The sequence below is a fragment of the Emydura macquarii genome, unplaced genomic scaffold (assembly GCF_026122565.2).
Source record: "Emydura macquarii macquarii isolate MOO-44397 ecotype Brisbane River unplaced genomic scaffold, CSIRO-AGI_Emac_v2 contig_2205, whole genome shotgun sequence".
In the NCBI taxonomy this organism is placed as follows: Eukaryota; Metazoa; Chordata; order Testudines; family Chelidae; genus Emydura; species Emydura macquarii.
Window position 1 is genome coordinate 25558115 of NW_027132342.1, and position 102732 is coordinate 25660846.

General features: G+C 42.6%; 3 protein-coding genes and 1 non-coding gene across 5 annotated transcripts; 2 read left to right on the top strand and 2 right to left on the bottom strand.

Moving 5' to 3' along the window:
- Window positions 1–15720: 15720 nt before the first annotated feature.
- TRNAD-GUC (transfer RNA aspartic acid (anticodon GUC)) lies at window positions 15721–15792 on the bottom strand. The gene has a single exon. It is a non-coding gene; the product is annotated as a tRNA-Asp (tRNA).
- Window positions 15793–16077: 285 nt separating this feature from the next.
- On the top strand, window positions 16078–41401 carry LTA4H (leukotriene A4 hydrolase). Its single transcript, XM_067559774.1, has 19 exons — window positions 16078–16257; window positions 19766–19896; window positions 22009–22129; window positions 23720–23788; window positions 25984–26088; window positions 30187–30239; window positions 31084–31156; window positions 31484–31624; window positions 31842–31865; window positions 33321–33391; window positions 33504–33615; window positions 35483–35627; window positions 35715–35818; window positions 36235–36305; window positions 37494–37548; window positions 38500–38595; window positions 39177–39259; window positions 40411–40515; window positions 40846–41401. The coding sequence occupies exons 1-19, from the start codon at window positions 16102–16104 to the stop codon at window positions 40976–40978; spliced, it is 1848 nt and encodes a 615-aa protein (XP_067415875.1). The 5' UTR covers window positions 16078–16101; the 3' UTR covers window positions 40979–41401.
- Window positions 41402–45901: 4500 nt separating this feature from the next.
- Window positions 45902–75427, top strand: HAL (histidine ammonia-lyase). Of its 2 annotated transcripts, XM_067559775.1 has the most exons (20): window positions 45902–46178; window positions 46604–46664; window positions 46862–46889; window positions 47412–47486; window positions 47585–47657; window positions 47751–47817; window positions 48018–48055; window positions 48143–48268; window positions 58563–58702; window positions 61977–62024; window positions 62960–63107; window positions 63196–63291; window positions 63408–63466; window positions 64158–64238; window positions 65098–65163; window positions 65249–65414; window positions 71198–71332; window positions 72451–72559; window positions 72662–72731; window positions 73987–75427. In XM_067559775.1, exons 1-20 carry the CDS (start codon window positions 45932–45934, stop codon window positions 74134–74136), a joined length of 1983 nt encoding a protein of 660 aa, XP_067415876.1. In that variant the 5' UTR covers window positions 45902–45931; the 3' UTR covers window positions 74137–75427. The 2 variants fall into 2 exon arrangements, with proteins under 2 accessions (XP_067415876.1, XP_067415877.1); XM_067559776.1 differs by lacking the exons at window positions 46604–46664; window positions 46862–46889 and having other exon boundaries at window positions 46011–46178.
- Window positions 75428–78751: 3324 nt separating this feature from the next.
- Window positions 78752–99215, bottom strand: AMDHD1 (amidohydrolase domain containing 1). Its single transcript, XM_067559777.1, has 9 exons — window positions 99064–99215; window positions 95505–95611; window positions 93600–93664; window positions 90338–90615; window positions 83275–83500; window positions 82162–82286; window positions 80017–80110; window positions 79438–79598; window positions 78752–79020 (listed from the first exon to the last, which is right to left on the bottom strand). The coding sequence occupies exons 1-9, from the start codon at window positions 99198–99200 to the stop codon at window positions 78906–78908; spliced, it is 1308 nt and encodes a 435-aa protein (XP_067415878.1). The 5' UTR covers window positions 99201–99215; the 3' UTR covers window positions 78752–78905.
- Between the last annotated feature and the right edge of the window lie 3517 nt (window positions 99216–102732).

The window sequence follows — 102732 nt, forward strand, 5'->3', positions numbered from 1 at the left end:
TGTCCTGGGGGCTGAGCTCAGCTGCCATCTCCAGGTGTTGTGATGAGGGGTGACCAGGCCAGTTCTGAATGGTGCTGCAACACTGTGCTCCATGTCGTAATGCCCAGGGCTGGGAGACAGGCCCTGCCACGTGGGACAGGAACCGCTGCTTCCGGGTGAGTGCAGGGTGGGCTTGCTCTCCAATATCCCCTTACCCTCCGACCTGCGACTCTGCTCTGCACCTGGTTGGGATTAGGGTTGTGGTGCTGTGGGGGAGAGTGCATATATATAATGATGGGTTGCAAAAATAAAAAAAGAAAGATAAAATTCAACTTGTGGGTCACCTGAGTAAAAAGTTTGGGAACTGCTGCTCTGACCCCTGAGCTATTCTGCTGTGGGCCTCCCTCAGTTTCTCCTGTTGAAGCTGTTCCACTGTGGCTAAATACTGGAAGAGTGATAGGAGCAGGGGAAATGCACCCTGATACTCACATCTCCCACATAGGTGCCCCACGCCCTGGATGAGAGTCATTCCCTGAATGAGAGTCATTCTCTTGCTCTCCGACCCAGTGATTGTTCCACTGTGACTAAATACTTAAATAGTCATTGGGCTAGAGAGAGAGAAAGAAACTGAGAATGATTCTGCAGCCCAGTGGTTAGAGGACCCTCCCCCCACCCAGAGAGATAGGAGACCCCCAGTCTAGTCCCCCTGCTCCAATTGTGCTTTCATTATTTATTTACAGTGGAAGAGCCTCAGTAGGATAGACTGAGGGGGTCCCACTTCAGACCAGCCCAGAGCTCAGTGGTTAGAGTTCTCCTGAGAGGTGAGAGAGTCCCTATTCAAATCCTTTCTCTCCCTCTGAGAGGGGAATTGAACCTGTATCTTTCACACCCCAGGTGAGTGTTTTAATCATTAGGCTAAAAGTTACAAGTTAAGCACTATCCCCACCTCTTCTTCTTCAGGTCTGGGAAAGGTACTTCCAGCATCACAGCGAAATTGGAAGTGTGAGGCTGGGAGTACCTTTTCCAGACCCGTAGAAGAGATCTGTGTCTTGAGAACTTGTCTCTCTCACCAACAGAAGTTGGTTCAATAAAAGATATTACCTCACCCACCTTGCCTCTCTAATCTTCTGGGACCGACACGGCTACAACCACATTTCCCAAGCTTACATAGGTAGTCTGTGGAAGAGCTGGAAAGTGAATGCAGACCTACTATATCCCAAATCAATGCCTTAAACACTAGACCCTGCTTGGATACTGCTAACTCATCCTTTCCAGAGATGGTTCTGAAGTACCCTTTTCGTCTTTGAATGCTCTAGATTGTACAGTTTCATATCTATCTATATTTTTATATATAAAAATAAAAAACCAGGGGTGGTTACCCCTGACTCCCTTTCAAGGTCCTCACATCCATTTCATGTTACCTGGGCTGAAAACTGCTCGATCAATATCTTCATTTTCTGTGTTGTTGCTAAAAGAATTCCAATGAAGTCTTTTTTTTTTTTTTTTACTTATTGTCTTCCCAGTAATATTGTTCCCTCCTTTATCATGGTTATAAGGAAGCACTTCCGAATATCTAGATTCCCCCAGGCTGTCATCCTGCTCTCCTGTGAGCACAGGCAGCACTCAGGATTTATCACAGGTTAACAGAGAGAATTTTTGGAAGCCCCTTAAGAAAATATTGGCAGCACATTGATGGCCAACACCAACTATCCCTCTGAATTGAACTGACATCCGAAACATCTCATCTGCTGGCGGGCTTGGTTCCCAGAGTAGGCATTTGAAAATAAATTGCTCTTTATGTGTGAGGGACTCCAACCCTTGAAGTCTTATCTCTTTTGGATTTGCTGCCAACAAGAATAGTGTTGGGATGCAATAATCTTTACATAGCAAGCTGGGGCTAAACACTGGGTATAAGCTGTTCCCATTGCAGTTCAGGTGCAAAATGTTGTAAGTTGAAGTGTCACAAAAGGGGATTTAAATGTGAAAATGTTCATTTTGTTGACACATTATGAAACAATATACAAGCTATATCAACACCTCCACCTCCACTTGCATGCATGTGCACTTTGTTTTTCTGAGCCATTATCACAGTATTTAACATAGTTATTTGCTAAGGCTTATGTTGTCACTTACGATCACATAGCTAGGCCGTGTTCCCGAGAGAAAAATGCAAGTGTCCAGGAAAAGATGACTATGAAGGAAGGATGGCCTAAATGAACCATTTAGGCCATGTCTACACTAGAAAGTTGTCAATGCAAGTTACAGCGATGATCAAAAAGCACTGTAATTACAACACTTGTGCTTGTCCACACAGCACTCATTGTGTCGCCGAAGCATGTCCACGGTTGGTACTCTAGCATCAGTGAGAGCAGTGCACTATAGACATCTATCCCACTGTGCAACTTGCCACCTTGTGCCACTAGGAGTTGTGGGAAGGCAGAGAGGATCACAGTGCATCATGGGTGCAGGTTCAACGTCCCACGATGCAGTGATTTCATGTCCTGTCATTCATGCATTTTGCGACATTTTTCAACGGCCCCATTTTCCTGAGCACCCACCATCTCTATCTGAAAAGATGAATCCTGCACGGCTCTCCACTGTTGTTGTCAGTGTTCTGAACACATTGTGGCTGGTCCTGCAGTATATCATGAGGTCCCAATTGGAACTGAAATCCGAGGTGCCTGATATGTTGTGTACCATGCAAACAAACAATGCTGTTTGGATTCACAAAGGATCTGCATACAGTACACTGCCATTTTTGGATGTGTGAAACAAGCACTGAGTGCTGAGGTCACATCACTTATGCAGGTCTGGGATGATGAGCAGTGGCTGCAGAACTTTCAAATGCACAAAGTCACCTTCATGGAACTCTATGCGGAGCTCACCCCTGCCCTGTGGTGCAAGGACACCAGAATAAGAGCTGCCCTCTCAGTGGAGAATCACGTGGTGATTACCGTGTGGAAGCTGGCAACTCCAGACTGCTACTGGTCATTCGCAAATCAGTTTGGAGTCAGGAAGTCCACCACTGGAGCTGTGTTATTGCAAGTGTGCAGGGCCATTAATCTCATTCTGCTATGAAGGACTGTGAGTCTTGGAAATGTGCATGAAATAGAGGATGGCTTTGCAGCAATGTGATTCCCTATCTAGGGTGGGGTGATCAATGACATACAAATCCCAATTTTGACCCCGGACCACCTTGTGACAGAGTACATCAATAAAAAGGAATACTTTTCTATGGTACTACAGGTGTTTGTAGATCACTGTGCACATTTCACTGACATAAACGCAGGTTGGTCAGGAAAGGTGCATGATGAATGCATCTTCAGGAACACTGGCCTGTACAGAAAGCTGCAAGCAGGGACTTTCTTTCCAGATCAAAAGATTCCAGTGGGGGTTGTTGAAATGCCCATAGTGATTCTGGGAAACCCTGTCTACCTCTTACTGCCATGACTCATGAAGCCTTATATGGGCAACCTGGATAGCAGCAAGGAGCACTTCAATAACAGGCTGAGAAGGTGCTGAATGACTGTTGAATGTGTGTTTGGTAGATTAAAAGCACGCTGGTGATGCCTTTATGGCAGGTTAGGCCTAAATGAAGAAAATATGAAGAAAATATTCCCATGGTTATAGCCCTCTGCTGTGTGCTCTATAATATTTGGGAAGCTAAGGGGAAAAGCTTCCCCCAGGGTGGAGTGCAGAGGGACTGAGGGTGGGGGAATGTGATGTGTGAATACCACACATATTTAGAACTTATAATACAAAACTGATAAACACATTTAGATGAATGTATCAATCTTAATGAATTATAACCTCTCCAATGGTACCTGACATGGCATATCTCATACAAATTATTGTAATTTTGCACTATTGATATCAATAATATTATAAATGGTCACCCCAATCCAGACAGTGTCACAATAAGTTCCTGGAGAAAAGCAATATTACACAAAACCCTCATATAAAGAAGGGTTTTAAAAGACATGTTATAGCTTTCTAAATGTTTCTAACAAGCTTTGAGAAGTGCTAGTTTGCTTTTTAAGAGTTTTGCCTAAGTGAATTGACCAGAACACAAGAAAAGCTAAACAAAAACTGCTTTAAAGACTTAAATGTAAAGACAGCTTTAAAATTTAGGGTACAGTATAAAACCCACAACTGATCATTTTTGCAATTAAAAGATAAAAGCCATAGCTTTTTGTGATCACAAAATTCAGAGATAAGGCTGTAGCCTCTGATTCTGTTATTTGAAGTAATAGCCCACCACACCCACCCACTCCCTGCTCCTCCTTTCCTGACTTTTTTTTTACAGTTTAAAAATGTCATTTTCATGTTCTTTTGCTAAACTTAGAGTTTGTAATCATAGCAAATCTTTAAAAGAAACTTAAATGTTTAACATGTAAAACAGGATGGAGGATAAGAGAACTGTCCTGGATTATAGGGGAATATTGATAACTATCTTTTTTAGTAGAGTAGCTTTGTAAATAGCCATTCTTTGTTAGTTATCATGCTTTAGCATGGGCAAGCAGTTGTCATATAGAAGCACTTCCTCACTTTGTGAGGCATTATTTCCTCCATTCAATGGACTATCAGAAATAATAAAGAAATAACATTAGAAGAAACACTGGGGGATTACTTTGTGAGGCTTAGGACAACACTCATACCACCTGCCCTCATAAACCAGGTTGTGTAGGATAGGCTCCACTTTTTATTTCCAGACATAAGAATGTTTACTTTGTAAACTATTGCAGTTGCCAGATCACAGATTGTTAGAGTGCCACTAAAAAAAAAGTAGATACAGTTGTGAAATCTGTTATTTTCCAATAGGGCAGTCAGTAGCATTTAGTTCTTCAGGGCTATAACACTACATATGTCAGAAATGCGACATTTGTTAAGTCTATGCAACCAGTTGCCTTAAAGTGGGGAAGTGTTTCTGTATGTCAGCCTCTTGCCCATGCTAAGGAATGACCGTTAACAAAGCATGATTACCTACAAAACTGTTTCACTAAAAAAGGTTTCAGTCATTATCAATATTCTCCTAATACCTGAGGCTGACTCTCTTGGATTGTACTCACAATTATAGATAAAAATCAGAAAAAAATTTTAAACAGTAATACCCATAAAAATTATTAAAAATATAATAAAAATTGAATTCTGCCAAACTTAACTTATTAAACACACTTAAGTCCATGTTTCCTCATTGTATGCCAGTGGCACGGTCCAGCCGGGGTGTGGTGACCCTTCCTCGGACCCAGGCTCCAAGGAAGGCCACAGCGCCTCCCTACAGGGGGAATAAACAGTGCCTTTTCACAAGTCTTAGCCCGGCCCCCCGACAGGCCAGCAGTCTGTCACCTCAGACCCTCAGGCAGGGCAAGGCAGGTGAGCAGTCTGTGGCAGCAGAGGATAGCATTTCCTCCCAGGGCGGTTAGGGAAGGGTGGACAGGGACACAGCCCCACCCATCTCCACTGCATCCCAGCCCAGGGCCCTATCAGTGGCAAAGGCGTTTGCCACTGAGTCAGCGGGGCTCCCGCCGCAACACGCTGACAGTGCTTTCGCCCCTGACTCAGCCACTTGCTAGGGCTGTCCCTGGGCCACTTCCTCCCCCTGGTTCCCAGGTACCTAAGGCCTCCATTTCCTCAGGGTCACTGGGATACTCAGCACACAGCAGGCCCACCAATCCTTCCTCATCAATTGGCGGAAAGTCAGGGAACTCAGCAGAGGGCAGCTCCTCCAGGTCACAGGACTTCCAGGGTTTCCCGGCATCAGGCAGCTCCTCCAGGTCAGCACCAGCCTCGGGGGGTAGTTCCTCCCCCAGAGCCTCAGGGGGCCCTGTCCAGGCACTGGGGCCTGGCAAGCTGGGCAGGTTCTGGGGCCTCCACTCCATGGGGTGGTTGCTCCGAGCAGCTGCTCGGTTGGGGTCAGGTCTAGACCACAGCCTGCAGGAGGGCACATCTGCCTCCAGAAGTAGCTTCCTCCCTACTGAGTGCCTTGGCCGGCCTTTTATACACCCCTTTCCTGGCTAGCTCCACCCCTCCGTTGCCGGGCAGATTGGCCTGGCGGGCCTGGATCTGACTGGTCGGGGCGTGGCGGCCCCTCCTCAGGCCCAGGCTCTGAGGAAGGCCACAGCGCCTCCCTACACTCATGCACTCCTGTTCCCTCACTCTTGCAGAAGAGCATATGTGTGAGAGGCACGAGACTACTGCTTAGTGCAGAGATCTGTGTTTAGTGTTTAACCTTTCCTCTATCCATATGTAGTTTCTCCTTGCATTTACACTCTAGTATGTGTGGCCATGCAGGGGGAAAGCCCAGTGAGTGCTGCACCAGCTCTGCACCATCTCTAAGGTGACCCAACTAAATCTCCAAAAGGGATGACTTCAGCTAAAGAAAGTTTTAAGCCTAATGTACCACAGATTGAGACTCTACTGCCTAGACTTTAGCTGAAAAATGAGCTGTTATTCCACCCTTTAGGTGTTATAACTAATGAGAAGCAGCCTCCTCAGATGTGAAGCCTCTATGGAGATGGATGTATTTCTACATATCCCCTATTGTACAGGTTCTGTAGGACCAAAAGAGGTCCACACAATATTTCTTCTGATCAGCATGAAGTACTTATTCACCTCCTAGGATGTAGTGCACATACTAGGAAATGTGATGGGTACAAGAGTAAGTTACACATCATCAAAAAAGTTGACATTCACAAATTACTCCTTTGTAGAGAGTCAACACAAGACCATCGTTTAAATTGCACTTAGGACCCCAAAACAGTACTCAAGTAGTGCATAGACTGTGCTGTGCTGACCCTCTGCAGAGAGGTGGAATTTGCTCAAAAGGAACACAAAGAGAGATTAGTTGGATCCTACCAACAAGCAAAAAATAATCTCATTTCAAAGCTTTTGACATAAAAGGAAAACAGGGTTATTAAAGGGCTTAATTCTGCAAAGTGATGAGCAATTTGGCCTCAGTCCAGCACAGCACTTAAGCACCTGCTTAACTTTAAGTGCTCACTTCAGTGGGGCTTCTCATATGTTTAAAGCTAAGCATGTGGTTGAGTGCTCAGTCCCATGCAGGATCCAGCCCCATACTGAGAACCAAGAGACCTATATTTTAACAGATAACCCAAGTACCTTTCTTTGCAGGAGAGAGGTGCTGAAGAACATTTCAGTTACTAGCCTTCTAGAAATGTGTTCTTAAACTTATTTTAGTTGGATTAAAGACTAAGAGGCCAATAAATCCTGTGTAGAAGAGACCATTTCTTTTACCATAGGTCAACCCTCCATTTCTTCCAAATGAAGTTTCAGTCATCTGGGGTTAATTTTAAAATGACTGTCGATCGCTTTACTTTTCTACGAACTTCATGCTGAATATATCAGTTCACTAGGTGGGTTTCTGTCACACACTGTCCACAGAGGTAGATAACGTGACTGAGAAAAGAGGAACTAGGTACATGCTCTTTGCGGTGATTTCAACATCATGGGTTTTACTGAAAAAAATTGCTGCGTAGACTAAATATGGAGGAATAAATAGTTTTAGTTTGAAATTAACGGGAAGGAGACAATTAACCTTACAATGCAAGTTCTTCGTGGTTAGGGACCATCCTGTATTATCTGCCTGCATAGCTCCTCGCTTAATGAGATCATGGCCCCTGATGGCAGGTACTATTGTAATGATAATCAAATGTGTTTTGGGATCAGTAACTGGTTAAAAGATAGGAAACAAAGGGTAGGAATACATCGTCAGTTTTCAGAATGGAGAGAATAAATAGTGGTGTCCCCTACGGATCTGTACTGGGACCAGTACTGTTCCACATACTCAAAAATGATCTGGAAAAAGGGGTAAAGAGTGAGGTGGCAAAATTTGCAGATGATACAAAACTACTCAAGGTAGTTAAGTCCAAAGCATACTGCAAAGAGTTACAAAGGGATCTCACAAAACTGGGTGACTGGGCACCAAAATGGAAGATGAAGTTCAAATGAAAGTAATGCACATTGGAAAACATAATCCCAACTATACATATAAAATGATGGGGGTCTAAGTTAGCTGTTACCATTAAAAAAAGAGATCTTGGAGTCATTGTGGATAGTTCTCTGAAAACATTCACTCAGTGTGCAGCGGCATTCAAAAATGCTAACAATCTTGGGAATCATTAGGAAAGGGATAGATAACAAGACAAAAAATGTCATATTGCCTCTATATAAATCCATGGTACGCCCACCTCTTGAATACTGTGTGCAGATCTGGTTGCCCCATCTCAAAAAAGATTATTGGAATTGGAAAAGGTACAGAGAAGGGCAATTAAAATAATTAAAGGTATGGAACAGCTTCCATATGAGGAGAAATTAGTAAGACTGGGACTATTGAGCTTGCAAAAGAGAAAATGAATGGAGGGGCATGCTAGAGGTCTATAAAATTGTGACTGGTGTGGAGAAAGTAAATAAAGAAGTGTTATTTATTCCTTTCTCATAACACAAGAACTAGGGGTCACCAAATGAAATTAATAGGCAGCAAGTTTAAAACAAGCAGAAAGAGGTATTTCTTCATATAATACACAGTCAACCTGGGCTAAATGGACCATTGGTCTGACCCACTACGGCCATTCATATGTTCTTAAAAATGTTTTTTTCAAAGTAAGCTGATGGAATAGCTGAATAATTTAATGGAGTGGAGATGGAATTATTGTGGCTTGAAACTAGAGGCTTTAAAAGCAGTAAATTAATATAACAACATACTCATAGGTTGTGGGCCTGCTTTTTCAGAAGTGTCTAGTGATTTGGGGCACTTTAATTCATAGGTGACCAAGTTGAGACAACTTAAAATGCCGAGGACCTGCACTCTGAAAAGTAGGTCTCTATAAGTTGTCTGAAGTTCGGGCACCTAAAAACTGAGGCATGTAAAATCACTGATCACTCTTAAATTCAGGTCATGTGTACCACTAGCACACATGGAGCCAAATATTTGATTGCATATGCAAAAAATATAAAGGATCAGCTATTAGAAGGGACTGGAAAAGCTCCAAAATAGAAATAAGGGAGTAAAACTCACTCTGAAACTAAGGTGGAAAATGAAAGGAGACACATTCAATAAGCTGTTTCATTTGTAAAATATCCCTAAATACTGAAAAAATAGTTCTGTCTCCAGCACAAATGCAGAGGGTAATTCTGAAAAGACAAACACTGCTGGAGCAGCTCGGAGAAAAAGGATACTATGAACAAACATTCTAGAGCTTCCCAAGAACAAATACGTTATTGGATATGAATATATGATACTAATAAAAATCATACATTTCAACCCTATCTATCCTAGGAAAATCAATGACTAGACAGTTCACATACAAAGGCTAAATCGGTCTTTGGTAGCAAAACATTATACTTAAACATTCTAAGTACTGGATATATCAGGGCCATCAGGGAAAGATGGGACAAAAGATCTACTCTAATTAGGATAAAGGCTACGATTCTGTCATGGAGATCATGGATTCCATGATTTTAAGAGATGTCCACATGTCCAGGCTTCAGCCCCAGACAGCAGGGCTCAGGCTTAGGCTTCTTCCTTGGGTGGCGGGACTCGGGGAGGACCACCACCTCCACCCCCAATGCCGCCGTATTACACTGTAATACTTTATTGGTAAATTGTTATACATTTTTGGTTGCTCTACAAGGATTTTGTACATTTTTACCATGAGTGTTCCATGAATTGTGCCTAATTTTACCATGACAAAATTGTATCCATAATCATGAGCTGCTTTGAAGAGGTAGGTGCCATTGTAAAACCCTAATGTGAGCTGTTGCTGGAATGTCTAATGCTCACTTTCACGTGTGGTTGTTTTTATTAGAATGTGGGCCAGATCTCTGGCTGGTGTGCAGTGTTATAGTTCAATAAACTGCAGTGGAGCTACAACCACTTACACCAGGTCAGGATATAGTCCTAGTATATAAATGTGTTGGAAATAAATTTTAAATACTTGGGTAAGATTCTGCTTTCAGGTAAGTATGTGACACTTCTTGAAGTTAATAGAACCTTTGAAATGTGTCCCATACCAAAGCTGAACCACAGGGGAACTGTGTGGTTCTTTGTGCTGACTACTATCTTCAGTGTAGCAATGTTGTGAAAGAATTAGCTCATAAAGGAAGGAAGCAGTGGACAGATGTCAATTGTGATAGGTTGAAATTTTTTCATATGGAGATGAAATTATTCAATGCTTTCTTTCCTCTCACCTGCCTTACTTTACTTAGGGCAAACCAGATTCTAGATTGCAGTAGATAAGGATTAATCAGTCCATGGCAGATACAAACCTAATTTTTTTTCTCAAAATATATATTGCAAAGGCAGACAGAGTTCCTACCTGCATCTCAGTTATTGGTCTTGATGTCCAAGATCAAGATATCATCATGACTCCATGTAGCAAAATCAATAGACAAAACTGGATTAGATAGCTTGTTTCCTAGTGCCAGTTCACCATTCTTATGTTGCACTTTTCTGGAGGCGTTAAGAGTCCTGCACTTAGGACGGAAAAATCCCATGCACTGCTACAGACTGGGGACCGACTGGCTAGGCAACAGTTATGCAGAAAAGGAAGCTGGATATGAGTCAACAGGGTGCCCTTACTGCCAAAAAGGCTAACAGCATATTGGGCTGCATTAGTAGGAGGATTGCCAGCAGATCAAGGGAAATGATTATTCCCCTCTATTTGGCACTTGTGAGGCCACATTTGGACTATTGTGTCCAGTTTTGGACTCCCCACTACAGAAAGGATATGGACAAATTGGAAAGAGTCCAGTGGAAGGCAACAAAAATGATTAGGGGGATGGAGTACATGATTTATGAGGAGAGGCTGAGGGAACTAGGCTTGTTTAGTTTGTAGAAGAGAAAATTGAGGGGGGATTTGATAGCAGCCTTCAACTACCTGAAGGGGGGTTCCAAAGAGGATGGAGCTAGCTGTTCTTAGTTGTGGCAGATGATTGAACAAGGAGCAATGTTCTCAAGTTGCAGTGGGGGAGGTCTAGGTTGGATATTAGGAAATACTTTTTCACTAGAAGGATAGTGAAGCACTGGAATGGGTTACCTAGGGAGGTGGTGGAATCTCTATCCTTAAAGGTTTTTAAGGTGCAGCTTAACAAAGCCCTGGCTGGGATGATTTAGCTGGGGTTGGTCCTGCTTTGAGCAGGGAGTTGGACTAGATGACCTTCTCAGGTCCCTTCCAAGCCTAATCTTCTATGATCCTATAAAAGCTAGTGAACGACTTGCTATTGTCATTCTGACAAATACCAGTGTGTCAAAGAACCTGAAGCAGAATATAAGGCCTGTCTAATCTTTGATCTTACTATAGTAATCTTTATAAGTAGTTTGTTACCCACACATTCACTAGGTTATTCAATGCTATCAAATTAGAAGTAGCTCTATGTACAATAATAAATTTAATAATCACAATCTCAGAATGGCTACCTACAGTTATCTGCCCCAGAAATTTTTGAGGTTCTGGGATGAGGATCCATTCTTCAATAGAGCTACAAACTTAAGTTGAGAGAAAAATGATCCAAGGGGCCAGAAATTGAAGGTAAAAGTGGAGTACAAGGAATGCTGAGAGCCCATAGTCACCCTCACATTAAACTTTTCACGTGAATGGATTTTTAAAAAACGGTTTCAGGAGAACCAAAATGGAATTTGTCAGGTTCCGCCTTCCTGGAAGACTCTTGTTAGTTTCATTTTCTGCCCATCTGTCTCACTTCAGGATGAAAGCTTTTTCAAAAATTCAAAATTCTTCTCCAAAGAGGATTTCCACTTTCCAGCCAGCTCTAATCACCTTTTTTATTCACCCAAACTTCACGAGCAGTGAAACTCATACAAGTGTTCCTAATGTAGACACAAGAAGAGGCTTGCTGCAGTGACTACCTTTCCTGTGTGCCTTGGATGGAATTTACTCCTATGCACAGGGCCAGCACAAGATATAGGTACCACTTGAATTCCATTTTGAGAACTGAAGTATTGTGTATATATCTTATATATACTGGGCTAGATGGACCATTGGTTTCACCCAGCATGGCTGTTCTTATGTTATACTAGCCCACTGCACAGGAATAAATTTCATCCATAAGGCATTCCGCAGGTAGGAAAGGAGATACATGCAATATTTACTGTGGTATTTCCTAACTTGAATGCTGAACTGTGCAACCATAGTAGCATCTTAATGTCATTTTTGGTATAAAATAATGTGCTTAGAACTCCTAAGGCAGGCAAACTTATTCTGTGGAGAGGGCCAAATTACACTTTTAGTGATGGTCTGTAGGCTGGGTCTATAAAGTCTTCTTCATATGGCATTGGTTTGGTTTGCAACTCAATGATCAGTTTGTAGGTCAATGTCCAGGTTTGAAATCCAGTTCACTGCATCAGGGGTAAGTCGGTGAATGTCAGAGAGGCTACCCTTAAACAAATGCTTAGGGCAGGAGGAGTATATATCTTCCATGGTTTGAGGCATTGGTCCACAATCACAGACCAAGCTACTTCTCATTTTCCATTGGAAGAGTTTCTGGGCACATCATCCAAGCAATGTTCTTATGGGGTTAAGTATGCACTATTCTTTCTGTCGCAGGTCAAAACCTGGCAGTTCTTCAGTAGGGTCAGTAATAAGGTGCTTATTTGAGACTGATGAGATATCCCAGGTTGCACGCCATTGATTATCCCCATTGAAATCCATGTACTGCTGCAAATCCAAAGGGGGTTCCTAGATTTTAATCTTGTTCTAGGAGGATTCTTCAGGTCATCGTGCAGGGGGATTCTGGTGTTTTGGTTTACGTTGGAGACAAAATCGGAGGCTGGGGAGTCCCTCTGTATTTTTGGAGGGTGACTATGGGACAGAACAGGGAGCCAGTCTGTTGGAGATTGTCCGCATTGCCCCATTTAGTTGTGGATCCAGAAGCTTAGTGTGAGAGCTCCGGGCCCATACTGGTGCACAGTATTCTGCTGCAGAGTAGACTAGGGCTAATGCCGCTGTGCACAGTGTCCTGGGGTCAGAACCCCAGGATGTTCCTGCCAGCCGTTTTATGAGGCTCACCCTAGTCTTAATCTTGTCTTGGGTGTTCTCAGGTGTCATTGGAAGGTCAGGCTGTGATCCAAGGTCACCCGTAGATATTTTGGGGTGGCTTCATGTTTAACTAGCTCACTGCAGAATGGCACTTTGAGCTCAGTTTTGGCGGCCTTGTTGTCTAAGTGGAAGGCAGAGGCTGTTGTTTTTTTGGGATTTGGCCAAAGTTTCCATTTTTGGAAGTAGTCTGCCATTATTGAGAGGTCATTGGTGAGAGTATGGCTGATGGTCTGAAGATTCGTGTCTTGTATTGCCAAAGCAATGTCATCTGCATATGTAAATTTCCTAGATGTTGTGTTTGGTATGTCTCCTGTGTAGAGGTTAAAGAGTGTAGGGGCCAGAACAGAGCCCTGTGGGAGGCTGAAGTTCAGTGTGCTAGGCCTGCTGACTTGACCATCGAGGTAGATCCGGAAACAGCGATCACCTGTTATTGCAGCCAGTAGGCAAATGGTTCACTGGCAGGGATTACTCAACAGAGCTTCAGTAGAAAGCCCTTCCTCCAAACCATTATACACAGAAGAGAGGTCAACAAATGCAGCTCCTGTCTTTAGCCGCTGCTGAAAATCCGCCTTCACAAGGCAGCTACCTGGTCACAGCAGCTCCTGTTTGGATGAAACCCTGCCTGCCCTTTAAGTAGAGCTTGTTCGATAGTACTAGCCATTCTGGAGAGCAGTATTCTTTCCATCAGTTTGAATGAGGTGGAGAGTAAGGAGATATAAAGTTAAGGTAATATATTAGCCTACTTCACATATCTCTTTCTAGAAAGGTTACTTACATCTTATGGGGGAATCTTTTTTATATTCTCGTGCTTAAAATTGTTGAACTATTTTTGCTCAAATTCATAAAAATAATTCTTCAAATAGAAACAAAGCATGGAAAAATTCAACCCAAAAACAGTTTCAGAAAACAAGTGAATGAAAATGGGGCTAGAATGAAAACTGTTGTGCAATTCACTCTTAAGTATAATACTGACTAGCCTCTTCCTACCCCTGTCACTTGTGAGCTCCCCCAAAATCCATCCAACTACTGGTCTCATGTACGTCTTTGGTCAGAAAAGGTGATTGGGAAACTGTCTTTCCATTCCACTAATATGTGACAGTTTGAATTTCCCCCCAAATTTGAATGGGACAAAATATTAATCTTGAAAATATTCACAAACTAAAAATAACTGGGTCAACTGAAACATTTTGTTTCAATTTTGATCTTTTAACTTTTTTTCAGTTTCTTTAGCTTAACATTTCTAAACAAACAGCCATTTTGATGCAGGTAACTGAAATCTTTTGTTTTGAAAATAACAAAACATTTCAACTATTTAAACTTTTTTCTCAACACTTTTTTATTTGGGAAATTTGTCCAGCTGACCTGGTTTTGTGAACAGTTTTGATTTTTGACTAATCAGCATTTTTCAATGAAAAATTACTTGTAAAAAAATTCCTGACCAACTCTACTGGTCACCTATCTTTCAAAGGTGTTGTATACTAAGGACTTGTCCCAGGAGAAGTCTGTTGTCAGGGTACTGAATGCAAATTTAGCATGGCACATCATGATTCACGTCAGGTCTATACTGAGCCTAATTTACACCTTCTACCAATAAATGCCTCTCAGATACAACCTTCCTAGATTCTAGATAAGTTCTGTGTTGTAAACAGAAAGTGGCTTGGTAAGTATAAATATGTAGTTGGACATCCTCGCCTGGAAGGAGGTTAGAATCCAGATTAGTTATCCCACAAGTTCCTTCAGAATTCAGTCAATATGTTTGTATTATTATGACTTTGGGTAACAGTCTATATAATTTAAATTTGATCTTAAATAATTAAGGTTGAGTTCAAAGTGAAATCTCCTTTTCTCAGTTGCTCATAACTGCCTCAAAGATTCCTTTTGGGCTGAAATTTTCCATCCTGGTTTACAGGTGCATTTTTCTGGAAGGTTTAAATAAATCCTATTCTGCTGTTTGTTATTCAGATATTAAAACATTTTTCCCATATGTACCTCCAGTTCAGCAGCTGAGTTTCTTAAATTCCTGCAGCTGCAAAATTAGCTACCTGTGCACATCTCCCAACTCTATCAATCCTCAAGCAGGCAGCTGTTTTAATGACCTTTTTATCTGTGCATGGTTAACCCCACACTTTCAATCTTTTGTTATATTTAAAAAAAATCTGTATTCAGGCATTTACTGCTATTGATAGATCAGGTTAGAGGATTCTAAATTCAGCCTTCCTGAGGTATGGGAGGGAAGGGCAAGAATGGTTTGAAGTAAGAAGGACAAACTTTAAACTAAAAATCCACTTTTGAGCATACAGCAAAGAATGCAGAATTTCAGCTTTAAAGGTGAACGTTGCATGTGAAGCAGGGGCTTAGATTTGACACTAAACAGGGAAGCGAGCCTATAACGGGAATACTGCCGTAGTTCGATGTACAGCGCCAAGCACCGGTCAATGCCCGGTTGTTTGCTTCGCCCCTGGTCTCTGGATTCATGGGCGAGGGGGCTGCCAAAGCCACAGCGCTGCAAGAAGCCTGCTCCCCATCAGCTTCAAAGCTTCGGCCCCTGCCAGCTGTGGAGGTGGCTTTGTTTTCACGACCTACTATCTCTCTGTGCTGCCCAGTCGGGGAACCGGCCGCTATCAGCTAATGGGCCACCGGCGCCAGGGAAAGAAGAAAAAAACTTCTGCGCCTCCCCGTCGGGGAATCGAACCCCGGTCTCCCGCGTGACAGGCGGGGATACTTACCACTATACTAACGAGGAACTGCGTGATACCAGCTGTGCGTCTAGCCCCCAAGTGTTTTTTGACTCTGCCTTCTTGGGCGGAGTTCTCCAGTCCCAGCCGCTGTTTCAGCCTCCACCGTGCGTGCGGTTTTTCGCAATGCACCATGGGCATCGTTGGCCCGTCGGGCCGTTTCTCAGCCCCTTGTCCACGAGTGCGGAACTACCATTCCCAGGGGGCCTTGCGCGGCCACACCCCCTGGCGCGGCCCCTCCCCTGGCCGTATATCAGCCGGCGCTGGGCGGCCGCTCGCTGCCACCCCCAGAGCGAGCTCGAGTTCGACCCCGAGCCATGGCGGAGCGGGACGTCAGCTCCTTCGCCTCCCCCGCCGGCCACTTCACGCAGCAGCACCTCTACCTGCGCTGCCGCGTGGACTTCGGGAGCCGCGCGCTGCGGGGCACCGCGGGCCTCACCGTGCGGGCCGAGCGGGACGGGCTGCGCTGCCTGGTAACGGCCCGGGCGGCGGGGGGCCCTGCCTGGCGCTGGGTCGACTCGGGGCTCCCCGGGAATGCGGGGCGGGGCGGGCGCCTCTCATCGCATGGGCCGGGCTGGGCGCGGGGCCCCGCCCCTCAGGCGGCTACGGAGTCAGGGGCATCCCGCAGCGGGAGGCGTCGAAAACAGCGTTGGCTGGAGCGGCTGGGTCAAGACCCCCGCCCCCCCCAGCGGTCCTGAGAGCCGGGCGGGATCCAACCCTCCTTGACACCGCGGGGCTGAGAGCCGGGTGGGGCGGGGGGGTCAACAAGCTCCCCCCTTGCCCCAGGGAGTTGGGGGTGATCAACCCTCGCCACCCAGCTGAGGGGGGGTTAGCTCTCCCCCCGCCCTGTGGGGCTGGTCTGCGGGTGTGATGGATGCCAGGGGGGCCAGCGCATCCCCCCCCCCACGAGGGGGCCAGCTCTGCGGCCACGGCCGATGCCCCGTCCCCTGTCGGCCCTGGTCTGCCTCATGGTGTCCTGCCGCCGCATGGAGCGCTGGCCCTGGCGCACGGCTCTGTGTGTGTGTGTGTGTGAGTACCAGCCGCGCCCGGCTTCCCAGCGAGCGATCAGCGCTGTACTTTGGGCCGGCGGGGCTGATACGCTATCTCTAGCTGAGAGGTCAACACGGGATGGGCTGGGCTCTAGGCGCCGGTGTGAGACTCCCAGTGAATGTGCGGCCAGAGACGTTTTTGGTGCATGTTCTACACGATGTAAGCATCACACTCCTAGGTTCGTGTCTCTTGACTAGCATCCCATAACAGCCCTGGTATGCACTTATTTCAAACACTGCCATTACGTAAATTAAGAGAAAGATAAAGGAAAGTATAGGTCTACTTACCAGGGAAGGTGAGCTGAAGACCTCAAGATGGCTGAGCTGCTTAATGCCTATTACATTTAGGCCTTCACTAAAAAAGGTTAATAGTGACCAGATACTTGACACAATTCATATTAACAGGGGGAAGAAATGCAAGCCACAATAGGGAAAGAACAGGTTATAGACTCTTTAGATAAGTTAGATGTATTTAAGTTGGCAGGGGCTGATGCAATTCATCCTAGGCTACTTAAGGAACTAGCTGAAGCAATCTCAGAACTGTTAGCAATGATCTTTGAGAACTCCTTGAGGACTGGTGAAGTTCCAGAGGGCTTTAAAAGGGTAAATATAGAACCTGTCTTTAAAAGGAGGAAGAAAGGATTCAGGGATTTATAGATTAGTCACCTAACTTTGATACCTGGAAAGATACTGGAACAAAATATTAAATCTTCAATTTGTAAGCACCCAGAGGATAATAGGAATATCCAGCATGGATTTGTCAAAAACAAATCATATCAAACCAATCTAATTTTCTTCTTTGGGGTTACTGGTCTGGATGCTGGAGGGGAAGCAGTAGATGTGACCCTTGATTTTAGTAAGGCTTTTGAGACAGTCCCACATGGCATTCTCATAAGCAAACTTAGGAAGTGTGCTCTAGATAAAACTACTACAGTGTGCATGCACAACTGGTTGACAGACCATAGTTAAAATTATTGATTTACTGTCAAACACTGGATACACGCCACCAGGAGTTCTGCAGGGGTCAGTCCTGCATCTGGTACTAGTCAATATTTGCATTAATATTTAGTTATTTTCTTATATAAGAAAATACTGCTTATAATGAAAATATTTTCATTAATGATTTGGATATGGGAGTGGAGAGTATGTGTATAAAATTTACAGATGACACCCTGAGCCTCCTTATTGTGGTGTGTGTTTTGTTACTCTGTTTCTTAGCCCTGGTCTACACTTACCAGGAAATTCGGTGGCAGTCGACAGGAGTTACACAAGCTACACAGTCTACTGCTGTGCTTCCCTTCTGCGCACTGCCTTCATTGCACTGCGCCAATGGGAACCACGTTCCTGTCGATGCAGCGCTATGCCACTTGAGGGGGTGGATTTACTGCGTCGACTTCCAGATCAATTGAGTGGGTCTACACTGACTGCTCAGTTGATCCAGAAAGATCGATCTGACAGCAGCGACTTTGCTGCTGTCAATATAGACGTACCCTTAGTCTCTGGGCTGCTCCCTTTAGTGACTAGAGATGGGTGTCTTCACTATACTCCCTACCTAGTCTCTGCTCTTCAAGCTGACTTCCCCTGCAGATGGTTTCAATGCTTGCCTCTTTTGCTGTTCAGTCTTCTTACGTTTACAAGCCTGGTCAGCTTTACTTTGCTGTTCCTTGGGAAATCTATGAGCAGTAATAGACACTAGAGTGGCTTGTCTGGAGATTCAGCAGTGTATAGATTCACATTAGGAAGGCTCTTTTCAATGAAAAGGCTAGAAAAAGCTTTCATTTAAAAGTTATCAACAGAAATTGATGACGTAGATGACACTGCCACCACTTGCCAGGGAAGTTTCCCACTTATCACTGGTTACACACTAAATTGATTTTTTTTCATGCTGGTAGCAAAAAAGAAAAACATAATTTCAAGTTTCTCATTAAAATGATGATTCTGGTGCAAATAATACCAGTGATAATAGCCTTAAAAAAAGTACAGTTGCCTAAAAAAGGAACATTTTAATTGTGCAAACTAACTTCCTGCTCAGTTCTAATATAAATAGAAAGCAAACACCTATTCAGGTTTGGCCTATCAGCACAAAAATGTATTTTAAAATAAATAACCCCTCTAGTGATTAGATTTCAATTTTTGGAAAATCCTATTGGTAACAAAAAGCAAAATGTGATGCATGTTGTACAAAACTGCTGATTTGTAGCAGTCTATTCAATAATATAGGTCAGAGTCACAAGTGTCTTTACTGTGGATCTGATATGTTTTGTTCCAAATTAGCTTAATCCAGATGAGGATTAAGCTAATTTAGAATAAAGCATTTTTATTCTGGAATAAGTGTTCACACAGGGACTTAATTAGGAAATGCTGTTCTTCTCTAATTCATATCAAGGTAGTGTGTGAATTTCCCTGTGTAGACACACCCTTAGTTGATGATTGTGAAGTTCTTTGGGAGTTCTAGATGAAATGTGCTAAATATATTTAGAGACAACTGTTCCTGTGACATCTTAGGGTATGTCTGCACTACAATAAAACACCTGCGACTGGCCCAGTTTTGAGCTGTGGGGGTTGTAAAATTATGGTGTAATATATGGGCTCAGACCGGAGCCTGGGCTCTGGGACCTCCCAATGGGTATGTTTACACTGCAATGTCTATTCAGTGTAGAGGTACCCATAGTCTCTCAGTATGGGATAAGGTGAAATTAAAGTAATGCATTGAAAAAGTAGGAATAGTGTTAAATGTAGAGCTAGGAAACTGTGCTGTTGACTTCAACAAATCTTTTCTACTCTAGATTTAACATAGTTACTAGATGTTTGAACTAATTAATTAGGCAGACACACTTTCTAGGGCAGCTTTGAGTTCTTCAAAGATATATTTTATTTGAGTTTAAAGTGTTACTTAGGTATTTTGTAGCACATAACGTTTGTTTGGTTACAGGTTTTGGATACAAAGGACCTTCAAATATATAAAGTGACAGTTAATGGACAGGAGGCAACATTTGCTCTTGGAGAAGGACACAGTTTCAAAGGGACACCATTGGAAATCACTCTTCCTTTTGAACTGAGAAGGTATGCATATCCATTTGCATACTCCTCTCTTTGTATTATACAGACCTACTAGGTATAATCTGCAAAAGTGGCAGTCTGAGCTATTTGCTGAAAAAGTGCCAAGTATTTCACAAACCTTCTAGCACTTCCTGTAAGTGATCACATTTGTACTCCAGCTGTTTGTGCAAGTTTGCTTCTGCTCAGAATTGTTCTAGTTTTTTTATAGGTAAGAACAAGTGAAAACACTTTTCATTCCAAAGTCCTATATTCTAGCCCTGAGTTCTGTGTGTTTCTGCTGTGGGCTTGTTAAGAAGGGGGATTGCTGAAGATCTTCTGTCAGCATCACTAATGCCTAAAGTGATGTAGACAGTTGCATTCCTTGTATTCCCCCTCATTATAGGGGCCTCATGCTGCGTTCCTGGCAAACCCCAAATTGCCATTGTAGTCGGGAATATGCATGTACAAAGAATGGGAGTTCAGCTCACTCATTACAGCTGTGGAAATGCAAAACCCTAAGAATCTGAACTTAGGTTTTGGCTGCTCAATTGAGAATGAATTAATTTTCAGCAAGCTTCTTTAAAATGTTAAGTCAATAAGCCACTGCCAAACAATTGTTACAATGTCTATAACAACTGAGAGTTTACCATATTTGCGGGGTCGTTTACCCAAGATGAAAGTTGTTTTTTGTATATTAAACTTCCCTTGTTTGAATTAGACTGGTGGCTGAAGTTGTCTGTCTTAGGTCATCGAAATTGGCCCCTACTTTTGGAAACACAAGTTGGGATCATGATAATCACCTCTCAGTCTCTGAGTCAGCATGTACTGGGAAGATTGTGGAAGAAATGGTCTCATCTTTTTTTGTGTGGGTAAAAAGGGAGATAAAGGAGAGTCACACAGCAGTGACTCCTCTAACTAATCATAAACAGTACTTTTGAAGAAAGTCTCCTCTGGCTCTTGTTGGAAGGCTGGTAGCTTGGGACTAGACTGGTATAGGAAAAACAAGCCTCAGTCCCACCCCAACTGTGCACTTTACAGCACCTATAAAAAGAAATTGGTTTTAGATGCAACCCAACAAGTGCATGTTTGGGAGAGGGGGTGTAACAAAACAGCGATGAGGAAGAATGAGCTACAGCTATAAACTCAAGCAGTTAGTTGAAAGCATAAGGACAATATAATGATTCAAATTAATGTTTAGGTTATTAAATAATAGTCTGTGTGTGTTTTAATACCACTGCAAACTACTTGGCTGATCTATCTAAAATGTGTGACTAGTTTCTTCAACTTCTCTGAGTTTAAATACTATTCATTTTCATTTATGATTATGATTGATTCTAAAGAGAGGTTTACATTTGTGAATCTAGGAACATTCACAGAATGGGGTTAATGATCAAGTTCTTAAATATACCACTAAGAGCAGTGATTTTTTTTTAAACCGCCACGTATAAATTGTCCTTTGTCTTATATCTCTCGTTAGCATATCCGCATTTGTCCTTATCCACTGCCCTTTGCCTTTCATTGACTATAAACTGTTTAATCATGAGTTCTGAATAAAATTGGAGCAGATCATATTTTCTCTTTAATGGCATTAATTAAATAGGATTGTTCATGATCTAATTCCAGTAGGGGCATACAATATTTTTCATTCCAAAGTGCACAAAGCCCATTTTTTAGGGTAGGTACTACTTGAATATATGTGTATACCTACCAGGCTTTATTAACTTCTGCTTGGCTCACTGTTGTGTTTCCATACTGAAATGGTAAGTAGCTTTTGATGGTAGGCCATTGAACAGTTGTAGAAACCTTTGTTAGGCTTTTTGCAGAAAAATCCAATTTCTGATTCTTTCTCTTTTTGTGTTGGGGAGAAGAGAGATTTCTCATTAGTAGAGGATGAAAGAGAACTTCTCCTGAGAGGATATTAACTTTTGAAACATAATGGCTAGTTGTTGGTATATTTGTATCCTAATCACAAACAGAAAGTGGCTTCATTACATAACTTTTTGATATCTTCACTTCTTCTGAGACAGTGCTGCAAAACTCAGTGTTACAGTATCTTCTAAAAGGCTTTTCCTTACAATTCACCTCTCTGACACACATGGCATGTCAGAATTGCTTAGCTGTTTTTAATTTGTGCAGGGGACAAGATGTGATTGTGGAAACTTCTTTTGAAACCTCTCCAAAATCTTCAGCTCTTCAGTGGCTTACTCCAGAACAGACTTCTGGGAAGAAACATCCATTTCTCTTCAGCCAATGTCAGGTTAGGAGGACTTTTTTATTAGATATTGTCTATATATCTTAATTCTTCATAGTTTAAAAAGGGGGACAGAAGGGAAAGCACAAATAAATTGTAGCTTTATTCAGAATAGGCTCTGAGTACTTGTTCCTAGACAACATTTGATAACTTAAGGGTCGTAAGTGAAGGTACAGCAGTCCACAATTTTTAATTATTGTCAAGGGTAAAACACTATACAAATGAGGTCATTATGTGTGATGAGGTCATAAAACTTAATTGCAAACATACTATAATTTCCCCAAACTGCTTTCATAATTCAGTTCTTGCAATCGGTACATATGGCAGTTAACTTTTTTTACCCATAGTGTTATGACTTTTAGCAAGTCTTCAGTTGTGAAAACTAGCATAGGCCACCGAAAAATAGGAAGAATGGGTTACTGTTACAGTTAAACACAGTACAACCAAAGAATGTAAACAATGAAAAGTGTGCTAAAAATATTTTTTGTGGGGCAGAGGAGAGGAGTCAAACCATCTCTTATACCGGGAGCTGTAGTCCGGAGGGATAGATTTAACTGAAAACTAGAATGACAGATGTGCACATGTTTACAGCAGGATGGTGATATTGAGAGACGTATCTAAGAACCACCCTGCAGAACTCATGGTAGAATTTGGCCCATGGATAATAAAAATATTGCACAAAACCCTGCATCCCAAAACAGTTTACAAAACCTTGTTTTATTTTGGCTTTGAACCTTGTCCATAAATCTGCAAGATCCACGATTTAATTTTAAAAAAATCTCAAATGAGCTCTGAGGTGGCACTGAGCATATTCTTTCTTGGGTGGTTTAATGGATGGTTCTTGCTCACATACTTAGAGTCTAACTGATTGTCATATGTGGGGTTGGGAAGGAGTTTCCCCTGGATCAGATTGGCAGTGACCATGGTTTTTTTTCACCTTCCTCTGCAGCATGTGGGTGTGGGTAACTTACCAGGATTATCTGGGTATATCTCAATTAATCATTTCCCTTGCCATTCTGCAGGCATTGGATACAGGTGCACCTCGGTTACTTGTACACTCTGTCTGTGGCACAGAATAGTTGAGTGATCAGTGGGCTGTAATATTTTGTTCTAATTTCGGTTATTGGGTTTAATGTATGGGGAGTGGTTGTGCTGGAGGTCAGAGCAGATGATCTGGTGATCCCTTCTGGCCTTAAATTTTATGACTGTAAGTAATTGTGCTTCCCTTCTTTCTCATTGAGTATTTCTGTAATGCTGATGATGCATTAATATTGCACATGTGTAGTTCAAAACATGCTCCTTTCCTAGTGTATCTTCCCACATCACATAATGCTTCTGCAGTTGCAGTGAAAGCTGCCCTATACATAGAAACATTTGTTAGACCAGTTTCCTTTTCTGTGTGGGAAAGGAACAGATCTGGTCTTGAGGCCAGGGAACTGGGCTGTCTGATATACAACATTGCAATCTTGCAGATGATATTACATTGCCTTTCTATCTGATTCATACTCTTCTGTCACAGTACACCATATGTTTGTGTGATTTATTACAAAAGCTGCATAAAGAAATATCCGTAATTTTTTTTTTTTTTTTTTTCAGGCCATACATTGCAGAGCCATCCTTCCTTGCCAGGATACACCTTCTGTGAAACTTACCTACTATTCAGAGGTAGATGCACACATCATGCATATCTGAATAAAGAGCACAGCTAGAATGGGGAAGTCTCATCTAGCTGACAGGCTTTTCTGTGAACAAGACTGCATTGCAAGGCGTTTATTGGAGCATTCAGATTTCACTGCTGAATAGTGACTTACTAATGTAAATTTTCACTCCACCCTGCAATTAAAATAGCTAGTCAATTAAAAGCTTTACACTCTAATCAGCCTCTAGTAAGAGATGTGGAAATAGCATGAGAATTCAGTCTGTAGGTATATTGGACAAGCACAGCAGAGACTGCAGAAAATGGCCCATTATGAAACAACAGAATGGAGATTTACCTTATTATAACTCAGAACTGCCTTTCTCCCTTAAGGCATTTTTCTAACTTATAAGGAAAAGGGATGTTCCTCATGAGTCACAAGCAGCTCTGTGCTGAACCTTCCTCATATGAAAAGTAGACCATGTTGTTCGGATCAGTGGGGGCCCTGGTTAGGATGCAAAGTGATCAGTTGAGGCTGCACTGGGAGGACAGGCTTCCAAGACCACGGATCAGACCTCATTTTACCTGAAGTTGGGTTGGTGGGGGAGGGAAGGTTGCTGCTGCTGCAGCAGCAGCAGAGATTTCATTTTATGTGAGATGTTGAAAATGGGCTATCTGCTCTCAGACCATCTGGAGAACTGTGTATATGGAAACTATTTTGTTCATACACAGAAACCTGTCATAAGCCTGCTTACTCCTGAAGAGACTAATAAATTAACTCCGTAGTAAAGGTGGCCTGATAAAGGTGAAGCAGAATTATATATATGTTTGAGGGATATTCTGAAAGGTTACTGAGTAAGGTGGTCATTCAGGTTTCCTGATGATCTTTTTCTAAACAGTAGTTTTGTTTGCTAAAAGAGCACTAATCTGGCACTTGTACACAAAGCATTCCATCTTGAAGCTTAGTTTACCCTTTCTAGATAAACTTCCTTTTGGTTTTACATAAGTCTCTTGAGTTAGGTAGACAGCAGAACGATATGGGAAGGGAAGAGTTCTGTGGCCTGGCTGAGCAGGTTGGGCCATTCACCATTGTATGGAAGCCAGATATACAAAAATCCACAGCTCTTTTATGATGAATACGGTCCTGAATATTTTGGATGAGAGATGGTAATAGAGAATCAGTCCCAAAAAGTATTGAATCAGTATAAAATGCCTCAATGACTTGTCAAACTCTCAAAAAGGAATGAAGAGGTAGTAAGCACTTTTTAAAATAAACACAATTATGAGGTCTTCAAAGCCTTACAAAACCCATGCAATAAGGAAGGTTTGTTGAGGCTGAACCTATGGTACAGACTGATTGCTGAGTAACCATTTTAAATTGAAAATGTTTCAAAATACAGGAATATTTAAAGGTGCAGTCAACTTAAAATCACATTTGTGTGAAAAATCTATTTTTAAGTAACGACAAAGGTTACCATAACTGAACAGTTGAGAAATAAAAATATTTTCACCTATTTGTTTCAACTTGTTTACTTGTGCATTAGACAGCACTCTGTGTATAGTTTTGTAATTTTCTCCTGAATATTCAGTCATTTCCCTCTGTTAATGTGTATTTATTTTCACACATGAAAGGGAGACTATTCAAATCAGGAAAATCTGATTGTAAAACCACAAAAATTGGCATGGAGTAGAGACTTGAAACTACTCTTTACTAGTCTTATGGAGGGGTAAAATTTTCAGTTAATTCTCCCTTAAATAATTGATTAATCCTTTTAAAAAAAAATCCAACATTGGAACAAATGACCTTGGTGTGCTGGTGTGTTTTTGTTTCCCTTCCTCCCCCCCCCCCTCCTTCTTTTTGAGCCAGTAAAAGCTGGGAGTTTATTGAGACAGTGAGTTGGGAATCTAAAAAGGGTAAAGAATCATGCATCAATCTAATGCAACCCTTCTGGCTGACTAAGCGTTGTCTGTTTTTTAGAGGGGGGAGAAATTGTCTATTTCTACTTCACCTAAGATTCTGAATGGTAGAGATGAAGTGGAAAGAGATTAAACTTAAAACATTAACATAACCGAAATGCGGTGGGGGGGCTACTTGCTGTAGCATCTCCCAGCATGTGGTATAATGTTTGAGGGCAGCTAATGGTTAACATAGATGACTGATATGATATTAATTATGCTGATTTAGACTCCTTCATAATTGGATATTTCCTTTCTCATTATTTAGGTATCTGTTCCTAAAGAACTGGTGGCTCTCATGAGTGCCAGTCGTGACGGAGAGATGCCTGACCCAGAAGATTGTAATAGGAAGATATATCGTTTCAGTCAAAAGGTAAGACCCAGGGTCTTGTAAACAAAAACTAGGAAATTCTATGAAGCCAGGCAGAGATTTGTATTAATTTTAGGTATTGTGTGAATAAAACATAGACAAGCACAGACTTGTGTATGTGCTGTTTATAATATTTAGACTCATGGAGACTTTACTATGCATATGAACAATAATAGATTGTTTTTAGTTTTTTAAAAAGCAACAACTTCCATAAAGCAAATTGTAGTGTGGTGTGGTTGACCATTGGCTCTAATCGGTAGGTTTGCCAAACCTGTCTACATTTTTTCCATAGCACTTGCTTCTCCTTGGCCAAGAGGATAAGAGGTGCAATGAGCAGCAGCCTCTCTAAAGAAGGTTCATGTTCTGTTATCCACTGAGATCTGAAACTTTAAAGCATTGGTGACTTACCAACCTGCAGTTTAATGACCTGTTAGAACACAAGTAAATGGATTTAAGCATCTGTTATTGAGTCTTTTGCAGTAAACATGTACAAAACAATCCCCAAAATCATGTGGTAGCGTGATCCTTTTAATAAGTAACTGTAGAGCCACAAATCTTTTTTTTATTTAATGACAATTATAATTAGTTTGATAACAAGTAAAGAACACAATCACTACATGATGTGAGGTTTTTCCTTAAGAAAAGGAACAAGAATTACGGCAGTTTATTTTGATCCCAAGTACAGAAATTAAACATGGTTCTGTGGTTATCTTCTATATTCTTAAATCCCCTTCCTGTTTAAGTGCTGTTGTTTTAGGAAGCTATTGTGCAAACTGATCTCTCTAGTGTTGCTTTACTGTACAAGATACAATATGCAGAACAAACACACATGTCCAGGGCTACCTGGTTATCTGGTATAGCCTTAAACTGCTACGTTGCAATGAAACAATGGCACTTAAAAATGAATTGTTACAGCAGGTTATAGCAGTAAAGTGTCCTAGCATGTAACTAACTTGATGTAATGCAAATGTGTAGTCAGACTGCAAAAAAAGATTTGGTTATTTGTCAATATTGAATAGTGTGTATTCGGTTTCAGAGACAATGCCTCTGGGTATGAATGTGGAAGAGGCGAGGCAGGGGATTTGTCAAGCCTAAAGTCAGGGAAGGAGTTTACATCTTTTTGGAGGGGTTAGTCTGGAAATGGAGGAACGTCCTGGGAAAGATCTAAAGGAAGAAAGGGGAGGCTAGAAGGCTGTTCAGTGCTGGAATCTGAAATGAGACTGTTGACTCTTCCTTCTTCTGAGGATAAGAGCCACATGGTATGGTGGGAAATGTGTAGGTGTCTCTTGTGGTCCTTTTTCTGATACTCTGTTTCAACAACTGTCCTGTCTTCTCAGCTACTTCAGTATAGTTTTCAAAGTGACAACACTGCTGTACCTGAACTGTGAAGGCCTGAGCTTTTATATGTGCTACTCCTGGGAGAGTTCTGCGCCAAAAAAATCTGTGCACAATATTTTAAAATTCTACATATTTGTGTTGTCAAAATAACACCGTATAATCACACCCATTTCAATTATTTTGGTAATTTATTTCAAAATACTTATCAGCAAGTATATCTGTAACAATACAGACAACAAAAAAGATTCAAGAAACGTTTTTTTGACAAATAGATTCCTTACTAGGCATATTAATACAGAACTTTGAGTAATAATTCATTTAAACTACAATACAGAAACTTACTTCCTGCACTCCTCAGAAGCAGTGCGAAGGCTTGGGGGAGTCAGGGGTAATGGAGAAGCTGAGGGAGAGGGAAGTAATTGCTGGGAAGGAGCCTGGGAGCAAACCTAGAGGGTTGTTGGTTTAGGTGGGAGAAGTATAGAACAGTTTTTTGTGGGGGAGGAAGAGGGAAATGGATTGTTAGGGTGTTGGGGAGCCTCCCCCCATGAAGACCCTGCCTTACCCCATTCAGTCAGACACATCTCTCCCATCCCGATGTGGCCCTGCATCCTCTTCCACCCTTCCCCTTGTGACCCTGCATTTCCTCTCCCATTCAGCCCAACTCAAAGCTGTCACTCCACTTGCTCCTGTGTCCCCTCCCCAGTCTCTGACCCCCCAGCAGCCCTGCTCTGTCCATACCCCTCATATGCCATGCCTCCTCACCTAGTCACACAGATAGAGTGCTGTGAGAATGCAGCCTCTGCCCCCTCCCTTTCTGCAACTGTCTGTTCTGGACCTGAGTCGCTGTAGCAGCAGTCCCTGGTGACAAAAGGTGTAACTGCTCTGCCACCCCAGCAGAACTTATTTTCTGTGGAGGAAAAAAAAAATCTGCTGGGGGACATGAATTCTGCACATGCGCAGTGGTGCAGGATTCCCTCAGGAGTAATATGGAAGAGACTGGCTGTGAGGGTTTAGATTCCTCAGTTGCCTGTGGTAGTGAGTAAAGGAGGGGAGTCAAGGCAGGAAAAAAGTGTTTGGTATAACCTTGGATTCAGATGCTTACTTGCAATTCTATTGCTAGGACCCTACCAAATTCACAATCAGTTTTTGTAATTTTTGCAGTCATAGCATTTTACAAATCTTGAATTTCATGGTTTCAAATTTTAAAGCTTAAATTTCATGGCATTGTAACAAACCATGAATATGTATTTTAAAATGGCAAAATATAAACATGTAAAGCCCTTAAGACTCAGCGTTTGAGGTCCCGATCAAAAAGATGGTTGCAAAGCTATTGTAGGGAGGTCATGGTATGGCCCCCTCCCCCCTTACTTCTGCACGGTCTTCAGAGCAGTGGCTGCTGTCCAGGCACCCAGCTCTGAAGGCAGCACAGAAGGGTGGCGGCACCGTACCAGGCCACCCTTACTTCAGCGCTGCTGCTGGTGTCAGTACTGCCTTCAGAGCTGGGCAGCTGGAGAGCTGTGGCCGCTGGCCGGGTGCCCAGCTCTGAAGGAAGTGTCCCTGCCTGCAGTAGTGCAGAAGTAAAAGTGACTGGGTATGGTGGCAGTAGTTTTAAGGTGGCACCCTTACTTCTGTGCTGCTGCTGGAGGCAGCACTGCCTTCAGAGCTGGGTGCGTGACCAGTAGCTGCCACTCCCCAGCCACCAAACTCTGAAGGATAGGGTAAAAGGACCCAAAAGACCAGATTTCATGGGGGAGATCAGCTTCACAGTCCATGATGCGTTTTTCACAGCCATGAATTTGGTATGGCCCTACCTATTGTTTTCAACTTCAGTTAACTCTTTGGAGGTTGCGTTTTTTAATACAAAGGTTCTAGTTTGTGGCTTATACTGTTAAATGCAAAGTTGTGATAAGCTTCAGCTGCCTATGATTTATTATTGAAGCCACTAATATTGCATATAATAACAAAATACTGAGCGTGGTGCACATGTCTTGTGTAACTCTGAAGATAGGCTTATGTTGGAACTAAGTGGATCGATAACCCTGCTGACCAGAAAGCTCTTGCATGAGCTAAGGAAATGCTTTGCCTCAGTAGTGAAGAGGACTGATAGTGCACAGAGGCTAACATCTTCATGGATCACTAATCCTTAGAATTGGTGCAGGATTTCATAGCCACCAAGACCAGGGGTGCAGATAGTTACTGGCTCAGCTTGCATAGTTGATCAGTATTGTTTTCATTCTGGTAGGGCCAACAGGCTCCAGCAAGGGTCTTGCTATAGTCATGGCAAACGCCACACTTGATCTACTTTTTGGGTTGGGTTTAAAGATTAAGTAGTCTGCAAGTAGGTCTGTTGCAAATCCATCATTATTGTTTGAGTTTGGGGCACAATTGCCTCTTGTCCAAACAGGTGCCCAGGGTGGCTTTTGAGTACTATGAATAGAAATATTTTGCCGTGTAAACCAGAAGTGGGATCTGCAGTCCTGGGGCCATTGAGAAGAGTCACTTGAAGATATGTGGGAAAGTGAGAGCTCTGAGGCTTGAGCTGGTAGGTTGTGTGAGTTCTGCTTCTTCTGGCTGATGTATCTGCTACCCCACATCAGGCAGAAGAAAAACAAGGTCCTGGGGGCTTATGCAAGGCAGAAGGTTGTGAAGAAAGTGAATGTACAAGTATGCTTACATAATTTTTTCCTTTGATTAACTCGGTGGGTGATGGTTCTTATATTACAACTAGGATTTTAAATAGATGATTTTAATATCTTCCTTTAGGTTCCAATACCCTGCTACTTGATTGCGTTAGTGGTTGGGGCTTTGGAAAGCAGGTGAGTGAGTATGGTACACATTGGCATAATGTCCACATAATGAACTCTTGATCTTAATTTAAAAAAAAACAAACTCTTGGTCAGTGGAACAGTGTCAACATGCTCCTTCATATAGCATTCCAGTGTGTGTGTATTCCCAATCCTTAACACTGCTGAGTGCATCCGCTATTCTTTAAATCTTCAGTTATAATGCTCACATCCAGGAGTATCTAGCCACAACACAAGAGAAAACGTTACTGAGCCCACTCTCACTGTAAGGGAAAGAAATGGAATGAGATTCAGCCACTGAGTCTTTATTCTTTTCTTCGCAATCTTTTAGTCCAGACAATGATCTAGAAACTATTCACACACTACCAGATGAGCCTTTCTTCTTCATAAAGCATAAAATACTAGCTTCAACTCCATCACTCATTTGAACAGACATATGTTTGTCTGGCCCAGAATGATGATGATTTCGTATTAACACTCTACAATATTTTAAAAAGCATGAACTTCAATATATCCCCTGTCTAGATAGTCAGTGAAAAAAATCATTGCTTGTGTTGCTATGAAAACTGTACTTGTAGCTCTTTCCTATCTGTCCTTTTGTGGAGGACTAGAAAATTAAGTCTATAAGCAAAGAGGTGTGTCTAAAATTAGATTAGGCATTCCTTCTGTCTTCTCTCCAATCCTCATTCAAACACATAGAATGGCAGTGGCATGGGGGTGGCGGGGATTTCTCCAGAGCCTCTCCTCTGTAATATGGGCTTCTGTGGATATATTAAACCCATCCTCCACTCTGCACTGGCTTCCCATAGAAGTTCCATTCAAGTTCAGTGTCTAACTGAAACCTCTACTTCTACAGGCAGATTGGTCCAAGAACACTGGTGTGGGCTGAGAAGGAGATGGTGGATAAATCTGCATATGAATTTGCAGAGGTTAGTTACAAAGACTTTGCTAATTATTCACTCACATTACATAGTATTAAAAATAAACAGCCAATACTACAATTGCTCTCATTTTAATTTTTTCCATTCTCCTCTCTGCCACCAATGAAAGTGGTAGTCTCTTTTTCTAAAGGATATCAAGTAACTGCTGAACTTGTCACACAAGTGATAAGGCACAATTTTTCCATTGGTCTGCATGTGGAGCTTTTTAACATGTCTGAGAGATGTATGTGGATTGTTAATATCATATTTATAACCTGTATTACCTGCTTGGTACTTGTAAGTTCCATTAAAAATCAATGTGAATTCTTGTTTCAGACTGAAGCCATGTTGAAAATAGCAGAAGATCTGGCGGGGCCTTATGTGTGGGGACAGTATGACTTGCTAGTCTTGCCTCCCTCTTTTCCTTATGGTGGTATGGAGAACCCCTGCCTTACTTTTGTGACTCCTACTTTATTGGTAAGTGTGAAACTTATGTACTTTATTCTTTAGCTTTCCATCAGAATCTATTCCAAAATCTGTCCAGGTGTGTATAGAACTCCGGATTATATTCCTTAAAGAACCATAAAATCCTTTTGGCAGAGCCAGAGAACTGATATGAAACAGTTGTGTGTAGTGCATGAATTCAGAGTTTCACTTGAACCAACAAAGTAATTTGATTGTTTGTCTATTCTAGGCAGGTGACAGATCACTATCAAGTGTAAGTATAAACTGTATTCAGATCTTCAAACCAAGTACTGTGTAACTTTAACTTAAATCATTCAGAGCAGTGAAGATATGCTTTCTAAATCTTCAATCTTAATTTAGACATCCTACTTATTTTCTGTTAATTAGTTACAAAATGGAAAAACACACAGTAGGTCAGTTCAATTAATTCCAAGCAGTATGGCAAAAATTTCAGGTGCAGGGAAACCTCTTCTTGTCCCCATCATTTTTTGCAGAATAATATCATCTTATAGAAGGAATCTCCTGCTCATTTAACTATATTCACAAATGAAATTACCCTTTAAACTATACAACTCAACCATTATTTAAGGCCTTTGAAAGTTCACAATCATAACACTATTTCTTATGAGAAATCTACATTACTACTATACTGAACTCCCAGTCACTGTTCTCAGTTGGTCCTCATTCTGGACCATATCACTAACATGTAGGCTCCTAATGATATTGTTAAATCAGATATGAGGCAACAAAGTTGAAAGCTTCTGTCTCTGACCCAGTGTAGGAATTGAGTGCTACAGATCACAAGAATGTTAAAGGGTTTTTAGTTTAGAAGAAGTTTTTAGTTCTAAATAATCCTACATAGACTCTTTTAATTAGGAATAGCTTAGCCACTGGTAAAGCCATGTTAAAAACTGTAATTAAATTGATCCTGGTGAAAACAATGGAATTCTTCAGGGTCCTATGTCCATGGTATTTATTGGTCACCTGTTCCTCTCGTATCTAGCCACTAAAACTGGTTTCAGCAAGCTGTACATAATTTTTTAAAAGTGGAAATTGTACTTCATTGCTTGTCCTAGGTCGTATTTAATGTTTATCTGGAGAGAGGCGTCTGGATGTCACTTCATCTAATTATTAAATATTTGTAGTAGAGGAATATAGTCCCTAAAATGAACATAAGTACTATAATGCCTTATAGCAGGAGTTCTAAAAATTTTCAGTGTGAACCACATTTTTAGTGTCTCGTATGCTTCCACATCCTATTCATGATCACATGAATCATATGAATCATTTGTAATGAAATGTTATGTCCTTGCACTACAGCAGTTGCTTACCTGGAAAAGTAATATCAGGAAAGCATTTAAGGTGTTGTAGCAATCTTTTAATGTGATTTACTGGAAACAAGAAGAGTCGGCACAGATCCATGCTATTAACCAATGAAGGCTCTGTTGTTCACAGACCACAATTTGAAAACTACTTTTTCACCGGGTGTGAACTGTGGGATATTGTCACATCTTAGTGAATCCAATAGCCAGTATCCAGAGGCTTACTGAACCCTACTATAAATCAGCTTTGAAAATATAATTGTTAGCCCATTATGTTTCCTGCTGTTGCCTCTCCTCCCTTTGCCACATGCCTCTCCACCCTCTTGAGATTTGATAGTATATTCTCTTGGGTAATCTACTACTTCTGACATGCATTATTTTTTTAGGTTATTGCTCATGAAATCTCGCATAGCTGGACAGGAAACTTGGTGACAAACCAAACGTGGGAGCATTTTTGGTAGGTGTAATACTGAGTGCATTAAGAAAAATTGGCTCTTACCTACTGTATAAAAGGTTTGAGGAAATGTTTTGCTATCTGATGGGAGTTAATGTTCTTGATAATTCTCTAGGCTAAATGAGGGACACACTGTTTACTTGGAACGCAGGATTGGTGGACGGCTGTTTGGTGAACAATTCAGACAGTTCCATGCTTTGGGAGGTTGGAGAGAATTGCAAAATACGGTAAACTAGTTTTGGTGGAAGTTCCTTGTATCTGCATATGTAAACATAACTCATACAAATCACGTTTTCATGATGTTTCACTGAAATACACAACAGAAAATGAGAACGGTGATGTTCCTTAAAATCTTCACATGGGTAGTTGGGTACCTGTGCTCTGTCAGGAGTTTTTCTGGACCTATCAAGGTATATTGTACAATATAAACATGACACCATCATCTGTAATCTACCAGTAACATTTTCAAAAGTGCCTAAGTCAGTTAAAGATCCAAAGTCTCAGAGGTCTTCTAATGATCACAGGATCCCCTGAAAGGCTGAATTCCATCCCAGACAATTCCTGAATATTGCAACACCTAGTGAATAACAGTGAACCTTTAATGTACAGGGAATATTGCAATATTATACACTTTAAAAACCCTTCAAAGCAATTAGCATACCAGTGAGTAGCTAAAAGTTGCTTTCCTGGGCTAGCCATAGCCAAGGCTATCCTTCTCCATCTTCAGACATTCCAATGTCTGATACAAGCAATTGAAATGTCTGAGAAATAACTGAAATATACAACAAAGCCCAGGTGTTCCACAATGCACCACAACTGAGTGTTGAAGATAGGGAATCTTGATATTCAGTTCCTATCTTTTCCTAGAGAGTTTGCTACACACTAACTAGACCAATGGGGTAGCTAAGCACACTTCAGACAACCAATCTGCAAGGAGTGTGGTTGAGCAGAGTCATCTGTCTCTTCTGTATTAAAGACCTGGATTCTATTCTGAGCTTTGCTGAATGTTGCATTGTGCAACCTATGTTAACTTATTTGTAAAATATTGAGGACGGAAGTTCTTGACCTCTCTGGGGTTGGATGTGAGGCCTTGCTCAGTGAAAAGGGCTGTGACTTGCATAGAAATAGAAGCAATCAGTAGAGCTGAGACTAGAACTCATGGAGTCTTGACCCCCATCTCAGTGCATCTTTTCCTATGTTAAAAGGAATTTTGTGGGAGAAATGGTCTCATGTCTCAATTTCTTGGTAGTGTAGTGAAGAGGTAGCATGATTCAGCTGAAAATGTGGAATTTCCCACAAAACCCTGTCCACATGAGAGTCAGGTCATGGTACAAAAGGGCTGAAGCTTCTATTGCAATGCATGTGACTTGCTGTAGCACTCATAGCAGTGCTAATTCATTTAAGCAGTCTTGGTAGTGCTTTTCAAAGACTTTGTCTCTGGCTTAACATTTTTTAAATTGTCTATTTTTTCCCTTTCCTCAGAGCATCCCAAGAGAAATCTCACCCCTTTAGGATTAATAGTTTTGTTGTTTATCCTGCCAGTGGTAACTTGTTTTTTTTTGTTTTGTTTTGTTTGAAGGAGTGAGAAAGCTGCATCTGTGATTCCAGTATGGGGAAAGAGGCTGTTGCCATGGCAACTCATCCTTTAATATAGGCAATAATGGGAACAAACAAAACATGGGAGTGTGATCAAAAAGCTAGCATAGCCATGTCAGTTGAGTAATAATATCACACCCCTCACTAACACAGATATGCGGGCAAAATCTTTCGTGTGGATGCAGCCAGTTTAGCTTATGATGTTCAGAGAGGTGGTTTAACTGTACTGGCAAAAAGACTTTTTTTTTTTTTTTTAACGGTTATAAGCTGAGTCTTCACTAGGGGGCTTTGCCAGTATAGCATAGAGTAGCCCTAAAATGAAAAGTTGGGTGAGTAGTCTGTATTAATTCTGGAACTTTTGCAAGGTGGATGAGCTAGAACCACGTGCGCCAAAGCATGGTAATCTTGGTGTTTGATGGAAGATAAGTGTATAAAATGGCTGCAAATTAGTACTAATTGTGGAGCCTTCCTGAGTATTTGTGTATAATATTGTTACAGATAAATACACTTGGAGACACAAATCCCTTCACTAACCTGATTCCTAATCTGAATGAAGTAAACCCTGATGTTGCATATTCTTCTGTTCCATATGAGAAAGGCTTTGCATTGCTTTTCCACCTTGAACAGCTTCTTGGAGGACCAGGTGAGCATTAACAGCTCTATTTTAAATTGGATTTTTGTTTTGCTTTCAAACACTGGTTTTGTTAATTAAACACTTTTTTAAACTTAGATGTCTTCATTGGCTTCTTGAAGGCTTATATTCAGCAGTTTGCCTATAAGAGTGCTGTGACTGAGGATTGGAAGCAGTTCTTGTATTCCTACTTCAAGGATAAGGTTAGATGATGCTTCAGGCTAACAGATCATACAATTGTGTGGAACTGGCAGAATATATTCTACTTGTGGCATAGTTCAGGACACTGAAGGTGCTCCATATGGTCAGAGTAAAACAGGTTGATTTAAACTTACTACCTTTTTAAAAAGAGCTGTCTAATGGCTTATATACCTCTTCACCCTCATTCTATATAGAGAATATGTAAAGATGGTAGTACAAAATCTTACAAACATAGATTTGGCTTACGGTGCATGTGTTCAAAATACAGTTATTCAAAAGTAAACTACATAGGAATCATCATTTTTAATCAAGATGGTATAACAAACCAAAACTGAAGATTTAAACTAACTTTCAAATTGCAAATTTTTTACTCTAAATATTAGATGGTAAACTGAGTAAGTATCTGTATTGTTTGTAGGTGGATGTTCTCAACAAAGTTGACTGGAAAGCATGGATGCACACCCCTGGCATGCCACCAGTAAAACCAAAGTAAGTCTGCTCTCTTCCCTTGTCTTTCTCCCCCAAAATATTTTATTCCCAAACATCAATTAACTATTTGAAAAACCTGTACTAGAGCTGGTCAGAAAATTTCCATTTTTTTCTGGAAAACAAGATTTTGTTTGAAGTCTTTTTAATCTGTGGGGGGGGGGGGGGAGAGATTGAGTCTGATACTTTTTCAAAATGAGAAATGGTGGGGGAAAATTTTTTTTTTTTAAATTGCCACAGAAAATGCAAAAATTTCAAAGGGTGACTCCCCCAGTGGTAATCTACAAAAGAAAAAAAAATCCTGCTTTCCAACCAGCTGCCGTATGTACAACTTGTAAATGTGTTTACATACTGAAGCTGACTAAAATATATTGATCCAACTGGGGTCTGTGGTGTATGGGACTATCAGATGGGCAATAGCAATATTCACAACAGGAGTCACAAATACCATGAAGAGTGGAGTTACCGTGAAAAAGGAGAGCATGGAAATGCATTTCTGTGCTGACTGTTATTGTAGCAGATTTTCCACAAACTGCATTGCGATGGGATGTGCACATCTACATTATAGATAGGCTTGGCAGAATTAAATTTTTATTTTTTTATAATTTCAAAAGATACTATTTTTAGATTTCTACCTTTTTTAAATTTTCACAGCTGTGGAAAATTGAGTTGTAAACATTTTTTCAATTTTTCTCAGTTTTTATTTTCATAGTTGTGGGAACTAATGGTGGGGATCAGGCAATTATTTAGTGATAGACATTGAGATTCAAAATATTAAAGCCTTATAAACTGTTAAATGCAAATTGTCAACATCATATGTCAAAATATACGAAGAAAATATCCTTAAATCATACCTGGTTTTACTATTCATTAGCTAGTCCATTTCTAATAAGTCTAATTAAAAAACCTAAATCACTAGGCTTTGACTAATTTCTGAAATCCATTTTGCTTACTTTGCTTATCTGTAAATTTCAGTTACCGATGGAAACGTATTTCCATCAGTTTGTGCGTGTATGGTGAAATCTGTTTACCGACACTTACTGATTTAAAAAAAAAAAAAAATCTAATCCTTCCAAGCCTAATTGTACGCCTTCTTGCCACTTTACACAGCCTTTGCTACAATGCCTGTCAAATGTACATGGAGTTATTCACATTTCTAAAATGTAATCCTTTGTTTTTCATCTTTATCAGGTATGATATGACACTATCAAATACTTGTGTTGCCTTGAGCCAAAGATGGATCAAAGTGAGTTGTTAATTCTGCAGAGGTCTTACAGATTTTTTCAATTATGACAAACTAGTTGTTAGATCTGTATAATGAGAAAAGGGCTTATGTCCTCCTCGCTTCCCAAAGAAAGTATGTGTCTGGTGAGGGAAATGCTGCCATGAATTTTTGCATTATTTCATAGGCTAAGCTTTCAAAAGGGGTCTGTAGAGGTGCTGCAACTTCTTGAAACAAGAAACTGCATTGTACTTGTAAACTAAGTACATACACAGCTAGCTAACTAGTGCACACAGACGATGTGCAAATTGAGAATCCACTTGTGCATAGTCCACTTGGGCATAGTTAGTCCTATGCCTTCAGATTGCAATTTCAAAACTTGTTTTTGGTAGTCACAGATGTGGAAGTAAGTCTCCATTACTGATTATATCATCATGCTAACACCACTGCTTCTTCTTTATAAAGCAGGCAGTATGTATTCCTTGGTAAAACTGAGTAAAGCAAATTACAACAAATCATTGATTGCTCATAGTAACTTGCTTTTAGTTTGTCAAAAAGTGCACAAAATGAGTAACAGATCCTGTGCAGCATCCTATTTTGTGTGTTTTGGCCCTACAGTTCTTTTACTTCAACCTAATTCTCCTCTTGCCAAAGATTCTTGTAATGAAAAAGTACACATTACAATTGTACTAAACTTTGTTAGACTTTTTTAATGAGAATCTCTTTAACTTACCTTGCACTTTATCTCATCTTTAATGGGAAACAAAATGGTAAAAACAAAAAATTTCTCAACAAGCCCCATGGACTTCCCCTTTCTGGTTTGTGTTTTATGTAACCTCATAACAAACTCTAAAAGCAGTATTTTTACATAAAGTGGCTTGAAATTAAATATAGGTGTCCAAAACCAAGAGAAGACAGATGTCATCTTTGCTGGAAAAAGCAACAGTTTATAATTTGCTATCTTTGTTTGATTAGGCCAAAGAAAGTGATTTGGGCTCATTCAGTTCAGCGGATCTAAAGGATTTGTCATCCCATCAGTTGATTGAGTTCCTGGCACTGTTGTTGCTGGAGGTAAGTGTGAGTTAAGAGTAGTTTGACCTCCTAAGAATGCAAGCAAAGGCACAAATGTATTTTGTAAAACCAAGGAGCACATATATGTTGCCTTACACTTATTCATCAACTTGAAATTGTTAGCTGTTCTTTGGGACAGCCGCTATGATCTCCCACACCTGTTTTTTCTTGAGTCTTCACCTGATGAGCAACATTAGGAGATTTTCAGTCAAGGAAGCATAAACAAAATTTGAGAAGTGATTGGGCTTGTTTGAATTTAGCTTTTGTGTATTGTGTGACTAAGCGTTGAATAAAATTGTAACCAAAGTGGGACTCTTGGTTTGGAGTGCTGCAGTGGTACTGGATCTGTACTAAAGTTTCACAGACTTAGTAACTACCATATTGTCCCTTGCCCCTTCCTTAATTAGATGGAATTGAGCAAAGGGAGTGAATGTGCAAGCGATTATCAGTATGTTAGATTATTTTTGTTAAAATTCTCTCCCTTGTAGGGAAAGGCTTCTTTCTAGGTTTTGCCTCCTCTCAAAGAACATGAGATGAAGTAAACCTGTTACTCATTCTTCTAACTTTGCAACTTTTTTTAGGCACCACTTCCAGTGTCACATGTAAAGCGAATGCAGGAAGTTTATAACTTCAATGCTGTAAACAATTCTGAAATAAGATTCAGGTTAGTAATAGTATGGAGATTGCTTTATGAAAATTGTTTGATAAGGGAAAATGCTACCTTATACACAGTCCGAGACGTTTTATTCTACTAAAACACAATAGGATGCACATTACGGATTTAGTTATTAATTACTGAAATAGTAATAACTTCTGGTAAATGTAATTTTTACATGTACAGTGTTCCTACATACTAGCTAGTGATGAAATGGGAAAATGTATTTCAGTCTGAGAATCAAATTAGCAATAACACTTATTAGGTGATCTAGTCTGTTCCCCTGCCAATATGATTGTTTCCTGTACTAAAGGTCCTAATACTTTGTCCACTTCAGTTTTAAATGTGGCTTCCCTCCCAGGGTTCTTGCTCTTTAAAGTAAACAAATATAAAATAAATATAAGATAAATGAGATGAGATAAATATAAAATATGTCTGTATCCCCAATTATGTTGTTGGAACTCTAAAAGCATATTTATTATTGGCAGTAGGGATGTAAAAATTTGTTTAAGAATCCATTTAAACATTCAAAAAATGGAATGTTTAAATGGTTAAATGCGGGGGAGGGGAAGAATTGCCAAGTGAGAGCGGCGCTCTCTTCTCCACCTCCCCCTGATGCGTGTGCAGAGCTGTAGCTGGGCAGCTCACTCGGGATTTCGTGTCTTATCTCAGTGTACTGTAATCCTTTGCTACTTACCGTTGACAAAACCTATATTGTTTAGCATGTAGTTTCCAGTTCAGATAAGGATATTGAGTTCTATTACTTGTGCTTAATTTTTATATTTATAACAAAATAATGAGCTTGTGCATGCAGCCACTTAGTCTTATGTAGTGACTTCCCCCAAATATACAGCACCCTGCACTACAGGACCTTATTGGTGCTTTTGGGCATTATCATAATACAAATAAATACATCATCATAAGAGAAATAATTGCACAAGTCAGTACGGGGAAACCCAGTTCAACTTCATAATGAACTTAAAGTATTTAGTGTCTGAATGTCATGTTGCATGTATGGTAACATGACCTCATCATTCATATGATAGTTACAGAACACCATATTGCATATTAGTGCTGGGAGATTATAAATTGAAAACTGCTATAAACAAAAAGGGGCAGCAGAGTTGGAGGAGAAATGCATGTTTAATTACATTTTTCAGATGGTTACGTCTCTGCATCCAAGCCAAGTGGGAAGAAGCCATTCCTCTGGCTCTAAAAATGGCTACAGAACAAGGCAGATTGAAGTTTACTCGTCCCTTGTTTAGGTAAGAATCACCTCCAGAACTTACAAATGCACTTCCTTTTATTGTGGACACTCCTGTACAACACAGGCCATAGAACTCCTTTGAATTAATTCCTGTTTGAACTAGAGCAGAGTTCTTAGAAAAAATATCAACTCTGCATCCTGCTAAAGTAAGTGACTTACTGTAGAGCTTCCAGAACTTTGAACATGAATATATCTATATTTGAAGGATGAATTGAAGTTCTTATATTGTGTCATTTTTTTTAACATAAAAACCAAGGGATCTTCGTTTATAGAGTGGAAAGCCATTATGTAAAGGATAATCTTTCTTATACTGTGGAATTTCTTGCAGGGAGCTCTACAACTTTGAGAAGTCTCGTGATCAAGCTGTCAGCACGTTTTTGCAGCACAAAGCGCGCATGCACCCAGTGGCTGCAATGCTGGTGGGCAAAGACTTGAAAGTGGATCAAGGACAGACTGCATAATCTCTTTAAAAAGTTATGGCAAATTACTAAAACAGAACTGTAACTCTGCAAATTCTGCTATCATGCATGCTTGATTACCTGTTTGATTTTGTGTTCTATTACTGTGGTAGTAATTTGGCTTAAATGGATCTTCAAGATTAAGTTAAAAACTTGAGTCTTGTACCGCGAATGAAACTTTGCAAAACTGCTAACTCTTTGGGAGATAAATGAATGGCTGTAGTACAAACAAGTTATAAAGTACCTAAAAGAAATGAGAGCTTTTTCTGAGATCCAGTTTGTGTTTGTCAGTCGTGTGTGATTTTTACAAATTGTGGATGAAATCAAGTCATCTGTTTTTAGTACAAGCTTTCACACAGCAGTACACTGTTGAAGTCATAAATCTTTAATATTTGGGAAAAAAATAAATCTTTTTAATAAAACTCACCTTGTCTGATTTTATATAATCAACAAGTATAGAAAGTAACAATAACAATGTCATGATAAATAGCTTTTCCTTGCTGACTTCAAATATTCTGATTTCTAGAATAAACCTGGAAGAAAAGTTGAATGCACTTGCAACTTAAAAATCATGATGTATAGACCTACGTTTGAACTTGTATGGCCTAAATTACTTTAGTATCTGAACAGCTTTTCTCCTTCCATCCCTGATTTGTGTTGGTTTTGTTAACGAGTCAAATTGTGAAATGAGTTACAGTACATACAGTACAGCAATTGCATATCGTAACAGCTGGAGCTGAGTGAAATATTCTGACTAGCTTTTTTTGTCCAAAAAAAAATGAATTTTGACTATCTAAAATTTCAGCACTAAGCTTTCAGGCTTTTCAGCCAGCTTCATTGCTGATTTAAAATATTTTTGAAATGCTTCAAAATGTTGAAAAAACAAACATAATTTTTTTGCAATTTTGAAATGTTTTTAACCCGCTCTAGCAATGACCATGTATATAGATCCATGCCTCTAAAATGAAAGCTAGAGCACAAAATAGATGAGTACTGAACAAATTACCCCAAAAAAAAGTCAGATAATGTACTTTGTAAGCGTCTCATGATTATTTGTAGATCATGTATTATCTGTAGATTATTTGCTTCACAATGGATTTGGAAAGAACGGCACATCAACAGGCCATGGAAGGTATTTACTGCTTGTTTAGAGTTTATGAAAATGGCCAAATAGCGTGGATTGAAATCGGCTGAAATGCAAATGCTGACAGGACCAGTAGAAACTAACACCAGTATGAGAGCAAACAAAAAAGCAAAAACAAGTAACTGTTTTGTAGGAGGAGAAAACTGAGTACCTAGTAGAGTGATTGGAAAGGAGTAAGAATGGCTGGTACTCTGCAAATAATTCTAGATTAAACACAGCTGAGAACAACTTAGAACTGACAGCTGAAAAGATCTTTCTCTAGTACATGCATCCAACGTGTTCCAACCGATAGAAAATGGAAAACAAGACCACGTTTTTGAGAAGTCTGTCAGCCTGAGGTTTCCTAGAATCTGATGTAAATATGGAGAAATTGAATTTTAATACTAGGGTACATTGAGAAGATTATGGCATAGCCTAAAAAGTTCCTCCCCCCCAGGTTCTTTATATTAATCTAGAAAAATTAGTGTTTTTCAAAAATGCCATTAGTGCCATAGCATTTAGAGGCCCTGCTTCTTGATCTACTAGTTCTGTGTTTTTCCTTAAAAGCAGTGAATGCGTGCAGAAATTGTCACTTCCTACATATTGTAAAATTATCCTGTATTCTGTATTTTATGTAAACAGTCCTGATATGGGCCTTTAATCAGTTACGGATTTAGCACATGAATAGTACCACTGACTTTACCTGGCTGACTCAGGAAGCCCTGGGATGTATTTTTCCATTGATCTTTAAGTGGACTCCCCATTTAAGCCAATGGGGCATTCTAACTAAAAATTCGAAAGGTCAGGATTGGCCTTTAGATAACTGAATCTCAACAATTCTATTGAGATTTTGTCTATTGAGAAAGTTTGTCCCTATTTAAATCCTAGTTAGAAACTTTTAAACTAAATTGATAGAAGGCATTCAAACTGAAAGACAGCTTCCTTCTGACGGAGCTGCTCTAAATCATTATAGTTTTCATGTGTGGATAAAGCCTTACTGAGCTGCTCTTTCCCCATCTTGCTACTGAGTATAGAGTATTAACTTCTGGTTGACATCATGGCATTTGGAAAAGGATTCTTTCTTCTCCATTGTATACTCTACCATCTTGAATAAACATTTCCGTATTCCTGATACTCCCCCAAATTACAGGTATTCTGTGCTGAATGTGGGGATTTTGCTACTATTTTTTTTCTGAGCCATATGCCTGCCTCTATTTCCCTATGCACTTGGTGCTGCTGTGAACTGAGTGGAAAAGAGAAGGCATGAAGTGTTTGAAACACATAGCTGTGTAGTTGGATACTAGACACATTCATAATGTTCTGTACCATTTGTTAATGGGGAGTTAATGTGACTGGGGAGCAGACACACTGGACATGTGAACACAGCATGGGTGCAGGTAGGAAACGGACAGGTGTGAACAGACTCTTAGGGCTGTTGCTGTGAACAGAAGATGGATGAGGGGAGAGTGTGAAAATGGACTCTGGAGAATCAGGGCATGACAAAGCCATTGCTTCCACCAATGTGGAATCTGTCTTAAGCTCACCTTTCCAATGCTACCCTAAAAACTTGCAGATGCTGTTTGCAGGTGACTAATAAATGCTGCCTTAGTTTGAAAAGTCTGCCGTACCTCACTGCAGAAACCTGCATTGCATTGTTTGCATTGCTGTCTACGATGGAAAAGCCTCTTTCAGAAGTGACCTCTTGTTTATGGAATCCTCACTGGCTTTGGGAAGTTTGCTTGAACTGCTATTCCAACTAGTAAACGCAAATATGTTATATTTGCTTCCTTCGATTTAGAAAATGGGTATAAAAAGTAATCCATGTTATTTCTACAGTGTACATTTTTAGTTCATTTTTCTTCCTAAAAAAGGAGAGGGATCTTTTTGCTCAGATTTATGAAAAACTTCTTCTATTTGTGAACACTGCACATTGGCTTTTAAATGACTTTTCTTTCCTTGTAGGGAACTTCACGTGAATTTAATTCAGTCACATTCCATAGGTAGTGGAAAATTCATTTCAAATTTGTTTCTCTTCCACAAGTTCCTACAAGTCTCTGCTAATTAAATGTGATTTGTAATAGCCTCCTAGCATCTTGAAAATATCTGCCTTTCCACTTACTAGCAATGATACAATAGGCAATGTATAGAGTAAATGTGTTGGTATCTTACACAAGGCAGGTGAGAATATTTTATTGGATCCAGCTTCTGTTGATGAAAGAGACAAACATTTGAGCTGCACAGAGTTCTTCAGGTCTGGAAGAATAATTAGTGTCCTGGCTATAAATACAAGGTGAAACAGATTGTTTAGCATAAGTGGTAAACATGTTGAAATACCATTTAAGTTAAGATGAAGTAAGTATGTCTTCATCTTTAAAGGTGAAGCTATCCACAATGCCTGTGCTGAAAAGGACATTATACTAGTATATTTTACTTGGTGCTCTTCAAGCTGACATTTTTCTATAGCATATTTTAATCCCTTCCTGCTTACCAAGTCTACAAAGAAAGGTCAGTATAGCAGTGGTTTATGGGTATTCCTAGTATGTCCTGATTAGTCACTCCTGGTGCAGGGGAGCCCTCTAGTGATTAATATGGACATGATCAAGGGAGGAAAGTCTCCCATCTGCTAGGAGGGTGATATCTTCATTCCCCTACACAATTTCTATGGACTTAGAGTGTATGCATGTGTGTGTGTAGAGAGGAGCTGGGAACAAGTACCAGCCACACATAGGCAATGATTGTCAAATTATAAGGTTTTGCTCCTTATTCAGGCAAAGTTCCACTGAAGTTTGGACTCCGTGTAAAAAGGGTTTCTTATACAATTCCAGAGCCAAGGGCACCCCTAGGTGGAATTGCCCAGTCCCCGAATGCTGTTTAGCTTTACAACTTACAGAGCTGGGGCTGTAAGCAAATTTGTTTCAAGAGGAAGCAGAGAAGCTCATTCCACCATTTTTATGTTAAAACTTAGAGTAGTTTTACGGGATGTGCCAGGGTCAGTTTGTGTAGTTATAAGTTTGTCTGCTGCGAGTTTGCAGTAAATTCCACTTTTAAAAAAGTGGTTGTAGAGTTCGTAAAAGCCAATGTTGAAAACCAAAATTATTTTGTAGGATGCAATGTTATATAGTCTCAAAACGGCTCCAGCATGAACTCCAGCAATGCAAGCTTCCTCTGGTGCCCTGCCAATCGACCTTACCCTGCTCTGGAGAGACTGCATTTTTAGAGGTGAATTATAGTTCAGTGTCCTTTCGCTCCTCCCAAGAGGGTCAGTTGGTGTCAATCCATAGTGGTGTGTGTTATGATGTGGATCTCTCTCCACTTTGTCCCGCGTGGGTTTTTCGTAAAGGCGTTGCCGTTTAGCAAGAACTTCTTTAAAAAACAAAGTTTTTAAAATGCACAAACAAAATCCCATTAAAAACATATTCTAGAATCCTTTGGCAATATCCTTTTGGAAATTCTTGATCTGTAAACTAGAACTAGTCTTGGATTTAGACTATATAGTCTAGACCTTCAAAGATACATAGGCACCTAAATACCTTTAAGCAGCTGGGCCTACATCCTTGGCAAAATCTCAAAATATAACTCCTGTGTCAGCTGTTTCCCCTCCCCTGTCTAGGAAAAGGTGTGCTGCCTGGGTTGGCTTTTGAATAGATAAAGATTGTTAAATACATTAACTTATTTGTGAAGGCAGGGATCTTTGGGGGGTGGATTTTTGCCTTTTTCTGATTGGGACATTGGAATCCAGTCAGGTGCTGCTCTTTAGGCTATAGTGTGGCAAACACAAGGCTGATTCACACCACAGCCTTCTTCAGTGGAGGGACAATCGTAGTTAGAGAAGTATGCCAAGGTACACAGTGCATGTCCGAGGGGAATGGCTGGCGGTGCCTTGCAAAACTGGCACTAACACAGTGAGATGGTTGGGAAAAGAAGCTGTGAGACGTTACATGAAAAACAAGCCTGATAATGGAGGCTTTGCCTCCGTGGAAGAAGTGAAATTCTGTGTTCAGAGGTGCAAAGGCCTTGGCTTGCTGGATCACGATGATACTTTGGAGGACACACTAGAGGACAATGAGTTTGTCGAAGTTGGTAAGCAAACCTGCAGTGAAAAAATGTCTGGTGACTGCATTTGCACAGGAGACCCCAAGTGTGTATTTTTTGATTATCTGAAACTTCATATTTCTGTGATATATCAAATCTAAGATTCAATGAAAAATACTAAGTAGCAAACTCAGTTTTGAGAAGAAGGCTTTTTAGCTCTTCTGCTGTCGTACACTCTGGTGGGATATGAAGTACTTGGCTGTAGGTTTTGGATTTTTGTACAGACGCTTTAGGATTTTTGTGTGTGGTAACTACATTTTTAGTGTATGTTTAAGGCATTTAAATACATTTGGCTGCAAATTAGAATTCTTGTTACTGATTTTTTTGGTAGCTAATGAGGAATTCTGTGATGTATCAACCAACTGTGGGCAATAAGTTTTCATTGTTTGTTTGTTTCACATTCTTCCTCCTAGTTATAGAAGGAGATGTAATGTCTTCAGATTTCATTCCATCTAAGTTAGAAGGAGTTTATTTGTATCCTTTATTGAGCTTTGTTTGGTTTACTTTTTGCAATTCTTAGATTTGCAAAAATTGAAAATATTTAGCACTTTCAGCACCTGTCCCGCCCCCCCCCCCCATCCCTCCCAAGGGTTTCCTTCACTAACTCTAATTAAACAGAAGCTATTTGTGTGGGGTTTGAATGTCCTTTATTTTCCTTTACGTGGCTTCAGATATAGCAAATATCAAGAACCGGAAAAGGTATGACTTAGTAACAATCTTATTAAGATGTGCTCCAATTTCACCTTGTAACATGGAAAACTATTGAAGTAGGGTGAAATCCTCTTATCACGGCAGGGTAGTGTTAAAAGAAAACTTATTTTCTTTATTTGCCCATGACACAGAACATTTCAAATGGAATTGCTGTTTGGGACATATACTATTTTTGTTTTCGGTAGTTCTCGATAAGTTCCTGCAAACATTATTACCAGCTGTAATGCTTTCTTTAATGTGCTTAGTCTCATAGAAGCTACAGCAGAAGCACTAAGCTCTGCATTGTTTGCAGGATCATCCATAATGACTGCTTAACTTGCTAACTCTGGTAAAATAACCTGCATTTTGCTAATGCTTCTGAGAACTCTTGCCTTATGAATGAGAACGGGGCCAAACTCTGTTGTAACAATGTTGATTATTAAGCTTTCACTGTATTTTTATTTAGTTATGATTGTTTAGAAACTGCTTACATATACACATCTCTCACTAAAATGCAGTTCTTTTGCATAGTATATTTATTTAGATGGGCACAGTTTAACGACAAAGGACTTGGTCAATCTAGGAAAGGGGCTCTACAAGATCAAGGTAAAGATTTTTTGAAGAATTTGACTCTAAACCCATTTTATTTTGTTAGTTTTTAAGTAATAACAGAGGAATTAATATTGACAATATTGTTTTTCTAGCTCACGCCGGAAGCTGAAGCTAAAGTCAGACAATCAAGAGAAGTGATTGAAAGAATTGTGAAAGAAGAGACTGGTATTTTTTTCTTCTCTAACTTAATTTTTTTTGTCAGTTTTAAATGACTTTAGTTAGATTCTCTTCTTTATCTGAAATATCTGTTTCTTTCAGTTGTTTATGGAATCACCACAGGCTTTGGGAAGTTTGCTCGAACTGTTATTCCAACTAGTAAACTCAAGTATGTTGTATCTGCTTCTTTCTTTAACTTAGAAAATGGGTATAGAAAGTAGATCCATGTTTTTTCTACAGTGTACATTTTTAGTCCATTTTTCTTTCTAAAAGGAGAGGGATTTTTTTTGCTCAGATTTGTGAAAAACTTTTACCATTTTTGAATGCTGCAAATTGTTTGGTTTTTAAATGACTTTTCTTTCTTTGTAGGGAACTTCAAGTGAATTTAGTCCGGTCACATTCCGCAGGTAGTGGGGAAATTGATTTCAAATTTTGTTTCTCTTCCACCACTGTTACAGTTAGGGTTTGTAACCTTGAGACTCTTGTCATTGCAGGTGTCGGGAAGCCTTTGATCCCGGAGAGAGCTCGCATGCTTTTAGCTCTCAGGATCAATGTCTTAGCAAAAGGGTACAGTGGAATTTCACTGGAAACTCTCCAGCAAGTTGTTGGAGCATTTAATGGTAAAAGGATATTTAGAAATGAATACAACTGTTTTATCCTTTGTGTTACAGTGGTGCCTAGAGACCACAGCAAAGATCACAGGCCTTTTGTACTAGATACTGCTCAAGTAGATAGAGATGGTTCCTGTCCCAAGGAGTCTAAATAGACAAGATGGGACAATGGCATATAGCAAGCCAAAGATTGGGAACTGAGGCATGGAGAGTTAGTTAACTTGCCAAGATAACCCAAAGAGTCTGTGGCAGAACCAGGAATTGAACCCAGATTTTCCAAATCCCAGTCTAGTGCTTTAACCACAAACCCAATCTTTTTAAGTGACTTTTTTTCATTAAGTGGTAATGGTTTTGTTAATTCTGAGCCAGAATTAGGAATGGAGGATCAGTGTGTAGTTTGGGAGCGGAGAGAGAGAGGCAGCACTTCAGGTTACCTTTTGCAGTTGTATAACTCTGTCCTTTTGGACATTGTACTATGGTAACACAGCATGAAAATAACCTTCATTGTGTGTGCTTAATGCACGATGAAAGCAGAATTAAGAATGCTTTCAGGGCTGATTACCTGAGGGGACCGGGAAGAGGGTAGAACCTTTCTTCTCTAGGTTGCCCATTCAAAAGCAGTCCAAGGCTAATAGTAAGTAAAAGCTGTTACTGTGTTAGAAAAATCATAGAATCATGGAATATTAGAGTTGGAAGGGACCTCAGGAGGTCATCTAGTCCAACCCCCTGCTCAAAGCAGGACTAACCTCGGCTAAATCATCCCAGCCAGGGCTTTGTAGCGCTGCAGCTTAAAAACCTCTAAAGATGGAGATTCCACCATCTCCCTAGGTAACCCATTCCAGTGCTTCACCATCCTCCTAGTGAAAACATCTTTCCTAAAATCTAGCCTAGACCTCCCCCACTGCAACTTGAGACCATTGCTCCTTGTTCTGTCATCTGCTACCATTGAGAACAGTGTTGGTTATTTGAAAAGCAGCCTATGTGAAATATTACTCTTTCTAGGTGTTTAAATCTCATCTATCACCATAGTGACTGCCTGTCTGCTAAGGGCTTGATTCTCTAACTGCTGTAGGGCTTTTTGGTAGGGGTGTAGTTCTGCAACAGTTACTCATTGATCTGGCTAACACTCATGTGAGTATCTTTGAGTTCAGTGGCGCTACTCCCTTGAAAAATAGTTGTCACATAGGTGTTTGTGGGACTAGGTCCATTGAATAATATTTACTAATGTGAGTAGTTCCATTGAAATAAGTAGGAGTGCTCATATGAATAATTCACTGTGAGTAAGACTTGCAGAACGGGGCCCTAACGGAGTAGCTGACGGGGGGGGGCTGGTTGCTAGTAGGCAGTTATTTATGTTAACAAAACCATCAAAACAGTTAATGCCATTTACATCATGGTTGGTAGCATCAGCAGGGAAGTTAAGGATGGGCTTGGAAACTAGCTACCTTTCATTCCTAGAAATGGTCCCTCCGAAGAGAGACAGTGAGGGGAAGTTTGCGGTGTCTGTGTCTGTGCTGTAATCATTCTGTGGATAAATAGGGACTTCGGTTTAGATGGGTTTTCTTTCAATCCATCATCTTTCCTGAGCAATAGATTCACTTAAAGAAAAACCAAAAAAAACCCCAACTGTTTATATAAGATTTTTGCATTGCTCTGGGGACACAGAGCTAATAAAGCAGCCGTGGTTATACACAGCAGGGTTAACTAAAGAAGGTGAGCCTTTGTGCTGCCTTCCATTATGTGACATAGGAAGCAAAGGAACATGAATTTTTATAGTCATAGTTTCCTATGTCCACAGTAAGAAAGGAAGAGAATCTACACTGCCTGTTGCCCTCCTAGGATGACCAGGCATCTTGATATTAGGACTTTGTCTTTTATATGCAACTGTACACACCCCACAAAAAGTGTCCCAATTTTTCACACTTGCTATCTGTCACGCTATACCTCCCCTCCATCTTTCCTCAGCCCCACAGATTCCTCTGGCCTCTTCCACACATTCAGGGCTTCATAGGGCTTGAGAGAGATCCCAGGAGCTAGGAAATTCTTAGCCATTTAATGCAGCTAAAAGTCACTTGGATCACTTTGACTTTACAGGAGATGGGGCATTCAGTCAGAGCACAACAAACAGCTGATTTTTCAGTTTGGTGGCCAAGCCAAAAAGTCTGCCAAGGAAGGTGGGAGAGGAGAAATTGGTTTGTTTCAAATCCAAACTTTTAAAATTGTCTCACCAAAATGAAAAACCAAAAAAAATGAGCGGGGATTAAACATTTCTAATGTTGAATTGAGACGCCATTTTGAAACGAAACGTCGAATTGAAATGACATTTGACATGTTTTGTTTTGTGTTGATGTTTCATTTTGAAAATGTCATTTTGATTTGATGTGTTCAAAAGGGCTTGCTTCAATTTTTTTTCCTCCATGAACTGATTTGACATTTCCAAAATTTTTGTTTTCAGGGGTTTTTTTCGGCTGAAACGCTGCCAAATTTTCCTTTAAATTTGTACATCATTTTGGTGCCCTAAAAATACATGTTTGGGTGAATTTATTGTTTGCCAAAAAAAAAAAAATTCAACCAACTCTACATCCAATGACAGCTTGTCTCACAAGGGAACCAGGCTGCCATGGAGCAGGGGGCCTGCAAAGCAGGAAAAACCAGTGAGATCTTCAGGGTGTGTCTGGCTTCCCCTTGGATTCTGAGGCTTTGCAGTAGTTACTCTTCCTTCCAAATAGGAGATTAGCTCCAGGTATCTCTGGCTTCAAAATGGTGGCTCTTTTCATTTTTAGTTTTCATCTCTTTATTTCACTAGAGCAGTGAGGCTGGTGTCAGTGGAGGCCCCCCTCCCCCCCCCCCCTTTTTTTTTCCCCCCCAGGTCTCATTTGGTTTGAAAAGCTCAAATATATTTTAAACATTGGAGTTGGAGCCCTAAGTGGAGCATAAGCCATCTACCAGCGGTAATATAACACTCCAGTGTTAGTGCCAGTGGTGATTTTATGTGCCCAATTTAAGACTCCTTAAAGGGGCCTGATTTTTTTCCCCAGGAAGTATTGAGAAAATCAAATCTCTTCTGTTTGTCTTGAGGTGGACACCCAAAAATGAGGTATTGAAAATCACTAATCCCCTTCTGAAAATTATGACCAATGTAATTGTAGTGGTTGTGGATCCAGTTGTTGAATGAAAAGGCCTGTGTATCTTTGCATTATAAATCCCTGTGCTGAAGGATTATGAAAACCCGCTGTAGCCAATAGTTTAGGGCTAAAATTTGACATACAAAGTTTGGTCTAGTAAGCAAGTGTTTTATCAGCTGTTTTTAAACTTGAAGCAATTTTTAAAAAAATGTCATGGTTGGATTTCAGGATGATTTTTAGCTGAAATTTATATCCCAGACTGACATGACTTCACTGAGAAATGTACTTTCTAGAACATACAATGCCATTGATTTTCTAAATGAAAACATCCAACCATTCCTAACATATATGCACATATGGAGTGAAAGAGCCAAAATTTCAGCTTTGGTGCACAAATAGCTACTAAATAAGTATTTTCTGAAGTGTGGGGCATGCCCTCCAGGACTAGTGGGGAGATGGAGGGCACAGATCTATATGTGAATATGGGAAAACCTTTTACAAAACATGGGAGGTTTGAAAGTGGGGTGTGTGGGGTTGCTTTCATTTTCCTGAATGGGGTTCAGCTTTCAAAGGTCTGGGAACGTGCTTTAAATATAATCCAAGAAATTTGAGTCTCCAAATATTCAGTAATATCAACAACTTCAGTAGCTTCGGGGCTAAATCTTGGGGATGAGCAAAGATGCTGTCTGCTGCATCCTCTTCCATAAGGTTGGTGCCCCTCAAATGCTGAAAACCCCAGTTTTACTTCGGCATTGCAAATGTAGGATGCCAAAGTGCTCTGTAGTTGGACCTACATTTCCAATCACCTGCTCAAAGCCAGCCTGCAGTCCAGGGGGTTCCAATTTTTTAAAGGGTCCTGTTAGGAGTGAGAACCTCTTCAGGTTTTCTTGGTCCTGCCTCAGTGCAGGACTTGATTACTTCTTGAGTTCCCTTCCGCCCTACGTTTCTATGATTCTATTCTATGCTATGATGAGCTGAGTGGGAGCCATTCTTGTGACTCCACCAATGCTTGTCAGATATAGTGACACAGCTGAGGTTCTCTCATTCCTATTGGAGCTTGAATTTCAGCCTTAACTTTAAGTTCTTCTTCGATGCTTGCTCATGTCCATTGCACTATAAGTGTGCACACCTCCGTGCAAGGTTACCCAGAACTTTTTTCCCCTTAGCAGATCCCGTAGGGCCGGCTCCAGCACCCCCTGGAGTCCCGCACACATGCCATGGTATATGAGGCACTGCTGGCCCTATGCCCCCTCAATTCCTTCTTTCCACCCGCGACAGTTGCTAGAAGTAGCCTTGCTCTTAGCAAGTACTATTCCCCTTGTTTGGACTTGTTTGATATTCTAAGTTAGTTCTATTTAGTTAGGTAGTTAAGTGTTGCTAAGAGTAGTTAGAGATAAGTCAAGTCCCTGCAGGGACTTCGAGCGGCCGGGCCATGCCCCGGTCACCAGGCTTCAAGCCATGTGCCTCCTGTGGGAAGGCCTTCCCACTCAGCGACCCCCACGACTGCTGCCTTAAGTGCATGGGGGAAGCCCACAGAAAAGAGAAGTGCAAGATCTACAGGGTTTTCAAACCGAGGACTTGGAAGGAAGACCAAGAAATCTGGTTAAAAGCCCTGTTGATGGAGGCAGCACATCCGCGTGGTGTCCGAGCCAACCCACTGCGCCTCGGTACCGAGCGTGACTTCGGTACAAAATGCACCGTCGGCACCGCCCTCGACTCGGCACCGCGCAACATCGCCAGCACCAAGGAGAAAGAAGCAGTGCGTGGAGCACGGACACTCTCTGCGCCGTTGGTACGGGCAGGGTCGAGTATGGAGATGCATGGACCCGGCCCGTCGACACTTCTCTGGTGCCTGCATCTCCGGTCAGGGAGCCTCCCCCGACTCCTGGGAGTGGGAGAGTGCCCCTGCCGACGCCATCGACACCAGAGGCTTTTCAGGTTGTAAGAACCTTGTTGGCCTTGCCTACGCCACCTCCGGTCCCCACCTCCACCAAGGGAGAAGGGACCAGTGTCACAGGGGAAACCCGCATTGGTTTCCCCGGAATAGCAGTGGAGATCTCCGGTATGGGGAGGAAGATCTCCCACCGGACGATTTCCAAGGGTAGAGCAGAGCCGCTCCCCTAGTAGTCCCTCCAGGTAAGCGTCGTCAAGCTGACCTGCCCCGGAACAGGACATGGAGTCTCTCTCTCAGTACCGACATCAATCCCCAGCACTGGAGGCAGCGAATGCCAGGAGGCACTTGGACAGCTCCCGTTCCAGATCCCCAGCACTGAGGAGTTCGCCCGCACCGAGGCGGCACAGAACCCCAGCACCGGAGGAAGACCCGGCACCGCGCAGTCGGCGACGCGGAACCCGGTCACCAGAGTCCGGCTCGGTACCGAGGAGTTCTGGACAGCACCAACATTGGCCACTGAAGGTGTCTGCAGAGCCGGGAGGCAAGCGGCAGCGGAAATCATCAGTACCGAGACGATGCTCTGGTACCTCTAGCTCTTAGGAGCACACCTCCGTTCGTCGGCACCACTCGCGGCAATGGAGGCAGTCCTCATCATCCTCCAGGTTGAAGGCGATGAGAGCGCGGTCCCCGGCACAGAAGGGTGCCTGGGACCAAGGACAAACACAGCACTGCCGGTCCAGGGCCTCTAACTATGTCGATGACTCAGGTTCTTCCAGGGGGGACAGTCGTCGGGCGAGCCAACACCCCCACAAAGCATCAGGGCCTGTGGCTCAGTCAGCCCCAGGTTAGCCCCAGGGACAATGGCCGCAAAAATGGCCTTACTGGGCCCCATGGGGTATCCAGGTGGGGCCAGGGCCCCAATCCATTAAGTCGTTGGGGGTGCAGTCCGTGCCTCTGGCACAGGAGAAGGCCCATCAGCACCACTCCTCGGATGAGGAATCAGACCCTCTGGAGGGAACCTCAGCGGGTACAACCCTTCACCAGGAGGGGACGCACCCGCAGGCTGCACATCTGCAGTCCTCCTCCTCCTCACCTGACGAGGCAGTCTCCCGGGATCACTCTGCGCCATTGGAGGATTTCAGGGTGCACCAGGAGTTGCTCAGGAGGATGGCCTCCAACCTGGGACTGGAAATGGAGGAGCTAAAAGAGGCCACAGATAGCCTCTTTAATATGCTGGCGGCAGCTGCCACAGCGCGAGTGGCCCTCCCAGTCCACAAAGGGGTCCTTAAGATTGTAGAGACCTTGTGGCAAACCCCTTCCTCAGTCATCCGTACGTCAAAGGTGGCCGAGAAGAAATATTATGTCCTGGCCACGGGGTTTGAGTATTTATTCACACACCCTGCCCCAGGAACCCTGGTAGTAGATGTGGCTAACCAGTGAGACAGGCAAGGTCAGCCAGGGTCCACTCCCAAGAACAAGGACAATAAGAAGCTGGACTTGTTTGAGAAAAAGGTTTATTCCACAGCAAGCCTGCAGTTCAGGATTGCCAACCATCAGGCCCTCCTGGACAGATATAATTTCAACCTGTGGGACTCCCTCAGGCGGTTCGCTGAGGACCTGCCTCAGGACCAGGCCGCAGACTTTAGCACCATCGTGGAGGAAGGAACCGCGGTAGCTAGGGGAGTGCTCCAGATGTCCTGTGATGCTGCTGACTCAGCTGGCATGGCCATTGCCTCCCCCATCTGTATGAGAAAGTGCTCGTGGTTGCAATCCTCGGGCCTGTCCCAGGAGGTGCAACAGTCTATTCAGGACCTCCCTTTTGATGGGTCGGCCCTATTCTTGGGCCAGACCGATGCAAAGTTGCCCAGTCTGAAGGACTCCAGGGCCACGCTTCGCTCCCTGGGCCTTTACATGCCCCAGTCTTCCAGGAGTCAGTCATGGCCCCAGGTGCAGCAGCAACCAAGGCATCCGCCCAGGCCTTTACAACTATAGGAATAGGGATAGGAATAGGAGGTTTAGAAGAAGAAATCTGCCCCCTAGCTCATCCTCAGCTCCCCAGCAAGGGCCCCCCAGGAGGTCGGGCAACCAAAGGAGACTGATATGCTGCCCTCGATCTCAAGGACGCATACTTCCATGTGTCTATCCTCCCCAGCCACAGGCGTTTTCTCCGTTTCATGGTGGCTGGCTCCCACTACCAGTTTACAGCCCTGCCCTTTGGCCTATCTTCGGCTCCATGGTGTTTACCAAGTGCATGGTGGTAGTGGCTGCACACCTGAGACGAAAGAGTGTGCAAATTTTTCCTTACCTAGAAGATTGGCTGATCAGGGGCAGGTCCAGGTCCCAAGTGCAGGATAGCGTGACCCTCACTTGCTCCATGTGCAGCAGGCTGGGACTACTCATAAATGAACAGAAGTCCACACTTAACCCCAGGGCAACGAATAGAGTTCATTGGGGCTCCCCTGGATGCTTTCCAGGCCAGAGCCTTCCTGCCTCAGTCATGTTTCGAGGCGATGGTCTCTATCATCTCTCAGCTGCACTGACGCCCCACGACAACAGCCAGTTACTGCCTACAGCTGTTAGGCCACATGGTGGCCTGCACGTACGTAGTGAGACTAGCTTGCCTGAGGCTCAGACTGCTTCAGGCGTGGTTGGCCTCGGTATATGTGCCGAGCAAACACCCATTGGACCGGTTAGTCACAGTTCTCCCACTGATCTTAGCCTCCCTTAACTGGTGGCAGACTCCCAGGGCAGTGATGAAGGGCGTTCCGTTCAGGGAACTGGTCCCATCGGTCACCCTAATCTCCGATGTCTCGGATGTGGGATGGGGAGCCCACATCAGCGCCAACCTAGGCACTTGGGGGCTCTGGTCGGGGGAGGAGAGGCGCCTGCACATCAACGTGAAGGAGCTGAGGGCCATTCGCCTAGCGTGGAAGGTGTTCCTCCAATTCCTGACAGGCAGTGTGATGCAGGTGCTGACGGACAACACCGCAGCCATGTTTTACATAAACAGGCAGGGGGGAGCACACTCCTCAGCCCTCTACGAGGAAGCTATCCATCTGTGGGACTTTGCCATGAGGCACGATTTCCACCTGATGGCCTCTCACCTCCCAAGAGTGAGGAACAACAAGGCGGATCGTCTCAGCAGGTCGTTTCTACCCCGCCATGAGTGGTCATTGCACCCAGAGGTGGTGGCTATGATCTTCCAGAAGTGGGGCGTTCCCCAACTGGACCTATTTGCATCGACCAGGAACACGAAGTGTCCGAAGTTCTGCTCGCGAGACTGGATCGATTTCCAACGCATTCCTCATGGACTGGAAGGGGGATCCTCATGTATGCGTTTCTGCCCATTCCACTCCTACCCAAGGTCCTGCTGAAAATAAAGAGGGACAGGGCGAACGTTATACTAATCACTCCGGCCTGGCCCAGACAGCAATGGTTCAGCATGCTGCTGGACCTTTCGATCACCCCACCCCTGGAGTTTCTGAAGCAGCATGACCTTCTATCCCAGGACCACGATTGCCTGTTGCACCCGGACCTGGACTCCCTGCACTTCATGGCCTGGAGGCTCTGTGGCTGATGGAGGGAGAGAGAGCCTGCTCGGTGCAGGTCCAGCAAGTCCTGCTCGGCAGCAGGAAACCTTCCACACAGGTCATGTATCTGGCTAAGTAGAGGCGGTTTACCTGTTGGGCAGAGTCCCAGGGTATTCCACCCAGCCTGTCACCTATACAGGTGATCCTGGAGTACCTGCTCCAGCTAAAGCTCCAGGGTCTGGCACTGGCCTCGCTGAAGATTCACCTGGCGGCCATTTCAGCCTTCCATCAGTCGCTAGAGGGGAGATCCCTGTTCTCCCATCCCATGTCGGTCAGATTTCTCAAGGAAGTGGAGAGGCTTTATCTGCAGGTCCGTGACCCGGTGCATCCCTGGAATCTCAGCCTGGTCCTCTCGAGACTCCTGGGGTCCCCCTTTAAACTCATGGCTTCATGCCCCCAGCTCATGCTTTCATGGAAGGTAGCCTTCCTGGTGGCCATTACCTCAGCTAGGAGGGTCTCTGAGATTAGGGCCTTGACCTCAGAGCCCCCTTATATAGTATTCTATGAGGACAAGGTTCAGCTGAGGCCACATCCAGCCTTCCTTCTCAAGGTGGTTTCCCAATTTCATTGTAATCAAGACATTTTTCTCCCCATGCTTTTTCCCAAACCGCATGGTTTGGAGGAGGAGAGGAGATGGCATTCGCTGGACATGAGATGAGCCCTGGCCTTCTACATCAAGCACACAAAGCCATTCCGGAAATCAACGCAGCTCTTTGTCACAGCGGCCAACCAGATGAAAGGCTCACCTGTCTTCACCCAGCGCATCTCCTCGTGGATTACATCTTGCATCAAGTTCTGCTATGAGCAGGCAAGGGTGCTGCTTCCGGGAACCATCACAGCGCACTCAATCAGAGCTCAAGCCCCATCTACAGCCTTACTTGAGAGAGTGCGCCTGCAGGACATCTGCAAGGCCGTCACCTGCTTGTCAGTGCATACCTTCACGTCCCACTATGCCATCGTCCAGCAGACGAGAGAGGACACGGGATTCGGCAGAGCTGTGCTGAGAGCAACTCACCGGTAACTCCAACTATCTCCAAAGGTATTGCCTGTTAGTCACCTATAGTGGAATGGACATGAGCAAGCACTCAAAGAAAACAGTTACTTACCAGTAACTGCTGTTCTTCGAGATGTGTTGCTCATGTCCATTCCACAATCCACTCCCCCGTCCCTGCTGTTGGAGTTGGCAGAAAGAAGGGACTGAGGGGGCATAGGTTCTGGCAGTACCTCATATACCGCAGCATGTGCGCAGGGCTCCAGGGGACGCCGGAGCCAGCCCTACGGGATCTGCTAAGGGGGAAAAAAGTTCTGGGTAACTGTGCATGGAGGCATGCACACACCTATAGTGGAATGGACATGAGCAACACATCTCGAAGAACATCAGTTACTGGCAAGTAACCTTGTTTTTCTTGTCTTTTATGGGATTAAGCTATGCTAACAATTTAAGCCTGTAACAGGTTTATTTTGTGTTTTCATTTGTCAGCAAAAAAAGGTTTATTTTTAAACTACAGCTAATTTAGGAAAAATGAATAAATTCCACTTTGCATGGGGGGGCGTGATGCTTTTCAATTTCACTAGTTGGTATTCCAGTATGTCACTGCAAGACCACCAGGGCAGATTCACGTGCTTGTCTCTCTGTTTCAAGGAAAGAATGGATGGAGGCTCTAACCAAAGTCTGCTTTCTGCTTTCTTCCTAGCATCCTGCCTGCCCTATGTCCCTGAGCAAGGGACAGTTGGAGCCAGTGGAGACCTTGCCCCGCTTTCTCATCTTGCTTTGGGGTTCATAGGAGAAGGAAAGATGTGGTCCCCAAAGAGTGGCTGGGCTGATGCTAAATATGTAAGATCAGTGTGTCTGACTACTAGACTTCTTCATCTGTCGTCTTCAATTGATTTGGCTAAGCTATGTGTCTCATGAGGGCAAAGGGAAAATTTTTCATCACAACTGCACGATGGATTTATAACATTTTATACCCTTTGGATTTTGTGTGCTACTTTCTTATACGTAAGAACAACCATACTGGGTCAGACCAATGGTCCATCTAGCCAAGTAGCCTATCTTCCAACAGTGGCCAAAGCCAGGTGTTTCAGACGGAATGAATAGAACAGGTAATCATCCAGTGATCCATCCTGTCGGCCATTCCCAGTGTTTGGCAAACTGCAAGTCCTGCCTATCCTGGCTAATAGACATTGATGGACTTACCTAGTTCTTTTTTTAAGCCCATTATAGTCTTGGCCTTTACAACATCTTCTGGCAAGGAATTCCACAGGTTGACTGTGCGTTGTGTGAAGAAATACTTCCTTTTTGATCATTTTAAACCTGTTGCCTATAAATTTCATTTGGTGACCACTAATTCTTGTGTTATGAGAAGGAGTAAATAACACTTCCTTATTTACTTTCTCCACAGCAGTCATGATTTTATAGACCTCTGTCATATCCCCCCTTAGTTGTCTCTTTTGTGAGCTGAAAAGTCCCAGGCTTATTAATCTAGGGATGTAAAATATCAGCCAATTTAATGGTTAACCAGTAAGTATTAGTTTTACCGTTTACAAATTGCTTTAACCGTTTGACTGTTTGCTGCATGGGTGGGGGGCTGTGCACGTGGGGGGTGAGTGGGGACATGGGGTTGCAGGGAGGGATGATGGGGGGGGAGGAAGCTGGGATGCGTGCTCGCGCATGTGCAGTGGAGAGCCTGGCAGCTTAGGGATTTGGTGCTGGCGGCAGGGCCAGCTTGAGCAGCAGTGAGCTGGGAGGCATCAGCTGAGGTGAGCCTGGGTGACTGGGGGAGAGTTGGGCGGCAATGGGGGATGTCCCTGGTCCTGGGGCATGACGGGGGGTGGATGGGCTTGTGGGGTGGGCAGGGCATGGAGGTGCGTTATTATCCCCTCCTCCGGGCTGGTGGGTGGTGGGTCCTGGGGGCAGCGGTACCCCAGCTCTGGAGGGCCTGCTCTGGTGCGCGGTGGTGGGGCCTAGGTGCATTAGGATGCCCTCATCCAGCCTCCAGGTGCCCTCCATGACCCCCTAGGGTGTAAAATATTATACTGGTTAACCATTTAAATCATATTTTAATCATTTAAATGGTTTTTTGTTAAATGATATTTTACATCCCTATATTAATCTCATATGGAAGCTGTTCCATACCCCATCATTTTAGTTGCCCTTTTCTGTACGTTTCCCAATCTCAATAAGTCTTTTTTGAGATGGTAGCTCTGCAGTCTGCTTTGGACTAAACTATCCTGAGTAGTTTTGTATCATCTGGAAATTTTGCCACCTCACTGTTTACCCCTTTTTCCAGATCATTTATGAATATGTTTAACAGTGCTTGTCCCAGTGCAGACCCTTGGGGGACCCCACTATTTACCTCTCTCCAATACTTCAGTCGTACTCCTTATGATTGAAATATTTGTTTCTGCAGTGCTCTAGTAATTTGTCCTATATGACAGGTTCCTTGGTGCAAAGTGAGGCATAAGACTAGAAAAGAACAAACAAAAACCATGCCTCACGATACTGGGGTTTAGATACTAGCATGTCTGGCATATGAATAATGCCTAGATAGACATGATCACATTGCAGTGCAGCAGTATGATGCGAGACACGACCATGAGGAGTGCCAGAATCTGGATGGATGGACAAGCTGTCATGTTGTGCCAGTTCCAAAGATTCGTTTGTGCACCTTCTGTCCTGCAAACATCAGAACTGGCCCACCAAACCTGAGATGATCCCACAAAACAGAGGTTTGATGGTGTGGTTTCAAATGTTAAAAGTAAATGGAGACTTAGGGTTTTTTCTCTCCTGAGGAGAGGAGATACTAAGATTTCTGTTGTGTATGACCCGTTTATTGCCAGTATATAGAAACCTCAGTAAAGTTGCAAAATACATGACTTAAACATATACATTTTTTAATAGATGAATTTGTGTTGAAAGGGACATTTGTGGCATCATTTAGTCCACCCACCATGGCAGAATTGATTTTTAAAAAATGTACTCCATCCCTAATACATCACTGTTTGATCTAGTCCAGAGATTCCCAAACTGTGGTACACAGACCACTGGTGGTACGCAGGCCATCTCCCAGTGGTATGTGTCCACCTGCTGCTGGGGGGCTGTCCAGGAGCCGCTCCAGCACCAGCCCCACCTCCAAGCAGCACGGTGGTCCAGCTGTTCTGTCCCCCTTCCTCCTGGACACAGAGCAGCTGGCCAGGAGCCCCAGGGGCTGACCAGGAGCTACTCCAGCACCAGCCCCACCTCCAAGCAGTGTGGTGGCTGCTTACCCTGCCTGTCCCCGCCCCGCCCCTTTCCCCTGCACCTACAGGTGAGGTACTATGGGTGATGGCCTTTTATATTGGTGGTACGCAACATGGTAGAGTTTGGGAACCACTGATCTAGTCACGAATATCTCAAATAACGGAGAATCCATAACTCCCCTTGGCAGCTTGTTCCATTCTTTATCTGCCTAGGTACCTACATGGTCCCATCAACATAGCATCCCTGTGAGATAGGGAAGCACTGTTATTTCCATTTTACAGAGGGGAACTGAGGCACAAAGATTAAGGACTTTATCCTGCACTCATTTAAGTCAATGGACCACACAAGACGTGTGTAGTGGAGCTGGGAATTGAACTTCGACCTACTGGTTCCCAGTTCTTTGCCCTAACCAAAAGCCATCCTTCCTCTATTGACTATCTCCATTTGTTGTTGGTGGAAAGCTTTCTGCATCTTCTATGGAAGCTTGGGCAACTCTTTTCTGCCACTCTTTCTGCTTCTTCCAGTCACCACTTCCTCAACCAGTCTCTCAGATTTGCTCTCTCTCCAGTTGAGGAGGACTGGATAGGATTCTAGTCTGAATCAAAGCAATACTTCTCCTGCATTAGACATGAGTCTTTGCTTCATGATGTGGGATAATACCTCCACTCCCTACTGGGCTGTGACAGCACCACCTGGGGTTTTAAATGTTAGTACATAAAAGCTTTTTTCTTCCTTTGCAGTGGAATATTCCAAAATGTTCATTAGCGTAAGACCAAAAAGACAGTTGTATGCAATCAGCAAAGTTGTTCAATCAATTTATTGAAAGACTTTTTTTTACTAATGCCCTATTCAATAAACTGCTTTGCAGGTGCTGCAAGCCCATGGCCTGAAACCGATTACCTTGAAACCAAAGGAGGTAATGAAAACCACGCCTAGCCAATTGGTAGTTGTTTTATGATTGTTGCCCATATTTTAAGTGTGAGATGAATTAATGATTATTTTAAATCCAGTTCCAGAAGGTTATTAGACATATTACAGGGAATCCATTAGAGACTCTACAGTAAAGGGTATGTCAGTATTTCCATTTCAACTCCCATTTACATGTGATTTAGTTCAACCACAACCATTTATAGAAACTCTGTGTACAAAGTTTCAGCCTAGGGTAAAACTTAGGTCCTGCCTACATATAAAAGTGCCACTGGGAACTACCATTCATCCATACACACACTTTCTACCATCAGTGGTTTTCTGGACATCCATCGGTGGAAATACCCGAATTCCCATCCAAAGTAAATTAATGTAAATTAAATTGGTGTAGTGCCAGTGTAGACACACCCCACTTCCATGCCCTTTCTGAGAACTTGAAGTGAATTGTTGCGAGTGATTTCTCCTGTAGTCCTGGTACACACACAACTCCCATTGACTTTTTTTTTTTTTTTTTAGACAGTCATCTGCATGTTGGGATGATAGGAAGAGTCCTTAGGGCCTTAATTGTATATCTGGTTTGCTACAAACCAAATCTATACCAGAAACCCCCTTAGATGATCAGTGATCCTGGCCAGTCAGCTGTAACTGACTCGCTAGTGAAACTAACTATTGGGAAACAACTCCTAGTTAGGAGACACGGGGATGTAACAGCTTTAAAGCAACTGATGGCTTGTCTGTATCAAAAAATAGCCAAATAGCTGAGACGATAGCATCTCTAGCCCTTTTTATGATTCATTTAATGACAATTCAGGAATCTTAGAAAAGGCTTTTCTTTAAATGACACGTGAAACTATGAAAATTACAATGGTGTGTGTAAGGCTGCGATGGATTCATTTTAAATAAACGCCTCTTGTCTCTCTGAAGGGTCTGGCTCTTATCAATGGGACACAAATGATCTCCTCTCTGGGATGTGAAGCAGTAGAAAGAGCCAGTGCTATTGCTAGACAAGCTGACATAGTTGCTGCACTAACCCTTGAAGTCCTGAAGGGTACAACCAAAGCCTTTGATACTGGTTGGTGTTGAATTTTTTGTGATCACTTTCTCCTAGCTCTTAGAGAAGGGAAAGCAAAAGTGTAATGATCTTTCATTTGTTTTAATAGATATTCATGCAGTTCGGCCACATCGGGGGCAGATTGAAGTGGCATTTCGATTTAGGTCACTTTTAGACTCTGACCATCATCCATCAGAAATAGCAGGTGAATCATCTTTGCTTCCTGCCACGCAGTTCACCTATTTGGCTTCCAAGACAAACGGGGAATTAAAACAATGATGTGTGATCTTTTCTATAAGACTTCTTTTTTTGTTTTTGCAGAGAGTCACAGATTTTGTGACAGAGTGCAGGATGCATATACACTGCGCTGTTGCCCTCAGGTAAAAGGAGTTTCTCACTCCCTCATACAGGGATAGGCCAGTGGCAGCAAAATCCCAATCCCACTGTAATGTCAGTGAAGTGTTGGTTGTCTCCTTTAAAATAATGTAGTTGCATTATTTTGCACTTCCCACTCAGCTCAAAATAGGGCTTACGTGAGACATAAGTAATTCCTCGATCTTGTACATGGGAGTGAATTTAATTCTAGATTAACTCAATCCTATGTTAACACAAGCAAAATTTATCAATATTGTTGGGAGCTTTCCCAACCTTGCTAAAGAAAGAAAGGGTTTCTCAAGCTTAGTTATAAGTCCTTAATAATACTTACTATACATTGATCAATTAGCTAAACTTTGAGTACTTTCTTTACCAGGTAGAGAATGTACATGTGACTGAGGGGTGAGAGGAATGCCAATCCAAACACATACCGAATTACATATTTATGTTGTCATCATCATAGTATAATGTCACAATAATAGTAAGTCAAATCTTTAAAGAATACAGTATATCCAGCATTCCACAATAGCAATTTTCATGGTTACCACAAATCAAATCTGTATCCTGGTATGGGTGCAAAGTCTGGGAATGAGGTCAAGGCAGAACCAAGCTCCCAGGAAATAGAACTGGATCTGGGTCTTGAGGATGAACTACACGTAGACATGACTTGTGGCTAATTACTATTGTTTCTTTTAGGTCCATGGTGTGGTGAATGACACAATAGCTTTTGTAAAGGACATAATCACAACTGAAATTAACAGTGCAACAGACAATCCTGTATCTTTTAGATGATTTGATTTCTCAGTAAAATTTTACTTGGTGATTTTTTTTCCCCTTCTAAATAACTATTAGCTAAAGAGGCAGAAACTGGCCCTGATCCAGCAAATCACTTATGTACATGCTTAGTCCGTGGACTCCTCTTGCTTAAAGTTAAGCACACATTTATGTGCTTTGCTGGCTCAAGGCCTACGTGGTTATAAGGGCAGTTGGAAACTCTGGCAGCGAGTTGGACTTAAAGGTTGACAGTGACTTTTCAGTTGACATGAGGCTGACCCAAGGTTAGTAAAACTTGCATTCTGGAATGTACTTTGAGTTCTACAGTGTGTAAGTACAAGAGCTATTAAGCACTTTTAAGAGCTGTCTGAGTTCATTTTGGGAGGTCTGTGCATATGCTTGTATTGGTGCTCTGAACCAGGGTGAATTTCACTCTTTTTAAGAGTAAAGGTATGGGCAAACGCTGCTCCTTTGTGTTAGCTGATAACAGTGGGGAGTGCAGTCTTACTCACTGTATATAAAATTGTACCTGCATTGGCGAGAGTATCGTTGGCAATTGAAAATTACACTAAAACTGCGCTCATGTGGCTTTGCATTCCTTATAACCTTCAGATCAGACACCTCATTTCGTGCAGCCTATTTTATAACATACACTATTAAGCTGCATCTGTCTGGTGGGAGAACTGGGCATTGTTTTACATTTTCTGAAAACTGAACATGCATGTGCTAGCATGCACTATATGTGCATGTGCTTATATGCATCAATTCTTCCTCCTTTTACATAGCATATTCTGGTTATCCAGAGATGTGTGGTACTTCAACAGTCCTTCATTCAATTTCACACCTTAACTTACCTTTAAAGATGGTTTTTGCAGAAAGGGGAGAGACCATTTCTGGAGGAAATTTTCATGGTGAATATCCTGCAAAGGTAATTAAGCATTTGGAGAAATAATAGCTTATTTTCTGAAATTAAAAAAAAAATCAGCTGATTCAATCAAGAGCTTCTCTTGTAGGCTCTGGATTACCTGGCAATTGGTGTCCATGAACTTGCTGCAATTAGTGAAAGAAGGATTGAAAGACTGTGCAACCCGTCACTCAGTGAGCTGCCTGCATTTCTAGTCACTGAAGGTGGTCTGAACTCTGGTTTCATGATCGCGCACTGCACAGCAGCGGCCCTGGGTGAGTACACAAAGGCCTAAGAACTCCCGGCAAGAGAGCAAATTAGAAAGATCAACTTACGTTAGGACTACGGTAGTTTGATAGTGCTGATAAAAGAATCTCCTGAAGAAATGGCTCTCAGCTCCAACTCTAAATTCTCCTTTTCTCACCATGTCCAGTTGAGTTATCTGAATGTTAAACTTGCAGGTTTAACATAGCTGCAGTTCTTTAGACTCAGAAGCTCTGAGCCTGTAAAGATGTATGTGTGTGCTCAGCTCTAAGCAGGTGAGCAGTCCAGCTGATGGCAGGAGGATAACTCAAGTGCTTACATCTTCATAGGATTGGAGCCAAGGAATCTGATTTTCAGAAGGGTTAAGCACCACAACGCCACTTGAGATCAATGGGAGCTAGCAGTACCCAGCACCTCGGAAAATCAAGCCCTAATAGGGCAACAAAGCTAAAAAGCAAATTGTCGATGCACAAACAATTCTATTTTTAATTCTACCCAACATGTATCATTTCTATCTGTAGCCCTCCCCTTCCGGGGCATCCCTGATCCCCAACAGTTGCGAGGAGCCCCTTAATCCTTCCTCCTCAGGCACTCAGCAACACCCCTGGAGAACCAATAGGTCCTGGGTCCTTAGCACTTGTTGTCTCCAGCTAGTGGTTGGATGCATAAATCAATAAGGAGCCCTATGGTCCCAGGATGTCTCAATTCACAGGTACAGTGAAGCGAGACCAACGCAAACATTTTATTCACAGAAGGGAATGGGGTAAACTGAAAGAGGAGAAGAGAACAGGCAAAAGGAATCAAAGATGTTAAATAAATGAGAGATCTCAACCAATCTCACAAACTAAATCACTATAATGAGCCTCCACACACGCACAAAGCACCCCCAGTCTTTATCGGGGTGGTGGGATTGGAGCGTGATGTGAAGGACTGGTATCGCTTCCTGGGAGGCCAGCAGATCTCCCATTTAGTTGGACGGAGCCTTGTGGGAGCCTCGAGCCCTGTCTGTTCCCTGGATCTAGGTGCAGGGGAGGCCCATGGGCCCAGCTGGCTTTCACCAGGGGTTCAGCAGAATCTCAGGACTCCACTCTGTTGTGGAGCTGGGGGCTCCAGGTCAGCCTGTCTCTCTCATGGGGAAATCAAAATGGCTGTCCCTCCTTCTACGGCACAGAGCAAATCTGAGGCTGTTTCTCCTCCAGCCTGACTCCCTGCAGCCAGCTCTCCCCTGGTCACAGGTCCTGCCAGCCCCACCTCACAGGGCCCAGCCATGTGCAAGCTCTGCAGGGTCTGCTGTTGGTATCCCAGGCATGTCAGTCAGACTCTGGTCTGGCCCAGCCTCCACAGGTGTGTGTCCCTCAAGGACAGGCAGTCTCTGAATCTGTGCTGTGCTATGTGGGAGCTGCAGGGAGCTGTTTCTCGGAAGCTGCCAAACTAGCAAGGGGGCTGCACCCTTCACTGTCTGCAGACTTTGATGTCCTCATCAAATTTAACACACAAACTGTATGCAGATGAAAATGATCTAGATAATGCGTGGCCCTGCCATAAGTGCAGGGGACTGGACTAGATGACCTTGCGAGGTCCCTTCCAGTCCTATGATTCGATGAATATACAGAATATACTATTCTGGGTTATGCAATCCCAGACCTGCATGACTCCTGACTCAAACAGAGGTGCATACATGATACTGTGCTGCTGTTACATACCAAGTGTCACACACCCTTTCCCAGAAGTCATAACACAGCCTTCTTGGTGTGCTATCCATTTATGAACCCACATCTGTAGGGACCCTCAATGAATCACAGGATAACTTTATGGTGGGCTTAACCTGTCTAGGATCAGGTAATTCTTCTGAAGAGGATGTGACCATCATGTCAGGCTCTCCACCTTCGAAGTCAGGCTCATTGATTTCTTCTTCATCATGTCAGGCTCTCCACCTTCGAAGTCAGGCTCATTGATTTCTTCTTCACCATGAATGGCCTGGACATTCTCTTCTCCACTGTAGGGTGACTTGATGGGTAGCTCAGAGACGGCATCGTGAACTGGTGAAGCATACCAAGGTTCTTGGATATTAATCCGATTGTTTGCCCTCCCATGTGTACCAATATGTTCAGATAGCTTGGGTTCAGGCACTTTAAAAGTCAATGGCTGGTGTGGATACTGTGACGGGATCCCCCGAGTGCAACCTGGGCTGTGGGACTGCTGAGCCCTCTAAATGCACCAGCCTGGGCTGCCCATCACACTGTGGTGCTCATGTCAAGCTATACAATCTCAGCTAGGCGCTGCACTTACAGACATCCCCAGGCAGGGACACACCCAACTGTTTTACATGAATGATCTCCCAGCCACTCATGAACCACCAATGCTGTGGCTCCAGTCAATTTCCCCCTAGCTCCACAGCCTTGCACCCCAGAACTGTACCGTCCTGCACTTGTCAGAAGCCTGGCCAGTGTAAACTTATTGCCTAGTTCGTCACTCAAGCAAAAGGGTAGTGGACGTGCAACAGCCCTTGTTAACCTGAGCTGAGATTTCCTAAGCACGTCAACCAAAATACATTTCTAGGTGAAGCATAAAACAGAATTATTAATTACAGAAAGATAGATTTTAAGTGATTATAAGTAGCAAGCATAAGGATCAAAGTTGGTTACTTAAGAAATAAAAATAAATTTGCAGTCTGTTATACAAACTAAGCAGGATTTGAGTCCAGCACTGTCTCACCCTGACAGATGGTAGAAACAGGTTATGGTTCCTCAATACACAGACCGGACTCACTTTTCCAGCCTGAGACCACCTTTCCCCTTTTTTTTTCCAGACATTCTTCCAGGTGTTGAGTTAGGGGGAGGAAGGCCAATTGATGATGTCACTTCCTCCCTCTTATACTTTCTTCCAGCTTGCTGGAAAGATCCTTGCTGTAATGTGGGGACCAGGCAGCCCTCACTGGTCAGGCATCTCCATTGCCCATGTGCCTTCTCTCTGAGAAGTCTCTGGGATGGCTGTTGGGAGAGTGGATTTCCTTTAATGGGCCAACAGCACTGTCTGGGTGGTGCTGGCTACTCCTTCATTGTAACTGAAAGGCTAGTTGTGAGTGTTCCCAACCTCACAACGTATTTCAGTAAAACACTGTATGTGACACTATGAAGTGTTGCCATGTGACAGTGTGTACAATCCAACAGGATATTAATGTTCAGCAGATCAAGACTTTCAAATGATACCCTGCAAGACATGCATGGTACAAAACATATCCTAATCATATCACAGTGGTGAATATGGGAGTTCCAGGATGCTACATTGAACTACAGAGTGTCACAGATATCCAATGTTGTCCTTTCTCTTTAAGCCAGAAAGAGCTACAGTGCAAGGTAATTGATGGTCTTCTAACCTCCCAAGAGTAGCTGAAGTTTGGTTAAGGAATGATGCTATGAGGCCATTGCTGACTGCTTGTCTATTGAGTGGTGTATGGCGGAGATGAGGAGGTTGTGACTGGCCTCCTTACCACTGGTCCTGTGCAATGTGATTCCTGTGCAGGGCCTTGGAGGGGCTCACTCCTTTCACTAACTTGAGACGCTAGACTGACAGGTCTGGCATTTTCCTTTTATCTATGCCTAGGGCTCAGCCTTTCACCCATCTTCAATGTTGTGTGTCCCAAGAATGCCCAGGATCCTGATGAGAACTTGGACTTCTCCATGCAATTCCTGGTCTCTGACCCCTCAGTCATAGCATGCTTGGTTACTCTGATGTTCTGGGCAGCAGGAGTGGGTGGTGCTACACAGCTTAGAGTTGTTTTCTCACCTGGGTAGTATATTGGAGGCACATTTCAGGTAGGATTCCATCTGCAGAAACGCTGAAACAAAGATCCATGGACAGGCAAGCTTCTTGACCAAACATGAGAAAGTAAGGTGGGGATTGGGTGTTACAGCTGGAGGCGTGTATCAGATGAGAGACTGCTGACTCCAGCTCTGTGTCTGTGTCCAGTGAGACTCTAGCAGGCCTGACCATGCAGGAGAGGAGCCCTATATCAGGCTCAGCTGGCATTCAGTCCTCATTCATGCAGCAGAATCTCAGACCTTGGCCCCTCTGATTTGGAGCTAGGAACACCAGGTCAGTCTCAGACCTTCTGACTGGGAGAGGCAAAATGGTTGTCTTCCCTTCTACTGCACAGAGTAACTCTGAGACTGCTTCTCTTCCAATTCTTCCATCCTGACTCCCTGGTCACACAGGCCGGGCTCAGCCCACATGCCCCAGCCATGTGCAGGCTCTCTGGAGTCTGCCATGGGTGTCCCACCCCAGGCATGCTAGTCAGACTATGGCCCATTCTCCATCGGCTGTGTGGATCCTTCAAGCGCTGGCAAGGCAGGCAGTCTCAGCCTGCAGTTCTAGTCTTGCCCTGTGCTGTTTTGTGTGAGATCTGCTTCTCTGAAGCCCTCGAACTGTGGCAAGGGGACTACATGTGAATTTTATTTAGTCAGATTCGAAGTGCAAGATCTAGGTCCAGATGAAGTTAGAATATTGTGAATCAGTGCCTCCTTACCCCTCTCCTACAGTGAGTGCATTTTACAGATAGCCCTCCAAACAACTTCCTGCAATCCTTACTCAGGCAAAACTCCAGTTACTTTCAGGAGGAGTTTTGCATGAGTAAAGATTTCTTGATTTGGCCTGTTGTCTTTCGTATTGTGGAGTATGAACAACGTGAACTTTCAAAGTAGAATGATCTGCCCTTCGGTGATGTGAACTCTCGGAACAAGGAGCTGTGCAGGATGGTGAGGTGGATGTTGGCCGCAGTGCAATGCAAGTTCTGCAGATGTTGACTGTTGTGTCAGTTGGTGGTCTCTAGGCCTTTCCTCTTAACACTACATTTTGGACAGTATTTATGATTAAAAGAGAACTGGGCAAGCCGATCCCTTTTGAAATGTAAAGTACCAATAGCCTAAAGCAATAGGCAAGACTGTTTCCCAGCCTTGTACTTCCACTATGCAGCCCCCTTTCTGGCTCTTCAGGGCCTTTTTCTTTCTCTGTTTTAATTGCAGATGGAAGCTCTGTTAGCTCTAGCAGCAGCCAAACCATACATGGCAGAAAAGCATTTAAAGATAACTCCTTTACTTAGTCAGAAACTTGTACAAGAAGATAAAAAGAACCAAAGGCCGCTGTAGGGCTGGAAAAGTTCAAACTTAGAAATTGAATTCTTTAAAATATTTAAAAAATATATAGATAGATAAATATATTCCACATTTGAAACAGATATTCCAGTCTGGCCTCACCAGGCTCAACGCTGAGGAAAAGCAATTTTTATACTCCAGGGATCCTGGGGCCAGCTGGGGGCTGGGCTGGATCCTAATGGGCTGCTCTAAGACTCCATTCCAGCAGCTCTGGATTTCAGGAGTGCAGGAGCTGCGCAGCGATACCATCTTTCTCTTGGGAACACCACTACACTGGAGGAGCCCTCGGGAGGATGCCACAAGAAGAAGAGGAGATGTTTGTTTTGCAGCTATTTTTACGCCACCAGAGCTGGGCCGAAGATCTGACCCTTGGTCTATTTTAAATGCGCTCTTTTCTGTGGACATATTTAGCTTTATATAGTTGGGTTAATAGCGGCATCTGACGGTCAGTGTACGTTATTGTCTTCAGAGACAAACTGGTTTGAATGTTAGATACTGCAGATGACTCAATCAAGCCATACCATGGGCGTGCGTTCACCAAAGATGGGCATGGATCCTTCATTGCAATCTTTTAGACTTGACCATTGTTTTTAGCTCTTGTTTGTCCATACAGTACACCATTTATTCACACTGAACTTTTGCAGTTTCTGAGAATAAAGCCTTGTGCCACCCCTCTTCTGTGGATTCTCTCTCAACCAGTGCTGCTACAGAGGACCATGTGTCCATGGGCGGATGGGCTGCACGAAAAGCATTGAAAGTTATTGAACATGTTGAACAAGGTAAAATTAAGACACTGATTTTAGACATATCTACTGTATTGTAACTGGATTAAAAGTGAATGCCTTTCTTTCTAAATGTCATTGTTTTAAAAAAAAATGGACCCTTCATTCATTTTATAATGTCTTAAGTAGTTACTTTCAAAACTACTCCAATTTCTTTCCAGCAGAAATATGATTGAGATGAATCTAGATTAGTGTGTTCCATTGAAACAAAGCCATTTATCAAAATGACATTCAGCCAAAATTCTTCCCTTTTTTAATCTTTTGAGATAAAGTTATGACTTTTTTTAAATACAAATTTCAGCTGTTGCTGGAAGAACACAAAAATACATACCACTAAAACCAATATATACAATTTGCTCTTACATGAGTTTATACAGTGGAGTGCTTTTGAAGCAGTAGAGATCTATAAATATACTAAGTATTATTTTACGCATTCAGCAAAATGAACATGTAACTGGAGAAAACAATGTTTCTCAGATAACCTTTTTCTTAGGAGAATTTGGCCCTTGTATAAGTGAATGACAAATGCTACTGGCTAGTCTGGTAGATCCTGTACAAACTTTTCCAATGCATATGTGTGAAGGCCTTTTAATTGTACCAGAATTCTTGTACTAACGAGAGGTGGGCCTGAAACAAACTCCGTCTCTGGACACCCCAGTGCTCCTGTGAGTTTCAAAACTCTATTTGAATTCAACAGCTCAGACCCATTGCTACATCTAATTTAGTCCTGAGAAATGGCTCCGATTTAGAAAATGTGTGTCTATTTTGGAGTGTACCTTGGGAGAGATTTTCATGAGTGCTGAACACCTATCACTCCAGTTGAAGACAACCACTGTGAGCACTTAGCACCTTGAAAAGTCAGGCTCAGCATGTCTGGGAACCCAAAATCAGAGAATATTTTTAAGTATCAGCATAAACCTCTGACTGTTCCCCATCTATTACATGGGTCTACTATTTAGCTGCCTCAGTTAATCTTTGCATAGCACTTTGAAGTTGTGGGGTGCTGTGTTATCATTAACAATAACACTCTATTTAGAGGTTCTACAAATGTAAACTTACAATGAGTTCTACATCCTGAAACTCACTACCTGGCTTTTCACTGTTTGGTTTCCTAGTGTTGGCCATTGAACTTCTTGCAGCCTGCCAGGGCATTGAGTTTCTCCGCCCCCTGAGAACAACCACCCCATTGGAGAACGTCTATGACCTTGTGCGCTCTGTTGTAAGGTAAAATCAAATAACATTTTCCCAGAGGTTAAAGCTTTGAAGACCTGCTAACTACTGTGCTGGTTAATGTTTGGCTAATGTTCTCAATTTGTCTCCTTTCAGGCCTTGGCTAAGGGATCGCTTCATGGCCCCAGACATTGAGGCAGCTCACAAGCTGCTTGTGGAGCAGAAGGCAGGTGTTGATATTGGCATTTGTGCAGTAGATCATTCCTTATGGAGAGATCTGCAGTTCTTCTTTTAAAATGTCCCTTGATGCATTTAACTAATTGCTTCAGTGGAAAAAAAAGAAAAAGCTCTTCCCCTCATGTGCATGATTTAAAGAAGATGTTTAGTTTGTCGTAGTCTTTTAAAGGGATATTTTTAGTTTTAAAATGAATTTAAAAATGAATCCCTTCAGTTTATTGATAAACAGCTTAGATTACTGAAACTGACAGGACCTGACAAATATCGGCCCAGTCCTGCAATGAGCCCTGCGAAGATAGTCGCCTGCATCCACATGGAGCCCCATTGAAGTCAGTGGCACTGTGCACATTGCAGGACAGGGGTCATGGAATTGAAGGACAATCCACATCCCAAAGAACTTGCTACCCAGTTTAAGATCAGATACAAGAGCGGGCCTGGCAAAAACCATAAGAATGCCAGGATGAGGGAACAGCAATGAGGATGTGCATTAACACAGCCCTACTGTGTGCACAGCTAGAGGTTTTGGAATCCACTTTGTTTTTTTACACTTGTAAAATATAACTCTCAGAAGAATATGAGAGAGAGAGCAAGATGAGATCCCTACTGACCTATCAAACTGTTTGCAGCCAGATGGACCCTAATAGCCCACCTGTCTTACAACCCTGGTAGGGGAACAATAAAGGAGAAAGAGGAAAACTTTCCAACCTTTAGGTTCCTTAGTAAATCCCAGCCCCCATGTCCTGTCAGATCTGCCACCCCTTACCAATGCTGCCCATCACTGCCCTGTCTCGTGCCAGTCATCCATTCCATGCTACCCTGGCTCCTGCATGACATCATGCTTTCTATAAGAAGCCAGGGGACCCATCTGTAGCAGCTCCTATCCCTCCTAGATCATCATCTGGGTAGTAGGAGATGCAATATCTCCTCTCACCTGAGACCTCATCTAGCATCAGCCAGGACAGTAGCCATATACCATTCCCTTGCAACTGCACCCAGATCCCTCTTTACCCAACAAAACACTAACTTCCCTACAGATTGCTGCGCTCAGCAGCAACCACCATCTCTGACTCTGTCTAGTTCAGATGGTCATGTGCAATTTAGTTCAATCTATTACAATCAGTTAGTGATACCCTAATAGTGTCTGCACAGGGGGCTCTAAACTTGGGCATTGGCATGTGACTAAGTTTGAACATAAAATCTTTCAGCCTTCAGTTCTGACTGCTGTTGCTCTTTCTGTTCTGTAGGTATGGGAAGTAGCTGAACCTTACATTGAAAAATATAAAAGAGAGCATATTCCTGAATCAAGACCTGGTTCACCCACAGCCTTTTCTCTGGATTCACTGACAGTGAATAAATGTGTTGGGACTGATCACAATGATCAGGATGAACTTTAATGTGCAACGAAGTTTGGTACGGAGCAAATCCTTTCCAGAACTTTGTTTGATGACGATTGTTTTATGATGATACAATATGGTTTCTTCCTGGGATATAAAGGAAGTTATGTGCGTGGTTAGATGTCTCACCTGTAAAAGATGGTGTCCCGCTGTAGAATGGATCTGATTGAATTTACTGATCTTCTAAAACACCAAAGCATAAAAACAATGGTCTAAATTCACCCGTTGGTACAACTTCACTGACTTTAGTGGACTCGCACCTGCTAATGCTGGCCCTGAATTTGGCCAAATGAGATTAAACATGAAATAATCAGTTTTATTAGATAGGCATCCAACCATATGGTCTTTAAGCAGTCAAAACTTCCACTAAAGTCAATGGGAGGTTAGCCTAAGTACCGCTTGATCTGGCCTAAAATCTTTATTCACTAAAAACGTGGAATGGACACTTTTTACATGCTACAGTGCTGGCTAACCGTATTTGCTGAATATTACAGGGGTTACCTTTTCCTTACTGATTAAAAAAAACCCCAAACTATGATATTCCTATAAAAAATAAGTTCTTCATGTGAATAAACCCAGCTATTTGTGAATATGTAATCCACCCATGTGCTGCAGCTGGTGAGAGTTTTGCATTCATGTCAATTGAATGGGGCTGTGTTGCTAAATTCTGCCCCTCTGAAAATTAAAGTGGGTACTTAAACCTATTAACTGGGTTGTATTTTTTATTCTGTTTCTATTTAAATGTTTTCACTTTGTGCCATTCTTTGGGTACTGACATGGCTTTTTGTTTGTTTCTATTTTTGTCAATGTTGGTATAATTGAGGACTGGAGCACATCAAACTAGATTTCATGCTCCTTTTTCTCTTGGGTTAGACCTTTTTGACATGATGCATTCCACCATGAGCAAAATTGTCTGATACTTTTATCCTGATCTGTTTTACATGCACCTCAAACACTGTGCAGATCAAGTGCAAGTTAAACATTCCTGTGTAATGGGAGAGCATTTTATAGCAGCTCTTCACAAATCAGAATAGCTGCATGGACACTGATACAGCAGGGGTGCTGGAACTAGGGGTGCTGGGGGTGCAGTCGCGTGCCCTGGCTTATAGTGGTGGTAACCAAATACATGGCTTCTGCTTTCAGCGCACGCACTATAAAAATTGTTCAAATGCCCCTGAAATACAGTACATGGATCTTTGTTCCAGAGCATACCTGCTGTGTTATTAACAATGGAATTTACCCAACTCAATTAGTTTTCCAGAGGATATGGAGTCACACCTAAAATAAATATAGCCAAACTGAGGCCCGACTTCCATGCATATCTGTGTCTCTGGGGTTTTATTTCATATGTGACAATGAAAATGTGAAGCAAAAGAGTAGCTTGGGGGAAAGAGGGTGGGTGTGTGTGTGTGTGTGTGTGTGTGTGTGTGTGTGTGAGAGAGAGAGAGAGAGAGAAACATTGCAAGGGCCAAGAAATGTCACAGATTGCTCCTCAGAAAGGGGGAGCAGTGTGGGTAAGGGACTTGGACCAGCAATGGATTTAGAAGGCCAAGATTTGAAATTCCATGGTTCATCTGCATAGAGACTCAAGCCTGATACATAAAGGTACTTAGGCACACAAGTCCCAGACTGTCTGATTATACCACTCTGTATGAACAATTAGTCATTTGGGCCCGAGAGAGTATGACTGTAGCTTGGAGGTTGAGACATCCAGTAGGGGAGGGAGATCCAGGGTCCAGTCCCTCTGCTCCAGTGACTCTTTCATTATTTAGCCACAGTTTAATAACTTCAACAGAAGTGACTGAGAGAGCCCCACATCAGAATAGCCCACAGCTCAGTGGTTAGATCACTCTCTGGAGAGATGGGAGACCCTCCCCGGTTCAAATCCTTACTCTCCCTCAGGCAGAGAGGATGGAATTGAACCTGGGTGTGCCACATCCCAGGCAAGTGTTCTACCCATTAGGGGTATAGGGCTATAAGGTGGGATGATGGTGGCCGTTTTGTGTAGAGCCAGCCAGCTCCGTAACTCATTCCTGCAAGAAACAACTTAGGACCTGGGTTCACATTGGTGGATTGCTAAACAGTGCGAGGTGCTTCCCTGCAGCTGGGACTTAGAAGCCTGTCTCCATGAGGGGGCGGAGCTTAGGACACCCCTCTGGTCGGCATCCCCCATTGGCTGACGTAGGCGTCTCCTTGCCTGGTGTGCTGGCTTTTGTGGACTGCATTCTTAGATGCCTGTGCCTCCCCATTCGTTGTGCATGGAGCCTAAGTGCTTAACTCAAGCTTTGGGTATCGCAGTGGTGATTGTGTGATATTCTAGACACTGCAATGCTTGGCCTTGCTATGCCTAAGTTCCTTTGTGGACCGTGGCCTTCAGTGGTGCCACACAATTCAGCCCTCACTACTGCCTGTGGCCAAGACAACCCTCCTAGGCGGGAAGCAGCATAAAAGTGGCAGGGTGAGCATTAGCTTACACTGTACTATTCCGCTTACTCCACCCCTGAGTGAGGTGCTCATGGTGCTGCAGAGTGGCCATCTCTGTCCACTCCGCTCCACTCCTGTCACATAGAGCTCCAGTCCCACAGCCTACCAGAGCCTGATTCCAATACATCTGACAAGCTTACTGTGTCAGCTACAACACAATGTTAATTCTGCCAGAGGACTGTGTAAAAATGGCACTCTCCTGCTCAATCGGTCTGCTCCCCATTTGTATTCAGTAATACCTACTTATGGCAGTAGGGCTTCTTTTTAACTGGGTTTCTCTTCTGTGGCGGTAACAGCTGACACAGTTAGATGGATTTTGGTCTTCCTTGTGCATTTTCAGAAGAATCTTTTTACTGAGCTCTAATCAGTTACATCTTTGCAGCCTCAGTGAAGATAATAGTGTTATAGTGTCACTGAGGGCATAGCGTGGCTTCTAGGCCCTTTATTGGCGGTGATGACAGGAAAGAAGGAAAGAGACCAGCTTGACTCGCAGCTCCTAGTTTGATTTGCAGCACTGGCAGGTGGAAAACTGTAGTTTTACTTGTAAATGGAGCATACTGGAGCTGAAAAGTCATTGAGCCAATAAGCACAGAATGTCACTGCCATGCTGTAGAAGCATTCTTCAGAGCAGAACTGCAAGTAAAAAAATATGTGAGTGCATATGCTGAGACAGTCCCCGACTGCCTGTATAAATGTTATTTAGCAAAGCGGGCGGTGTGCTGTTTAAGGAAGAACTGATGGGGAGAGCGCGTGTTCATAGGTGCTGAAACTAGAGATGCTGGGGGTGCAGCTGTGCCCTCTGGCGTGAAGTGGTTTCCATCATATGCAGGGTTTACAGAGCGATACAATGGTTCCCAGCACCCCCACTATATGCATTGTTCCAGCCTCCCTGGATGTGTTACACTGGGAGCCACACTCACAGCTGGTGTAACATCTACTTGCAGTGGAGAATGTCTAGCGACAGGCATGTCATTAAATTATCACACAAATGTATTTAGTTTGGCTTTTCTGGCTTGAATAAAATTAGGACAAAGAAATATGCCAAGCGTCCCTATGGGCTTATGCATTTTTTTGAAGTAGGCAGAAGAGCTCAAGGCTCCGCCAGCTCAGAGGTTCAGAATAAAGTTGAACAATTCATGTTTGTCATGAGTTTCAGATATTTCCAGGCTGCTCAAAATGTGATTGGCCTCATTAATGATAAGGGGCTACGGCTCTGAAAGGCTGTCCTTGACCCAGCTATAATTGCCTTTATAAATAACATTACAGCTACGTAACCTTGTAAACTATTCACTTACCTTCATACATTATCTTATTAGTTGAACCTTTCACTCTGCAGCTACTGAATATTTGATCAGTCAAATTAGTGGTAGAGCCCTATTGATAGCAAGTACTGGAGGGAAGAAAAACCACATACTATGCATATGATGGCTAAGACTGCCGGCTACATTGCCCTCTCTTCTACATATTGTAGTCTATGTGAAGAGGAGTATCTGGAGCATGGTATGTATGTATTTTTTATATGGAGAAGCCACACAAAGGTCGTGAAGTTGCGGATGGAGGTACGATAAGATATAATATTTAGTAAATAGCTGCAAATGAGCATGCAAGCCACAGAAAAATACAAAGGGGAAGAGAAAGATGCCCCCACAAAAGAAACCCAAACCTTGAAACTACTTAAAATTAGCCTGAGTTGGAGGATCATCATATTCATGATCAACCCATGATCACAAAAGACACACACGTTAAATCCTAACCTGACTTTATATTTCAATTCAGATCTAGCCTAAAGCATATTAGAACAGCTGGTGCGTGAAAGTCTGTCATGAGATTGTGGAACTCTCACAGCTGATCTTTTTCTGACTTTCAAGGTGACAAATGTCCAAACATCAGCTGAGCTCACAAGGCCATTTTGGGCTAACCACCTATGAACTGTGTGCAAGATTCTGGCCCACTGATTCCAAACTCTATTCCAAAGTTTAACCCTTTGACCCACACTCTAGTCCATGAATCTGATCTGAATCTGAACACTGGCCCATTACCTTTTGTAGATTTTTGTATCTGTTTCAAGAATGCCTTATGTTAAAGGTATAAATAATAAGTTTGGCTTTGATATCAACATGGGTCAAGTGGAAATGCTTAGTAAAGTTTATTTTAACAGAGAGCAAGTAAACTGAGCATACAAATAGTGTATGAGTAAAATACAAATCCAAGTTGTCTGTTGCTCTTGGGTAACTGAAACACTTCAATCTCATTTTTATGTTAATAGTCTTCTAAATTATCATCTTTCAGTACGTGCTTAGTAGCCCATAACTCCCATTTTTGTAGATAACTTTTCCTTTAACAACAACGTACTCAATCAGGTCTTGATGTCCCCCAAACTGGTAGATCAGGTGCTCCCATCTAAAACGACAGTAAAACATTTATGTATTTTCACAAAAGGAGATCATGTACACAGCATACATTGAACAAAAGGGCCATCTTGAATCACGAGAAGCAAGTATTGTGTACCGAGCCTTTGTCTCAATATTATATTAAGACAGTAAGTTACAAATCAGCACAGAATTCCTTGTAATGTTTCCACATAAAAGTTTGTAATGTGCTTTCAAAATAGTTGTGGTATTAGGCTTTGAGTATATAGTCTTAAAAATCTTGGTCCATATTCTCCGCCGGAGTTATTTATACCCACTGAAAATAAGTGCAAAGTCAGTGCAAAATGCCACTAATGTACAGGTGTAAGTGACTCCATAAGGTGCAAGGCAGTGAGGAATCAGGCCCGTATGTTAAATTAGGTTTTAAAACAACAATTTAAGTACATACCTTGATGAATTAATGATAATGAGATCTCCCTGTTTGCCATTCTCTATGGAGCCATGCGTATTGGATCTTCCAAGAGCATAAGCTGCATTAATGGTGGCAGCTGCTAAAGCCTCTTTCATTGACATTTTCATGTTTACACAGGCCAAATGCATTACCATGGGCTAATACAAAAATAAAGGGGGAAACAGGAGTTACCAATAATGCAAATAGGCTGCCTCTTCCGTAATGCTGGGAGGCCCAAAGCCACGAAGTATGAATGACAAAGGTAACTCGTCTCCTGCATTGTGTCCACTCCAAAACAAGAATTGGGAACATAGGACGCCCCTTCCTCCTACGTAAATGAAACCTTTCACTGCAGATGTGAAAAACATGAGCCTCTTGGCTCTGTAAGAGCTTCTAGAGAAAATACTCTGAGCCAGAGCCTCAGCTCGTGTAAATCATCTAAGCTGAGAATCTAACCCTCTGTCTAATTTTTAAGAAAATGATTCTCTTTAAGTAAGCAAGAACTACCCACGTGTTGTGACAGTAGAAGACTATAAACGGTTGTGTGTCCTGTAATATGCATTAAGAATGGCTTACCATTGAATAACAGTACGCATTGGGGTTAAAATCACTGCCAAGAGCAACTATAACCCCTTCTTTTAACATTTTCCTAGCTTGAGGTTGCTTCAGTCTAGAGAAAGAAAAAAAAAAAGATGTCAATCCAGTATGTTTAGGTAGTACACTTTGAATTACAGCAGGAACAAGTCCATGTATTACAGGATTTGGATACCTCAACACTTTGGAAACAAGAGGCCAAATTGTGCTCTCAGCTACACACTTGCAACCCCATTGATTTTACATCTGGAATCTGGTACCTAGTGCTTTGGAAGCAGCTGTAATTTTGGTGGCAACCTCTCAGTGATAGCAAAGACCTGGCTCATCATTTACGTCCTCTACATAGAAATATTTCTTAGTGCATTGGTGAGAAAATGTTACCTGTTCCTTACACCATATTATCGTTGGCCATTATTATACTTTTAAGATTTTTCCTTTGAGGTGCTCACGTTTTTCACTTCCCCCTTCTGTTCCATTTTTCTTGGCTGCAATGATCTCAGGGAGTAAACAATTGCTAACAAAGATCAACCTGTGAGCTTGTTGTCCTATAATTGAGCTGCACACCTTGGAATCTTTGGACCAAATCTTGTGAAATACTGAACACCTGCAATTCTCTGTGCAGCCAGTGAAAGCTACATGGGTCTGATCCTGTGAGGTGCTAAGTACTCCCAGTTACCAATGAAATCCAAAAGGAGGTGAAGGTGTTCAGCATTTTATTGGAAGTACTCACCACTTCTCAGTATCAGACTGTTAGCCTGGTGCTCAGTGTCTCTTAGGATCCGGCCGTGTACTAGCTAGTCAAAATACTTCCTCAATCCTGTCATGTACAATACTTTTGAATTGGGCTTCTTGGAAAAGTTACAGAGAGTTGGTATGAGACTGGAAATGTGATTTATAAACAACAAGTCAATTCACACAATTCTCTTACACAACAAAGGTTTTGATTTTCAGTTTCTTGTTGGTTAATTTAGGCTATGTCTACATGGCAGTTGGGAGATTCAGCTGCAGCATGTTTAGGCAATTATGAGCTACCTTTGATCTAGCCAACTCAAATAACAATAGCAGGGAACCTATGGCAGCATGGACTTGTTGCTCAAGTACATACTCAGGGTCCCAGGCAGGCTTCTACTCAGGTGGCTAGCCTGTGCCACCATCCACCACAGCTGATCGCCATATTTGGGATCAGGAAGGAATTTTCCCCCAGGGCAGATTGTCAGAGGCCCTGGGGGGTTTTCCACCTTCCTCTGCAGCATGGGGCATGGATCACTTGCTGGTGGAGTCTCTGTACCTTGAAGTCTTTAAACCATGATTTGTGGACTTTGATAACTTCAGTCATAGGTTAGGGGTCTATTGCAGGAGTGAGTAGGTGAGGTTCTGTGACCTGCATTGTGCAGAAGGTCAGGCTAGATGATCATAATGGTTCCTTCTGATTTTAAAGTCTATGAGTCTAACCATGCTGATGCAGCTTGACTGCTATTTTTAGTGCATTTAACTCAATCAAAAGCTAGCTGGGGCTTGCTTGCACATGCTGCAGTCACACCTCCTGATAGCAGTGTAGACACACACTTGTGGACACAACAAGGATGCCCATTTAATTGTTGTTTTTATATCTGTATTTTAAATATCTGTCAAAAGCAACTAGAGCTTTTCTGAAAATACCTGATGTTGCCTAGGTAAAAATTAAACAACATTGCTAAAATGTTACATGCAACCTTTTCAGCTTGTTAGGCAAACAAGTGGTCCATTTCCTTACATCAGATACAGTAGAAGCTTTTGCAAGTGAGCAAATGTACATACTGCATGTGTAATGTAGATTACTGAAAACAAATCCAGTTTGCAAGGTGACATCTTCAGTTAATGCCTAGCTGCTTTAGTTAATGCATCAGATGGGGGACCCATCTGAGTACATCTCAAAAACAGGGCATTGCCTAGATTTTATGGGACCCCATAGGAAGTAAGATGGGTGGAGGCCCATCTAGCTTCTTTTACAAGTGTGGCCATTTTCCACGGTCCACGACTGAGTTAAGGAAGACAAGAACCTTCTGAAATATGAGACTCTTGAGGCAAAAGAATGCTCCTGCTGTTACAGTTATGGCCGTAATTTCCAATCCATCAAAATGGCATTACCTCAGCATGTAGGCAGTGGTTGGTAAAAGGACAGCTGCACACTTTGCACGTGCCATTGCAGCAATGCCTTCATCGCTAATTTCTTCCAGGTGACTTATAGCCTGGGCGCCTAGTTCAGCTCCAAGCTAAGCAGATTGTAATGAAAGATTTAACAGAAAAATTACTAACAGATACTAATGAATCACTGAAGCTATGTTCTTATTATCAATCTGCTTGGACAGACAATTCATTAGGATGATACCCAAGGCCTATTTACACAGCACTTTTAAAAAAAACTCAAGAGTGATCTTTAAAGAATAAGTTAATTTTAAGACAAATTATCTGCTAATTTACTGCAGGTAAAACTTTCATGAAATTATTAAAATTACAAAGTTAAAGCTATTAACACTTTAAAATGTAATCAAAAGAATCTGGTCAGACTGATGCCTTGCACAGAACTTTTAACTGACTCAGTGAATATAAACAATTGTACAACTAAGGATAAAACTATAAACAGATTTAGTGCAGAAGGAGAGCTGACTGGAAACTGATCTTCTTATGAGAATGGAGAAACTGACCTATGCAATTCTAGAGTGACACACTGTAAAGAATTCAATGTTGGTCAAGACTTATGCTCTCCATATACAACAAAATTGACAGACTAATGAAGGAGGATTAAAAGGAGGCACTGATCAAATGATGACGAAGTATGGACTCAGATTCCCCTTTACAGAATTGCTGTTATTTGCTGCTGTCAGCAGGAATGTCTGTACTGTTGGAAAGAGATGAACTGCATGACTGAGAGAAAAAATAAATATTTTTTAAAATAGTGAACCAGTAATGAACAGGGTCACAGATATCCATCTTTCCTATTTACCTCACTACTAGAAGATAAGCTAAGTCAATATTTGAATAGCGAGTAGACAAGTTACCAATAAAGGTCAAGAGTTCCACATCTTTAATTCATCAACTTTGCACATTGGTAGTACTGGTGATTTAGTTCACAAACTACTTATCATAGTTTTATAGAACAACACATTGATTTGGAATATTGTAAATTTCTCAAAGCATCAGTTCTCTCAAAGGGAAATGAAAAGCAAAAATGGTTTAAATGCATATGGAAGGAAGAAGTACCTCTGCAGATTTCATCGGATGGAGTTCATCACCATGGAAGTTAATCTGTAACCCTATATCTTTTCCACCCTGAAGAATTCTTCTGGTACAATTCAGATCAAAGACACCTTTCTCACAGAACACATCTATATTATTAACATGTATTTCACCATTTAAATTCAGTTCCTTCAGTTTAGGGAGATGGTTATTGATAATGTCATCTGTGGCTTCAGTAGCATTTTTCCCTCTAATGAAAAGAAAATGTTACAAAGACATAAAAATGATTTAGCCTTTGAACCTTGGAGTACTGTAAATTCATGTATTTAATAACTATATTAGTTAAATATACAAATATAGGCTATATACAAAAAACCCTCAGACATTTAGCAAATGCCAAAAGTATAGTTGACCATATATTTTTACCTTTGTTGATAATGTTTCTCAACATTTCTAAACCACTGAATTTTACTTCCATTACTGCCTTGTTTTGAAGCCTAATCTATTATTTAAATTTTAAAAACAACAATGCAAGAGGAAAAATATTGTAATTCATGATTTAATTCTAATATCATTTTCAAAGGATTATGTTATGTCCTCTATATTATTTGTAAGACAGATTTCTTTAGATGCCAACCAATGTTTTTGCCCTTTAAAAAAAACATTCTTCTACTTTTCTATTTATACATTCTGAACTGCTTACATTTTATCCTTAAAAATGTCTTACAGACACTTTTTAAAAAAATCATTAACTTGAGTGGTAGATGCCTGAAATATCAAAGCTAACAGGAGCATTCAACACAAAATTGACTTTAAATTTACTTCTCTCTCTCTTTTTTTTTTTTTTTTAAAGGTCCTTCAGTTACAGAGAGCTGGTTTCGTCTTAGTGAGGCATTCCAGCTTCCAAGAGACTATGCTGATGTGACTGTCACAACCACTTTGGAATGCCATTGGTACATGAAAATGACCTACAGGAGCTCAGTAAGTGCCTTTTTAAAAGGGTTTTTTATTTCTTTGTACCTTTGACGACTACGGAGGCTAAAAGACCTGGAATGACATCTCTGCCTTTAATTCATCCATTGTAAAACAAACAAAAACAACACTGCCCCAGCCCGGCACACATGCAATATGTCTCTGCTGTTTGGAGTTGTCTGTAGGAGTTTTACAATGGCAGTAATATCAAGGAGCCAGATTCTGCTCACATTGACAGACGAGGTTTCACAGTTTGTAAATCAAAACAGAATCTGGCCCATTGCCTTTCTTTTGTTCACTTGTTAAAACAGTTGTTGGGATTGATTTGGCTTTTGCCTTCTCCAGCCTTCCCTCTTTTCTTTGGCTTAGCAGTTTGTGAAAGAAGGTGGGTTGAAGGTTAACTCTAGAGCCTTTAGAAAATGAAAGAAAGACAAGTATGATTCCATTCTTTTTGTTCTATTTGCTGTAATGCCCCCAAACAGATACATTGAAAGACTGCAATCATTCTAATAAAAAAGAGACTTTCCCTCTGGAATTCACTTTCAAAATATCTGCCCAGCATGGAAAACATTGCTGACCCCAAGTGTTCAAAAATCATGAGCCAGGCACCCCAAAAATCTTAAAAATCATCATTAAAATAATATGGTGGATTTTTATTTGCCTTCTGCGTTTTAAGCCTTTATGGTTTTCCAACTTTTTTTTGCAACCATGAAGGCTGGAAACTTACTAAAAAGAGAAAAGCTGAGATTCTCATGATTCCAGGACTTGGTGCTTTAAAGAAAAATACCAAATGTTGCAAGACTCCTTATAAAATCACAACAGTTGGCTAAACATTGCGGTGCAAAGAACCTCTGGGTAATGTTTCTGCCATTAGCAGCCATAACTTGTGATGTGATACTATATTGACACAAACGTAGAAACTGGCGTGTGATTTAATGGGATGTTACACAATTGCATTGTAACAGCTACTATGACAACTCCTGAAGGGTCTAATGAGCATTTCTCATTGTTATTTTGCTCTGGATTAAGGAAAATGATTTTGAAATGGTTTACAGTCATAAGATTTATGATAAGATTTTGATATGGTTACATTAACCTAAGGAGTGTTATAGAAGTGGTCTATTTGACATCTGTATGATTAAGAATGATCAAGGAGAGCCTAGAGCAAAGGATGAGTGCTATTTTATAACAGATGTGTATCAAAGTGTAAGGATTTAAATAAAGACAGTGGTTCTGACTTTAGTTTTTATCTCTGCCTGTTTAAAAGCTTGTATAATTTATAAATAACTTAAGTGCACCATTTTTTGTGGAAAAAAGAATCATGGCATGAACTGAGATAGAGGTCACTAAACATCACTTACAGGGTATCTGTTTATATACATACAGAGGGTATAAAGCGTTTGAGGCATGGACCTGAGAAGACCTGCAGAATTTGGGGACTGGAAACTTCTAGACACAGGTACCTGAATTGTAAACAGAACTGAGGAAACTCTTAAGAAGCGAAAAGCAGAACACCGTAGACTGTGCTATGTACTGATTTGGTTTCAGGCAATTAAAATCTGATCATTTTCTGAAGCCCAGGGCTTGTTTCTTTTCTAGTTTACAACAGTGTATCTTCACTGATTTCTTTGAAATTAGACCTGATTTACATCATCAGAGAGCAGAATCAGGCCTGGAGGCTGAAACTATGATACTTCTTGCAATGCTTGCTCATGTCCATTCCATTATAAGTGTGTGCACGCCTCCATGCACGGTTATACAGAACTTTTTTCCCCTTAGCAGATCCTGTAGGGCCAGCTCCGGCGCCCCCTGGAGCCCCGCACACATGCCGTGATATATGAAGCACTGCAAGCCCTACGCCCCCTAGTTCCTTCTTTCCACCTGTGACGGATGCTGGAACTAGCCTTGCTCGCAGCAAGTACTATTCCCCTTGTTTGGACTTCTTTGATATTCTAAGTTAGTTTTAGTTAGTTAAGTAGTTGTTAAGTGTAGTTACAGATAAGGCAAGTCCCTGCGGGGACTTCGAGCGGCCGGGCCATGCCCCGGGTGCTGGGATTCAAGCCATGTGCCTCCTGCGGGAAGGCCTTCCTGCTCAGCGACCCCCACGATCGGTGCTTTAAGTGCTTGGGGGAAGCCCACAGGAAAGAGACTCAGAAGGACTGAGAGATCTGGTTGAAAGCCCTGCTGATGGAGACAGTGTTCCGCCTGGCGTCCGAGCCGGCCTGCTCCTCCTCAGCACCGAGCGTGACCTCGGTGCCAAGAGCACCGCCCTTGGCACCGAGCAAAATCACCGGTGCCGAAGAGGATGAAGCATAAATGAGCAGAAGTCCACATTAACCCCAGTGCAACACATAGAATTCATTGGGGCCACCCTGCACGCTTCCCAGGCCAGAGCCTTCCTGCCTCAGTCATGTTTCGAGGCGATGGTCTCTATCATCCCCCAGCTGCACCAATGCCCCATGACAACAGCCAGGTACTGCCTACTGCTGTTAGGCCACATGGTGGCCTGCACGTACGTAGTGAGACTAGCTCGCCTGAGGCTCAGACCGCTTCAGGCATGGTTGGCCTCGGTATATGTGCCGAGCAGACACCCATTGGACAGGGTGGTCACAGTTCCTCCGCACATCTTAGCCTCCCTAAACTGGTGGCAGACTCCCAGGGCAGTGATGAAGGGCGTTCCGTTCAGGGAACTGGTCCCATTGGTCACCCTAATCTCCAATGTGTCAGATGTAGGATGGGGAGCCCACATCAGCACCAACCTAGGTACTCAGGGGCTGTGGTCGGGGGAGGAGAGGCACCTGCACATCAACATGAAGGAGCTGAGGGCCATTCGCCTAGTGTGCAGGGGGTTCCTCCGATTCCTGACAGGCAGAGTGCTGCAGGTGTTGACGGACAACACCGCAGCCATGTTTTACATAAACAGGCAGGGGGGAGCGCGCTCTTCAGCCCTCTGCGAGGAAGCTATCCGTCTGAGGGACCTTGCCGTGAGGCACAATTTCCACCTGATGGCCTCATCTCCTGAGAGTGAGGAACGATGAGGCGGATCACCTCAGTAGGTCGTTTCTACCCTGCCACGACTGGTCATTGCACCCAGAGGTGGTGGCTATGATCTTCCAGAAGTGGGGAGTTCCCTGAGTGGACCTATTCGCGTCAGCCTGGAACACAAAGTGTCCGAGGTTCTGCTTGCTCCGGGGTTGAAAAACCGGGTCCATTTCTGACGCGTTCTTCATGGACTGGACAGGGGCCCTCATGTATGCGTTTCCAACCATTCTGCTCCTGCCCCAGGTTCTGCTCAAAATACAGAGGGACAGAGCGAACGTTATACTCATTGCTCCAGCCTGGTCGAGACAGCACTGGTTCAGCATGCTGCTGGACCTTTCGATTGCCCCACCTCTGGAGCTCCTGAGACGGCACGACCTTCTATCCCAGGACTACGGTCGCCTGTTGCACCTGGACCTTGACTCCCTGCACCTCACGGCCTGGAAGCTCTGTGGCTGACAGAGGGAGAGAGAGCCTGCTCGGTGCAGGTCCAAAAAGTCCTGCTTGGCAGCAGGAAACCTTCCACACAGGTCATGTATCAGGCTAAGTAGAGGCGGTTTACCTGTTGGGCAGAGTCCCAGGGTATTCCACCCAGTCTCTCACCTATATAGGTGATCCTGGAGTACCTGCTCCAGCTAAAGCTCCAGGTCTGGTGCTGGCCTTGTTGAAGGTTCACCTGGAGGCCATTTTGGCCTTCCATCAGCTGCTAGAGGGAAGATCACTGTTCTCCCATTCCATGTTGGTCAGGTTCTTCAAGGGACTGGAGAGGCTTTATCCGCAGATCTGTGACCCGGTGCCTCCCTGGGATCTCAACCTGGTCCTCTCGAGACTCATGGGGCCCCCTTCGAACCCATGGCTTCATGCCCTCTGCTCATGCATTCATGGAAGGTAGCCTTCCTGGTGGCCATTACCTCAGCCAGGAGGGTCTCCGAGATTAGGGCCTTGACTTCGGAGCCCCCTTATACAGTATTCTATAAGGACAAGGTCCAGCTGAGGCTGCATCCGGCCTTCCTACCCAAGGTGGTTTTCCAATTTCAATGTAACCAAGGTATTTTTCTCTCCGTGTTTTTTCCCAAGCCTCACGGTTTGGAGGAGGAGAGGAGATGGCATTCGCTGGACATGAGACGAGCCCTGGCCTTCTACATCAAGCGTACAAAGCCGTTCTGGAAATCAACACAGCTCTTCATCACAGTGGCTGACAGGATGAAAGGCTCACCTGTCTCCACCCAGCGCATCTCCTCGTGGGTTACATCATGCATCAAGTTCTGCTATGAGCAGGTGAAGGTGCCGCTTCTGGGAACCATCACAGTGCACTCAACCAGAGCTCAAGCCTCATCTACAGCCTTCCTGGAGAGAGTGCCCCTGCAGGACATCTGCAAAGCTGCCATCTGGTCATCGGTGCATACCTCCACGTCCCACTATGCCATCGTCCAGCAGACGAGAGAGGACGTGGGATTCGGCACAGCCGTGCTGAGGGCAGCTCACCGGTAACTCCTACCCACCTCCCAGGTATTGCTTGTTAGTCACCTATAGTGGAATGGACATGAGCAAGCACTCAAAGAAGAAAACAAGGTTACTTACCAGTAACTGATGTTCTTCGAGATATGTTGCTCATGTCCATTCCACAACCCACCCGTCTCCACTGCCGGAGTTGGCAGAAAGAAGGGACTGAGGGGGCGTAGGGCTGGCAGTGCCTCATATACCATGGCATGTGCGCGGGGCTCCAGGGAGCGCCAGAGTCAGCCCTATGGGATCTGCTAAGGGGAAAAAAGTTCCGGGTAACCATGCATGGAGGCGTGCACGCACCTATAGTGGAATGGACATGAGCAACACATCTTGAAGAACTTCAGTTACTGGTAAGTAACCTTGTGACGTGTTGAGAATCCCTGGTATATTCTGAGGTAAACTATTGCTATCTGGAAGGCCAGCTGATTAGTTTTCAGAACTGCTTGAAATGTTTTTGATAAAAAAAATGTTTTTCACAAAAAATGGCTTTGACCATTTGGGTCAAAATTCTCCAAGTAATTTTTTTTTAAACAAAATACCAAACAGAAACTGAAAAATTGTTGTTAAAAATATTTTGCTAAAAAAATAAAATTACCAAAAAGAAACCCCTTAAAACCTTTTTGTGAGAAATTTAAGAAAATCCTAAATCTATGTGAAATAGTTTAATAATTGATTAAAGCAGAACAAACTGGCATGAATGTAATGGGGGATGGGTAGGTGCTGGTATGCAGGGGACTCATTTTAGGGCACTCTTTTACATGATTTCTACATCTTTATGCATTCTTCTGTTACATGTCTGGTTTTGACCAGGCCCACTTCTCAGTTTGTCAAAATGCGGTACTCTTATTATATAACACCATTTGTCCGGGACACCTACTGTCATTCTGTATGACATTAACTCTGTAGTACAGAGAAGTCTCATAAACCCAACTAGTTATCTTCTCCGTTGGAAATAAAAATATTTTTTTCTAAGAAAGGAGAAAGAATGGATTGTTTTGTTAATTAATACACTACAGTTGGACCCTTCTTGATCAATCAGAATGTGTGCTATTAGTCCAATTATTTAGATAACCAGAGTGTGCTTCCTTTTAGCAGTAAGACCTAAATCCTGGGATCACACTCCTAGGAGACAGTTATCCATACGGCGTGGAGTTGTAACCGCAAAGGATGGCTATATGCCCATTGGCTGAATCCAGTCGATTTCTGTATAAAACCTAACAGTCTGACTTTTTTCATAACTGACCACCATCACACCAGTATGCTACCTCACTTACTTCTACTTTCAGTTTAGGAAAGCATTATTTGTCAAATGTTATTTCTAAAACACTCTGTTGCCATTTTGGAGAAAACAAAACACGAACCCCACAAACCACCAAACAAATTGTCTGAGGCAGGCAAATTCTGCTGCACCCTCCTTCACCCACCACCTGGCTCTGTCACTCCTCTCATTTATTTCTGTACGATCTGACATCAGTTTGTAGTTTATCCACTCAGGCAGTGCAATCATATTTTGTGAAATAATAGGATAGTAATATTGTTTAAAAGAACAAGAAAAAATAAATCATATTACTTAGGCACAGAATGAGCTCCACAGTACGTAGAGGAAATGTTGCTATCCAGTAACCATCTAGCCCGTTCAATCACCCTGAGCATTTTAAGCTCTGTTTCTAGGTTTAAACCATATCCGCTCTTGCATTCCACCAAAGTGGTTCCTGCTCTGAGCATACGCAGCAGTCGGTGTTTGAGAGTATTGAACAGTTCCTCTTCTGAGGCTTTCTGGGTGTGTTCGACTGTAAAATGTATTCCTCCTCCAGCTTGGTGAATATCCATGTAGGAGGCACCTGCCAGCTAAAAACAAAATTCTCTTTTGAACATGGGTATTCTACACATTTTATTCAAGGGATTCTGTGAGGTGCATCTGGCCTAATCCACAGTGGAGAGAAAAAAAACCCCATCCCAGTGATGGAACTATGTGGGGGAAACTCCATAAAGAGATCTTTGTGAAGATTTTTTTTTCCCCCGGAGCCTGGAAGAGGTTACCAGCCCTAGCTCTGGCCTGCCATCACAAATTCATTTTCATGGGAAAAGAAGTAAAGTGGAGATGAAGCTGATAAGCAAAGGTAACAAGGAAACTCACCCCTGTCCCGTGGCTCCTTTGTGCCAGCCAAACCAATGCAATGGAATACCTCAATGGCAGAAGACTGTCTGTTGGAACCCCAGAGACAGCTCTGTGGACTACTGCACCACTCTGGAGCAGCTGGTGTTCTGTGGTGGGCTGGTGGCATGGCAATTCTGCCTCACTGCAATTGTACAAGTTAGGGCAGCACTCAGGGTTGCCTTAGCTCTCATAGAGGGGATTAAATAGGGAGACACAAGTTCCCTGCACCAGTGCTGAATCTGGCCCCCAAAAGACTCTGGCAGTGCTGTCGTGCTACAAAAAACCCCCAAACCAATCTATTTCACTGCTGAATTAAGTATTTCCTCCCAGCTGTGCATTCAGTTGGATTTAACATGGCTTGTTCCAGCAGAAGCCACCAGCCAGAAAACTGAAACAAGTTTGCGGACGATATCAAGCTGGGAGGGGTTGGAAGTGCTTTTGAGGATAGGATTAAAATTCAGAATGATCTGGACAAACTGGAGAAATATTTGAAGTAAATAGGATAAAATTCAACAAGGACAACTGCAAAGTACTTAGGAAGGAACCATCAGTTGCGCACACACAAAATGACTGCTTAGGAAAGAGGAAAAGGATCTTGGGGTCATAGTGGATCACAAGCTAAATATGAGTCAACAGTATAACACAGTTGCTAAAAAGCAAACATCATTCTGGGATGTATTAGCAGGAGTGTTGTAAGCAAGACACATGAAATAATTCTTCCACTCTGCTCCACGCTGATTAGGTCTCAAGTGGAGTTTATGTCCAGTTCCGGGTGTCACATTTCAGGAAAGATGTGGATAAATTGGAGAAAGGCCAGAGAAGAGCAACAAAAATGATTAAAGGTCTAGAAAACATGACCTATGAGGGAAGATTGAAAAAATTGGGTTTAGTCTGGAAAAGAGAAGACTGAGAGGGGACATAACAGTTTTCAAATACATAAAAGGTTGTTACAAGGAGGAGGGAGAAAAATTGTTCTTGTTAACCTCTGAGGACAGGACAAGAAGCAATGAGCTTAAATTGCAGCATGGGTGGTTTAAGTTGGACATTAGGAAAAATGTCCTAACTGTCAGGATAGTTAAGCACTGGAATAAATTGTCAAGGGAGGTTGTGGAATCTCTATCATTGGAGATTTTTAAGAGCAGGTTAGACAAACACCTATCAGGGATGGTCTAAATAATACTTAGTCCTGCTTTGAATGCAGGGGACTGAACTAGATGACCTCTCGAGGTTCCTTCCAGTCCTTTCCATTCTTTGGTTCTATGATTCTAAGAATGTCCATTGTAGGAGCGCAGGACTGTGTCTGATGCTTAGTTTAGACAGAACTCTCTTCGGAGGTGGAAGAGTTGCAGAAAGGAGCAAAGTCCTTTAGGAGATCAGATCCCCTTTCTTAAAACAGATTTAAAGGCAAAATCCTAGAATTCATATCTGCCTGTAACTTGTGTTGTTTAAAATAAGGGGGTCTGGGGAAGGTGGGAAGGAAGAAACAAGACGCAATGAACTGGACTTTGTCCTACTCAAAGTAGTTACTACTATTGGTTTTGTAGTGTTGGTCTATTTTACCATTGACATAGTTTTACCCAGCAGTTGCACTACCTGAATGTCATCATTTTTTAGCAGGACCAGCTTTAGGATTTTGGAGAGGACTCCAGTTAGGATAAAGTCATAGGAGGCCCCTTCACCATGTTGTGATACCAGGCTGTCTCATGATAAATTATCCCTCCCTCTCTTTCCCTTTCCCTTTCATGGGATCAATTATGTATCACCTCTCATTTCTCTTTTAACAACATCACATGAAACCTCTATTATTAAGTATTAATCGTGTTTATTATACTGTTGCCTGTGGGCCAACAGAGAATGGAGCTGCAGTGTGCTAGACGCTGTATAAGCAGAGTGTGGGACAGTCTTTGCCCTCAAGACCTTACAATCTCTGTAATATATAGATAAACAAGCATATATTAACTCCCTCCTCCCCCAATTTGAAATCACACACTGATATTCCAAAAAACAAAACATGCCACAGAAAAAAGCACTGCAGAGGTGAAAACATTTTATTTCAAGCCATTCAGGTGCTTGCATTTCCTCCTTCCCTACATCCATCCATTTGGGCTTTTGAACCTCCCTGTCCATAGTGCAAACTCAGTTTCTCTTCAATTTTTTCCTCAATACACTTACACTTTCTCCTTCTGGCACTCAGCAACATTCCCCCATATGGATTACATCAGAAACAAATTCTAGGTGTCTGAATAAATAAAATAATTTTCACCTTTATGTTGTGATGTTTTCATTTCTTTAATCCTTTAATTTCCTTTTTCCATCTCCCAATATCATTCTCATTTTCTTCACTATCATTTTCTCTACCTTTTATAAGGTTTGTGTTCTCTTACTTCTGTCTGTCCCCTATTTCACTTCCCCTTAACCACTGGATTCCTTTCTCTTTCCTTCTTCCTCTTGCTCCTTGTTTTCCCATCCTTTTTCCTTTGGCTCCAACCCTCTATCTGTCTCTGTCCTGGGTCTCCAAAAGCCATTGTTTCCTCTCTGATCCTACATTCTATATGATATAACTGATACTACTTTCCAGACATGAGAAATAAGAGCGCAGAGAAAGCAAAGATAGTTGAGAAAGCAAATATGAGGAGGGAAAAAAAAAGCCAAATCTGTGATTCTGTGAAATTACCTTCATTGCAAACTCATGAACCCTGTCACCAGCCCACACTGGATGGGTATGTGCATCTACCAAACCTAAAAAAAGAAACAACAATAAAATAAATGAATTGCAGAAACTTCATTGTTTGGGAAAAGGAAAAACTTGAGAAAGTGAAAGCAAATTAAAGGGACAGTGACAGCTGAAGAAAAAACCTATACCCCTTCCTCCCCCCATACTTCTGTCTTGAAAAATGTCTTTTACTTTATATTATTGCAAAAAACACCTATGATTACTATAATGAGGATATTCAGGGGGGAAAAATCTTTTTTTCAGGGCTTTTTAGTGCATCTGGTAGCACTCGGTGTGGAGTTAAACTGTTTCTCCTGGATAGTACGTCTGTCAGTCAGTTTCCCATGTTGTTTATCTATCTTTTGCACAGCAACAGGAGAGAGAAAAACATTTCTTCACAACAGGAAAACTGGCAGGAGGACTTATAAGGAGGTGCAGTATCTGAAACAATTTTCAACTTACTTTGAAACAACTGACTAGATTTCATGTTGATGTCCCTTTAAAAGTGCAAACTTCATATACTGGGCTTGATCCTGTGGCACTTATTCTAGCAACAGATGACTGCCTGCAGAGGAAGCTTTCCCTACGTAAAGACTGTGAAATCAGCCCCAGTGAGTGACAGAGTCTGTATCAGAGAAGATAGATGTCCAGCAACTTAGATGCTAAAAATATTACTAAAGTTCATAAATACGACACACTTGATTGACTTTACATTATGTAATATTTTCAGAAGCTCCTAGGTGACTTATGACCCTAAGTCCCATTGACTTTGACCCACATCACCAGTCTGTGTGCAGGGTGGGGAGAGTGGGCTCCAGGGGTAGACAGGAAGGGGAATGAAAAGGGTGGGGAATTTGTGGAGCTTTGACTCTGCCACTCCAACCAACTCACCTGAGCTAGTGTGGAGTGGGAAGTCATTTGTTATTGGAATGGGTCAGTCGTGGATAATTAACCATTGGGAGGGTCATTCACCATTGGAACAACTTACCAGGAATTATGGTGGACCCTCCATCGCCAGCAATTTTTAAATCCAGAACGGATGTTTTTCTAAAAGATACGTTCTAGTTCAAACAGGAATTAATTTAGAGAAGTCCCGTGACCTGTGTTACAGAAGAGGTCAGACTGGGTGATCACAATGGTCCCTTTTGCCCTTATAAACTATGGATCAGATTACTTTCCCCCAGAGCAAGAAGGAAACCAGCAGTGGCATTGTGTGTACCTTTATAGTCATAATTACATTCTTAAATGGCTCCTGGCACGAGGGAGTGTGTGTGTGGAAATAGCTACGTGCCACCCTTTATTCAGGGCTCCAGGTATTCTGTCAATCTAGCCTTAATGTATTAGATAAAAGAGTCTTTCATAGAATTTTGTATCTGGGACTTCAGAAAATTTACAAAAACAGTGAAAACAAATAGGTGGCTAAGAGGGAGCCGATAACTCTGCCAAACCAAAAATTGGCCAACAAAAAAATAAATAACCCAAGGAAAAAGAACAGCTGAAAAGGTCAAAAGTAAACAGGCCCATGTGAACAGACTTTGCAACTAGCATTGGAGATGACCAGAGTAGTAGTCCAAAGGGCCTTTTCAGAGTTGCAGGCTTGGTCTCTAAACCAAGAAGGCCCTGCACTTGATCTGATTCAAGCTGAACCTCAGGAGGGAGAGCAAAGGCACCCTAAATTATTTCAAAGGATGACGTGAGGGGAGGGGGTTGGTTGCTTAAATACCAAGCGCCTAATTTATGTATGGTTTGAACTATACAAAGAAAAGAAGTTTGGGGTGTGTTTGAGTAACTGAGGAACCTGTGCTTTATCCATATACTGTTCAACCATTCTGTTTTGCACCATTGACATTAAAAAAATACACCAACCTGGCAATATGCATTTCCCAGAACAGTCAATTATTTTTTCAAATGATGCTTCTGAAAATTGCTGGTGAATAGCATCTGCATGGCCTATAGCTTTTATACAGCCATCTCTGCAAAAACAAACCATGGTCAAACAAGCTTGAGTTTGCTGAAATTGAGTTTGTTTAAAAAGGAAACGCAGCAAGTTGTATTTAGGAGCTACTGATGCATCATCCTTTCAGAGATGTGGTGGGGTCATTGTTTGCTGGACTGTGAAAATGGACAAGGAAGATTGTTTGCTAATCATGTGGATGCTTTGAGATCTATGAGGAAATCCTATGGATCTCAAAACATCTGTAATAAGCCTAGGCCATCCCCACACCCTGCCAGCTTTCTTCCCTTGGGATGATAACTTGCGGGCCCTTTCTATTTGTGAAGTAATACCTGTATGTATCTGTAACTCAAAAGGCAAATGCCAATGTATTCGTTAGCCCAGTATATTGTTATTACCAAATCTGAGTGGTAACAACTAATTTAGACCTCATCATTTTGTATGTATAGTTGGGATTATTTTGTTTTCCAATGTGCATTACTTTGCATTTGTCAACATTGACTTTCATCTGCCATTTTGATGCTCAATCACCCAGTTTTGTGAACTTTGCAACTCTTTGCAGTCAGCTTTGGACTTAACTATCTTAAGTAATTTAGTATTGTCTGCCAGCTTTGCCACTTCACTGTTTACCCAGATCATTTATAAATATGTTGAATAGCACTGTTCTCAGTACAGACCCTTTAGGATCCCCGCAATTTACCTCTCTGCACTGTGAAAACCGACCATTTATTTCTACCCTTTGTTTCCACTCTATTAACTGGTTACTGATCCATGAGAGGACTTTCCCTCTTATCCCATGACTGCTTACTTTGCTTAAGAGCCTTTGGTGAAGGACCCAGTCAAAAACTTTCTGAAAGTCCAAGTATCCTATATCAACTCGATCACTGTTGTCCACATGTTTGTTGACCTCCCCTCAGGGAATGTTAATAGCTTGGTGTGGCATGATATCCCTTTACAAAAGCCATGTTCACTCTCCCTCAACATATTGTGTTCTTTTACGTCTCTGATAATTCTGTTCTTTACTATAGTTTCAACCAATTTGCCTAGCACTGAAGCTAGGCTTACTGGCGTGTAATTGCCAGGATCGCCCCTGGAGCCTTTTTAAAAATTGGCATCACATTAGATATCTACTAGTCATCAATTACAGACACTGATTTAAGCAATAGATTATATACCACAGTTAGGTTCTACAATTTCATATTTGAGTTCCTTCAGAACTCTTGGGTGAATACCATCTGGACCTTATGATTTATTACTGTTTAATTTATCGATTTGTTCCAAAACCTCCTCTATTGACACTGCAGTCTGGGACGGTTCCTTAGATTTGTCACCTAAAAAGAATAGCTTGGATGTTGGAATCTCCCTCACATCCTCTGCAGTGAAGACTGCAAATAATTCATTTAGCTTCTCTACGACAGCCCTGTCTTTCTTGAGTGCTCCTTTAGCACCTTGTTTGGCAGGCTCCTGCTTTTGATATATTTAACAAAATTTGCTGTTAGTTTTTGGGTCTTTTGCTAGTTGCTCTTCAAATTCTTTCTATTAATCTCAGTAGGATTTGACTTCCAATTTTTAAAGGATGTCTTTTTGTCTATGACTGCCTCTTTTCCTCTGTCATTTAGCCAAGGTGATTTTTTGCTCCTTTTACTGTTTATTTTTTTTAAATTTGGGATATACATATAGTTTGAGCCTTTATTATAGTGTTTTTTAAAAGTTTCTATGCAGCTTGTGGGCATTTAACTCTGGCGACTATTCCTTTTAATTTCTTTTTAACTAGCTTCCTCATTTTTGTGTTGTTCCCCTTTTTGAAGTTGAATGCTACTGTGTTGGGTTTCTTTGGTATTTCCCCCAACCCCCACAAGGATGTTAAATTTAATTACATTAAGGTCACTATTACTATATTCACCTTTTAGACCAGATCCTGTGTGCCACTTAGGACTAAATCAAGAATTGCCTCTCAATAATTGCCTCTCTGGACAATTGGAATTGTCCCAGTGAGACCTAATCAGCACGGAATGGAAGAATTACTTCTTGCTTACACCACTCCTGCTAATATCTCCCAGAATGATGTTTGCTTTTTCTTGAAACAGTGTTACCTTGTTGACTCATGTTTAGCTTATGATCCACTATGACCCCCAGATCCCTTTCTGCAGTACTCCTCCTTAGGCAGTCATTTTTCATGGGTAATGGTACAATCCTGATTTAAAATTACTTTATCGAGTTCAGGTTACTTCACTTAAAGTTAAAGCAGAGATTGAAAAGGTCCAGGGAGGGCAGAAAGCGTGGTCAGTGACATGACAGGATTTATCTTTGAGAGACCAGAAAGACTAGTCTGAAAAAGAGAAAAGAGTTAGAGAGATGTTGACTGAGGTAGTCAAAATTATGAAATATTAATTTAAAATAAATCATAATCTCCTTTTCACCCTGTTCTATAGTATGAGACAAAAATAAATCATACACAAATAGGAAAAAATAAAATCAATACTGACAGGTGAACAATCAGAAGCTATTGGGCTTGCAATTTTATGTGCTAGTTCCTTTAATATTCTTGGATGGAGATTATTTGCCCCCCCCCGGATTTAGTTCCATTATCCACATTGGGTGTGATAATTTCTACCTCCATATCCTTGTTCCCATTAGCTGCCTTGCCTTAAACTCTTCATTAGCCTCATTAAAAACCGAGGCTTTATGTTGGCTCTAAGGTCCTGATCCTGTAAAGATTTACTCACCTGCTTAAATTTACACACTATGAGTAAAGACTTCACTGGGTCTACTCCTGCATAAAGTTAACTATGTGCTTAAGTCTTTGTAGGATCAGGGGCTAAATAATTTGCTAACTACCCAGAATATAATTATTATTCCAGAATTTACATTACTTTTCAGCCTACTCATTTAAAAAGAGTTTGAGTCATGTCTCACCTTCAGCACTATGACACTGAAGTTTTAGACATAGCAATTTATGTCACAAGTGTCTTAGCACACCCACACCAAAGGCTGTCTTTTTAAAACAACAAAATAACTTTGTTTCTTAACTGGAATCTCTAGTTTAAAAAGTTAACATTATGGATTCCAGTCTACAGAGTCCCTTCTAGGGAGAGTTAATCCACACAAAAAACATCCCCCCTTATCTTCAGCCACAAGCAATGAGTAAATAAGCATTTGGGAATATTTTATTACGGATTCCGATAAAAAGGTACTTTTTCAATGGAATAATAGTCATTCCAGCACACACAAAATGCCAGGTCGGGGTCTGAATGGAAGGAGACCCTGCAGAGCGGAAGAATTTGCTTTTTAAAAAGAGGTAACGAATAACTTTATGCACCACCAGACTTGATTCGCTTAATCTGAGGGCGCCGAGGAAAAAGGGAAGCAGATGCCCCGTAGCTGCATCCCGTCAAGTGCCTGTTCAGGAGGAGACAGCTGCCCCGTACCGAGGCTGGTCAGGGGGTTCAGACACCCCCGCAGCAGACTTACTTGCCGATCACCACGCTGGCATGGTCAAGCACGGCCAGGTTGTGCATGCCCGCCTGCAGGAGGTACTTCTCGCCTTGGGTGCAGATGAGCACCAGCTGCTGGGCGTTGTGCAGCAAGAGCCGGTGCTCGCCAGCCATGTCGGGGCAGGGGCAGGGGCGGCAGCAGCCCCCTGGAGCTTGGATCTGCGCAGCAGCCGCACCAAGAGACAACCAGGAGCAGCCCCGTGGACTTGGAGCCTGGGGGGGGGAGCGCTGAGCTGAGCTCCAAGTCTGCGGGGCAGCGCTGGGGCAAGGGGCGTTTCCTCGCTGGATTCCGACCACCCTGCGGGGCCGCCGCCGCCGCCTCTTGTTCTGCGCCCGCCCAGCAGCGAGCCCCACCCCCGCGCGGCGCTCGACAGTCTCCAGTCCCCGTCGGCGCGGCTGACCCGATGCTGCTCGGCTGCGCCCCGCCTGGCCGGGTGAGCGCGCGCGCGTGTCTAGGCTCTAGGGGGAGCTGCCCCGCTGCTTGGGAGGGAAAGGAGGCAGCAGGGTCATCAGCAAGCCAGGCCAGAGTCCTCGGGAGTGGCGGGGCTCTGCTTGGCCCGGCTGAGGCCGGGGGATGGCAGAAGGGGCTTGATGATTGTTAATGGTACAGCCCAGGATGTCCCTGGGTGCTTTTCGGACACACAGAAGGGACAGTCCCTTTCTGTGCCTGTCTGGTCTCCTTATGCCCTCTCAAACCTGGCTTTGGGCAGGGGGTTGTCTACAGCAGTTTAGAGGCCCAGAAGGACCGCTGCAAATGGTGCTGGCTCCTAATAGCACCAAAGGGGCCAGTCTGCCAGTTGGGGTCTGCTGGAGTGTGCAGTGTGATTTCTGGCCACAGGTCATCCAGTGGTTCTGTGTCATCTGGAGATTTTCCTTTGCTAGGCAAACCCCCAAGTGGCCAGTTAATCCTGCTTTGTGCTAAGAGTGGAGATGCAGACACCATCTGCTTATTTTCTTGTTACAGTTAGAGGGAGGCGCCTGGCATGTTTTGGTTCTTAATTTAGAATGTTCACCCTGAAAGTTCCAGGCCAGGCCAGCCTCACAGGAATCCATCCCCATGTGCCTCATGCCCCTTGCCAAATGTGGTTAGGGAGTGATCATTTATCTGATTTCCACCAAGATTAAAACAAGCAATTTGGATTATACTGCCCCCTCTACAGTTGGAGACAGGAGAGTTTTAGCTGGAATGTTTACTCACAAAATGAACGTTTTAGCTTTTCTCCTCTCTTCAAAGAAAAGAGAACAATATAATGCTGTGGACAAAATCTTCTAACCTAGGTGTCTGAAGTTAGGCTTCTAATTCCATATTTAGATATCTAAATAAAATTGACCTTATTTCCAGAAGAGTTGAGCATTTATAAATTCCACTAAGGTCAATGAGAGCTCTACAGATTCTTAACACCTCTGGAAATCAGGCAACTTTTCATTAAGTGCCAAAATATGGATTTTTGAAGCTAAACTTCAGGTACGTACGTTTGAAATCTTTGGCCATTTCTCCTTGTGCTATTGGTAGGCAGAGACCTTCTTGAATGATTGCCACCAACCTTGTCACATATAGCTATTATTCCACTTTTTCTGTGCAACATGAATGGGATGGAAAGGAGCTCAGCAGATAACAGAGAGGACCATCAGCAGAAGAGTTACAGTCAATATAAATGTACCTTCATGCCAGCCAATCATCTTCCAGGATTCGACAACATTTTGAAAACTTAGAGGTGGACAAGACTTATTAGATCATCCATCCCATCTCCCTGTTAATGCAGGATTGTTCCATCCCACCCATACGCAACTAGTGCTTTGTCCAGTCTACTTTTAAAAGTCCAGAATAATTGGGCTTCACAGTTTTCCCAGGTATACTATTCTACAGCCTAACACATCTCACTGTCAGGAAGATTTTTCTTGGTATTCATCCTAAATGTTCCATTTCTTAATTTCCACCTTTCACTTTTAGGCAGACCCCTATATATCACCGTAAATCATTTCTTCCTCCTTAATGTGCGTGCCCGTCAAATATTAGTAGACTACAGATGCATTCTCTTGTTTAGTCATTGCTTGGCTCTTCATTTTTTTCCCCATACAATGGTCGCTCCATTACCCTGAGTATTTTTGTTGCCCTTCTCTAGACTGCCTCCTGCCAATATTTTTTGTAACATGGAGATTAAAATATAATAATATAAACACATGTTAGGCTCCTTGGATGTGCCTTAGTGAGCTAACCCTTCTTCAGATGAGACAAACTGTGAGGTAGGGACAAATATTTTGAAGGTAGTTTAAAGTCTTAACAGTTTGTTGGGTTTTTTAGCAATTGACAGTGTTTGGACATCTTTTCTGATGTGGCATCATTCTCCCCAGTCATGAGCCTGGGCAGTAATGCAGAAGCAGGTCTCTTTCTTTGTAAACATTTTTTCCCTTGAAGCAGACAGAGGATTAGCCATTGGGTTGGTTGAGGGTTAAAGGCGTGTGGGCTAGATTCACAAAGAGACTTAGGCATTATGATGTTCCGTGTGATAAGGCCTAACTTTTAGGTGGCTAGATTCACAAAGCTGAGTTAGGCACCTAGGCTCCTTGTACAATGATGTGAGAGAGAGGTGCCTTAGACTGTGATCCAGAAAAGCCCGCACGATTAGTAGGGAGCTGTCTAAGCTAGCCAATGGGAGATGCCAACGACAGGGATGTGTGTGCTAAGCCTTGTCCCTCTCAGAGATAGGCTGGACTTAGGCGCCTATCTTTGCTAGCATTCACAAACTGGGAACCTCTCCTGGAGTCGGGTGGCTTTTTAAGGCATTTTCTAGTGAGAATGAGTTAGGCAGGTGCCTAACTACACACAAAATGTCTGGAGATGGAGGTGGTGCTGCTGCTGCCTGTTTTATTTTATCCCCGTAGTTAAAGCACTTACTTGGGATGTGGGTGACTCAGCTTCAATGCCTTTGTCTGTCTGATGAGGAGAAAGGGTTGAAAAAGGGATCTCCATCTCCCACTTCTCAGGAGAGTTGTCAAACCACAGAGCGATAGGTTATTCTGATGGGGGCTTCCTAAATCTCTCCTGTTGAAGCTGTTCCACTGTAGATTAAATAATTAGAGTCATTGGACCACCGAGAAACAGCTCAGTGGTTAGAACACGCTCTTGAGAGGTGGGAGACGAGATACTCCTGTTCAAACCCTTTCTTCCCCTCAGGCAGAGGGGAGAGTTGAACATGGGTCCCCCATCTCCTGGGCGAGTTCTCTAGCCACTGCGCCAAAAGTTATAAAGTGGGTGGCAGCACCATCACCGCCTCCCCTGGCTGGATTTTGAATGTGACCTGAGCCGGTAGGCAGCATTTGAGCATGCCTGCTGGGTTGGGCCCCTCGCACGAGACAGGTGGTTGAATGTGGTTAGTGAATCACGCTGGTGTTTAGGCGGGAGATAGGCACCTGGACACCTAGTGTGAGGCAGCGGTGCTCATGCTCAGAGGCAGGAACATAGGTGCCAAGTGAGTTTATGCCCCTAGAGGGTTTGGTGGGAGTTTTGTGAATCACAGTGGAGCCTAACCTGGGATTTAGGTGCCTAAGCCCCAGATTTAGGCATCTAACTCCGGGGTCTGGCACCTGAGTAACTTTGTGAATCCCACCCTATGTGCCTGAGCTGTTCCAGGAGTTCTCATTGGAT

What these genes read in the sequence shown, in the direction of transcription:
- LTA4H (XM_067559774.1), top strand. Translation starts at nt 16,102, where the DNA reads ATGGCGGAGCGGGACGTCAGCTCCTTCGCCTCCCCCGCCGGCCACTTC. An exon ending in GTGACAGATCACTATCAAGT is followed by an intron (nt 31,866 to 33,320) that starts GTAAGTATAAAC and finishes TTATTTTTTTAG; the next exon opens with GTTATTGCTCATGAAATCTC. An exon ending in CAAACGTGGGAGCATTTTTG is followed by an intron (nt 33,392 to 33,503) that starts GTAGGTGTAATA and finishes ATAATTCTCTAG; the next exon opens with GCTAAATGAGGGACACACTG.
- HAL (XM_067559775.1), top strand. Translation starts at nt 45,932, where the DNA reads ATGCCAAGGTACACAGTGCATGTCCGAGGGGAATGGCTGGCGGTGCCT. An exon ending in AGGGGCTCTACAAGATCAAG is followed by an intron (nt 47,487 to 47,584) that starts GTAAAGATTTTT and finishes TTGTTTTTCTAG; the next exon opens with CTCACGCCGGAAGCTGAAGC. An exon ending in GCTGGGCTGATGCTAAATAT is followed by an intron (nt 58,703 to 61,976) that starts GTAAGATCAGTG and finishes ACTGCTTTGCAG; the next exon opens with GTGCTGCAAGCCCATGGCCT.
- AMDHD1 (XM_067559777.1), bottom strand. Translation starts at nt 99,200, where the DNA reads ATGGCTGGCGAGCACCGGCTCTTGCTGCACAACGCCCAGCAGCTGGTG. An exon ending in TGGGAAATGCATATTGCCAG is followed by an intron (nt 93,665 to 95,504) that starts GTTGGTGTATTT and finishes TTCTTTTTTTAG; the next exon opens with GTTTGGTAGATGCACATACC. An exon ending in ACCACTGCCTACATGCTGAG is followed by an intron (nt 80,111 to 82,161) that starts GTAATGCCATTT and finishes TTCTTTCTCTAG; the next exon opens with ACTGAAGCAACCTCAAGCTA.